Source organism: Tinamus guttatus, unplaced genomic scaffold, assembly GCF_059628265.1.
Source record: "Tinamus guttatus ecotype Peru unplaced genomic scaffold, ASM5962826v1 Tinamus_guttatus_pri_ptg000088l, whole genome shotgun sequence".
In the NCBI taxonomy this organism is placed as follows: domain Eukaryota; kingdom Metazoa; phylum Chordata; class Aves; order Tinamiformes; family Tinamidae; genus Tinamus; species Tinamus guttatus.
This window is the reverse complement of record NW_028288622.1, coordinates 420,038-564,216: the sequence shown is the minus strand read 5'-3', so window position 1 is coordinate 564,216 and position 144,179 is coordinate 420,038. Positions and strand designations below refer to the sequence as shown.

Below are 144,179 nucleotides of genomic sequence, written 5' to 3'. Positions count from 1 at the left end.
ATGAGAAATGAAACGTAGATTTCTAGATTTTCTGTTCTGTGCTCTTTCTGTAAGAAATTGTCCTAAGAGAAAATGCAGGCAGTGTCTGAAGAGGAGGCGATGTGTTATAGGAGCCTCAGCAGCCACTGTGCTCTGCCCTATTCCCGAGTCCCACTGAAGGGCCCCAAGGGAACCCGCACCCAGTTTTCTGGGGGAAGAACGATGATGATGACATAACCTTCATAATGTGATATACATGGTGCATAAATACGAAACCTACCACGGGTTGCTATAATAAGCAGGTTAATTAAAAAAAAATCTGAGGTATTAGGCAATTAAGTATTTTTAGAGAGGGTGACTTCAGTTACAGGGTTGTTGAAGAAGCGTTTCCGCAAGTTTTGGTAGTAGCACAGAGGAATTTAGTATAAGGGAAATAGATGACTTTTTTTTTTTTTAGCAAATACAACTTGGGCACTTTTTTATAGTAAAGTTGTTGGAAAATTTCTGATTGTACCAGGATGCCAATTGCACTATATCCTTTGTTCTTTAATAATATTTTTCCAGGGAAACATTTATTTTATTTTAGAGATTGTAGAAGCCGAAGTGAAGGGTATAGAGAAAAATGCAGGAGACATCGGAAGAGTTTTCCCCCTGGTTTCTCCATGAATTTCTGGTTTACAACCTGTTGTATAAGTGCCAGATATCTTCCTTAGCGTTCTCATTTCAGCTATGGAAAAAAAGCCTCTGTGGTGTTTAAAGCTTATGGTCTTTAAGGCATGAGAAGCACTGGTATGGTGTTGCAGATTCAAATATTAAGCTTAACGTTTTTTCAAACTTTTTGTGGCTTGTAATAAGCTTACAGCATATGCTATATGAGAAGACAAGCTGATGCTAAAACATTGTTTGGACAGATAAACCTTAAAAACTTGATAAAAATTGTCATAAAAATTGCTGGATAGTAAGGCAGTATTGGTAGTAGAGCACTTAGAAGTTGCACTCCTGTTTTAGGTCTTCGTATCACAACGCGTTTGAAAGATATGCTTCAAGCTCGATCCCATTCCGGAAGAACGCATAATCACATGCCTAGATTCTTTTGAAATAATAGGATCTAAGCGTATGCTTAAGTGCTTTACTGGATGAGGCTGGGTTACCGAATGGGGCTCTTAGTGAGAAACAGTTTTGTAGGAGAAAAGTGACATCAAAGACTGAAAGTGGTGTCTTTTAAATATGCTACTGTCACCACAGGAAACAGGCTCCCGTGGAAATGGTAATTATGTGTAACTGTGACATCCCTGCTCTAGTATGTTGGTTGCAATTTACAGTTGCAGCGTAGAAGCATGAGTTCCCTTTGGCGTGAGCGCACGTTGCCACCGTGATGCGGTGAGTGGAGATGGGGAGTTGGCTGCGCTGTGGTGGAGCCTCCTCTCGCTGAGCATCGTTCCTATTAACATGCAGATGCTTGGCGAGACGTCGGGAGAGCCGTAACCCTCCGTGGCATCGCACTGGAATACGTTTGTTCAAAGTGTAACTCACTCTCCATTGACGTTTGTTATATTATCTCCAAAATGTTAAACCCCGTGATTTGAATGCTATGTTATTTAACAGGGTACGGACTATTTTACAAATAGAAACACAATATATGAAAGGTACTGTTAAACTTAAGGTATTGTCGTAATTTCTCTACAACTTAAAACTACTCGTGTAAAGCCGGTGAAGTTAAAACACTCATTAAACGCTGTGTAGCTTCCCCCAGAGACCTGTGCAGGAGATTCTCAACAATTCTAAACTAACCCAAATATTTTGCAAAGAATTGCTCGCTTTGTTTTTGCAAAGGAGATACCATTGTTATGAAGATACCATTGCACTTAACATTAGAGAAGACAGGAGATATTACAAAGTATATATAACAGAGGCATGCATTAGAACTAGGTGTATGTTAGGATTCCTTCACACCGTCATATTTTGAGTCAGCTCAAATCTTATTTTTATCACTGTTGTAACAGAATGCACACGAGCATTTTGTTTCTCTGCTGCGAAGGGGACTTTATTCCACAATGCTGGGCTGCAGAAATAGAGGGTACAGTGTCGAGCACTTCAATTTCATTCCCTGGTTTTCTTCCTCACTCTTTAAGGCGGAGGTTGTGTAGCGGCTACAGACTCTCTCATTTCTCAAGCCTCAGCGGGGCAGGAGCAGTCAAAGCTGAGACTTGAAAAGGGAGTGTGTGCGCATCAGCTGGGGGTCATCAAGAACAACTTTATTTTGGTCCGGAAAATGCCTCGTTCTCACCTCCGCGAAGTCAACAGAAAAGCTCTTATCAACCTTGCAGGGAGCTGAGAGGGAGAAATGTTTCTGTGTAAATGTATCCAGTTAGCACATGGTATTAGTCCTTACTTAAACTATGTGAGGCATTCATAGGAAAACAATTTGGTCTCAGTCTTCTAGTTCTCCAAAGTGGTATTTCTGTATCCTGTTCTTCACTTCTTCCCTGCATAGCTGAAACAAAAACACGAGGAAACACTGGCGGTGCTACACCTGAAGTGGTTGATAGTAAATTCACTAAAAGAAGCAAGGCTCTTGCACAACAGTTTAAATCAACAGCTCTCTCAGCTGAGATTTTTAATGAAGCACCAAGTTTCAATGATTTATGAAAAAGTCAGATGAGAGAAACACAAGATTTTTTTTTTTTAATTTGGATTAGTAAAAGATTTGGTTTACAATTAATTTGAAATTCAAAGTGAAAATGCGAAACCCAGGAAGTGCTAGAAATCTAATTTATCAACAACTGTATTACTGATTCATTAATTGCTGAAAGAAAAATCTCTTTAAATTCTGGATCTGTTTTGAAGGTTTTGGTATACTTGAAGAGAAGCTACTTAATACTTGAAGAGAAGCTTTTGATATGCATAAGAGGGCATTAAGGGTAACTATAAATGAAGGTGCCGTTAAAAAAGGGGTACGTGTATACATAAAAGCATGCATATATATATATATATGTATATGTGTGTGCATGTTTATGATTACACACACCTAATAGCTATGTGTACTTGTATGTAAATATGGGTATATTACAAAATGAGTTTACAATAATTTCCTAGTTATAGTGAATATTTATTTTTCATCAGCATCAGTCTCTGAAAAAATACTCTACAAAAGGTACCTGGTGTTTGGCAGTTATATGTAAGAATTTTTTCTTGCTAGTGCAAAATGTCTGTTCAGGAGCACTTGCAATGAAGTTCAAGGTCTTGATATTGCTAAATTTATATGGAAAATCCAAACAGGTCTGGATAAAAAGAATGAAATGAGGATTTGAAATGAACTATTCTGATCAGGAGTGAAAAATTGATTGTGTGTCTGTATATATATTTTTAGAAGGTAAAGTCAAGTTGGGCAGCAAACTCCACTTTTAATAAAAATGGATTTAATAAAGGTACATGCTAGAAATGAAAACAAGATTGCTGAATGACATTTTGACTGTAAGTAAGGTTAGTTTCATTTTCATTTTCTTTCTCATTTCTATTTTTATTTCTTTCTGTTTTTTTTTTCTTTCTTTTTGTCTGTCTTCCTCATCCCCTCTCTCTTCCCTCCTCTTTTCCCTTTTCCCTTCTTCTTTCTTTTTCTTGTGTCCCTTTCAATCCAAAGAAATTTTTGGTGACTTTGTAGTCATTTCTATTTCTGTTTCCCAAAGTCTGCTCTCTTTGTTAAGCTTCTTTAGATATGTTGTAAGCTGTATGCAGAACAGATATAACTTGGTGTTTGTAAGTGCATATATTACTGTAATCCAATGATAAATCTCTTCAATATGATTGTACCCTTAAAAGGTGGAATACACAAAATCTAAGGAGACTAAGGAAATGCCTCTTGCATTGGGTTGGACAGGGGCTTAATAGATCCTCTTCGAGGATATGTTATCTTACAAGACCATTCCAGGCAAGAGTTCAATCAAAGTTTTCTCTTTCCTCTCCCATTCAAGTTTCACAGTACATCTTTAATGTATTATAGTTGCTTCAGTGTTTGTTCTGTGCAGAACATTTGTCCCTATGTAGTTTGTCTTCTAATTTACTGTGTTCTTTCTCTGGAAAAAAATATTATTTAAAAAAAAGAGTATAAAAAAAGAGTATAAAAAAAAACCTGTAAACATTTTGGATTATTGGGGAGTTAATTCTTGGATCTGTATATATTGCGAAGTTAAATCTTGGAGCTATAAGTAAGAAATTTTGTTGTTTTTTTTGTTTTGTTTTTGAGACAGGGGTTTCCAGAACCTCTGACAACACATTGTTTATGCTTCTCTTCGTTTTCCTCTGCATCCTGTGAAGCTATGGAAGTGTTCAGGAAGGGTGGCATAGAGAAGTAAAATGCCTCTTTGACACTGAAGTCTAACAATAGCCATAGCTATATTTTCCTCACTCTATGGAAAAAGCACACTTTAGATGGCACTAAGTGTAGTTTTACAGTTTGCTAAAACAACTGGCAAGTACTTGATGATTTAAAAGTAATATCAAGGTTTTTAACAAGACATACTATAGTGAAAGCGTTCACTTTTTCATTCATTCATATATGTGGACAGCTGATTCTTTTCTATAATATGACAGTGCTGCTAATTCATTCCATTTTTATTAGAACTGAATGCTTCTGGAGTCATGTTTTCTTTCAAAGAAAAGCAAATTTGCCTTTCTATAGCATAAAATTAATGTCCTTTGAGGCCATTTGTTGAAGATTGCAGCGTTACTCGTTTTGTACTGGTGAAATAATAGCATCTGTTGTTTTAATCTCAGCTGAAAATTCTCTTGCGTTTCTTGAATGTTTTGAGTTGTAAATGTAGAAGGACCGTGCATCTTTTCGGTGTTTTTGGCTGTGCGATTTTGTCTGAATAACAGTATTATTCAGATGCATGCAACAACAGCTTATGTGTTCACCCCTCTACCAGGTAAGTGTTTAAATGCTTGAAAAGGGCTTTCCAAAAAGGAAGAGAAGTATGAGCACTCATTAGTTATTACCAATCTATGATAATGTACTAGGAAACTAATCATTTAATCATTCTGATAGGAAATGATCAGCATGATTCATAGGAGATGTAAATTGGTATAGCACTATTTAAATCAATGAAACTATACTGATATATGCCAGATGAGAATCAGGGCCCTCATCTTTGTCTGAATAATTTAATGCTAGGCTGACCAGACTATTAGAGAATACACGTAACAGAACAATCCTATATTGGAACTGAGGTGGAATGTGGTTGCTAGTAATGTTAGATGATATTTTGAAATCTTTTTTTCTCTATTGTCCTATGAGTAGACAAATCTCACATAAGTGGGGTTTAAGCACTGAAGTTGTCACAATGGCACATGTAGGAAACAAGCACAGCATGGAAAAATATTTAAAATATTTTTTGCACAGTACTGTAAAACAAATTCACTTTTTGATGGTTTTTGAAAGTCGAGCATTTTATCTTTGCAACTGAGGATAATACTATTCAGTGTTCTCCTTATCCTTATACATATCTAATCTGTTGTTAGCATCATTGATAGCATTTAATTAGAAAGGGGATAAAAGTAGAAAACCACTGTGATGCATCTAGTTATTCTCCCTGCTAATGACAGATTGTTCCCTATTGAACACACAAAGTATCATTTCAAATTGTGGATACCTATCATTGTAAGGAAATTGTATAAACACGGTTGCAAGTCTTTTTTTTTAATGAAAGTATCTTAAATAAGAATTATGAAATTGCAAACTCTCCCTGGAACTACAACAAATGTTTCTTCTCATTTCATGCACCTCTGGGACTGTAGCACTGGAAAATGGATGCAAGAACCCATAAATTTGCCAGATGCTTGGTACAGAGTTTCTGGCATGTATTTAATCCCTCACTACGTTTATTCCTGAAAGGAGAAAAAAAATTCAAGATAAATTGGAATTTGGTTTCATTTGAAACGTTATTACTAAGCTAGTATTTGCGTGTCTGTTTTCACAGTGCTTGTCAGAGGTGTTCAGCAAACTGGTGGCAATATATTGTGCATGCAGATGTTACAAACATGGACCGGTGTGGAGTATACATTGGGCCAAATCATCTATTTTTGTCAATTTGGGATGGCAAGTCTGTTGCACTAAGTACAAGCAATGCTTCTAGAGGAAGTCCACTGTTTGTGAATCATCCACACAATTTCAAGAAAATCGATATCAAACATTTGAAGTCATCTGGTTTTCTGTATCTTTTACATTGTTTTTACAAGAACATAGTGTCAATATTTTGCGTAACTGAGATTAGAACTAAGATTTTAGGATGTGTTGGTAGGACGTTTTACTTCAGAAATTGATGTAATGACAAATCTAAGCTTTGAAATCTATTTACTAAGGCAGGAGAAATGAGACTAGAGCAGGAAAAGGAGAACAGCTTCTCATGGACAGTCGCTGCAATGAATTTTAACTCTTCACTTTAACAGTTATAATTCTTTTAATGTGTAGCATGCTTCATTAAGGACTGTGAAAGTTCCTTACAAATTTTAAGTTTCACAAAGCCTTCTGGCTCTGGATCAGTATGACATGATTTCAGTGATTTTTACCCAAGTGGATACTTGCAATAACTAAAGCTATTTATAAATCTGATATATGTTCGGAGAATAGCTTTGACCAAAACAAAGCTGGAAACCGTGACCACTGCACAGTGATGCTTTCCAGTTGAAATATTCTAGCAAGATGAGACTTGATGAATCAAGTCTCCACTGACAGTCAAGATGAGTCATCAATCTTACATTTTGTCTTGGACAATTTAAAAAATATATATTCTTTATTTTGTAAAGAATATATAGAAGAATTTCCCCTTTTTTCTCCTAGTTTTTTTCATGGACCACCAAATCAAAATTTCTTGTTTCATCTAGGTCTGCATATCACAGCCATATAGATAAGATGAATCTCCTCAAGGCCACATTAATGCAGCTAGTAGCATGTTTTGGAATAAATTTCACACATACTGCTCTACACTAACTCTTTATGGAGAAACCATCTTGGAGAAGCTGGAACTGAAAAATATGTTTAAGGCTGATCCTCAGATGAGGTTGTTAATGACTGCCTAAAAGTGATGACACCAGGGTGCAAAAAGATTGGAATGAACTGAGAGGCCAGTAACTCAGAAATGTTAAGTTAATGGCTTCATTGGAAATGTCAGTTGAAATAATTGTATTATGCATGTGATGAAACATTTTGTTTAATAATTTTAAGCCACATTATGCTAAGTGGAATTTATAATAATGAGACAGGCCATTTTCTTACTGCTTTGACTTGTGTACTCAGAGGGTTTTCTAGGTGTGGATCTCTCTTCTTCCCTATCAGAAAGGAGTCATCCTGTAGTGTGATTTGTTAAGAGTTTCTGTAAAGAATAGGGAAAAAACAGACAAATGAGGATTTTTCAGATAAAGGCACAATGATATGTGAGAAAGAAAATAATGCTTCAGCATCAGCTGAAGTGAGCAATTTTAGAAAACAGTCCAGTAACAAGCAGTATCTTTTACAACTTAAATCATCATCATAGCAAATGTGGATCATTTTAAATATTTTTTCCTCTTGCAAGGTAACGAGGATTATCCAGGAAAGAGATGATTATGGCGTATAGCCCCAAAGACCCCTAAAGGTGGCTGTTTGGGGATTTTGCTATTTTTTTGTCATGGTTTCTCATAAAAGCAAAACAAATCCTTTGCAAATGATGACATAGTACTTGTGTGAGTGGAAACTCTGACCCTAGTGTTCTGTCCATGAAAATATAGAAAGTAATTTCTGAGCCAAGAAACCTAAACATGGCATTGGTTTCCACCTGCTACAATTTCTCTGGAGAGTCTCAGCTGGCTTCAACAGCACGTTAGAAAGGTGTCTCCCAATCTGGACCCAAACCATAAAGGACTTTATTGATAAATGCTAGCATCTTCGAAGATTTCTCTGTCTTCCTTCTCTGAGATGCATATTGCTAGTCAGTGTGGCTGAGGGTGTATATTGTAGCACACTCGAACACACACACACCCCTCCAAACCACACACGCACCTGTGGGCACTTCTACTTGCACCTCTTTTGGGGGCCTTCTCGACGGGTGATTAAATATTAATTAGGCTTCTAATATAAGCAAGTGAGTTCACAGACCCGAGTGCCACATAAATGATGCATGAGGTACCCGAAGGCTCAGCCTGGGAAGCTGATTGGCCACCTTGGATTTGTATAATTATGAAGTTTCATTATTAACAGTGGAAGCAGTGGAGAGATTTGCGTAGCTTGGGGGACTTTGAAAGCATAAGCTGTCTCATTAGGGAGAAGGGGAATAAGGCATAATATGCAAACTTGTTAGTAAAAAAAAAAAAAAAGAGCAGGAGGGGAAAAAGAAGAAATAGAAATTAAGCATAGCTCTTTAACAGGAGTACTCCGTATGTATATAAATATTTCTTGGTATATAAAAAGGCTGCAATTCAAATAGGAAAGGTCTATGCTATAGCTATTTAACAGTTTTATTTGTTAGAGGTCTTGCTTAAAAGCTTTTGTTCTGAGTATAAGACAATCTTTAATATTTTACTGAAAAATCCACAGGTAGCTTAATGGGTTCTGCAAAGTGAGAGGTACGGAGGTGAAAGAGAATGAAGACAGTCCAGGGTTCTTGCTAGAATGTGTGTTGTGCATGCAATTAAATCTCAAGGTCAAACAATTTACAGACAATTACTTTTCTAACATCTCCAGAAATGCCTGCTTACACGTCTTTAATTTTAAATGATACTGATATTCCAATTCTCCCCAAAGGTTAATGCTGACTAAATCCAGCTGTGACCTGACACGATGCGACAGCACAGTGCCTAATTATCCTCTGGATAGTCATTTACTTTAAACCATTAAAGAAATAGGCTGAGAGGAAGATTTAGGACCCAGAAAAAATGTTAGCCTGACTCCTTTCTTCTTGAGGACGGGATGGGCTGAAAAATAAAAATAAAATCTTGCTAAATGTTAGCCATTTGCTTTGATGGCAGAAAATTGTTCATCCCACTCTGTTTTTTTTTACAGGTTAAATTGCTAACTAGTTCATTTTATCCATTGCCTACGGCTGGCGCTAAATGTCAGTGACAAATTTTGTGCTTGTCTTGAAGAATGAATTAAGTTATGCACAAAAGCTGTAGTGCTCTTTTTAAGATGAGTGAATTGCAGAGGGAAAAAAGTTGCTCGTTTGAAAAAGGATTATTTCGATTAAAGGCCTTTTCTATTGTAATGGAAGACAGGTAGTGGTTTAAGATAATTCCGACAGTTACCTCCCACAGAGGCTGCAGTCCTTTACTAGAAATTTCTTTAAGAGCGCTTGTGTCAGATTATATACTATGATTATTATCATAAGACCATTTGTGACAGTAAAGCGGGGGGAGGACAATTACAGAAAATGGCAACTATTATTCATTAACTAAGGTAGAACTGGTCTTTCTTCAGGAAGGTCAGCATTCCATCACCATCGCGCAAACCTTTATAGGGTCTATTGCAAAAGCAATTAAAAAAAAAAAGACAAGTATTCTCTGCCAAATGTTGGTAAGAAAGAACAGTTCGTTCTGCGATTTATATTGCGAAGACCTGGCACAGACTTCACAATCCATCTGGTTTTTAGTTGTCTGGCTCTGGTACCTCTCCACTGTCTCCGAGTGATTAAGGTATCCAAGACTGATTACTACCAGTGTAATGTTTTAAAGTCTAAACTAGTTTACTATCCATAGGCCAAGCCTAAGAGGGCTGCACGTGCTCTTAATTTCCTTGGTTTTATTTTCATATGCACTGTATCTATTTATTGAAAGTCCAAAGAGATCTTAAAACTAGAATTTACAGCCACATCTGCTAGAGTGGTCTTCCCTAGAAAACCAACCTCATACACCAGCAAGACAGTATAACCAATATTCTCCTGTATTTATAGTGCCTAATTTGCTCAAGATTTAATTACTGCAACATGGAAATGATTATTTTTACTTTATTGTTTGGATTATGGCAGTGCCTAGTAGCTCCAACTGTGATCAGGGCAGCATTGTGCTGTGCGCTGTACAAAAACACAGATTTGAAAGAAATGTGTTTAGTGGCACCCACAGGTTTTGGCAGATTCTTTTCTCCTCTCACTGTGTGCATAAATATTTTCACTGGTACCAGCTGTAGAGGGGGATATGGTAAATGCTAATCTCAGTACAGTCATAGCAGTCGCAAATGAAAGTTAGGTCTGAAATTTCAACTTGAAAGTGGGTTTTACATTACTGTCCTAATCTACTGAATAATTCCCTGTTCTCTATATACTCCTGCTCTCACACAAGGGGCTAAGATTGTTCTCCAAGAAAAAAATCAAAATAAAGGTTATCACTTTTCTGGTGATAATGATACAGCTCCTGAAAGACAGTCTGGCTCTAAAAGTAAGAGACTGGGATACCTCTCACCTAACATATAAATGTAAAATAAGTATATATAAGTATACATAATGTATAAATGTAATAAAATGTACATATAAATGTAAGTAAATGTATACACTTACTTAAGTCTGACCCAGTCATCTTTACCCCTGTTTTAGTCAGAGGAGAGAAATAGATATATCCTGGTACATTCTATGTATTTCAGTCATCTATTGTAGGTTGAGGTTAATTGCCCTCTGAAGTTACTCGGTTCTCTCTGTAGATTGTAAACAGAGCCCAAACAGAGTCTGGTTTTTTGATTCCCACATTAGGGTACATGAATGACACCACCAGTAGTTTTCCCTAACTTCTCCTCTCTGGCCTACCTGATCATGCTTGAAAAAAATCAAGAAGAGCTCTTTAAAGCTTTTATGAAGTATATTTTAAGCTGCCTCTCTCATGTATCTTTTCCGTTTGTAAACACCTACACTCTTGACTTTTCCTTTGAGAAACCTGCCTGAGCACCTGAAGTCCCATATTTTAGGCTTTTTTCTTTAGTTTTGGATCACTTACCTATCCATGTTCAGAGTTTTCTCTTCACATGACTTCTGCAGTGTGAATAAAGGAAACGGATCCAGTATTATAATGGTGTTCTCATCAAAGTTTGAGACTATTCCCTGCTTCTGTTTTGTAATATATGAGAATTTCTTTAACCATTAGTGCCACAATATTGTATGAAGAAATTGTATTGAGATGATTATTTATAATTTCCTGTAATACTGCTTTTCAAAGACTTTTTTTTTTCTCCACATACCTATTTTTTTTTGCATTTGGCTGTATGAGACTGTGTTTTCCTGGGCTGTGACTGTTCAGCTAAGTGGCCTTCTGCAACAGGTGCCTGTTCTTCTTACCGTTTATCATCCTAACTGATCTCTCTGTGATCTGATAACTTAGGTTTAAAAAAATGTGTATCATTATCAAGATTCATGTTGGCAAATGGCCAACAACTATTTGTTGTAGCATCTGCTAGAACCTGAGCCACTTATTGATATTTTAACAGAAACTAGTCAATGAATCAGATTTACTACGTCAGTTACACCAAATTAAGCATTTATCGAAACCATGTGGACAAGGTGTTACCTGCTTTGTGGAAAGGAAGACAGAGGCATTTCAGAGGGCAGTCTGTCTCACTGATTCCAGAGGAAAACCATATCAAAATATGCATTTAAACAAAGCAAACACCTTTTTGAGATAAACAAATCTTTGGACATAGAACTCTTCCAGTCGAAGAGAAAGAGAGCGGAAGAAGGAAAGTCACTTGTAACAGATGACAGTTGTATCCCATAGACCGTATGCAAACTGTACAATGACTGTTCATAAACTAACTTTACTGCTGGGTAGGTGTTGGCAACTTGACTTTGACCGAACATTTTGTGTTTAGATGGATAAAATGACATCGGATGAGTGTGAGCCCATGCTTGTTGTTTGAAAATGTATTTTTACATTTACTGTTGTTTTTGTTTGACAGACAGGAGATTGTTGTTTAAGAAGATGTCACGGTCAAACATGCTAAAATTATGTTCAATAACATAGAGAAATAGGAACATTTGTATTACGTGTTTATTTCTAGAAGAGAATCATAGAAACTGTTTCTTTTTTTAATTATTATGACCTTTTTCACATCCTCACTATTGGATGGTCCCCTGGTAAATTTTGTCCTTTACTGAAATTGGTAATTATGTTCAGCTGAAGCCAAAGCTATAGAAGTTTCTGCTGAACTTGTTTATAATTTCTGGGATAAATATGCGTAGTTTCTGATCCAGAAATTCTGCCTCTTTTAGAGCACTTCCTGAAGTGGAAAAAGACATACTCATTTAGAAAATCTTTCATCATTTTAAAAAATGTATCATCGAGAACTGTTTTCCTAGTCTCATTATTTCATAAAATAAATACAGAAGAACTTGCAAATTGCTGATGAGTGTGGATATGCTTTAGTAACAAAGAAGAAATGACTTTCAGAATATTCAAATTATTTCCGATGGATATATTTCAACTAATTTTTGTGCACGCTAAAGGAATGCATATGTGTATATATATATATATATATAGTACTAAGAAATGCAACACATACCTGATATCTTTTCTTTTCAGCATAAATACCTAGACTGAAATAATAGCTCTCACTAATTTTACTTAATAATTTATTTTATGGGCATTCGTGTAAAAATCAATGAAAACTTCAAGGAAAGAGTTAGTACTTTCTATGTAAGTAAGGGTAGCAAAATATGCACCTTACAAACTACACCAGGAAGCATACAAAATGTAAAGCCATATCTCTTAGATAAAATGCAGGAACTAATTAAGTGAGCACAACACAAGAAACGATGGCTAGAAAGAAATGGAATAAAATTTAAATCATCCAGGTAAAAACTGTTAATATAACTAGGTAGCAAGGTTATTTATTTGTACTGGGAATGAGCTGGTGTGTTAGGAATAATACATATGTTCCTGCCACAGGCTTTCTTGTAGTTGGAAGATATTGGTAATCTCAGATTTCCATTTTTTTAATTGAGTTTACTTCAGTTTATTTTGGTTTAGTTCTTTCCTGCAGTGCTATCCTTCCATCACCATTGTTTCCATGAATACATTGGGTACTAAGTGACAGACACTATGGGGATTTTTTTTTTGACAAATGGAAGAGAAATGCTTTGGGAAATACACAGCTTTTTTCTTAATAATAATAACTAATTTTACGTTTACAGAGCACCTTTCCTATGACTTATTTGCCAGCCCACTTCCTCTTAGGGCCACTCAGGATCCACTTGGATCTGATGTACTTTCCATTGCTTGAGTCCTCCGAGCAAACTTTTAAGCCCCTGTTTAATGTCTTCGTCATGTATGAGCAAAGTTTGGTCTTGTTTTTAATTCAGCCACTATCTGGCAGTGTTCTTGGTATAACAGTTGTAGTCTGCACTAAGATGGAGGGATACTACCTTGGTTTGTTTTACCTTCTTTGCAGTCTATTTTAATTCTGTAGTGTAGAGTCTTTCCTCCAGAGACAAACATAAGTTTTGCTTTTCCATCAGTATGTCAAAAGGATTTCATAATCTTTTGCATTCAAGCTGTGATGACCATTCTGCAAAGAAATGGCCAAGCCTGTAATCATCCTAGGCTTGCACCAGGGTCTTTATTGTTGCTTTGTTAACATAAGGATTCATGATTCTGAATCTCTTAAATTCTCTCAGAGAAAAATGGGAGAAAAATGATTTTTAAAAAATTCATCTATAAATTATATTTTTATATTTTCATTAATTTCTTATTATTGTGTTATATCTGAGATACGAAAAAAACAAGCTATTTATTCAGAAGTTTTTGGAGAACTCCAATTTAAAAGATGATGAAAGGCAACCTATCATTGTCTTACTATTTTTTTTTGCATTATTTCATATTCAGTCCATCCAGGAAAGGACATGATTGGATGTGTTTGGCAGAGTTTCAAAAGGTAGCAGAAGCAGTATACATGCAAGAACAAAGTCAGATTAGTTTAATTTGACTTTTTTTAAATGTTGTCTTGGCACGTGAAATGTTCTGAAGCTAAGGGCATTGCATAAATAGAAACTGTATTATGCTGTGGTGGTTATCAAATCCTCCTCATCTACTCCACCACCCCCATAAATCCACTGAAGCTTTTATTATTCAGGGGTGGGAAGGTGGGCCGAATGGAGTGAAAGCTACAGAATGATTTAACACTGTGGGAACTTAATCAATAAGGCTGTTGCAGCGAACTCCCAGGAAAGAGTGTTGTTTTCCATCCAGATGATAATGAGGCCGACTAGCAGCAACCTCAGGAGGAGGAAGGCTGGAGCAGGGATTCTGTGCTGCAGCTTCGCTAGTTGCTAATTAATAATTTGAAGCCAAGGGGACACCTTTTGGCCCCTCTGCTACTTGTAGATTCTTTGTGGCTTGTCCCATATGTGTCTCTCATGACTGGCAGTTACTCCGTGCTGCGGCAAATTCTGGAAGTTTAGCCAAGTTTAACAACTAGAATTGCTAAAAATCCCAATTTACTTCTCATCCCCCCACTCCTTTTCCCTTTTTTCTTGGCATTAACTTATTAGTGCATTTTTATATTCTTAAACAGCATTTGATCTCTTCCAGGTTTTGTTAAGGAGTAGGTAGTGGGATGTAGTAGTTACACTGTGCTTCAAAAAAATGTAGAGGGAAAATTTGTTAGTACATTACAAAAGTGTAATTGTATCCCAGTTTCAGACAGCCGAACTTATGCTGATGTGTGACATTTGTGATCTGACAAATAACATTATCAGAAATCAACCGGGATAACTGCATAAACATGAATAATATTTGTGATGTACAAATTTAAATAATGATAAGAGGTTTTAGCTTGAAGAGATTCAGAATGCTTGTTTCATGACAGTTTTATTTCAGTATTGACTTTTCTCACCTTTATCTGCAGTCAGAGTAGTTGTAAATACAAAATAGGACAGGGACTCGCTTTAACAAGAATTAAGTGCCTGTTGAACTGTCCTTTTATACCTGAGTCTTTGGTGATGCTCCTTCTCATGGCCTTTGGTTCTCCCAGCCTTCAGTGGCTGAAGGTCGGTGATATGCAGAAGAACTATATGAGAAAGCAAGTATTATCTCTATTGCCAAAGAAGGATTTAGGCAAAGGGCAACTAAACATGGCCATAAAGGAGCCAAGCAGTTTACTGAATCTGGATTTTCACAGCCCATTTCCTGGGTGCATCCAAAAGCGTGTTATTAGTAGGTATGAATATCATTATACTAACTTGTTGGTAAAAACTGTTGCATTCACTAACGTGACCCTTCTTTTAACATACAGTGGAAATAAGTAGTACTCAGTAGCAGTTTTTCCAGGTTTCCAGTCTAGTGTTCTTATTGTTATATCATCTCCCTACCATGGAATAATTTACTTCAAGATTCTTGAAAGATTTTCTTTCCTAAACCTCACTTCCATAATTTATCAATGTTAAGAGCAGAGCACATGAATAAAATTCTCTGTGTTGATGATCTGTAGTGGTTTTTTGTTGCATTTATTTTTGGTTTAGGTCACTTTTGTTACAATTATTTTCCTGTCTCATTTTTGTGCTGTCTTGTTGCTACTGTGGTAATTATCCAAGGCACAAATGTGATGGGAGATAAAGCAGTGGAGCAACTGTACCTGTTACACCAGTGTTTTTTTTTTTTTTTTCCCCAGTTTCACAACAAAATGCCCTTGAGATTCTGAATGTTCATTTGATTTTTACTGATCTGAGAAGTCCATGTCATCCTTGATAATTCACCACAGCAATCAAGCTTAACATGGAAAATGCCACATTAACTAGAACTTTTAAGTGTTAAAACATTTTGAAAAGACATTTTAAAACTTTTTATCTCTGGGGATATAACACAGATTTTTTTTTCATTGAGTTTCTAATCTAATCAATTCATCTACTAGTGTGTAAAATCAATCACAATATGTGTAAAAATATTTCCCTTTTATCTGGAAATTTAGTGTATTAAAAGTTACTTAGATTACTTCATTTTGAGTTAGAATTCCTAGGGAAATTTGACATCCAATTTCCTTAGGCAACTTTCTCCTCCAAAAATGCACATTCATAATACAACTTGTAGTTAAAACTGAGTAGTAAATATGTAGTGGTATTTAGAGATTACTGACTATTGCTTTGATTGCTGATGCTTCAGTAGCTTTCCTAGCTTTCCCTCTGTAATTAGGGTTTCTGTTGGTCTTATACTTTCGTAATAAGCAGTATGGGGCAAAGAGCTTTGTTTGGGCCTATGCCTAAGGCAGGGGCTAGTACTTTGGGATTCGGGTTCAGAGCCGGCACTGTAAGAGCCTACTGTGCTATAAATAATAAATGATTTAATACTTTATGTGTCTGTCATCTAGTTCTTCAGTGCTTATTCTCATCAGTGACTCATGCTTCAAAAGGTTCCATCCTGTTCATATGGGAGGGTTTGTTAATGCCTTTTACAAAATGAAGATGTCTTTATAGCTGAAAGAAAACAAAAATACCGTTTATGCATTGAGATGCTTCAAAATATAGTACAATTATAGTACAAATTAGAGTACAAATCCGTATAGTACAAATACGGATTTGGCTAGTTGATTTCAGCATGGGCAGTCACAGTGACATGTTAGCAAGAGAGCCAGGTATCACCAGATCAGGAGTGAGCTGTAGGCACAAATACAGTGGGTGCACGAGCACAAATCCACACATGCATTTGGCACTCAAAATGCCATCTTTATACTAAGTAGATATGCATATGTTGCTCATGATTTCCAATCATTTTTGTTTGTGAACCATTTTTATTTTCATTTTGTTTTCTGTTTTGACAGAATATAACTATTTCTGAAATGTATAATGGGATCCAAGTATGTTTTATTATTAAAGAAATTATGGCATTTGTAAGTGCCATCCTGACCTCATGAAAATATTAATCCAGTTTTCTTGCCATTTTTGGAGTGAGAATTTTTTTCTCATGAAAATTTTGTGAAGTTAATTGTTTGCTTTCTCCCAACCTCTGAGGGGTCTATAGCTTCAGAAGAGATCAGATAAAGGATGATGACATGTAATGAGAGCAAGATTTAGCTATTAAACTTTCTTGACTCACTTTAAATATTGATTAGAGAAACACTTCTGGGCAAATATTTATATTGAACAATAATGTAATTCAGTAATCGTTTTTTTTCTTACTTTCTGAATATTACTATATATTCTGTAATTTAACCTGGAAAAATACCTTGTTATCCGTGGGTTATATGAAAAAATCTTAGATAAATGACACCAAAAAAACAAAAACAAAAAAAAAAAACCACAATAAACCAAGATGTAAAGATGTTCTGTGTTACAGTGCCTGTGTCTGGCTTTTCTCAGGGTTTGGGGTGGTTGTACCTGGAATGTAGGCTTCAAGCCATTTCTGTAAGTCTCTGTGTAAATGCTAGTGTTGTGAAAGATATAATAAACTATGTTGTTTCTAGATGTAGCTGTAATTGAATAAGCATAAGAGGTTATTTCCTTACTTCATTAATGAGCTCATGGAGGAAAGAGGAATCATTTGTAAATTGCCCCTAATTTTTGTTAGTTTTTTCAATGAGACTAAATTTCCTCTTATGTGTTTGTTTACTGAACATATAGCCATTGTGGTTGATCCAGCTAGCTGTGTGACTGAGTGATGTTTCCTTTATAGGGGAAGAATACATCTGAAAAAATATCAAAATATATATGAAGAGTCTAGGCAATGTCAGCACATTTGTTTTTTTTTAAAATCCTTCTCAACTTTCACTTAATAAAATGGTGAAGAATCCATAACAGGACATTTGATAAGGATGGAATATGTTTATTTTATGTACTGACTATCAGCTAAATCTAATGGCTGATGCTATATGACTGTTTTTTCTATTTTAATTACTTTGAGCCTGGCTCACTGAACTTTTCAAGCATCACTGTAAGTTTAAGGTGTTCATGTTGGAGTGCAGTGTGGACCCAGCTCACCTAAAGGCAGCATCTTCTGCTTGGCTGTCGCACTCTGATAACATGGTGCTTGGCTTGCTGTGTGTTTCTGGTCCAGGCTGACAAGAGAGCCCTGCAGGGGTGCTGAAAAAGTGCGTGTTTGCTACAGATTTGACAAGATGTAGATCTTGGCATAAGTAGTCGAGAAAGGAAAGGACAGTGTGAGGCAGGTAGGTTCAGGCCATATTTGGCATATTTTTTGATGCTTCTACCAAAATCTCTTTGATCATTTTAAGACATTTGCTTTATGTACAGATGTAAATTGTAATAAACATTTTCAATAATTTCATATTAATCAAGTTGATTAAAAAAGATAATTATTTACTTTGAAAAGAAAAATTCCTGGGCTGCTTTCTCAGATAGAGTCAATGTAGAAAAATCTGTTCTTGGATTTATGAGAGTTAAAGAGTTTGGTCTATTGCCTGTAAATGCTTTGTGAAATAGTCAAATCAGTTTAATCTTATTTGAGGTTGTAATACATGTTTCGCATGATCATATTATTGATATGTGGGATGACTAAGTGTTAGGCTTATTTTGAAATGATATCTCTATTTCCATATTCCAGCACATTCTGATTCTGTAAAGTTAAGTCTGAAATTTTAATTACTATTTAATAGATCTGCAATGTCTTAATGGTTGCTTTTAGATATAGTTGAAATGAAAATTATACATAGCTTTGATCACTGATGTGATGTTGAGATTCCTTCTTAAGTTTAAACTCTTGTTGCCATGTAGTTTCTTATGCTAATTTATATTATACTTATAAGGTGAGAAGTATTGTAATTTCTTCTAAAAGACTACTGAAAACTAGGAGATGATACAAGTGTGTGTTGTTGCAACTGAGAGTTACAACCAAAGCTCATGTTGTAATGTAAAATGGAGAGCAAGAAGAAGTTCTAAATACTGCAAAGGGGAACATAAGTTTCAAAATCTCTGATTGTTAAATTAGATGAGTAGTAAGAAATTTTGTGCTTTCTGTTATCCCAAAGGATGAGCAAAAAGAGTCTTAGAATTTTTAACTGCCTTATAAAATATTTCAATTATTCTTAAGTGATATTCCAGGGCAATGCTTTTATTGTACAGTGACCTGGCCTTAGGAATTAGTCCACAAGTCTAGTTAAAACAAGGGTTTTTCATTAAAATACTGCACGTTTGAACAGTCGGGTGCGTGTGTGCAATAGGTGCTTAACTGCTCAGTTGCCTTTGTAAATAAAGTTACTCAGATGCCTGCAGAAGAAGACCAATCTCTATATCAAAATTTTAATGAAAGCTTTAGTATGAAAGTATGAAAATCTACATGAAAGTTTTAATTTGTCCAAAGAAAGATATTAATTCTATAATTCATCAAATAATGTCTTTGATAACAAATCTATTCCATGTTTTATCTTGTGTTTCTGACTGAATGTAAAGGTTCTTCTTACTACCAGTGTAGCCAAATCAATTTTTCTGACCGTTCAGTTCACAAGCTAAGTCCCAAGTCACTGTAAGACTTTTCCCCATTATATTATTGATTTTTAATTTTTCTGTTTATACCAGAGGGTTTTTTTGTTCTTTTTGATCAGATACCATCTCAAGTCTTTATCAGTATAGCACTGTGAATGTGCTATAAAGGACTAGTGCTTTCTATCAGTGTTTCAGACTTAAAACTACAATTCCGTTCCAACAGCAAGCTATTTCTAGAGATATCCAAGTTGATATATCACTTTCATATAAGGTGGCATTTTTCTCAGATCCCAAATGACAGATTTTCGAAAATTTTGGACTCATCTGAGATGATCTTCGCATGATTTTCTACTCCGTTTCTCCTTTCATATTTTTAATGACACATGCCAGGGTATTTAATTTGCAAGTGAAGACTTTCATTCATTTGGTACTTAAATATTTTTGCCCTGCATGTTCAAAACTTCTCTTTTGTTCAAATATGCACTGTGCTTCTCCTAGCATAAGCATTATATTGCAGTCAGGTTTCTCCTTCTAACACAGCTGAGCAGCCTTCCGCATTGGTGCTATGATATTTCACTTAGTGCTTTATGTTTAATCTGCTTACCTTTGCTGACGTTGTTGCCTAATATCTCTGCAATATCCTTATTGACATTGACTGCCTAACGTGTTGTCTTTACGTGCTCCAGGTGTTCCTGCTTGAGCAGGGGGCTTTGGACTAGGTGATCTTTAGAGGTCCCTTCCAACTTCAGCCATTCTGTGATTCTGTGATTGTCTTGGTTATCATGGCTTTGCTGTCCTCTATAAGCTTTTGGTCCCATCTGTGGGAAAATGTAGTTGTGAAAACCTATGGCCAATTGTATTCAGTTGATGTGGTGTGCAATCTCATACTATTTAGTGGAGATCAATCAGAACTCAAATATACTTATTAGTATCTATCACAGACCTCTGTCAAACTATAGCTCAGAAAGATTCCTCAAGAAAGTGTAATAACACAGATAAAATGAGATAGAAGACTATAAGTAACTAAAAAAATGCCCATGATGGGAAAAAGAGAGTTGTTAAATCTCCACCGAGCTCAGATTCTCTGTAGATGTGTAAAATAGAATAAGGTTTAAACAGCACTTTAGTGAATAGCTGAATGTTATTTCTTTCAATAATAGAATGAGACTCACTTCATGTTTTCAATAGTTTTCAGTTGGATCAGATAGGTACAACTAACTGTGTCACGGAAATCTGAAGAGTGTACAGCATTCTATATAAAGAAAAAACAAATGCTTTTAAGAGCAGAAAAACAATGATGAAGATCTAAAAGTGTGGCAAGGTTACTTAAAGGCAGATTTAAGGGTTACAACTTGGGAGGTAATTTAATCCTTCATGTGAAACCCAACTGGGTCTGGGACCTGGGACAGAAAACTTTGGAAAAATGATGATGACTGATGAAAGTATTTTACTTTGCTAAGTAAGACAAGAAAAAATCCCTGTGAGAGTAGACAGCGTCCTGATACTCTGGATGTGATAGAAAATCTGCAGTTCTGCAAAAAAAGACATTAGTCAAAATTAACTAATAGGAGACCAAAAGAAGCACCACAAATATAACTGCAGTAAACATAAAAAGTCCAGAAAAAGACTGCTATTTGAGAAAAAAAAAAAAGCAAGAATTGAACTACATGGTTTTGGAAACATCTGCGCATCACACAGGACATTATTAGTTGAGTGCTACTACGTCGGAGAATGAGACCCTTCAAAGGAGCAGCAGTGGTCATTGCAGTCAAAGATGACTAAACTGTCAGCTTGGAAGAAACGGCACATACAATCATGCACTTGAGAACAAAAAAATACTGAGGTTTGAGGTTATTAGCACTGTAGAAATTGAAACAGTAGAATAGGAAAAGGTTAAGCTGTAGGCTTCAAAGCAAAATGTATCTCAACAATGTGTGTTGTTCAATAAATAAGAAAACTATGATTTGGAGTGAGGGGAGAAATTCCACTATAAAATGGAAAATTAGACGATCCTTTCATTTCATCTCTGAGTGTCCTTGTAGAGCGAGAGAGCTGATGAAAGACATTGAGGACATCTAGGGCATAAGTAAACTCTCAGCAAAATCAGAATATGTTAATCTTACTTGCTTTTTCAGTAGTCTAGTCTCCAGTGAAATAGGCACTGAAATTTAGTCATGCATATATTCTGAAGAATCTAATTAAAATCATCATCACTGAGTAGGCAGGACTACTGCCTACATCAGTTTTGTAGCCCTTGCTGTTGTTGAGGACACAGACCTGAATGGAACTATATCTAAAGGCACTGGAGTGGTAATGCTTGAACTGTGGAGAAAATATATGGTGATACAGAGACAGAGATTAGAAATACAAAGACCAAGAGAAAAAAAAAAAAAAACTATATGAGATGAAAAATCAAGACAGAGGTAACTGTTTCACCCTGTTGCATATCTCAACAAACTTCCTTGCTGATATAACCCGGTTGATATAAGCTGACAAAGATACTTCCATGGGACCAACGCTGGAATAGATTTGCTGATACTGTCTAGTTTTTCCAGGACAAGCCTCTCACATTTCCAGTATTGCGCTTTTGGCATACACTAAAGTTAAGTAAGTGCTCACATATCTCAAGTTCATTTTCTCTTGCCGTATTTGAATCCGGCATCCAATAATAATACATAATACAGCAAATATAAATTGAAATATGTTTAATCTATTAACATTCAGATTATCACCTTAAAATGCGTATACTGTTCTTAAGTAGTGCTTTAGAGGGAAAAAAGCATCCAAAACACACAGGATAGAAACTATGAAGGACCAAACCCTGCACCTTTAATTGCCTCCAGAAAGCTTGTGGAACTGAGCATATATTCATATAGTCAAAGCTTGCATGTACCCAATGCTAAGAGGTGGGCAGACTGCTATATTTTGTATAGTAGTTTCCAAAAAAGGCCCCTTAGATATAGCAATCAATTTTGAACCTTTTGAAATTGCCCCTTCAGTTCGGGAAACATGCTCTTTCTTCTCAGCAAATATGCAGTTAGAAGATGGGAATATCCTGCAATACCTAAACCTAAAGCCCTGGGTTGGGATGAAATACTGTACAGAAATGCAAAATTAGCAGGCATTAAATGTTAGTTTATTTAAAGTGTTGAATTGTATTGGTTCATTTACATTTAAAATAAACAAATTATTAGAAGCTGTAGTTTAGGCATGTTTGGACAAAAAGATCCATTTTGTAATTTCTTAATCCTTTGGCTCTATTTTAGATCACTAAAATAACCTATCTTTCCAGACTTAGGTCATTCAGTAAAATAAAACAATGATTTTGATCATTATTTTAATTGAATACACAAATCAAGCATTGAAATCTTCAAAAAGTTAAAGTATGGGACTTTACTGCAGTAGTTTTGTAAGTCAGCTGTAAGTGCTGGAGCAAGTATTCAGAGTTACAGCTGTGCACATGCAGTGTTGTGAGCAGCATGACAACCATGCATGCCCATTGCTTTGCATCATTAGTACTGTACTGATATATTTTTTTTAAAAAAAGGAAATGTCTACTGGAGAAATGTAGCCTCCAGAGTCCAGTCTTTTTTATTACTTTTTTTTTCTTTATACAGCACCTAATTTAGGCCACAGACAAAAAGAAAATGTATCTTGAATATGCATCACGGGTTCCAAAAATGAAAAGAAATTGGATTTGGATAGCACTTACTCAATAGACAGATATGATACATGGTAAGAAGGTGCACTGTCTGCCCTGTGATAGATTAAACTACTTTGTAGGAAAATTACTGTGAGCCAGTCACCACCACCACCGTGGCTAAATCTTTAATAAAATTCTCTTCCATATTCAAGAGCGAGGTATGAAGTACACAATAAGCAGAGTGGAGTAGAGTGCCATTTATCAAACCACAGCTAGGTCTGTAATCTCCTGCTTTATCCTTTTTTAGTACTTTATTTGTCTTTATTGTTGCAAGGAAGCAAGGAAGCACATTTACCTAGGGCAGTGGGCTTTCAGTCCTGATAAACCTTTTTTGTTTTAAATTCTTTTTTTAAAAAATTAAAATTTTATTTTTATTTTTTTGATCAGCCATCCTGTCACTCTGTTGGAGTAATTTGTTTGTTCTGTTTTGGTGGTCCCTGACTTGTTACATATTCTTTCACCTTTCCCTGCCTGACCGGACCCTACCTCTGGTCTCTACACTACAAAAAAGGATTCCGAAGCCCCTAGGACACTGCACCAGGAATACTCAGGTCTGTGGAGAGGAGTGGCTGGGAAGTACTGCATAATGCTTTTCTGAGGCTGTTTGGCAAGATGGCAGTATTGAACCACGTCGCAGTTGGCCCCTGGGTGGCACTACATGGCTAGAACTGGGACCAACACAAACATTTTCAGATAACGGAAGAAAATATAATTGAAGCAGTTTTCTTTAAAAAAAAAATTAAAAGACACATCCTTAAGCTAAGTTTGTTGATGTCTGCTGTATTCAGTACAAATACACAGCAATATTGAGCAGTATTTGTATTATTGAATCAATTCTGAAATGTTCTGTCTATCTTGACTACCTGATAATATCTGGATCACTTTTGGGAACATGCTGATATTAAGTACAGATGTGGTGGAAGGGTCCTATGGGTGGAAGTATGTGACTGGAACTGCTTTGCGCAGCCTGAATATGCACGCTGCCAGTCTGTGCTGCAGCCCTGGGGGTGGTTTTTTTAGTACTATTATAACCCTTTTTATTGTTTGAATAGCAGTTTTATGACAAAACATTTATATTCAGCCTGCCTTTGTACTTGACTGAAAGAGAGCAATCACTGAGAATGATAAGGCAACAATGGTAATGATAACTGCATTTATGGAGGCTTGCAGAATTTAAACGGGCCATGCAAAAATAGACTTACAATAGCACTCTACCTGAGTCTGCACTGGTTGGGGTGTATTTCTTGTGCTAGGCCCATGTTTGCTTATTGATGGAGATGTTTTCTCTTCTTCTGTTTTTTCCCCTTTATGGCAGTTCTTCTATGTGAATCTTACATGTGTGTACCTTAGGGTTCTGTTGCCACAGAAGGATGCCGTGGTGGGATGGAGGAACATAATAACTTTTCAAAAACCAACTCACTGAATGTATTGCACAACTGAAATGTAGAGCCCTCAAAGTCTGTAATTACATAATCTTGCAGCAGAATGGCAATTATCCATCTTCTGAGGTCCTACTTCTCCTGCAAAGTTGGCAGTTGTTTCATTCTGCCTTGAAAAGAAGTAAGAGAATACTGGACATTGGAAAGTAGCCCAAGAGCTGAAGACTAGTCGCTCTGCTGCTTGAATATTTTAAGTCCTTCTTTGTCTTCCTTTGCTATTGTGTTCCTTTTTTCACTCCTCTCTGATATTTACACACACACAAGTGCACACATGTGTCTATTTAAATTTGGGTATATACAAGAAGGCAAGGTACCAGTAAAAGACAGTTGAGTATGTTTAGGGGGCAGCAGGTAGTTTCTAGTTCCAAATTTTGCATCCTGGGAACAGAATTATTCTTGAGTTTATTTATACTGCACATTTTAGTACAGATTATGAAGAAGGAACTAAAAATATTTTGGGCTAGATTCTGTTCCTTCCTTCACATTGCTTCCAAGTACACTTACTAGTTTTAGAGGCTTTCTTACAAAGAGACTGCTCTCATGGACTTAGTTTCTGTTTACATTTTGTCAGTATTTTAAAATAATTTTGTTAGCAAGCTATTTTATTTAAAAATCTCCCTGGAATGTCAGTTTTTGTAAGACAGCTTGCATGTAGCATGTCTATTCTAATAAAAGAGAATGACCATTTTAAAAGCTTTTTAAATTTTGAGCCATACTCAAAGATTTTATTGATCTTTCGGTCTGTTAATTCTCAACATTTTTAATATTACAGGTTTTCTATTATATAATATCAATTCTATATTCTACTATTCTATGCTAAATTTCTCTAGAAGTTGATAGTACTCAAAGGCAGGTGGCAAAAATTTGTGAAAATTCAGTGACTTCATGAAATGAATGAAGAGTAAAAATAATACACATATAGATTCATTTTTATTATTAAAAATAAGTCATATGTTTTGTTATGTTCCTGTATGTTATTTTACTAATCAAAAGCTCACTTACTATGCTACATTTTTTTCATGCGTATATGGACATTACATGTTAGCTTATTCATGTGTTTCTGTATGTGTAATTTTGGCTTTAAATATATCTAAATTCATGATTCAGGTTCTTTTTGCCAAATGAAATATAAGTGATGCAAACATTAACTTACTTTGCCTAGGTTCTTACAGTCTTTTATTGGAATATCAGATTCAAAGATATGTCATTTTCTACTAAATGTCTTTCTAATTCTTTTGTGCACATGATACATTTTCCCCAGGCCCAGCTACTTAGTGGATATTATTGAACAAGTGTCTTTTATAGGATCTAAAAAAGTGCAGCATTATGTGAAAGAATTTTTTTAAATTGTGCATGGACTATTTAGGAATATGCTTACTGAATATTAAACAAACACCTGAAGTTCCTGTGCTGCTGCCTAGAACCAGCACTTCATTACCTATTACGTGCAGTGACTTTGAATTTTTTATTAGGTACTGGTCTCTTAGCCTGTAAAGCTTGTGCATGATGTGTATGAGAGCGATTTCCAGCAGAGAGGAGCTTATCACAGATCTACCTAAAAGGTAAGTCTATTTTTTTAAAAAAAAAATTTAGTTCACGTACAGAACAGCTGCTTGCAGAACAGCTGCCTACAGAAAAGGAAAGAAATCTGGTTTAGGAGTTGATTATACATGTCCTACCCATACAGTAATTCCAGGAATATGTATGATGAACTTCAGATAAACCCAGAATATATAAATAGCAAGAACAGCAATACCAGAATATTTACCTCCTAATTTTGCTCTACAATATATTTTTAGCTCTTTTTTTTTTTTTTTTCTTTCTAAATTGTTTAGGGCAAACGAGAAGAGCATGGGTACAGACCACATTTTTTTAGTCTGTTCCAGCTCTGGAGTATTCATATTTATGATTTGGACAAGATAAATTACTGAATTGTAAATCTGGCAACGTATACAAAAGAATGAATCAATGCTATTGGCATTCCTCGTACTTGCTAAGGAAAAGAGTGTTAACAAGTGCTAATGAATATTAAGAAAGAAAACAAGCAGAAGGAAATGATGGAGAATTGAGAAAGACAAGGAGAAAGAAAGAGGAAAATGGAAAAAAGGCATATCAGCGAAGAAAAAAGTAGTGAAGTAAATGCATTGATTACTGTTTCACTGAAAATGGCTTTTATAACTCGGTTAGACTGAGAGACCTTATCATTCATCTCACTTTATTACTCCTCAGAATGTTAATTTGGATAATTCAAATCAGATAATTCAGGAGACAAATGTGCCTTAAAAAAGAGAAACTGCGTTCTCCTGAACAAAAGAATGGGGTAAGTGTGGAATATGATAAAGATACCCTGCTATAAGGCATGGTTAAGGTACAGGACATGATAAAAGAATATAAGAGGAAAAGGATTTTCAAGTACAGGACCAACATGGATTTTGTGGGTGACTAAGTTTTTTGTATCAACTTTATACATTTAGTAAACACCATCTTAAAAATATGTGCTTTTTCCAATGGAAATCTGTTCTTAGACCTTCTGTTACAAAGTCCTTTACATTTCCATTCAAAATTTTTCATTGACAGTGTATGAATACTTTTTTTTTCTTTTTTTGGTGCCAAAATTTATTTTTTTGTTGGCAACTTCCTTTCAGCTTGATGGTTTACTTTTCAAAACTACTTACTGCCATTTCTTCTTTAGTCAGTTCATCTACCTCACAGTCTCACTGCTAGTCTCCGTGTTTTCCAGCCTCACTGATCTTTTTACATGTGGCCCTGTCTGCAGTACCTTGCTGAAATCCACATGCATATTTTGTCAAGCGGGCCAGTTTTCTTGTTACAGGAAACCTATTGGTCTGGTGCATGATCTTCCGGTGCTTAGTTTATTTTGTAAGCAAGCATCATCTCTTCAGAAAAAGAAAAAAAAAAAAAAAAAGCTATTGGTGATAATGTAATGAAATCATTGCTCTTACATGGGGGAAACCTCGGCAGTCCCATTTTTTTCTGAACAGTGATTTTGGGTGATGCCATTTAAAGAAAAGTTTTCCTTGAAAGCAGTCTATTTTTGATAATGGGGCCTTAAGCCATTCCCCAATCAGGCTGAGTATACGTATCATGACACTTTCTTTCTCCATTAAAAGCATTTACCATCCTAAAAATGAATTAGCTGAATCAATATACTCCACCTGATGGCCTTCAATTTCCCTGAGGAGACAGGAACAGCTGCTTGAGCAGGGAGTGCTGCCTGAACAGCCGGACATCTTTCCTCATGGAGACCGCCACGGATGTCGCCAGGGAGTCGGGAGCAGATTCTCGCAGGGAAAAGTGGAGGAAGGTTATTGATGGGTGCAATGGGGAGGCTGAGGCAAAGCCACAAATCAGGTCTGACTCTAAGAATGGGTAAACATGGAAATAAATACACTCTGAAAAGGCAAGCTGAGAAAGAAGAGAGTTATTCTTTAGTATGCATCATGTTCCCACTTTATTTTTGCTGCTTCAACTTCTTGGACATCTATGTAGACACTTGCAAAAGATTACTTAGTTATTGAGGTTAAAAGTCCCTGTTATTTGACTTCTTATATAAGGGCATATAATGCTTAAGATATTTAACAATGAGAAAATTCCACAGGGGTTCAGTGGTTATCTTCAAAAGAACAACCTTTCAGAGCACAGGAAAAACACCAGTGAAAAGTTGGGTGTGAATTAGTTAAAGCATCCAAATCAACTCTTTCATTAAAATGCCCTACATTTGTACATATTAAGCCACAGGATTTCTAGAGGTGGTAAATATACTGATTTTTCAGTGTATTTTTTTTTCTCACTTGAAAAAATGTAGAAATAATGCAATGCAAAAAAACCTTCAAGCTATTTTTAATTGAAAAATATTATTGGTAGTTGTTTATGATTAAGTATTTTCTTCCCTTTATATGAAAGTTAATAAGTTTTTGAAGAAAGAGACACTAGCACATTGAGTTAGACAGTTAAAGCTTGTTGTCAACTGTGAAAGTGCTGGTGGTAGGATTTAATTTGGAATTCTCCATCAAAATGATTTTCAACAGAAATAATTCATGCTTTTGAATCAGGACTGACATTACTTTGGGTCACTATTAGAACTCTAATTCAGTTTGAAAAATGAAGTTTTTATATTGTTGAAATAAGACAATGCTTAACAAGTCCTTTTTTTGGAGGCTTAACTTTAAAAATATTTCTAATTAATAATTGTTAGTTAATTTGTACTGAAAAAAAGATAAAACCATTTAAAATGTTTTAAAATAATTGAATAAGTGTATCTTATTTTGGGGGTATTTATTGAATATATGAACCTGCATGTTTTTGTTCATGTTTTGAAAACTAAAATTACTGCCTCCCTGTCTACTTCTGACCAAAAAATGTTTAATACGGCTGTTTGTTTGATGTACATGATTAGCTAATCTTTCAAAATATCACCTTAAACAGCATTTTTAGTGTTTAAGTTGAATTTTTCTTCATCATAAAAAGCCGAGGTTATTTTGTATGGCAGTGGTGCAAACGTGTAGCCAAGTTAAAGATTTGCATATTATGATCTGACTGAAGCTACTTATGGATATCCTGGTTGTTGAACTTCTGATAATTGTCTTCATCAGCAAATTGTATAATTGTCAGTATATGAAGGTGTAATTTCTTTACACTTCTGCATTTTTTGTCAATGTCAAATTGAGGATACAATTATTATATCAAGGATATAATGCTTTCACTGATAGGATTTGGGATAAGGGAGACCATATTTTGGCATTGTATTTTAAGTCAAAATACTATTCTGCTTTAGCTCTAAAACCTAAAACACTATTGTACTTCAACTCTAATCTAAGGACCTTAATACGTCTTTTCCTAAAATCTCTTTCTCTGTTCAGCACAACTTCAATACTTTGAGAATGTGTCACTTCATTGCAGAAGAGGACACTATGTATTTGCAGTATAAACTAATTCCATATTTGCATTATGACATCTATTCGAACCTCTTTGCAGTGAATATTGGCTTTTGAGTTGGTAAGGGTTGAACATCACGTCAGCAATAGGGTTTGTCCTTTTTTACCATAGTTAGTTCGTATCCTGCTGATCTGCCATTATATCTGAATATTTTTTATCATCTGTGAATATAGAATAAATTGAAATAGTCCATCAATAAATGCCTTTAGAAATTAATAACATCAGTGTCTGAAAGAAAATCACTATAACTCACAGTTTGGTATTTTAAAGAAAAATTCCCTAGTTTGCTATTTTGTTGATTTTTTAAGGGCTGTTTTACACATACATAAATAGAAGTTCATTTTAGACAGTTTTCAAGGAAATGAAAGAATTTAGATTGTGTAAATCTCAGTGTTGCATCTTGTAAGTTTGATATGCATTCACCTTGAGTGGCATCTAGAGCTCAGTGAGTCAGGTGCTAAAGCTCCCTGTGCAATCCACGGTAAGAATGTATGTGCTGTAGTGATGACATGTCAGGAAACTGCTTAGTCTGAGATTCTCAATTAGGTTTAGGGATTGAGCAACTTGGTCTTGATTTATCTGGTACATTTCTGGACAAGTGTAGAAGCAGAATGCTAGACACCTTGGGAATATTAGTGGTGAAAGCACTATGTGTTTATGGAGAGAGACGTATGGGTGTTTATGTCTTGAATTTACATACCAGTATTCCATCAAAGTTCCAATTCAAATGCTTCACTCAGTTTGTAAATCTGACTCTTCCCTTTTTTATTTCTATATATAACTTAAACTGGTGTAAATCATCCCTTTTTTTTTTTTTTTTATTTAGCATAAGAGCAATCCTTGCTCTTGTTATGAATGGCCATCCGTGTGTGTGAGAGGTAACAGAGGTGGATGTCCATTTTGGTATTTGGGTAGAAATCTTTTCTCATTTGAATTGTACCTCACCTAGTGATTTTTGCACTGTATTCTGTTTCCATTACAAGCTTCTCTGGTTTTCTTGGCATTTCTAGGATTCATTTTATTCTACACTATTTTTAAATAATAGCATATATTATATAAAATAATTTTACAAAGAAATGGACCACAGACTCATTTCTGTCTGGCAAGGAAAGCAGTGACTAGGCAGGGACTACAATTATACTATTCTGTGCTAAATACTACCAAAGACATGATTCACCTAGGAATCATTTCCTGCTGGTAAGCATTTCCCTCACTACAGGGCTCATATTTGAACTATTTTTAGTTTTAGCTTTTGACAAATAATGCATCTGTTTCCTTCTATGATGGAGAGACACTTCTTACTAATAAAGAATATTAATTTCTGTGTCTTCAGCCTTCACCTCTAGGAACAGATGTAATTTATAGAAGAAAATTACAAATATACATCATGAACTACTTAGCAATTTGAAAGAGGGAAACAGAACTTCTGAAAGAAAACATGAAGAAATGGCATGGGCTTCTCTAGTAACTTTTGTTTCAGAGGCCTGGGCATGAAATTCCCTCTCTTGAAATGAACATAAAAAATAACATATATGAAATCTCCTCCAGAAGATTTTAAAATGGATTGACTATTTCTGTCAAGAAACCAGAAGAAATTTTGAGGGGTGAAAGTTGAGCAGTGGTCAGAAGATAATATGGATATTTTTTGCTCGGAATATTTGAAATAAAGTCCACCCGCTTGAAAATAGGACTGCATCTATGTCATTATTAACCTTAATTCAAATTCACCTGCATATTTGCATTGTAAAGGGTGCAGTTTAATCACAGTAATAAAGTATATTGGTGTGGAATACGGAGAAAACTGATACCAACTGGTCTTTCTTATAGTATAACAGTATTGCCATCCTTGGGCTTTGAAGTGACTGTGCTTTAGCTTTCTGAAGTATAGCTGGGATGTGCTTCTTTGAAGCACAAGATTCGTAGCATGGGAAAAAATATTCAAGAGATCAATTATTACTCCTGATTCTCAATGTGTTCAAGCTGTCTTTATTACTTGTCATAGAGACAATAATTTGATTTGACAGCCAGATTGGATGTTATTAAAATTAAAGGATTTTCTTTGCCTTATTGCACATGTGAAGCATTGTTACTAAGGTCTGCTTGGTGAGGAGCTTCAAGACGCCTGTGTGACTCGCTTGGTCTGCAAGTAAGGGAGCTGGAAATTTGCCCAGTTTTGTAATTGGTTGGGAAATTAATTGTATATAGTTGTCCATGGTGAGTGTTTACTGATGGAATGTGTTCTTCACATATTAAAGCTGGCGCAGTGCAGTTTCTTCGAAGGAAACAGGAATTAGCGGTTTACAGCAAGAGCTTTGTTGTATTATTAATGTCACTGCTTTTTTCTTTATTATCAGATACTAACATTGCACTACCAGTTGGACCTTATTTTAACTGTACATTCATATAGACAGCGAAAGGTGTATTCAAATTACAGAAACAAAAGAGAAAAAGATTGAAAAAGGGGTAAGTGTAGGAGAGCAGAAGTGGCAAACTGTGTACAACCGCACCATGCTTTCAGGTAAAGTTCAAGGATTTTATGAATGAGTAATGCAGAAGAAAATATTATTTGGGCTTCACTGGAAATGTTGTTGGAAAAAGAGGACTTCACTATTGCTTCTGCCTTGTAAAAAGAAATAGATGCGTAGTGATCTATTCATGAGCACATAGAGTATCATCCAGTTTAGTAACCCTTAAACATACTCTTGTTACTCCCATTTCACTAAGTAGTTAACATATAAGGTCCTTATGTGGACAAATTTGTCTTTTTCTATAATTGCTTTTAGTTCAGGTGTATTTATTTTTTTTCAACCTCTGATGAATAATGTTTAATTTCTGCCACAATGAATTAGTGAGGGGGCAGCACACTGCAGTAAAAGCCCATATTGTGGGCATTTGACATTAGTCCAATTTTAACGTACCTATTTTCAGACACTTGGAGAGTTTAGAAAACACCTGGTCCTTCAGAGTCCTTCCATAAACATCCACCACCAGCTGGTTTAATTGTTTTACTTCCTTAGGCTGCTCCTTTGAATTTTTAGAAATATATGTAGTAGTAAAAAGCAGTTATTAGTAAGATTTTGTAATATGTTTTTTCCTATCAAAAAATTGATTTCTATTGTGCTTTAATACTAACACTTAGCACATCTTTTTAAAGGACAGCAAATGTTAGTAAACATACAGGTAAACCTTCCAATTAATTAAGTCTACATGTAATTAAGTAAATGTAAATCACCATATGCTCAATACATTTCATAACCCCAAAGATAATAATTACCATATCCAGCCTCAAGATGGTCTTACTTTCAAAACAGGTGGGATATCCCCCGTCTTTTTCTTTTCCTTAGTTATGGTTTTTGGACAAATACTAGATGCAGTAACAGGAAGTAACTGAGAGCAGAACTGCATATTCAAATTTACAAATGCATAATTAAAAAAATCTAAGTTCCTGTCACTGTAGCTAAGGGTAAACAAAGAACTGATTTTCAATCCATCAGATAGAGCCTAGAAAACTGAAGACAAGGCAATTTGAAAAATCACCTTTTGAATTACACTGAGATAAAATTTTACAGAAGGAAGAAGGAAAATAATTAATAACTCCACACTGAACCTTTGCTTTCAGAAAGATGCCATTTCTTCCTTGTTCCATCAGACCAACCAGCAATGTCTGAAGGGCAAAAATATACAAATGTGAATGTGTTTTAAAAAGTAGAATTTAAAAAGGAGAGTGAAAGGAAATTTTTTAGAATCTTGCCAGCCTTAAAAGATGACTCATCAGACTGTGCAACTCAAAGCCTTTTTATCTTAATTTCTGAAATGTCCTTAGTCATTCTGTGATTTTCCTCAGTCTCTTCATAATTATTGATTAACAAAAAGTTGTAAAGTATTTATTTAAGTATGTAGGTATAAAATATATATGGCTATGGATATTATTTTGTAATCCATATTATGAAAAACAAATATAGTTGTATTTCTTTCTAAATTTATATACTTTTTATCTAATGAATTTTTTACTTATTTTGTGTAAAAAAATGATTCATATCTGTGTTGCCTGCAATTATATTATGAGTGGAATTCATGGCTGGAAGCTGATTCCACTAGTCATTCATATTTCAGCTATACTTTCTCGATGGCTTTTTTCAACTGTATATATCAATATCAAGCAGCATTTTTAGGAGACTATCACAGATAAAGAATTTTCTGCATGTAGTCATGTATCATCATAGTGTGCTTCATCAAGTCTCTCACTGAAATAAAACTGCACATGCATGAAGTCAGAAAGGTATATCACCTATACCACTAGTGTATACCATTAGTGATACAGAAACCATTTTGAAATGGTATAAAGCCTTTCCTAGTCCTGCTTCTGCCAATTGCAGTTACTAGGTTTATTCGTAGTACATTTGGGAGTATAAAGTAAATAGATCACCCAGTGATATAGGACAAGAGGCTCCCCTTTACTGTGAGGGTGCCAGAGCACTGAAATATGTTGCCCAGAGAGGTTGTGAATTGTGGAGTCTCCTTCTCCAGAGATAATTCAAAAGCCATCTGAGCACAACCCTGGGCAACAGGCTAGAGTTAACCCTACTTGAGTAGGAGGTTTGGACTAGATCTCCAGAGGTCCCTTCCAATCTCAGCCATTCTATGATTCCACGATTTTTTGAAACACTGACATAACAAGAGTTATGTATGGATATATACCATATTTTGGATATGTTCATTTGGATTAGGAGGATATGGGAGGAAGCCTGAACTGATGACGAGGTTGTTTTTGGATTTAGCTGCTGAAGAGAAATGAAATAAAGAATAGCAATAAGAAATCTACTAGGGGATATGTTAATATTTTTACTGTAAATTATTCCAAGTAAAATTCTACCACACTAGCTGTGTTCTGCAAGCATTTTAGAAGCTGAGTTGTCCCTGTAAATGCTTCAAAAACAGCTTAGATTCTTAATCCTTACCTTCACCCATCCTGATTCTTTTGACCTATTATTTCCCCGGTATTCAGATGACAGCTCCTAGCGATGCTGACAATAAAAGAAAAAGGAACAAAACAAAAACCTGAATGTCATCAAGATTCACAGAAGAATGCAATCAAAAATGATGTAAATGATGCAAATCAAGTGTAGAATCAGACCATCTAAAATTCAAAAACTTTCAGATATTTGCAAATAGAGTTGTAATTGCTATTCTGATATGTTTTTCTTCTTCCTAAGAAACTTCATGTTGTTACCTAAAATTCTAGGTATTTTGAATCACAGAGGATCTGTTTGCAGCAGAGGAAGACTAAATATTTTAGGCAATCAAAACCACCTATTATCCACATATTTTACTAGCTAATTACAACATACTTTTTCACAGACCAAAACATTAGTTGTTTATTTTTAAGTAAAAGGTAGCATAATTTTTAATTGTTTTTAAGGAAGTGGTATCTGAGGGTTTTGCTATGATTTTTTACTCCTTCACTCCTTTTCTTTCTGTTCTAAGTCGGTGTTTGCAGTGAAGTGTTGATTAATATATGTAAAAAACATATATAATGCATACAATTAAAGTTTACATAAAAATACTATAAAGATTAAAATATCAACATTACATAATATGAGGCCATTATAGAAAAGTAAAAGATGGATGAAGGAAATATATAAAGTGAAGGTAAATGTAGGTAAATTGTAAAGTAATGTAAGGATAATTTTGGTCCAGAGCAATTACTAAAAGCGCAACTAATTTCTGTGACCTTGCTCAGGACTTCCTCTTAATAAATTATATCTTACATAGGAGGTATAGCACTTACTTTATTCTCTGTGGGGCTTCAATGCTTGAATGATCTTGTTTCTTTTGCCCAGAGGCTTGTTTAATTTGCAACTTTACAGGTTCCACAAGGAAAGGTACAGTTATATCTCAATCTCATTTATTAAAACTTTCTAACTTGAAATTTTCTTCTAAATCTGGTAAGTGTCAAAACAAGGAAATGTTTTTTATTGAAGTATAAAGTCACTGGCATTCTTCTAGATATTTTCTCGTGATAACTCTACTTCAGCTATTAGCTTGAAGATAGAGTTGAATACCTGTATGTGTATATGTCTGATACTTGGTTAACAGTATCTGGTTTTGGAGAGATATTTAGAGAAAAAAATGAGTGAATACTTTTCTAATAGTTTTATTTTATATGCATTATGTCTGCATGAAGCAAGCAAAAGATTGGCAGGGAAGTGATGACACAGCATTGATACAACTGCAGTAGGATCAATGAAGCTGGCAGAGCCTTGGGTGGAATTTTTTAGAATTAGAAGCATAGAATTCTTAGTGGAGGGTCTTGACTTGCAGACCTCAATTACAAAACAGTCAGAATGAGTCACTGTATTAACATACTCTTAAATTGTGTCTTCAGTTTTTGACTTGTGAGAAGGATGGAGCTGGAAAATGCCTAAAAGTTTAGAAAATAGGGAGGAAGGAAAATCTTTAAATATCAAAATAACTGTAGGAAAGAAAATCTTTAAATACCAAAATAACTGTAGCTAACTGTGTTGATATAAAATGGAGACTTTGATTAATTTGTTAAATATCCAATTTTGTACTCATAAGGACTTCATAAATATTTAGCATCTTTAGTAAGCTTATGAGACAATTTGAGGCAAAATGAAGCCAAGAACCTTAAAAAGTGTGCAAAAAGGGTTAATAGGTTGAAACCACTCAGTGTTGTTTAATCTACAGTACTAAATTATTAAATCCTTCAAGGAAGAGAAAGATCATATTGCAGAAAGAGTATTTGGGAAAATTACTTTTCAAAATTAGAGTAAATCTGCTGAGTCTGAAAATGTGATTTTAATCGTGGAGTAAATGCTGGGAATTTTGAGCAGATAAGCTGCTCAGGTGAAGCATAGGGTCACTTGATAATGTAACTACTTTTTTAAGGTGTAGGTTCATTACAGGAAAATTAGAGGAAAAAAGCTCTCATGGCATTTTGAATTTAAAGTGCATGTTACTTCACTGTATTCATAAGCAGCTTATTTTGTTCGTAATTAAAATGCATGCTAGAAAAAAAACAGGAAAAACAGAAATTTATATTCTGATAATACTTATAATATCTATTTAATTTATTATACATATTTTAAAGCAAACCTGCATTGTCTTATGTATTAGAAATAAAGCTACGTGAGCAGAGATCTTTGTTTTGTAGCAACTATAAACTTGAACTTTATTATGAAAGAGATACCGCTGAGAGTTTTTCCCCTTACAAGATGCCTTTAAATCTGATATGACATGATACTGTATGTATGAAAAAGAAGTCATGATTTCAGATATAAAAAGCCTGAAAGCAGATCTGTGGTATTGCAACCATATTCAGGAAAAGCACCAGTCATTTTATTCAATAGCATTCCTGGGCCAGCTGACAGATGAATCACTTCTGACAGTAACTCACTTTTTGACCTGTGTGGCAGAGAGAATGTCACAGCAGTAGGAGAGGTTTTGTGATAATTGGAAAGTGAAGGGGGCTTGGTGGTGCAGTAGGTTAGTGCATTGGCCTTTCCCCTCTGGAGACCTTGGTTCATATTCTACCTTTGGGTCACCAGTGAAAATTCATACTACTTCGTACTTCTGTTTGTACATATGACAAATAGACCCATATTTGGAAAAAAATATTGACTTTCTCCACTATAAAGCACAATATTAGCAAGGATCTTGGGAACAATATACATTGGAAGGAAGCTTAAACAGCCTCTATTCCTGCAATATATGTCTACCAAGTCCATTTTCTCCAAAAGAGCATTCACTCAGTCTATTTCTAAAAGGAAGAACGGGAAAGAGTTCTCAGTTGATATGCATGAAAATCATGCAAATATTGAAGGAAAATCATTCATAGTACAGAAATACACTGATAAAATGTTTATTTTTACTTAGAGTTAGCTCTCGTTAATCTCTCTTGCACTGATGCTATATTTCTCTTAAGCTGTTTTACTTGAACAGTGCCAGGTAACTGCTGTTCCATATGCAGTGGAGTGGAGCTGTGATGACATCCAGTGATTAATTAGCTCAAAAAGTACACATTCCCTAAAGATATCCTGGGAGACGCTTTTCAGGCTTGCTCAGAAGAAACATATTGCTTGCATTGATAGGGGTGGTAAACTGAATATAGATTGGTTATCAATGATATACAGTGTTTATTACATGTGTAGTGCTCACCTCTGCCTTGTAACAAAGGCGGTGCAGCTAATTGCACCTAGTGATCCAATGCAAAGAGCGCAAATTTTATCTTATTAAATTTTATCTTTATCTTATTTCCTCCTATTTTTATCTTTTAGTCTCCTTTAAAATGTACAACGTCCAGGTTATTTTAGGGATTTGCAGAAACGTATGAAGGACCTGACTTTTGAAACTCAAAGAATTTAGTTCTATTTAGCTCTATTTACTACTTTGAGTGTACACTTTAAAGATGGGTTTAATATGCAAGATGGACCCAGCCTGAGAGTGTTGGTGACTAAAGCAATCTGTCCAAGGATAAAAAAAGCATCAGGGGAGCAAGCCCCACAGTTTTCTACCCTTCTTCTAAGCAATACACAATCATAGTTATGGCTCCATTTTTGAGGCAGATAATAAGAATTATCAGATAACCACAATATCTAGTCTCTGTCCTTTTTTGGCAATCATTTCCCTCCAGTTTGAGGGAAACATGAAATAGCCATATAAACCAAATTTCTCTCTCTCTTTTTTAAAAAAATAATAGGAAAAAAGCTAGAACGAGGTAAACAGAAAAGAAGCAAAAGATTAAAGGATAAAGACAGGAGAGGGGAAGCTTGAACATAAAGCAGCAGACAAGAACGGAGCTGTCATTTGACTGATAAATCATGTTCTTAATCAGCTGTGCCAGCCAAAGAAACCTGAGTAAGCAGCTACAAATGAAGAAGCTTTAGCTGATTTTTCATCATGTACATAATAATATAAATTTGTACTTTCAATTGTACTTGTTTCTAATAGGGTAATAAAAGCCTCAGGTTTGGACTTTTCTTTGACTGAAAAAAAAGTAGAACTGGTGAAAGCTTTAAGCAGCTTCTATGCTACCTAAAACTTAGATCTCCTTTAAGAGCACTAGATTTCTTGAAATGCTTTTGCTGTTAAGGTTTTGTTGTGCTGTTTTCCTCATAAAATGCCATAGAGCTTATCTGAAGCCCTGAATAAGAAGCTCAGCAAGACAGGATTTAACGTTATTTTAATTTTACTTTAATTTAAGTATTCATGGTAGTTCTCTCTTTAAAAAAAAAAAATGGGGGGGACAAAGGGTAAACATGGGAAATGAAAGGTGATGGTAATGAAGCAATTTCAACCAAATATTCAGATTTGTAGATGCCAAAAGAAGTGTGTTTACTTTTGGATTTGATTTTGAGTTGAGAAAATAATCTGACAATTTATTTTTACACCACTTTAGTAGTGGTGTGGATTTTTTAAAGTTTCAGTTTTGTTAGGTATGATGTACAGAAGCAGGGTGAGAAAGTGATTTCATGCTCTATTTCTCCAGATGAAGTTTTATGCTTTGCTGACGAATACTGACATGTAAACCCAAATTGCAACTTTCCAGGTCTAACAATGATATAAGAATGTTGTTTACAAAAGTCATTGATATACTTTTATAAGCCAGAGGTCTTTTGAAATGAGTTTGTATCTAACCATGACACCATTTAGCTTGAAAAAAAATAGCTTTTCTTTCTCTTAGATTCCTAAAATGATTACTGATTTTTATTCTTTTCACATACATAGTTTGTTATCATAATTTTCAGTTAGATTGAAATAAAATGAAAGATGGAAATATCTTCTTTTTGTGGATTTCTTTTGGAATGGAATTTTCTTGATTATCGTAAATCAAATAAGTTTGCAGTATTTGACAGGATATAATGTGACAAAGTCATCTAGACCATGAGTGTGAGGAAGTATCAGTGCCTCTGCTTTGGAAATCTCAAAGTATTTCTCTTTCTTCTTTGTTATGTAACCCAGATTTTTTTATCATGAATAGTTGGTTTTGGTTTTGGCTTTGTACAGTAATCTTGAGTGATCAGGGGGTTACAGAATAAGCAAGTCGTATGTACTACCGTGCTGCAAGTTTACTGTCTCAGAGTTCTGCCTTACAGAAGGGGCATTCACCATGGGATGTTTTTTCATCTCTTGGTCCTACCTGCCCGTTTTGTATATCTGTGTCTATCTCTTCTCAGACATGGAAAAGTAGCGTATAAAATGGGCTAAACCTTAGTGCTGGTTTATCTTAATATCCAAGGCTTTAACTTACGAGAGTTCTCCAGCTTCTTCATGAATATGACTTTTCTTCCTGCCTTGGGGCCAGAGCAGATAGGACTGGAAACTACTCAAGCCAGCCATCTGTCAATGCTATCCTCCCTCATTAGTCGCAGTCCTCTTAGTTGATTGCAGTTGGCCTTTTTACTGAGCTGATCATTTCTCCACATATAATTTAAGACAGTATGGTTTCACTTGAAGTAAGACAAACAAATGCTTCTTATTTTAAATGGAATAAGACATTTTAAAAGAAACATCCAGTTCCAGTCACTGTCATTTATAGTTATGATTCCTCTTCTTGCTGTGTAACCTGGAGAAGGATTCCCACTTAATGATATAGTCCAGCATCGTGTTAAGCTAGTTGTGTGTTATATGGCCACATATATATTTTTGACCTATTTCTAGTGTTCTATATTTATCTTTAAGATGCTTTCTAAGGTAGCTCTCGGAAGATGGACTCTAAATCCACCAAAAAATTGAGTACCATGCTTTGTATTATCTAAATCACAACTTCAGGATATGAGAAAAAATAAAGAAGAGAAAGGATAAAATGAACAAAGTTATTAATTTGATAAAAAACAACAAAACATTTAATAATGTATCAGATAACATTTGTGAAAAGGTTTAGGTACTCACATTCCTAATGAGAATGTGTGGGATAATAGCCTTAATCACTATTTTGTGATAAAATATTTAAGGATTCAGACATTCAGTCCAGCAAACAGCAGCATATAAGTAGGTTTACCAGGTAATGATGAATATAATTATAGCATTCTGACATGAACTTGTTTCTAAAGACAAACTTGTTTCAATTAAGAATGATGGAATATTACTGGATGAAGTGATATTATGTCTTTTTGTTCATTACATAAAATAACATACTGCAAATAAGAATAATAAAACGTAACTTGGAAATTATAGCTATATATTCTCCCCTTTAGTCTCAGTTCTTAGCTGCTGGGAATTTAGAATCAGAATAGCTGTGGGTAGGTAAGTAAGAGACCATGGCTTTGAATTGACTTTCTCTTGCTTGGCTTGGCAAAATGTTCCCAGTCATTCCTCTGTATAATATCAGCGTTGTAGCCTATTTATGTGACTGCAGCCAAGTGCTCTATAACTGGCAGATACTAGGAGGTATATTAAAAGTGTTAAAGATTTATGTCAGTATTGTGAAGTCCATGGCAGGGAAAATTCTGGATACCTTTGTAGGTATTTCTAGCTCTGTTTTGCTTTGGAGGTGAAAGCTTCAATCTTTCATGTATTTAGAACTTTCTAAAGGAATGATTTTCTTCAAGATGACAATAACTCCTAAAAGGATAAAAGCTTAAGAAAATACATAGCATACTGAAATATGCACACATATTGTACCTCATCTTGCTTAGTTCTCCATGAAATGTCAAAAGAACCTCCTACTGTGATATGTCTGCAAGCTCTGCAAGACTGATTAAATTTCTATATAATATCAATCGTTGCATCCTGTGAACCATAAATTCTGAAATTTGTGTTATACCTTATCACTTCATAAAAGCGTTAAAACTTTTTATATTATCAGATAGGAAGAGTAAACTCTGACTCTTATTTTATTTGTGGCAATTTTATGTACATACTCCATGTTATGGAAGCTGAAACAGTGTAAATATGCAGTGTTTGCATATTATTTATATATGTGTGTGAGTGTCAAAGAAATGGATTAAGAAAGTTTTTATTGCAATAAAATACATAATAATATGATGTATATTTCCAATAATATGATGTATATTTCCCAAAATAGGGAAACAAAATAAGGTCTCCAAAGCAGAATACATAAAGATCCCATGAGTGCAGAATAGAAAATATTCAGGCTGCAATAGGATGCTGTTTCCTCTCTTACATTTTAATCTAGTGGAATAGCAAAATATAATCAGGAGATTTGGTGTTTTGCTTTGTGACAGAAACTAGTGTTAAAAGGGCTTGTGGTCATTTCTCACACCACTTCATAATGTGTGGTTTCTGTATAGAATCTCAACTTACACATTTAAATCATATTCAATGTTTCTGACCTTTTGGCACTACACACCAAGAGGCTAATGTGAGGAATCTGTTCTTCTTGAATTACTGACTGTAGTTTAAATCCATTGTTCAGAGATTTCAGGATTTTGAATTTCAAACTAAGAAGAACATAGTAAAAATATCTTTATTCTCATTCTCATCTCTCACATTTGCTCTCAAAAGATTTTGTACTGCTGCTCATCACCATAGTGTCTGAGTGCCTTCCAAATAAAATAAATAACGGTAGCAAAGCCTCTAGTGAACATCATGGGGAACATCAAGATTGAGAGGCAGAGTTTAAAAGGCTGCATGCAACAATGTATGAACGTGATTATATTGCTTTAGACCAGAGCTGGCTTGCATACAATTCTTGGGTAACCTGCAGTTAAGTCAATTAAAGTCTATATTCACCAGCCAATATAGACTTGCTTTACCTGTGATGCTTCTTTCATACCAGGGGTGGACAAGATGAAAGAGGAAAGTGTGTTCCTGTGACAGCTTTTGATAGTTTGTGACAAGTGTACACAAAAGTTTAATCCAAATTGCAAGTCTCACAGTTACAAATAAACCTGTGATTTCTTATAATGTTCTCTGATGTCAGTAAAAATTTAAATATTTTTTTTTCTTAATGAAAAAATAGCAGTTGAATTAATTTGATATTTTCATGAAAAACTGTCTTTCATTTTTATTCGGTTTATTTTCCTGCTTCTTTTATCTGTTCTTCAGATTAGAAGTTAAATCAAGAGCACACTTAAGTTGATCGTAACTGAGTAGCTTTAAAAAATGCAGCATTCATGGACCATAAACAGAAGTCATTAGTAGAATTTTGAAAGCTGTAGAAGAAGAAGAAAAGTGGCCACTGCGAGAATTTTCAGTTTTCAAGAGGCAAATATTACAAGAAAAAGAATAAAGTAAACAGTTCAAAAATTCTTAAAATCTGAGACATATCAAACCAAGTGCTAGGAAAAAAAGTAACAACATGTCTCCCCATTATGGAAACATGGTGAGATTGTGTGTCTTAGGGCAAATATTGTGGCTGAATTTCTATACAATTTAGTAGATTTTGTGTGTTGTGAGAGGATTTTATTCAAAATCATTCAAAAAATATCTATATGAAGCCATGTCATGTAGTTGGCCACTTTATCAAGGATGGGTAAAGAAATGGTTTCCTGAAATGTCGGAGCATCATCAAAGAAAGATAATATGAACTATTTAGAAGTAATCAGCTTCTTCTAACTGCTAATATGAATTCTGGAATTTGGATAACTTCTGGAATGTTACTGGATGCCTTTTTTTTAAGTAAGTAAAATGTGCAATTATTTGCATTACTTACCTTACTCATGTAGTAGTTGAAGATTTTATCAACCTTTGCCGTAGTCATTTTCCAGCTACTAAAAAAGCTTACTGCTAAAAAAACAATCCCTCCAAAATCTCTTGCAGCATGTGGACAACAGTGTTGTTCTGATACATCCATATTCCCTCAGTGATTCTGATAAAAAGATGTTCCCGGCCAGGGTCAGCATGGTGTATATACAACAATTGAACAATTTGAAGAATGCTGGTTTCCTAACCTCAGAAAAAAACAACAGACATATTTAAACCTCAGGAAAATGTTCAAAGATCACACAGGTTTCTTCTTAGATTTTTACCAAGATGAATCTTGTGGTTTCCATTCTTAAAGTGTACGTTTATTTACAAAAATATGGAAGCATCCCCTTCCTTTCTACATAAACATGATGCCAAATTCCTAAGGAAGCTGAGCTCAGGGTGCAAAGAGTGCTTTCCTGATGTTGAGACAAGTATAAATATCTGCTTATCTAAAATGTTAAATGAATGAATAACTCTTGTGTTTTCTTCAGGTTAGGAAGTACAACGAGGCATGCCCAGAGACAAAATGGTCTCTAAAAGCTTGTGTAGAAAGTACAGAGTAATAGGTCTGTTTTTGAAAATGTTCAGGCCACAAAATATCAGAGACTTCAATGTAATCATCAGAATATCAGAAAATGAGTCTAATGAGAGTATGGCAAGAAGTGTATCAGAAGTAGGAAAAATGATATACTAAATTACTGGAAAGCAGAACAGTCATTTTCTCAATTCAATAAATTGTGGCTACATGCTCTGTATGAATCCTTATATTGTAAGATACTGTCATCTTTAGTGATGATGTTTTAGAAAAGAAATGAGAAAAGGACTAATCTGATTGTCTTGCTTTTGTTTTTTATTCTTTTGAACATCATTAAAGAGATTATGCACAATCCTTAAAAAAATTAGTCCTGGCATCACAGGTTGATACTACACTTGATGAATGTAAAATAAATATTGTTTGCAAATATTCAATTATATCACAGTTTATGTTTTAAATGTAGTTTGTCTAAGTACTAGTGGCTGTGCACTTTTGATTTTTTTTTCAGGCTGGGAAATCAGAGCTAAGTGGTTGTAGAGCCAACTAAGGACAGCAAAAGTGTGTATGTGCTTGAGCCTCATCTGCTGGTGCTCTTACCCAGAAGGTGGCATGGCTCTAGCATGTCAGGTAGAATACTGCAAACGCTGAAAAGGGGATATCTTGGACACCAGACAACTTGCAGTGGCACTGGATGGATTTTGGAGGAAAAATCTTTGCTGGAAAAATGCTTTGCTCTGGGTAGCTAAGCGAGAGGAATACTTTTAATACTTGATTAATAGTACTTTTTTTCCAGAGTTGCTGTCAGAACTGAGCCTTTAGAATGACAAGTGGAAAAGAGAGCAGTGATATGATATATAGATAAAATTACCAAAACTTAACTTGTCATTCTTTTTCAAGTGGTAGGATCCTTTCTAGAAGACTGATGAATTTTGACCTAAAGGCTTTTAATCTGCTGAAAAGGTGAATTTTACCTTCTTCAGATAAGTCTTAAGTATTAGGATATGGAAATGACCTATTTGAATTAGTAGAAACTTTACACAGCCACATTCTGTCTTTTAAATACATTTGTTTTGATAAAGAATAAGCATGTTTTTATTTTGTTGTTTTTGTTTTTTAACTGTTCCTTGAAAAAAAAAAAAACTTGTTTAAAACATAAACTTATTTAAAAACTTGTTTAAAACATACCCAAATCTATGGTAGAAGCCACTGAAGTGACAATAAGCTTCATCCCTTTTTCTTCCATGGGGTCACATATTCATAACTTAACTAAATTTTGTAAACAAATGTGAAGAAATAGGGAAGTAAAAGTCCCAGAGGTGCACAAACTAAATCTAAACTGTGGAGTACTACAACTCATTCCTTATTTAAAGATAATATTTTAGAAATCAATAAATGAAAGGTATCAGCCTATTCAAATCCTGAAAAGTTCTGCAAATTTATTACCTAAAAGGAAGGAAAAGCTACAGACTTAAAAAGCAATTATTTCTTTGAGTTAAAAATAAAAGCAGAAACAGATGAGAAAGGCAAAGGTATTACACAAGAAATAAGACAGGATTTTTGATCAGGAAAATCTGAAAAATACCCAGTGCTCTAGATTCAGCAGATGAAAGAGCCAAGACTTCCCTAGAGAAGGAGCACTACAAAAAGCAACAGTTAAAGCTGCTCAACTTCACATTGCAAATATCTCTCGTATATTCTTCCTTTTTGGGTTATGGACATGCTGCCGAGTCCTCCCAGAAATGATATCAGTTGGGGTAGAAGTTTAATAATCCAGATGTTGATCCATTAAAACCTGGACTTCAGTAACCAGTGAGTATCAAAGGGGCTCCTAGACAGATGTCAAAGATCCACACTAGTAAGGCTTAATTTTGAAAATGCAGGTTCTGAGTATCTGCTTTCTTGCTCAAAGAACTTAGAAGGTATTTTCATTTTCTACAATGTTTTTTTCTTAATGGCTCAACATAAGTCTTTAACTCAGGACTTCATGCCAGACCTTTTTGTCTAAAGACCCTAATAACTGAAATTGCAGTTTCCAATCAAGTTCGCAGGTGGTGATTTTATGTTTCAGTAATCAATGATAGCAATGAGTACACCTTAGAAGGGAATAGGCAGGGAAATATACAAACAGCATCATTTCTATACTAATATGAAAAAACTGTCTTTGTAAACACAACTTTTATTTTACTTAAATAATTAAACAGAACTAAATTTCTATGAAGCGTTATTGTGAAGTTGATATTAATGCTGAGAGTCTGAAATAGAGATCAATGCTAAACGTCATATATCATAGGAACATATGTAAGAGAGAGTTTATTTCTGTGAAAGCTTACTATATAAATAGGCTAGATCAACAAATGATGGAGAAGGGAATAAAGAAGTGGAAAGGTCAAATGACTTCCAAGTGAGATCAGTAAATCTACCCATTTCTCCTGCATCCCAGTGTGGTTATTAAACCAACTAAGTATCTATTAAACTAATAGTTGATGACAGTTCCTAAATGGGTCAAGAAAGCATCCATACTGGGAGTGTCAAAGGTGAGAATAGGTAGGAAAACTGCAAAATGCAAGTATTTAGACCAGCTTCCTAACAACTAAATAATTAATTAGCAGCTCTGTTGCTCTGTGAGGAGTCTTGAAGCCTTTGCTCTGTAGAGATGGAGCTACTGCTGACTCAGAAAGCTTCGTTGGGACTGGTGAGGCAAAATGAGGTCATGATTTTTCAGGAAATTTTAGACCTACTACATTAAGCTGCACCTTTTCTCATATATTCTCATCATATTCTGGTTTTATTTCACAATGCCTGACATTTGTGGTTTCCTTTTACAGATCATAGACTCTGTTCATACATTATCTCTGCCCATAATTAGGTGAACAAAGATCACAAGAACAGCAAGAATTTTAGCTTTCTTCTCTGTGGCTAAAATTCAATTAGTGGTAGTGGTAGCATGGTAGCTCAGGTATCTACTGATAGGAGGTCATTCTAAGTGCTGTTTTAGTAGTTGAATGTCTTGCTTTAAAATGTGCTTAAAATTTGTTTTTGTCCTTTTTGTTATTTTTGGAAATATCTGACAGTTGGGCTGAGGCTAAATCTTGTGTCCCTATTTTTTATAGTCTATCATTCTGTGAATATCCAGCTTCTTGAGTTAGATTTCTCTGTACCTGATATTCACTGGACATGTGATTAGAAAGGCAACTTTCTAATCACACTTTCCAGAAAGACCACAGGGTATTAAGCAAGCTTTTAGGGTTGTTTCCTGTACTAGCACTTGTCTGCATCTTTGTGGTCCCCTTTATTTTATTGCTTTGGAAGATGCTGCCTTGACTCATTGTCTCTGATTTTGTGAGATGTGCTGATGTGAGCTTCAAGTGAGTGCTGTCCTCTGCGATGCATCGCTATATATTCTCAGAGGAGCAAAAAAGATACTCGGAGTTTAGTTTGAGCCTCTGTAGTAGTTGCCTCTCTTGTTCTCTGCAGGGAACTCGAGAGTGGGAAAGGCAGCCAGCCATGCATGCTCTCATTTACATCTGCTTGATGAAGGGTTTAGATTCACAGCAACAATTTGCACTGGGACTTCTAACGGCCTAAAACCGAAGAATTTTGCCAATGCTACTCAGCGTTAACTTTTGTCTTGAGCAGTCATGTGCCTTTCCCATGCCAAGTTTGCTCTCAGAATTAACCCTTAAAATCAAAATGCTAAAAGATGCCTGGTAGTCCCTGTTTCCAGTTTTAATCATGTAAGTAAATTAGCTTATAGCTGAAAACACAGCATTTCAATATATATTTGATAAATATTTTTTAAAGGAATCATGCACTATGCATTTTGCTGTGCTTCCATAGGAAACGAATCCTTTATTCTTACATATCCAAATATTTGCACTCTGTATTTACTAATCTGCTAGGATCTTCAGAAAAAAATATAGTGTTTAATCAGAAAAAAAAAACTCGTATTGAGTAAATGCTTTTGGACAGGTCAAAAAAGAGCATGAAATTAGCATTTATTAGTGAAGCTGAAATAGTCCAATAAGGTGATTTCACAAAATTCTTAGAAGAACATCAGTACAAAATTAAATACTGTAGAAGTATTTTATAGTGTTTTAGTATTTCAGTATTTAGCATTTTATAAATTTTTAGTATTTAGTATAATATTTAGTATTTTATAAAATATATCAGACAGTTTTCAGTACTATCATACCAAAAATATCTTTCATGGTTAAAAAAAAAAAAAGAGATAGCTATTTTGGCCACAGTTGGGATTATCAGAAAGCATGTGGGAAGTGTCTCTTTTAATTAGTGTTTTAAGATAAGTCCCGGTACTTGAACAGTTGATATTCCAAGATGAACTGAACAATATTCATCTTACTGGTTCAAGTAAGTCAAGCTCCTTTAGTCTAGCTTCTTTTCTAAGATCTGCACTTCTTGGCATATAATAACATAATACCCTTTGAGCACATCTCTGGTCAATCTTTCTGGAATGCAGGTAGTTACTAGTGTTCAGGACAGCAGCATAAATATTTGTTTACTTTTACTGGAAATTTTTCGTTTGACATAAACTGTGGTCAAAAATAATTAAAAGGAAATGTCTGCAATTAAAATAATCACAACTTAGTGGAAAAAATAAAAGGGAAAACTGAATAAATTCTCCCTAAGACATTCTCCAAAGAATGTGAGTGTGGGTACTCATATGCTATCAGAAGAGCCTCCTAGAAGCTTCTCAGCAGTGTGGGCAAAACTGAATTTTGAGGCAGTGAGATTCTGGGGGATATGGTTGGGATAGGAGAAAAGTCAGTTCTGTTTTTCCATATCTTGGTTAGAACAGGAGTCGCCCCAGGGACTTCTGCACCTTGCACCACAAGCCCAGCATGAGCCACACTGATCTCTTCTGGAAGCTTCTTGAAGTTAAAGGATTGAAGATACTAGAGGTTTTCTTTCTGAATCTCATTATTTTTTAAGTATCAGGAAATAGTGAGTGGGAAAAGTACCACAAATCTTACTATGCAACGTAAGAATAATCAAACAGTTTTGTTTCAAAGGTGTAAAATAATTTTTCATGTAAATATATCTTAAAAATGAAACACCAGAAAATTATCATTCCTATGTGCATTCCCAGGCTAGCTGTGTAAATGTATAAATTTGCCATAAAACTTATTAATGGGAATTTGTTTACATATTTTTATCTCAATTATCTATGCACACAGGACCCATTCAATCAATTTTTCACTAAGTAGTTTTCAAAATATAATTACTCTTATGGGTTGGTCTATGAACAGCAGTGTCATTTACACTATAGTTCACTAATTGCACTTCTAAGCCATTATAATGAATTATACTTGTACATTCTTCAGGAAGATCAGTTAATGCTAATCACTTCTATCACATATATCACTTAGAAGACATCCATCTATAACAACCGTTTCATTTACAGCCTCATTCCCTTTTAATTTTTTGAATTGTAAGATATGGCCATAAATACATAGTGTGTGCTCACATAATAACCTGCTAGCCTTGTAAACTTAGCAATAAAAGTAGAATTTTAAAATTTAGAACAATCTGTTTTTTACTTTTGAATCAATTTGAAATGAGAATTAATAGATTTGTGATCATTAGGGGTACAGTTCTGGAATACCAGTTCAGGAATTACTGTCTTTAGAAATAACAGTAAAAACTAATCTTTGTATTAAGCTTAATAAATTTATGAATTGAATGTAAAGGATAGAACTTTTTATCTCAGGTGACTAGATTTTTTTTTTTTAAATCAGATGCTTTTTTAGCCGTATTTTTTATGTTTTAACAAGACATAGGGACATATGTACTGCAAAGCAAGCAGCTGAGAGCTTTTGTCTAAGTAAGTAATTTATAAAATGGATGCCTAGATGCAGGCAATAAAAGAGATTCCTTTGCAGGATAAGGGATGCTGAAATAATGATCTCATGCTTGCTGATGTCCTTCTGACTAGTTTGACAAGGAAAGTGTAATTTTTTAAGGAAGTGGGAAACTTTGCTGGGGACATAAGTACAAGCATCCCAGTTGTCCCACGTGTGAAAAAAAGAGTTGCCACCTCTTCTGTACTTGTTATCATCACAGAATATTAGGACAATGTTTCACCGGTAACCTACTAGCATTTCACAGAAGATGTGGTAACACATGTAGCAAGAACCTTAAAATACAGGAAAGCTGAGAAGTGGATTGATATACAAACACTACCTCTTGTAGTAATAAATAAGCAGTAACTGATACCATCAGCATAGATGCTGTTGTTCAAATTCTCATAAAATTTATGTGATAGCGATGCTGCTGGTGTGAGACACTATTTTCAACTTCCAAACTGCAGCTCATTCTAAAATGAAAGCTAATGATAAGGAGAAAATACCCTGGTTTTAAAATATACTTTGAAAGGGTGTGAGAAATTCTTTGTGAAAAAAAAGAATCCAATGTAACAAAATATGACACAAAGGAGTCTTATGGTGTCCAACTAGTATAACTTCCTTGAGAGAAATGACATATATCAGTAACTAAACCAGACTGCTTTCCAGAGGAGAGAAATGGGGCAATGATATTTAAAAATTAATATTTTTCCTGCTTTAGTGCTGGTCAAGGTTCTTGTTAGATGTGCTAGAGTCAATATTTTCCTCACATAATTCGGTTTGCCACTTTACTAAAATTTTACCTGTAGTTGTAGCCAAACATATGGTAGCATTTGTCATCTCAATGTGGGGCTTCAGGATTGTCTACTCAGTAACATCAGGGGATTGTCAGGCTGGCTGCCTCTGAGACTGCATCTTCTTCAGTTCATGTAGATGAATAACATTCAGTAGGATAGTCAAGAGACTGGTGAAATTCCTAGCCATAAAAAGAAGACATAATGATAAAAAGGGGAGAATGAACAAGGTAGTTTTCATGATAAGAGAGGAAGAGTTTACATAAATAGCTAAGGAAGAGTATACGGGGGGAAGGCCCCGTACAGAAGCTGTACAAAAATCTAATAACTGAAGGAAAATTATTTAAGAGAATTCCCTCTGACAGACACAAGGAAGAGCCAATTCCATGTACCTGGAACCTGTACTTGTTAACAGGAATCAGCTGCCCTGGGAAAAAGCAAGCAAAAAAATAACAAAGAGCTCTTCTGTGAACTATCTCCCATCAGCCAAACAATAAAATGTAGATCTGAGGTTAAAAAGGAAATTTCTAGGAAGAATGAGGAATCCATCATTACTCTTCATGTCAGGAGAAATCTATATAACATCATGTTCTTGGAATTTTTACAGTCTTGTCACTGTGCACCTCTGACTGTTTCATTTGTTTAATTATTGGACATACAGAAAACATTTTCTGTATTAATATCTTGGAAGAACTCTTGTGATAAAAACAAAAAAGCCAAATCATTCCTTTGTTTTTTAACTGTTGCTCCAGGTGTGAACTCAAACTGTGTGAAACTGCATCCCCTTGTGATGGATGGGAGAATGTTTTGTCATAGTGACATTGCATTTCCCTCAGTCTCGTTACCTTAGAGCTCGCAGTTACCAAATGCAGAATATTGGCCTACCAGGATAGCAAGGACGTAGGTTGAGGTGCTTTGACTTCTGAACTCAGTTTAAGAGTTGAAAGCCATACAAAGGTTAAACTCTTCTAGAGCTAGGTCAGTGACTAGGGAGGTGAGCAAAAGGAGAGGAGGAAGTAGCTCAGCTACAGACAGAAGTAGCCATAAAATCCTATTTTTATTCTCCTGCTCTACAGTTCTGTACCATTTGGCACAGAGACATGATGGTGAAAGGTCTATTGATGCTCCTATTTCTCATCCTTTCCTAATTGTTATCCTCTCTACATATATCTAGTCTCCGAAGGACATAACTGCCAAAGCACCTGTAGCCTGATATGCATGCCAGTGGTATAAGTGCTCTGGCTAAGCCCAATCTTGTACTTTCAGACTCACTGACAGGCAATTTTATTCTTAAGAGCTGCCTGCAAAATAGCTGGCAATATAACTCTTATTTTCTCTGTAGTTCATATTTCTAGTTAACATGGAATCATCATGTGTGTAGCTGAAGTAGGTCATATAAAAGTACATCGAAACTAGCATCTGGACTGACTGGAGCACTGATAGGTAGGGGAAGACAAGGTGTTTGAGGAAGACAATGTTGCATAGAATTGTTCTAAGTCTGGAATTTCCAAGAAGAAGTGCTTTAGGATTTGCGTGAGAAGCTGCACTTGGACTGCTGTGTTTAATGACTATATCAACGTATAATATCAATGTACCTGCCCTCCGTGACTGGTCTAATCCTTTTTGGAACACATGTACACTTCTGGCCTCCAGATATAGAGAAGGAAAACCTCCAGTCTCATAGTATAATTATGTATTATAGAAAGTAATACTTCTTTTTTAAAAAACACTTTTTTTCCATGATGTCACTGAGTACTTGTAATTTTAGTTTTCTGAGAAATGAAGAGTTATTTCAACCTCCTTTTTTTTTCTCTCTGTTTATGACTTGGATTTCTATTATACTGCCACTCAGTTATGCCCTCTATGTCGGATCCTCATATGCTAAGTTTTCTTCTCATTTGAAAGCAATTCCATGTTTCTGTTCTTCTTGTCCTTTTCTACTTTTCTATTTCTATTCTGTTATTAAGAAATTAATAATAAAAAAGTTACATTCTGTATTGAAGAAGTACTTCATGAATACTGTACAACAAAGTTTTCTGTTTTTTTGCAAATTCCTTTATTTTTCTATCTTCTTCATGACCACTGCCGAGGGTTTGGCTGGTCAGTTCACAGAATTATCCACAATGTCTTCAAAATTTTTGAAGTGGCAACCAAGACAATTTTAAATCAACCATATCGTATTTGATGCAATCTGGATTTCTCCCCCACTATGTTCATTATACCTACTGTTTCAAAACCCATGCACTGTTTTATCAGCTAGTCACTCCGTATTGTGAATTGGCCAGGCATTGACAGGATAACAGGATACTCTGCAGAAAACAGGCTAGGGACCCTGCTAGACACTTTGATTTTGAGTCAGCAAGGTGACCTTGCAACAGTGAAGCCTATCTGCAAAAAAAACAGAGGAAAATGTTTTTTTCTTTCTGTTTACTGCTTGTGGTTCTGCATCTGGAGTCCTATGTCTGGTTTTAAACTCCCCGGTGCAAGAAAAACTTTGACACACTGAAGAGAGTCCAGCCAGAAGCAGGTGGTTAGGGTACTGGAGCACATGACCTTTGTTTGCTATCTTTTAATCAATATTTAGTTCTTAAAAGGATTGTTCTTCATACTTTTAAATCCTTTACAGTGGGATATATATCTGGGAGATATATCCGTATGTTCCAAAGGCCTCTCATAGACTTGTGAAGCATCAGTTCTTTTCACAGAAGCTCTGCTTACTGATGTTCCATTTGTTTCCTAAGCATATTTGTCATTGTAATTTTTACCAGCTTGTCTGCTCACAAAGTCAGACTTACTAGTATTTAGTTTCCATATCACCTATGGAGACTTTTTATGAATAGTTATTATATATACCATCTTCCTTTTCCCTGTGCCAGAGCATATTTAAGTGGTCATTTATGTACTACTGTTAATGGATCAGCAATTTTGTGTGCGAGTTCTTTTAAAACTATAGGTGGCTACTGCTGAATTATGGTGTTTTGTTACTAACTGATCAACTCATTCAAAAAAATCTCTTATGTTATCTCAAATTGAAATAACATAAGAGATTTTTTGAATGAGTTGATCAGTTAATTAATCTCAAATGGAAATATTTTTTCAGACTTAGCCGTGGCAAAAAACAGCCCTGATGTAGGAATCTTACGCAGTGAACAGGAGATGTTGGAGTCATGAAATGAATGCTGATTCTTCTGGAGCTGGTCTGAGCTTTAAGTTCAGGAATACCAGCATTCAGCCTTGGAAGAAATCCACTGATAAACACTGCACACTTCGAAGCCTTGATCGTTTACATTCAGAGCAGTTATTATTACACAGGAGTACAACAAAATCAGAGGCAAACACATTTAGGTACCAAATCTGTTGTCCAAGATGTGTGAGTAAAGTCCCATAACTACAAAAATATTGTTGGGATTTGAAAGGCTGGTTTATGTTACAGGTTTATGTTACCTCTGTTACCTCTGGTTTATGTTACCTCTGCTATGCACAGGCAGGCTGGAGAGCAAAGATTCTTGTAGTGAGCACACTGGACCAGGATAGTACATATATGCTATTCTTTTAGCTCATGGACACAACTGAGGAAAAAAAAACCAACAACAACAGTGTTTCCAATGACTGAACTGTTTTAATAAAGATTATATGAACAGAATCTAAGTTAACCCTAAATTTTGCGTTGTGCCCCTTTCAGGTGGCAGACTCTTTAAAATATGGAAACAGGTTGGTAAGGTACCCACAAATAGCCTTTAAAATGAACTGAGTAATTATAGGAAGTACTCCAAAAATGAATGCAATTTATATTAAGCACATTATTTTGGTATTTTTAAGGTAATATTTGATGCTGAATATTTGCAAGGCCATGCAGAAGAGAATGATGTTAGTCAGAAGGAGGCAGTCGAGTAACTCAGCTTATTACAGAGACAAAGGGAAAGAACTTTCTTGGAAAACAGCAAGAACATTCATGTGTGCAAGGATTGTGTTGCACACAAAGGAAGCAAGGAAATGAGGATATATATAATCTGTGTATCATTCAGCATGAAAACTATAGAAATATAGGAGCATTTATATGAAGTAGCTAGGAGAAATGCTAGAGTTTGTGTTTGGTTCCATCTTGTCTCTCTCAATCCACTACTTCACCATCTCCTTCCCAAACCGCATAGATTAGACATGGAGTGGACCTGCTGCTGCTGGATGTGCTGTGTATGTACGCAGTTACCAAAATAAACTGAAATAGTTGCAAAAAATATATTACAGGGAAACTTCAGGTGCTTGAAGAGAATAGCAGTGTTTCTCATATCAGGGAAAACAAGATAGAATTGGCAAGATATAGAGAATAGCATGAGTGGGCACTTTGTATGGCTGAATAAGAAGAGTGATGCACCCTAGTATTTACAGTGATTTTTCTTTGTGGTTCATAAGAAATGAGTGACTCTTCTATGAAAAAAAAAGACAAAAATGAGCATTTTGTAACCCAAAGAGCATACTGAATGTAAAAAAAAAAAAAAATGGAGAAAACAAGACACACTGGAAGGCAATGCCTAGTTTCAATTAAAACTTTTCTCTTTGAAAACATCGTCATTCATGTTGCACATCTACTCATCTACTAATATGTTGACAGAGTGAAACTGGCAGGACTTTGTCAGGGTCAAGGAAGATGCCAGTCATACGGAATGGTTTGAAGGGGAAATTAAATAGCAATTTTCTGTCTTGGAGAAAGAACAACATTTGTGATATGGATTTTGGAGCCACTGAGATTTTGTTTCTCAGTGTGTGGAGAGCTAAACCCTGATTGAGGCAAGGCCCTTAAGGGTAAGAGTATTTGCTTTGACAGTTAAATTTTATAGTCATAAACAAAGAGGAAGCAGCAAAGTTAAGGTTAATTTTGTGTCTTTTTGCAAGATCATTCTGCAAATTTTTTACCATTATTTTTGGAATGAATATATAATCTCTGTTGACTATATGGATTGTATACACAGCAAGTATTGGAATGGCATGTCAGTAAATTTTAAAAGCTAATCCATATTTTTTATTTTTATTAGGTTAGAAATATTTCTTAAATATGCATTTTAAAGAATGTCTTTCTGTGTAATACTTTATCTTTTAATCTCAAAAAATGATAGCTCATTATAACTTTCATTTGTGATTATGAGCTAGGACTATTGCTGTAACAAAAATACTCTCTCCAGCAATGCAGGCTGTAAAAAAAAAACATCCAATAAAACCTTCTTCTGCCTGAAATCAATAATAAAATAAGTTCATTTCATACAAACACACATCTAAAGCTTTCATGACAGTCTAAAAAATGTAAAAATGCCTGCAGAGGATATGAGTTTATTGAATTTTCTTACTTTACTGTTTCATAGACTCTCTCCTAACCAGATGGTATAATCTGATTGTATCAACCTAGAAGTATATAGGATTTTATTTTAATGTTAAAAAGGTCAGTAGCTTTGAAACTTAAATTCTTTGTCTTCTATACTGCATTAGAATCTCAGCACTGAAGTATTACCAGATAACTTTAATAAAAAGAAGTTGAATTTTATAAACTAAAATTTACTTATTCATTCCCTATATATACAGTTAAATTCTTTAGATGAATGCTTCCTAAGTATATGGCAAAGCAATATATACTTTATTGAATGATGAGTGAAATTTATATTAATATAGTTGATGTAGATATAAGATTTTTGCAAAGCATTTTTGTGGCATGACTATTACTGAATATTACATCTTTTTATCACCTGAGATGATATTCCAACCTTTTAGTACTTTATTCCAGCGCTAAAAATATTTTACACTTCTCAAAGACGTGTTCTGTTAACTTCTGCTTTAAACCACTTTTAGTTTGGAATTTGAGTTAGATTTTAAAATTTGGTGTCAGATCTACCATTTGCTGAGCCATGTCAGAGTTTTCAGTTGTTCTGCAGCATGGATTCCTTTTGAAAGATTTTCTTAGACTTTTATGATCTTTCTTAAAATCTGGATCACATTAGACAGAAAAGCTTAGGCATTTTCAGCACCATGGAAGAAGTTTGCAATCATTTTCTATAATACAAACGGGCTTATTTAGCACTCCTGTTATGGAAAAGATTCTACAATAATAATGCTACTATTATAATACCATTTCTGTAATAATAGCACTTCTGTTATAAAACACCGTTATTATAGAAATGCTATTATAAGACAAGCTCTGTTATTTAGAATTGCTTCTGCAATAAAAGTACTAAAAAAGTCTGCTTGTATTATAGAAAATTATTGCAAATTTTTCTTGCCTAGCAGTAAAATTTTTCATTCTGAATCTTGTCTGTCGCTGTTTGAAAGCCATTCTTGTACTAACTCTGAAGCCTCCGTGAGCTACTCAATATTGTATATTTAAAATAGGGAATTACTGAATTGGCAAGTGGAGGAAAAGGGCAGTCTTCATTTATCTGATTTTGCATGTTCCTAATGTATCGTTCACTTCTTTTCATATACCATGGCTGTTATTTGGAAAGTCTTATAGTGTAGTTCTTATTGATATGTGCACATAATGAGGGAGAAAAAAAAAAGTTATTGAGAAGACAAACATCCTTCCTTCCTTCTTTTTTTTTCTTTTTTTCTCATTTCTTTTTTTGCATCCTCTTCTTTTCTCCAAGTTTAACCACAGTTCAGAATAAATTGCTTCCATTGCCTCCGTTTGACTTTCTGCTCTATCCTGATGCTCATAACATTCAATGAGAGTAAAATCCACTCCACTGAGAAAGGCCTCTAAACCCTTTGAACCACTTAAGCCATTGGGTTCAGAGCTTCTTAATCAGTACTCAAGCCAAGTACCAGCCTGCCCAGGAGATCAGCCCAGCATCAGTTCTGAGCCCCCTCTCCAGAGCCCTGACCAGCAGCTCCCATTTGGGAGGAAGGGAGCAAGAGAAAGAGCCACGCAGATGTAAATCCTGTAATTCCCCACCCACACTCTTTTTATTTTCTTTATTATTTTCTTTTACATTTTTATTTCTTTATTTTATTTTATTTTATTTTACTTTAAAATTTTCTTGACTACTATAGCTGGTATATTGCTCTTTCCCTTTCTATGCACACAGCTGCCTATAGACCAGTACTCACGCATCCGGAGCAGAATTTCCATTGCTAAATGGCTCACGAAAAAAGCCTCCAGCATAACCCTTTCAAGCTCTTTGCTTAGAGGGTTAATTTTTGAGTAAGTGAGAGAAGTGAAAAGACTTTTGCTGGGAAGAAACCCCTGAATCATTGTGTGAACCTTGTGGCAAGGACTAATCTGTGGATATAGTTAGTTACCACAAGTTCCTTTTAGATGTTCCCATCCTCCCTGGTATGAAGAGTCTCATGCTTTGCTTTGCTGTGTCCTTGCAGTGTTTTAAATAAATTACTTATGTTTCTTCTTCTTGACAAATGTCACCATGAAGAACAATATAAATTGAAGTATATGGGGCTACATTAATTGCAAGCCAGCAAATGATCCACAATTCCACGATCTTGATTTTTGTCGTAACTGTTTTTCACCACTAACAATTAATCTTAAAATCTGAATTCATTCTGATACTTATCTTTCTTTTTTTCTCTTTTTTCTTTTCTTTTCCTGCCTGAAATAGTGCTTCCTATAGCAAGAAAGTGCTGTTGACAATATACTGTCTTCTAGTCTCTGTCATCTTTCCATGGAAAGAGTACTTTTAAAAAATATGCAAACCCAGTCATGTGCTTTGTCTTGCAGTTTCAAAGAAGAATTCATTTGAGCATTAATTTGAAGCCATTAAAAATGACTACCATATGACTATTATTGTGATAAAACTTTTCTAATAGCATAATGGGTTATTAATTTTTTCCCATTTAAAATTCCTCCTCGCTCTCTCTATGTTCACTTCCTTTTTTTTTTTTTTTTTTAACTTGTAACATGAAAGGTTTTGGACAGGAATTATTGTTCTTTAAGGTGTTTTGGAAACTTTTCCATTATATAAGTGTGAGATGAAAGAGCTAGTGAGTTTTGAAGCTCTTTTGCACTCACCTAAGTTGATAAAGGCTTTGTTTTTTCATTGCTAACTACATTATTTAGTCCATAGAGTCAATTAGTGCCTTTGGGTACCATATTTTCTTGAAAATAGCATACACTTTTGTGCATATTTTTATCTCCTAATGCCTAAGTGCTTATATTATCTTTTGTGTGTTATTTTTCAGTTAATACTTACCAGTACTTATACTGGATAACATCTGCTGTTTTGGTTCTTCATTGCAATAGCTCCCTTAAGACTTTCAGTACAAGAAGCAATTTCATTGTTAGCAGCTATATTGCCACAAAGGCAATGTTAGAATGGTATTGATTCATTTCCTTTGGTAGAGGCAAGCCAAGGGCTTTTGATTATTATAATATTTACACAAAAACTAGGATTTCAGATTTTCGCATTTTATGTTTTGCTGGGAGAGAAGCTTGGTACAAACAAAATAGATCTTGCATTATTTTTGATAATTATTTAAGTGCATTATTGCACTTACTGAAAGCTTTAATTCTATAGCTAAGTCCCTATAATTCTCAACTGTACAAATGTTTTGCTTACGTTAAGTTCTAAGTTGTTTTGTACAGTGAATATTTTTAAAGGTGTCTGTAGGTTTGTGCACATCCTCTTCTCGCTTTAGCTGTATCCATTGAGCTGAGCATGCCCTGCAAAATGTCAACAAGTGAAGAATGTCAACAAGTAACATACGCATCCAAATCTTCCTATGTAATTCTTTGCATCGCAACATGTTTTGATAATCTAGCAAAAAATCTGCTTGAGCTTTTGTTTCTGTTTTGTTTTTGTTTTTTTCTGACAATTAAATCACCACCTGCAACTTAACTGTGTCACTAAGGCAGGTAGGGTAGGGTAGGGGCTTTCCATGGTGTGCAAAGCTCAGGACTCCCTGCAAGCCCCAGCAGAACCCAGTAGACACAAACGATCAGTTCTATATTCCCGTACTGGAGGTGGGAATAAAAAATGACATGAGACTGAACTTCTACTTCTAGATTGTCAAAATGTTTAGGTTCTCTGTGCTAAAGAGCAGGCTCTTTCAGACATCTAAGCTTCTGAAAGTGGTTGAGAGAGCTTTTCAGCACAGCTTAATACCAGCAGTTTCTAAAATCAACTGGTTCAGGGATTATGCTTCCTAAAGGTTTAACTTACTCTTAGGATAACCTTGGCAGGTCAAATGTGGGATATGTGTTCCCAGGCTCTCTGTGTTCCCAGGAATGGACTCTCATTCCTATTGATGCAGCAGGGCTTACATAATTCTGAGCTCATTCTCATCATGAAAATTTAATACTAAACCTGCGCATTTGTAGCCCAGCTGTGTTTACAGCTTCTGGCCCTTCAGTTTAGTGTCCAGGTAGGTGATTTGAAGGGAGAAGATATATGGAGGAGTTAGTTAGAAAAGGAGTTCTCCATTGAGAGAGACAGTCATTTGTGGAAACCAACTGAGACAGAAAACTTGAGAGGACAAAGCCCTGCCCGGGTTGCCATAAAGGAACATTAAGCCTTTATATAGTCAGATAGGCATACATCTAAGACCTGTATTCTGCTGGAAAAGCAATTGCTCTAATCACTGAATGCCAGTGACGACAGCTTCTCAACTGAGGAAGCCACGGCAGTACACATCTCACCTACTATTTTAAAACAACTTTTGCACAGGTCCAATAGCTCAATGCTTTGCTCAAAAGCGGGACCGCTATGGGGTTAGTTCCAGTGCAGGTGGGTGCACAAAGGAGGGAAAATCAGGCAAGCTGGGAGGAGAACGAGCTGGTAGCTACCATGATAACCATGATACAGGACAATGTTGTTAATAAATCTGCCTCTTCTCTGTATCATCCCTAATATTGCTCTGTTCTGTAGTGGTTCTGATAAGTAGCAGCAGCCTCTGATCTCGTGGCCTGCACAAGAGGAACCGTGTGGTCACTTGTTCAGGTTACAGCTTTCTTTGGCCCACAGAGAAACACAGCGAAGGAGTAACTGTGCTGACTTGCCTACCTTTTCCACGAGAAGGTGAATTTTGGCTAGAAATGCTTAATTCCTTCAAGAAACCATGAATATTGTTTTTGTTCAGCTGACAGAAAGTGAGATAGGGGAATAGGCAGACCTAATGAGGCTTAAATTAAATATGCTCATGTTCTTTGGAACCGGATTGTTTTACAATAGCCTTTTAAAGATCATCACATTGGTAAACACACACTTCACTGCAGATTGTTTCAAGTCCTCCCTAGTAAGCTGTGCTCCACTGTTAAACACTGCCAGCTATTCCATGTCTAGCAACAATACATTTGCATAATCACCTGTTTAACTAAAATACTTTTGAGTAATGCTATCTCAGGAAAATTTAAATAATAGTCTAGAGTGAATATGTACATCTTTCTAGTCAGTTTAAATAAATCAAGAACTACTTTGTCCAGGGGACAATTTACTCTGTCTCACCAAATAGGTCTCTCTTGATTGACATAGCCTATATTTTTGCACATGTGACAAAGCCTAGATAAATTCTCCAGTAGCAGTGTGTATTTGGGAGCTGTATCAAACATCTGAAGTCTGTCTCTTGGATTTTTTCAGTCCTTTGATTTATCTTTCATTTGCCCTTTTTAAGATATTTTCTCAGTAGCACTGTCAACTCTCTATTCTGATGATTTTAAATCCCCTGTATGAATTCAGGTTTCTGCCTTGATTTTGTTTTATGGCCTGAAATGCTCTATACAAGCTAGCCTGCCTCTTTTGGGGTTCTTATCCCAAACTGCTACTACCTACGCTTTTTTCTGTATTTTAAAAATCACTTTAATAGTAAGACTATCTATCTTTGGACTTTATTCCAGTTAGGTTTTATTGAATGTTCTAGAGAATTTGATAAAACAAGTCAACAAGTTTCCCCTCAGCATGTAATTAATTTGCAAACCATCAATTTCTAATTGAAAAATAACCTTCTTATTTTTAGGTGGTGTTTGCTTAGCACATTTTGGCACTCATGCCAAGTTGTTTGTATCTAATGCTGGTCTTTTATAAATAAGAACATGAATCTTGCGCCTTGGAAAAAGGTCCAAACCTTTTTCTCTGCCTGGACTCAGCTTTTGTCAGTGGCCAAAATGCATAATACGTTGATCTACAATTTTACCATGTTGCTTTATGAGAATTTTACTAGTTCATTCCTTTGAAACATTTGTAAACAACTTATTTTTGCATTTGATGTTGCATTTCCTCAGGTCCTTCTTGTAGCACTATAGTGAGTTTAAGATTCTGGACCAAGAGCACAGTCAGGAATTTCCTGACCACTCCAAAGCATTCTTGTACCATTTCTTTGGCTCTTGGGTTAGACATTTTTTTCTCTTGCATATATTTAAATGTAAAGAAAAAGCTTTCTCTCTTATTTCTCCAGAGAATGGTGGCAGCCCATTTTTTTAGCTGATCTGGTTCCTTCTGCCAGAGTATGATGTCCTTAGGAACATGAACTGTGGAGCCATTGGGTTTTCAGCTGCTATCTGTGCTTCAGAATCTCTCCATCCCCAAGAAGTCTTCAACCTTTTCCTGATTGTTTTGATTTTAAGAATATCACACTCTTGATGAAGCCAAGACTTGGCACCTGCAGATTAGTGCTGCACATTTTTGTCTTTGCCAGCTTATGATCTGTCTACATATTTTGTATGTATTTTAATTACCTCCCACTACCTCTCCTTTTAATGCTGATAGTTTATTTGACATCACACTGGCTTAGTACTGCAGTGCCCAGCTTAAAGTTAATAAATGTCCCATTTACTTTCAGGATGACAGCCTATTTATCTTCTGGTGCAATGATGGGCACTGCTCCCATGAAATATTCATCCAAGGAAGTTGTGCGTCTCTTTGCCTATGACGTGCATACTTGCCTTGTGCCTGCAGACTTATGCACTGATCTGAACCACTGCATGCCTTTAATTTTTTTCCCATATAGCAGATATTGCACTATTTTTCAGTCTATGAAAGTCTGTGGTCTTTCTGAAGAGATTTTATTTCTAATTATTATGCCTTAGCTGTGTTTTCTGTATTCTTAAATTTTCAGTCCCATCCACAGTTTAAAATATTGTCCATCTCCCCAAATTTTATTCTTGCTGCCTGATTCCTGCTGCTTGGCTCATTCTACTTGCAATTCCACTCTGTTGAATTAATGCTGATTAATTCTGTAAATTCTCCTTGTTCTATTCTAGCAAACTAAACAAGGCTAAGACATGGGCCTGAGAGCTACCCTCTGATCACTGACACTGTTAAGCTGTACGCATGGTCTCTGTCAGAATTTTGTCCCATTTCTGGAATAGTATGTAGCATGAGTCAAAGTTCAGCCTCAGTAAGTAGTGTGGATGTGGCCAGACTGTTTCTGGAGATAACGTAGAGAAGCTGCATGGATGCGAGCTACACTGTGCCAGTTGACCATAGGGTCAGAGAATGGTCCCAGGTGCCTTTTATCTGCTGCCATAAAAATAGCCTGTGAGTCCTTTTTCCCTCCCATCTCTTCCTTGCCATATTTAAATAACAATCTGGTCTTTGTCAGGAACTTGATTAGTCCTGCCAGAATGACAATACTTGGATAAATTGCCTTGGATAAACTGCAAACTCTTTACTCTTTCTTTAGATATCCCCAGATTTAATATATCTCCCTCAGATGAGAGGACAGTAGTCACATTTTTGAAATGTAGTTTCGTCGTTGGCCTCTTTTATCGGAGCTAGCTGAAAATTATAGAGCACATGAAATGCATTAAAATCTGCTGCTGTCAGTAATAGGGTTATTTTCTGATGGTCTTCTTTGACATGGGCACCTATTGATTGCAAATGCAGAGTGAGATGATTTGATTCTCTTTCTCAATTGTTTTGATTCAGTGACCTGCTGAAAACTGGACCTTCTTGACACACTTTTAACTCAGTAATAAGTATTCCCTTCTCTAGAACTATTTCCAATTGTGCTTCAGAGATTCTTAATTCTCCACTCATCTTGTTTTCTTCAGCTATTATTTACTCTTATTTTGCAACTTCTGTTTACTATGTGGTGCTCAGCAAAGGTCTCAAGCACCAAGCATTAAATTATTCAGTGATTAGTTTCAAATAGTCTACATAACCAAACAGACCTTTCCCACATTTTCTCTTCCCAAAGCTGAACCATTTAAAAGTATTGTTTCCAATACATCATACTACCTACCTGGAACATTGTTTTTGTGGAGGTGGGTGTGTTTTATTTCTGATAAGATAATAACAGGAGCGTACTACATTGCGTTACCTCATTTTTTAGTTTGGGAAGGCTAAACTGGGGAAAAATGTGGAAGCTAGCTGCATCTGTACTACAAATAGATCATGAATTTTTATTCCATACACGATAAAATAGAAAAATGAATTTAGTAGAGATGTTTCTTCCATGTACTCTCTTTCAGCAGTGATGTTTCACAACTGAAATGATAGACTAAGCCAAAATCTGCTCTAATTTGAAAGACTGTAAATACTTCAATCTTCAGCAATGATGTTCCTATGTTAGGAGTCTGTCTTTCCTATGTTCTCTGTACGGTCAACAGAAATAGACAGCCATTTCCTCAAGGCAATGGTTTTAAGTAGTGTGCGTGACTATGCCATTTTGCTTCACTCTCCAAAAGCAAGTTGAGTATTAAGCAACTCAAGCAGAGCTACAAATCTTCACGAAGACTTCATCAGGTCCAGTCCAAGATTCTGCAAACTCACCCATTTCTTTGGCATTTCCTTTGGGACTAGACTTAGTTTCAGACAGAAGTCAAGATCTCTTAGTCATTGAGATGTTATATAAACACTATTTAGAGTTCTGTATAGGCATTTCATTCTATATTGATTTCATTTTATAGCATATGAAAGCTTGTTTCTTACAGCACATTTCCTTCAATAGCAAAGTCTAAATAACTGCACCGCATGCTCATCTTTTTTTGTAACCCCTGCCACATTAAATACTGGGAGAGGGTAATACTGATGTTTACTCTGTTCTTGATTTTTTTCACAGTTCCTCCCTGAAGGTTTATGTTATATCAATCATTTCATGACTTACTTACACTGTTTGCTTTCTAGATGCTTTGATTTGCTCATGTGAGGGAGCGCTTATTAAAAAACAAACAAACAAACAAACAACCTCCCCTCCCCGTCATAGTGGAAGCATCAAGAAACACATTAGAATATAATTGTTATTGATGCATGAATTAAAGATGTGTGACCATATTTTCACTTCCCTGGAGAGGGTTGGTCATTTCACTGAAGTAAGGAGAATATGGGTGATCCATCACTCGTTGCCATCACGCATGTGTTCGTATCAAACCAAATAAAGTACTATTGCTATGTGGGAAGCAAAAGTTAGAACTTGTAGTTGCTAAGAGTTTGATATATGGTTATTGCTACATGATTTATCTGTAATTGTAAATATTTTATTGCTTTTCATCTCTTTTTAACTACAAATGATGTATTGTGAAATAAAAAAAATAGTTTAGACAATTACTTTCTTCAATAATAAATTTCCTTTCTGAATTTTCTTTCATGGACAGTTGATTTTTGCAGTGGCATAAATAGATGTTTTAACTTTTTATTGATAGCTAAATTATCATACTACTTATGGTCCTGTTGTTTTTGCCAATGCTGCAGCAACATCTGGTGGTACGGTGAAAGCTGATCAAATGAAGGTTTTCCATCAACCGAATTTAGATGAGGTTTTTGAAACTCCATCCCATCTCTCAGGAATGAGCTCTGCAGGGAGTTATGCAAAAGTTTTTCATTTCCCTCCTGCTGCTCTGCCATACTTTAGAGTTATGTCTTAGTAAATCGATGTGTGCTATGTGTTTTGACTTGAAACAGTGCTTGTGTATGGAGATGTTTGCAGAGATGTTTCATAAACTATGGATAGCCCTGAACTCTTTTCTCCTCCAACAAAGATATTGTGTAGTCTTCATGAATTTGAACTAGCATTGTTCAAATACTAAAACTTGGAAAATCTCCAAGAACAATTATACCGACATACCCAACTTTTCTTGCTTGATAATGTGCATGATCATACTAGTCTTTTAAGGATGCTTGTAACTATATCTTATTTTTCATGGTTATTTAGATTGGAGATGATTATCCATGATTGTATTTCAGAATTACCTAATGTTTCAGAGGTTATGATACTTCTTCTACATTGTTTAAACATGTTCTTTTGTTTCTTTTTTTTTTCTTTTTTAGCCTCTTCTCTACTAGAAGATATACATTTTTTTTTTAGGATTGCTTAAGACTCTAAAAAGACATATATAGAGTAGTGCTGGTTCTAGAGCTATATATTCTTTGAGTTCTTTAACTCAAAGTTTGCTTGGTTTCAGTGTTTGTATATGTGGATAAGACAGTAAGTAGAATACTGTGAGTATATCAGACAATATTAAAATCCTAACATAAAAGGTTTTTCATGATGAGTTCTTATTATAAAATCCAGTTTACTCACCATCATGAAGCACAAATAAAATATTTTGAAATCATTATGTACTGCCTCCAATTTTTACATGAGCTAATTCACTGATTAATGGAATTACTCCCGATTTATTGTGGTGTAACTGAGAGCAGAATAAGTCTCATAGACTTCTGGTAGTAAAAAATATGAGGCATTAAATTGCATGTGGTGATTAGAAGAATAAATGAAAACATTTTAAACATGTTGTAAACAACACTAAGAATAGTCAAGGTTTATAACTTTTTCAAAGGAGTAATCCAAAAGACCCACTAAAAGTTTATGTTCTTTTATGTGCATCTCTTAGCTCTGCTTGATTACACAGAACTTCGTATAGAAGATCTTGTAGAAGATCTGTACAAACTGTTGCCCCCAACCAAAGGTGTGGGGCAAACAGTGGATACCTTGGGCTGCTGCTCTGCAAGCAGCAGAGCAAGGGGAAAGGCTCCCTCCTGCAGAAAGCAGGGGGATCTTGCTAACTTTGCTCTCCTTCATTCCCAGTACCTTTATTACTTAACCAAGTGTCACCGTTTTCCCTTCTGCTGTGAGAGCACTGGTGCTTTCTGGACCTTGCGCAGAGGTATTTCAATTTATTATCGCTAAATAAAACCAACAATTTGTTTTTTTCTGGTTTAGCTGTCTCTGTGTTAGGGAGATGAGGTGCTCTCTGAAGAGGTCCTCACTGATTCGATCCAGCTGATCATTGGTATCTTGCTACTGTGCGGAGGTGTTTTCTCATTTTTGCAGGAGCTAATTTTGGAATGTGTTGCCTTAAATAAGCAACTTGGTCGGCAGCTCTTGCTGAGTTATGGCCAGTAGTAGCCTGCTGCGTTCTAATGATGAGAAGAAATTAGCAACAATGAGGCGCCACTGTCTTTCTCAAAGGCAAGATACTGCTGATAGCTCACTTGTATCTCAGTATGGCCTTAGTACCTCACTTTTCCACCATAAATAGAATGCTTTTTAAAGTTCCAAAGTTGGTTTTACTGACTTTTTTCTCCTTATAAATAAATACATTTTAAAAATGAGTAGGCAAATAAACTAAAAAATAGACATGTGCTGAACAGTCATTTCAGCCTCTTCCTGGTTGGAAAACAGATGCTATCCTAGCTCCTCACGCCTTGTCCAGAAACACTTGCCCTACATCAGGATCTTCACCACTTTCCTCTTGCCTTGATATGGCTTCAAGGCCGCTACTAATTTTTCACCTTTTCTGTCCTCTTCACAAAATTAAAATGTCAAACTAATAAGCATGTGGCTGCGTTGTGCTTCCTGGCATTGTTAGGACTAAAAGACCTAACTAAAAGAGCATGACATGAACTATGAGATACTAATGAACATGGCATGAACTAATTAAAAAGCCTGGGCATCCGAGCTAGTTTTCCTTAGAGCAGCAGAGTTTCTCTGCCTGGGCTCTGTACTGCTCTCATTTGAGTAGTTCTTCACTTCAGCAATAAGGTGCACAAGGCAGACCCTGAGACGGTGTATGCTTTCAGCCTGTTCCTTGGTGTTGCTTCAGGCTCAAGAGCCAAGTTGCACCAGGGTTTTTACACTGAGCTAAGGGAAATACATTGCAAAATGACATGATCTATTATGTATTTATGTGGTGTTACTTTGTTGTGGTTTATTTGTTATGTGTTTTAGCATTTTGTGGCATCTAAGGCTATTCTTGATACCTTCTGTGGCATAAAATGCATTATTTATTAAAATTATAAGAGGGATACTTGTTACTGAGGAACAGAGATTCAAGAACTTGAAATTCTAATACTGTCTGTGCTACATGACCTTGAACAAGAGTGTTATTTTCTATATTCCTTGGTTTTGCTTTCTGGAAACAGCATACCAATTGTGGCAGAAATGTCACGCTTTTTAGTATTATAAAGTGTTTCTTAGATGTTAAGAATCTGTAAGAATCATAATAGTAACAATTAAGTATCAAACTAGGAAATGGATAGCACCTTCAGACTTCCAAAGAAGTTCATAGGAATCAAGGTACAGACAAACACATTTTAGAACTGCTTTCATTCTCATGGACAAAATTTTGGAATAAATTGTATTGGTGCTTGCTGCTTAATGGTGCTTGTAGGTCACATAAATATCCAGAAAGTATAACATACCATAACACAGTATATCCATAATATTTATTAATGAATTATTTAACTTGCAGCTTTTTAGTGCCATTCTTTCTTGGCTTGTATTCTGCGTGGCCTTATTCTGAGCAGAAATTATTAATAATACTGAATGCTACAGCCTGCTAGTTTTCTGATATTGGCCGTTTTTTTTTAATGGGAACTTCCTGGTATAGATACAATGTGCTTCTTTTACTTCATAGTAATTATGGTACTGCATTGTATTTTAATACATTAATTGTCAGATGAAGCTTATGCCATTAACAGGATAGAAGATACTGTTCAGCTATTTCAGAGTGCAATATGTGTTGCATGTTCTTGCATAAGGCCTACTTTCCTGTTTCCTGTGGTTGCCTCCAAAACCTAGGCATGACAGCTCTCATCATGCACTAATTTCCTGGGTTTTGCCTATCTGGAAGGGAAGGGGTGAGAGAGTCTTGCAACTTGCTTGTGGATGTGGCTTGAGTTCATTCAATAAGGTTCAATCAATAAGATTTATAAGGCCTAAATATTCCATTTTTTGCTATTCATACAATCATCTTTCCTAGTTATAATACCCTTTTCTGTTCCCATCTGAAAAAAGGGAGTAAGAAAGACATCAATTAGTAAAGTATGTTCTAATCAAAAGGGAAAACAAAATCAGAAGCAGCTGCAACAAATGGAAGCAAAAAGGATTCTCCAAGAGATGATCCTCACTGGAAAGGAATCATCCTGCATCAAGAAATGTTGGGTGAGAAATAAAAAGCTGAAGCAAATTAAACCTGTAGGATGAAATCCTTAAAGGCAGAGTGATAAGCTCTCCCTGCCACCTACCTCCCTTCCTAGCAAATATTCTCACCCACTCAGGGCTGCCTGGGAAGCTGTGGCTTACAGGACACGGCCACCTAGGTGGGAATTCAGTACTGCAAAAAACATGCTTACCCTGGCTTTGCTGGAGAGGAGAAATTCCTTCCATTTGAAGGAGTTCAGTTCACTAGAAATTACTCCCATGAAATTTCTGTGAGCACTTCTGCAATCCCCTCAGAAAAAAAAAAGGTAGAATTTTGAAAGGACAAAAGTTTCTTCCAGGATCCATGGGGAAGGAGACCTACCTCGTTTAGGGGTGAGTTTCATGGTAAATAGTCAATGAGAATACGACTGTTCTCAATATCAGAATTTTTGTTTGTTTGTTTGTTTGTTTGTTTGTTTTAAATGCTTTAAACATCTTTAAGTCTGATCGCAAGAAGAATTTCAGTCCCATGCAAGGGCCTTCAGCTCCCAAATTCTGCTAAGGCATCTGACAAATTATTTTTAAATAAATGCACCAAACTTACATGATCTCTGAGAAGATTTTTTTTTTTTGCCGTTTTCAATAGTCATCCAAGGATGCAGTACTTCCCTGGGCTGTGTTAGACTTGCCAATACGGCTATCGTTGCTGACAGCTTGATATGATGTTAGCTGTGGTAAGTGTCAGATGAGAGTGGCTGATGCCACCGTACTGCAGAGCTGACCATTTGTTGGAAAATTAGATGGTGATTTAGAAAAAAGGCCCAACCCCCCTCAACAACCCAGCTGCTTAAGCCTCTGGATGCTTAGGGTTTTTTTCTTTCTGTGCTGGGTGTGTAATTTGAGCGAGTGGTAGCGAACATGCCTGAGGTGTTAAGAGAATGCCGCGCTTTCTATAGGCGTGAATACTCTTAAATAAAACAGGAACACCTTCCTGTCATTTGTTGTCTCCCCGAAAGATTGTTTAAAAGGAAACGGAAGCCAATTAGCCCGGAAGTTTAACCTCTTTTAGCTTAGCTTCTTTTATGGGAGCTTTTTAACCTTTTAAATAAATCATTTTCTTTCCTTTCTCTCCTCCCCTTTGAATCAGTTGCTAGCATTTCTCATGCTGGGCCTGAGGAGCAGGCTGCTTAAATTCAAGAATGATTTTGAGGGGATAAAGTGTACAAGATTTTGAATTCTTGCCATAAGTCCCTGGCAGACAGCCAGGAAACCTCAGAGGAATAGGGCTAATGAAGGGAGGGTAAAGGAGATCTGGAGAGTGTGGCTGGTAATGCAGTATTCATTTAATTGGGAGCAGGTATCGGTGCAAACTCCTCCATTTTAATTGGAAAAGGGAAGGGGGGGTGTTGAGGAAGACGGAGTAAAATAAGAATGCATAAAGTTTTCAAGCTGAGGAGCCAAAGGCAGGCCTGTATGTGGCAGAGAAAGAACTCAATTTAGGGCAATTTGCTCTGCAAGCTGGGCTGCAATCTCCCCTGGGGATAGGGATGAGGAAGAAAATGAAACCAAAAGAGAACTTGATAAAATCACCTAGCACAGACAATCTCAGTAGAATAGGTTTTACTGACTTAAATCTGCCCCAATCAATGTGATTCTTTTCATATAAGTTACAAATAAAAAGCCACAAGATTACAATAAAAATCGAGGATGTAATGCTGCTGATGTAGCACATGGGAGTCTTAAGGACTTGTTGTGGAATATGGGATTTTTGCAAACATCATGTTTGTTTTTTTTTCACTTGGCTAGGAGAAAAAAAATCATCTCTGCCCCCTTCCTAACATTTTTTTTATCTTTAAAGTAAGGTTGGTGGTAACGTGTGAACCTTACAGAGCTTAATTTTCAATACACTGCAAGGCTCGACATGCTTTAGTCCTGAAATTTGCTAAGCCTGAACTCGCTCCTGATTCCTTGTTAAAAGAACTGGGACTTTCTCATATGCTCTTTTTTGCCTTTACATACGAGGGAAATAAATAATAAAAAAATACATTTCCCGGGTCTTTCCACCTATTTTACATCTGGGCAGATAAAAAAGATGAGAGCAAGTGCCTGCATTTGCATGAAGACAGGGAAAGGCGGCATTTGATTGTTTGCCATCGCATACGTACATACGCTGTGTCTTTCTCAGTACAGATTTTGAAGGAACTGGTGTATTAAGACTGCTGCAAAGTTGTTTGTTCTGCACCTGAGGAAAAGCATGAGTGCTTTCTGCCGTTTGTGTGCAGCAGTGGGCAGCATAGAATCATAGAATCACAGAATGCTTAAGGTTGGAAGGGACCTCTAGAGATCATCTAATCCAACCCCCCTGCACACGCAGGGTCACCTAGAGCACGTGGCACAGGACTGCGTCCAAGCGGGTTCTGAAGATCTCCAGAGAAGGAGACTCCACAACCTCTCTGGGCAGCCTGTTCCAGTGCTCTGTCAGCCTCACTGTTAAGAAGTTTCTCCTTAAGTTCCTGTGGAACTTTTGGTGCTTCAGTTTGTGGCCATTACCTCTAGCTCTGTCAGTGGCCACCAGTGAAAAGAGGCCAGCACCATCCCCCTCACTGCCTCCCTTGAGGTACTTATAGACACTGATTAGATCCCCTCTCAGCCTTCTCTTCTCCAGGCTGAACAGGCCCAGCTCCGGAGCTCCTTGGAAATGGTGCTGGGAAGAGCTATGAGCATCCTGGGTGGACGTCGGCCTTTTGCCTGCACAGAAGAACAGTTGAGGCGGATGAAGTGGTATCCACAGGGTCATCAGTGGCAGGGGAATGTTTTGTATCAGGGTAACCAAGAAGGGATGGTGCAGCTTGGAGCCTTTGGCTGGAAGAGCAAGGACGGGGGTAGGAAAAATGCAGGACTCAGCAACCACACGATGAGGAAGGTGTCTAGCTGCATGGTCCTGCATGAGGCAGGAAGAGGCTGGCCTGGGAACTGCCCGCTACCCCAAGGAAAGGAAGCGGAAGCGGTCACTGGACAGTCAAATGTGTGTACAAGTGTCTACATGTGTCCTCTCTTTATATGGATGAAAATGTTGTTTGTTGAGACTGTACAGTTTTAGTTGCTGAAATATACCCTTATTTTAGTAATGTATAATTTATGTTATGCTGAGTATTCAAGTGTTATTTCCTCTCTCTTTATAAAAGAAGTCCCTGAACTCTCAGACTATAGGTGAACACCCTAACTTCAGTGCAATGGCTTCCAGTGCTTGCATTATACTGTGACATTTACACAGATATTTAAGGGAACCAATACATCATTTGTAGCAATAAAGGCAGATTATTAAAAGTTACGAAGGTAAGATTGGATAAAAATTCTATTTTTATGGTGATAAAAATAACAGAGAAAAGATTTTTATTCCCTTTGGACTTCAAAAATCATGATTAATCCATGATAGTAGGCCAGATTCTGATTTTCTGTAAATCACTGTAGTTCTATCAGACGAAACTATGTTGATATGATCTGACATGCTGTCTTTTTTTTTTTCTTTAAACACAGCACTTAATAAACAGATAAAAAGACTGGGAGCAAAATTCTTGTCTTAGAGAAAGCAAAGAAACTTTACTCAAGTTTCATTTCACTAGTGTAATTGAAAGGAAAATTTGACCCAAGGCTTACTTAGTAGTAATTATGGAAAATAATTTTGACATAGGCTAAATGGTAGTCACAAAGTTGCATTTCCCAACACAAGTGGAAGGTTTTTATAATAATTGGAATTTACTGTGAGGCAGATTCTTAAATTCCGTGTATAACTTTCTTTAGAAGAATTTAGAATATATAACTCACTAAGTAAGTGGAAACTTGTACTCAAAATGTTTAGAAAGTCAAAATTTTCTGTATCTATTAAGTACCCGCGTAACACCTTTCAATCATGTAAACATGAGTGATTAATTTTGATTTATATTCTGTTATTAAAAGAAGGAAAGTGGGAAGTGTCTTTTATTCAAATCTTTCTTTTTCATTTTACTTTGCACACATGCAGGTTAGTTTAACAACACAAGATATTACCCATAATTACAGAAAGGCTGTATTTCTGTCATTTTTTACTTCCTCATTTTTTTCAGTTATATTGAAATCTCTATTTTAATCTCACTCTAGTTGGTTCTTCTATCCATTAACTATAGTCTTCTGCCAAATGAAAGTATTTAAGGATTTAACTTCTTTGTTTGAACAGCATATACTATTTCAGACCTTTTAAGACAATTTCTGAGTTTGGACAAATTATCTCCCACAGAGTATAAGGACCTTCATCAGCCTATCGTTGATAGGAATGATACCTGTCTTAACAATACTACTATTGAGAATACAATTTGCTAGCCATATTTACAGATCTATGAGGAACATCTTAAAATTGCTCTTTATATAACTGTACATAAATGTATGATTGCATTTACATTCAAATGTTTGCTTATCCCATGAGTGACTTTCCATATCTATTTTCCTATTGTGAGTGTAAATGAGCCTTCTAGCTTTACTTTTACCATCTGGTACATCTATGTCCATGCCCGTTTACTGGACAGAACACATGGTAAAGGAGGAACACATGGTAAATGCAACTTGGGTTTAAACCATGTCCTACTCCTTCTTGGCCTTGCATTTATCCTTTAAAGCTTTGGGGATTTTTTTTTTTAGTCTTCCTTTGCCTGTAGTGTTTTTTTTTTTTTTTTCCCCTCACTTGTTTTTATCCCTTTTATGATTTCCTTGATGTATATCAACTTGCCTTAGAAGTTGGGGGAAAGATAGTCCCTTGTCAGATGGGCATACTGGAAGACTTTATTGTCTCAAAGAGAAGATTATCCTTGGAAAATGCTTAGGGACCCAAATCCTGTTAAGAGAAGCAAAAGAGGTAAATCTGTTAGCTGTGTCTCAGATCTGACTATCTTTTAGCATTTCAGTGGAGCTCAACCCTGCCTTTTCTTCCAGCCAGGAAAAAGGGTGTCTTTGGACTACAGCTCAGTGACTAGGGCAAGGGAGCAGCCCCCTGTACACAGCCTCATAAAGGCAGTTTCTCTAGTGTCATCTTTTTCTTTTCATGCTGTGAACTCCCATCCTCAAAAGGATGAGGAGTAAGAAAAGGCTCATGAGACCTACTTTTGAACTTAATGCTGACTGTGACACAAACAGTCTGATGGGAAGAGAGAGGACACGAGAAAGCTTGGGCCTGTTCGTCAAATAAATGTTTAGTTCCTGGGAATCTTCAAAATACAGCTTTACTGTTGGAGGGTGTTCCATTTCTAAAATATCCTCTGCTTCATAGCAGGGACTGCTTGTGTTGTACAGAGCCCCGAACAGCCCTTCTGATCAGCCACCAACTCTGTCTTTGCCTTTGGTCACAGTTAGCGGGCTGTGGCAAGTTGCTTTGACAGCTCTGCCCACACCTTATTATTTCTGTTAAGATGTGCAATTCTACATTTACCCATTAGCTGAGCTCTCTCCTGGAGACTTATTAGGGAGTTTTTCTCCTTGATGTTTTCAGCTATTTAGGCCACTTACTAAATGCTGGTAAATGAGATATGAAAGCTCATACAAAACGCAGGTTCATTTTGCTTGGTAACCAGAGCAGTGGCCACAAACTGCTACTCTTCCTCATCCCTATTTGATCTGGCACTTTAGGCAGCATCCTTGTCCATACATCCAAGCCACAGTGCAGCCAGTCTCTTAAAGGAGTTCCCCGTCATTCAACATCTTCAGTTACTCTTTTTTTTTTTTTACAGAGAGAGCTCAGTAAGTCCCTCAAAATTTTCATCCACTACTTCAGTGGTTGTTTTTTTTTTTTTTTTTTGGTTTGTCAGATTAAATAATTTCTCTTTCTCTTTTTGCATCCTAGGGAGAACATCCTTTTTGTGAGATGATTTTAGAGCACACGGTAACCTTTTGTAACATGTCAAGTGCACCCCACTTAAAATTGCAGTTTATACCAACTATTCTTTATCTATTACACCTGTCTTTATCTATTACACCATAGTTGCCATAGGCAAGATAAAACCACCTACTATGATCTGGTCATGCTCTCCAAGATTATCTGAATGGCATCTTTGAGGAAAGTTCCCATTTCATTGCCTGCAGAGTTGTTGTATAGACTTACATGCTTGTCCTTTGGTTTAGACAGCTCTGCATTCATATTATTTCTCTTTCTCTGAGTTTTCTTTGTATTCTAAATTTTCTTCGTCCTCTGACAACCTATATGGGTTACATGGTGCTGCAGCAGGAATATGCACATGAACAATCTTTTGCAGGTAAGAAAAAACTGTGCTGGCCAATAGCTGGATATCCTTTGAGATAAATTGCCCCTAAATTCATCACCCTTTACCCATTTCATTGGATTCCTTTTATAATTTTAACTGAAATATAGAAGGATATAGTCTACCCTTTTATTCTTTATGCACTATGTACATGAGGGGAGAGCAGGTATGCTCATGTGATAATGTTGTTTGTAATGAGTACAGACAACATATGTTGCGGAATACTCTGTAGCCGTAAATAACTTTGCTAATATTATTGTCATAATTCGTAAGCTGCTAAATCTTATGCCCTTCACCCTTTGCTCTGCTTTCAGGTGGCTTCTCACAATGAAAAGGACTTCCTGGGTCATGATCCAGTATTTTGCTATTAGAGACAACTGCAATATTTCATCTTTCCCCCATGAATTTAAAAAGACTAGTCTTAATTGGAAACCAGTCCAGTCAAGCTAGAAGCTCTCCCCTTGTACTATTTCAAACCCATCATGCTTAAATATGGAAGACTGGTACTGAATGCAGTATTCCATACCATGTTCCACTTGACTCACTAGGGCCTCTTGGATATCAGGTTAGTGGGTTTTTTGTTTGTTTGTTTTTGTTTTTTGTTTTTTTTTTTTTCTTTCATAGATCTGTTCCTCTTTGCTAAATTAATTGTTCGCAAGATTGCAATGTATTTTCTTCCTATGTTGTTTGCATCTGATGAGCTCCAAATTTAATGCAAAAATTCCTACTAATCTGTTAGTGATTGACCTTGCACTTTGAACAGTTAAATGTCACCCCATTTCTATTATTCCAGTCCTAAAGATCATCTGTTTTTTCTTGCATGATATTATAATTCCTTGTATTGAAAAATACCTCCCAACATTGTCATCAGTATATTTCATCAAGCAGTTCTGATTTTTTTTTTCTGATTAAACAAAGTAGGGCTCCAGAATGAACCACGAAGAATTTTACCAATAACCTCCCAGACTGGTGCTTAATCTGTAATGAAAGCCTGTTTCTGTCCTGTTGTTTAGCTAGTTCTTTCTCCCTCTCCAGCTTTCCTGCTAATTCCCATATTCTCCAATTTTATCAGTAATTTTCTGTGTTAGTTCCTTCACCGGTTCAGATAGGTGAGAACTACTCTATTTTCTTTGTTCAGAAAATCAGTTATCTTATCAAAGATAGCTGTCAATTTAAGTCTTCAGTAGCTACCTTCAGTAACTGGCTGCATTTTATTCTATACTTCATTTTCATATTTCCTTCTGATTCTTGTGTACTTAAAAATGGGGGGAAAAATGACATTTTTTTTCCAGCTATGTATCACCACATTAAACTTGATATCTCTGCTACTGGACTTACAATTCAGGTACTTTCAGTCCTTCCGAACATTTTATAATGTAAAAATATATTGAGTTCTTAGGAACTGAACTTCCCAACTATATTATAAACTGCACCAGAATATTGAATATCTAAGTTAAAAGTCTAGCCAAACAAGGCGCCTTTGAGGCAGCGGAAAAAAAATAGATGATCCAGAATATGATTTCAATCTTTAAGCAGCAATGATTAAAGCTACATCAAGATAAGAGCCTGTTATATTAAGTTTTGTTTAAATTTGCTCTTGCAAGATTTTCAGGGGTCTTCTCAAGACTGATTTTCCACGACAAATTTCATTCAAGACTTAATTAGTTATATGCTTATTGTAATCTCCTGCAATGTTCTATGGCATTTTACCTTGCTAACACACCTCCAAGTCATCTGGCAATGTTAAGGGATCCTTATCAAATCATCAGTCGTGCTGGTATTTTTCATTTTTGATGTTATCATCAAATGATTCATGGCTCTTTCTTCCAAATGGTTAGAGGGGACTCATGTTAAATAATTTTTGGCCTTTAAAATTTTTGAAATTTAGGATAAACTAATTGTTGTGAGAGGATGATTCAATCCATTAAACTTAAGCATGTCATTTTAACTCCAAATATTTCCCAATTTGTTTCTTATATTAGCAACTTCTAATTCAGCGATTCATAAAAATTTATAATTTAACATTTTTTCATTGAAAGTAATATTACCAGAAAAGATGCCCAGAGAATTTCATGAGCCATTGCAGTGTAACAAACAGCCCTGTACAAAAATGCATGTGTGTAATTCAAAGAGTGTGCACTGGGTGTTCTTTACCTACTTATTTTTCTGTTGCCCTTTTTAGTTACCAGAAAAATTCCTCTGTTGGTCTGAATTTATTCATGATAGTTGTGATTTCTGTTTCTAAGAGCCACTCATCAAAATTTTCCTATGGCTTGGAACCACAAAGCAAACACTACGTATCTCAATGTAAAGAAGGAGAGGCTGCTCTGGAGGAGACCACAGGCAGGGAAGTTGTTGTGGCTCTTCCCCAGGAACTGTCTTGGGGTAGGAGAGCATCTGAGCTCTGCTGTTCTCCTGTTCTGCTCCAGCTGAGGACCAGGGTTATCTTTCAGCACTACTGCTGGGTGTAGCCGTGGTGGGAAGGTGTGCAGCCATTGCTCGGAGGCGGCCTGCTCTAGTTCTTGAGTTACGCTGTTTATACGAGTAAAATTCCCAGGAGAGTCTCTGAGATCTTGCAAGATGCTTGTCTCATTGCTCTTTTCTCTTTTTTTTCATGTTTTCTAAATACTGTGTTTATGAAAGTATATATATATACAAAATCATAATGTATAGAATGAACACTAAATGTTATAAATCACACTTTATGTGTTAGTGGTTTAACACAGTTTTCCATCTAAGTTAATTTTTAAACAATTTTGTATCTCTCAGATCTGTTTAAGACAGAAAAATTATAATACTATTTCCTACTTTAAAGGAGAAAATAATCTCTGATTGAATCTCTGATTAATCTCTGCATTTAAATGAAGTTCCCTATAAATTATTCCAGATATGATACATAAAATCACCCCATTTTATCAATGTTAACACATTTTACCCTACTGAAAATTTCCATTAACCTTTTTTAGGGTCTCTTTAGCACAGAAGCTTTCCACACAGCTCCTTTATTACAATTGAAAAGAGAATACCATACTGGGAAACAGGTATTCTCCCAAACAGGGAAAAATATTTTACCATATGCCATGAGATTCATATAAAAAATATGCATTGTGACATTTTAATTCAGTAGGAATTTCCTCCATGAGGCTTTTCAATGCCCATATTTTGACTGACACTAAACCCAGAACCTTAATAGGCTCTTCACACCCTACACTTAAATAAAGTTCTATGAAAAAATATTATCAGCAAAAATTGAAATGCAGGTGAGTGAGCAATGCTGAAGAGGAAAAGGAGCCAGCATCAGGGGAAAGGCTACGCAGGTCTCTAGAGGTTTACTTCTTTCTTTTCCCTTTTCCCCTATATGCCTCCATTTCCCTTCCATCAGGGCAGTGCTGTATCAATGAATTGCTCTGCGGCTCCCCATATTTTCTACTTTGGTGTAAAATCTGCTGCTTCTCCAGTTGACTTGGTAACTGTGGCAAAATGTGCAAACGGACCAGTCCAACAGGACTGGTGAAAGATCAGCTGATCTATAACCCACTTTTCAGGTAGTTTTCTTGGGAAAAGAGAGCCCAGTTTTCACAACAGATCCACTTGCATGCAGATTCCTTATCCACACCATTTAACTGTCTTGGCTGAAGGAACCCTGTCTTTTCTGAAAGATCTATAAAAGTCATTTTATTGCTTGAAACTGAAGCATTTGATGATGTATGGTGTGACGAAAGATGGCGGTGTTAATCCACAGCCTTTTCCAAATTCCAGCCCCCAGCTTTTATCATAAGACTTTTTTTTGGCCTGACAACTATGGCTTAGTTTTGACCTTGTATCACTGACACCGGTAGAAGATAGATGTCAGTATCTTAAGACAAAATCAAGCCTTTATGCTTGTCCTCTGTTTTTCATCATTCTGTGGACAGTTACATGAATCATACCTATAAAAACTGTTTCCCTCCTTATTCATTGAGAAAAGTACAGGATATATGAAAAGGTGGATTTTAGGAATGGTTGAAGAATTACCTAAATCTAAAATTTCAAAGCCAATGGGAATAGCTTTGTTTATTATTTTTTTCCCCTAACAAATGGATTCAATTAAAATTTCTAATATAATTACTTGGCTATGTTTCTGGTAAAAAGATTTTTTTGTCTCATTCAGATTGTACTAAAACCACCCTGCTGTAAGTTTCACTGAGTTTCTGCAACTCTGAAGACCTCTTAAACTCTCCCTTGGAAGAAGTCTGCCATGACTGCTGCATTTTTTGGCTATGGTATACATTTGCATACTAACAGAATATAGGATAACATTAGCAAATTATGCAGAAGAAGAAAACAAGATATTATCAGCTCAGGAAAGCAGAAATAGTAGGAAGCAAAAGAGGCTCGAAACATAAAGCAGTCGATCTGCCCCAGCCCATGGCACCCCTGAAATCTTCTATAATGTTTTATAGAGAAAGGCTAAGTTCGAAGTATGACTGTGGATAATCTCAGAGACATTATGGAAGCAAAGATTATACCGAAAGGTATTATATAGCTGGAAAAGTCAGCATTATTTCAAACTTGCTTTATTATAGTTTGTTACTCTGAAACCCCAGAGAAAAAAAAAAATACGTAGAGCACAATTCCTTATAGGGTTTCATAAATAGGCATTGTATCTTTTGTTGCAAATCCTCAGCTTTATACACTTGGGACAAGCTCGTGCCCAGTAGCGAGCAGGTTAGAGAAGCAGCATCGTGGAGCTGAGTGTGGTAATTGCTCCAAACTCATTGTTACCCACTTGATTTCATGTGATCGTGGCCAAATCTTCCATCTGTGTCTGCCCTCCAACAATGATTTCAAGACACTTGGAGCTGAAACCAAACTGTAGGTTTTGTTGTTTTGGGTTTTGTTTTGTTTTGTTTTTTCGTCTGAGCTCTCGCCATCAGAGCCCTTGATTAAACGACAGGTTTTTGTTTTCATTGTCTTACCTCCTTTCCCCATTCAGGTCTTGACAGCCTTCCCTCTCAACTGAATACTGTTATCACTTCTTTATTCTAATCCTCTCCCTAGCTGCCTATATTATCACCCCTCTGTTTCAGAACTTGGATACTTACCCTTTAATCCATTAATTGGCTTTTTTCCCTCAGATCCTTTTGCCTCCTCTGAGGCGCACACACCACACCTCTGCCAGGCACCACGCACCCTGGCTCCTCTCTGCCCTCACTATTCTCACACATTTCAGCCCTCCCTACGTTTTGGTACCAGTTTCTCTTCTTTCCAGATAATCTTGTTCTTTATTTCTGTTCACAAAGAAGGGCCCTCTAGTTCAATATCACTTTCAGCGTTGCTTCTATTTCCACGCTGTGTTTGTGCATCACCTTTCTTCATTGCTTCTTAACAAGAGTAGGTATATACAGTAGGAATAATATCTTTGGCAGATATCCATGTTGCCCCCAGAATAGGTCCATTATTAAATGTTTGCATCTTTGCAAACATTTTTGCAGATGTTTGAATTATTAAATGTTTGCATCTTGATGCCTCAAAAGGGGCAGGGGATCGAAAAGGAGCCTAAATTCTTAGTATCTTTAGTTTGTAACAGTGTAGGTGAAAGATGCCTAATAAGATGTGTGTAACATTGGTTGCGCAAAATAAATGTTCAGGGCTGTAGCTGTGGAGATGAATGTAGCAAAGGTTCTTTGAAAATCAAGGTTCAAAAATGTTGGGCAACTTAATAAAATAGGGGTTGTCACACAATGAATGTATTCACTTAAATGAGATTATGTTTTGATTGAGATTGGTTTCTATTGCTGTTTGCATGCAGTGGAAGCGTGCATTTCTTAAGTTTTCTTTTAATCTTGTACTCTGAGTTCATGAAATCTGTTTGTATCAGAAGGAAATATTTCATTTGGTGCCACTCTAAAAGAGAAATACAATTTTTTTTCTTAGTCAATGTTTGGAAATATGGGGTACATCTTAGCCTTTTTTGTTTTGTTATTGCTGATGTTTTCTTTATACAGTATGTGTGAATACACACATTTGATATTTAGCAAAATAGGGAAAATTATCCTGGCGCTAATGTACACAGAGCTATTACACCCAGTCATGGTTAATAGCACTAAATGGATTTAGAGTGAGGAGTCTAGACTGCAATCCTGTCAGCATCTGCCCCTTCCCCAGTAATTTATTTGGGTTTTGCACCTGCAGATGCTGAACTGGGACTGAATTCATATAGAATTTTTATTCAGATAACAGGCACTGAAATAGTAACATTTAAGAACAGCACAAAATGAAAGTGTCTGTATTAATATTTAAGATAACTCCATTAACTTCTTTTGTTTCTAGTATGGAAAACAATAGGTATCTTTCTGTCTAATTAACCCCCTGATCTATTGTCACCCTGACTATTTGCACGTATTTTGTGTTGCCCAGGCTGGTTTCAGTGGCTTTTGTAAAAATACTTCACTTTTACTTTATATGCTGGCACAGTCTGTCTATAATATTCCATGCAAGTATAGTGCCTGTGCTGTCTTTTATATGATATAATAGCCATGCCCTGGATCATTTTAAGCCCTTTGAAAAGTTGCTAGATATGTAAAGGCAATGAGAAGGACAGAGCTGGAAAGGCAATCATGCCAAGGACCCCTCCTTCCTTGGCTATTTGTTCTTGCACACCACGTACATGGTAGGAGCCAGAGTTTAAATTCACATTTTCCTCTTGTTCTAACGAAGAGCAGAGGTACCTACAGGCATCTCTGAAGGTGAGAGATTCTGATCCAATTTGCCATGTTGCCACAAATGGGAGTTGGGTTACAACTTATAAAGCAAAAAGGGTTTCCATCAGAATCCTGCAGAACTGAGGAGGAAAATGTGCATTTCTCAAGATCTTGGCTCTCAAATACTGGAAAACCAAAGTAAATCTTTTCATTTCCCAATATTTCTTCAAAACTAGAAGACCCCTAACTCAAGAAGTCAAGCCAGTGCCATACTCAGACAGATTTGTGGTATTAGACTATCCTTTCTTTGTTTCACTCTGTGGAACATTAACATTTGAAGTCCTTTCATAAAGCCTTCTTCGTAGTTATACAATTTGAAACCTGTCATCAGAATATAACCTGTGAAGAGCTAGGATGTGTCTCTTGCCCCGTACCCTAGAAATGTGCCCTGGTGTGGTAGCTTTCAAGCAGCTGCAATTGCACGTCAACGTGTGGACTCTTTTGAACATGTTCAGCCTGAATCTGTCAGTCTTGTATGTGTGCAGTTCATTAATGGAGGTGGTGGCCTTTTTGCAGCCTATGAAGTTGACATTTTGCATGCAAGGAACCTTGCACCAGCCCTATTCATATGTGAAGATAAAGGCATGGAATCCGTTTTTATATGTCCCTCTCCAGATTTGCTCTCTGTTATTGACAGGAGTCTATATAATTTTAACCTCAGAAGGCAGAGCACCCTGAAGGTTATGTACCAGTCACGCAGTGCGAAAGAGCCAGCAAAACAGAAAAGAGTAAGAGAAATGGTAAAAATAAATATGTACAGTAGGAAACCTTTTTTCCACTGCATGCAATATTTTAATTCAATTCATACTAACCTTAAGATACCATTGGGGATGCTAAAAAGCTTTGTAAAGACGCAAGTGCTTTTCATGAAAAGAATCGATAATCTTTGAAATATGTAACCTCTCCCCCCAAACCCTGGCTGCTGCCCATAACTGCTTGTATAATTCAAGACTAATTTTTTACTTAGTTCTCCTTAATGCTATTTGTCTCTTGTCCATTCTTTCCTTCTTTTGTAACTATTACTGAATTTCATGGTCTTCTCATAAAACACTCTGATGCTAAGGGTAATTTTTAAAGGTGCTTCAAAAGTGTCGATGTTTAATATGCAGCTGATCTTTAAAGGGGCTAAAGGTTTCTTTCTGCTCTCTCTTGGATTCTGTATCAAAAATCTTTTTTCTTTTCCCCTTCAACCATCAATATTTAAGTAAGTGCCCTTTCATGTTTTCTATAATCCTGTTGAAAATAATAGCTACATTCTGTATCTGTGGCCATACATGCAGCATGCAGCAAAATAATCTAAACACTCAACATTTGTTTGTGGATTTGTTCTAATGAAAAAAAGCCCAAGATATATAATGAGACAGCTCTCTTCTGATACAGTTAATCAGTATCCACACAAGTTGATCCCTTGAATGAATTATATGATTTGTAAGAAATTGCTTAGTACATAAGAAATTAAGATTGAATAATATTTGCTGCTCTCTTATTTTTCACCTAAGAAATCTAACATTTTTATGGATATGGAGGAATAAGAGGTCCTCATGTTCCTCTCCTCCCTACAGAATAAAAGAGTATTTTCATAGCCAGCTATATTGAAAAAGAATTCCAAATATAGAGTTGAAACACTTCTTTATTCATTGAGTTGAGCATCATAGGCGTATGATACCAGGCCTAAATTGTAAAAAATAAAATAAAATAAAATAAAATAAAATAAAATAAAATAAAATAAAATAAAATAAAATAAAATAAAATAACAATAAATTACAAAATGTGCTTGTTAAGTCTTTACAACCACACTTTGCAATTAATGACTATGTCTAATCTTATAGTAAGTGTCTCATTGAACCATAGTCTTCCCCATGTCTCTGCTGACAGCGTGGGGCTTTCTCAGCCCACCTGGCTGATACATAGACACGAAACCTGCCACATCCAGCCCACTTCATGGCACTGTTTCATATTGCATTGCATAGGAATAGCTGGAGAAGGAAAAGAAAAGAGGGAGACCTTGTCCTCAAGGTACCTGCAGAGCAGCAGGTCAGGATCACTAGCTTGTAGACATGCAAGATACCTAGGCCGTGGTCAATGAATGGCCCAGGCAAGGCTTTATTTTCTTGGAAAGGGGGGCAGTGTTTATTGCACAACACGTGCTATTCTTAGTGCCTCTCCTGACGTGGTGGCCATGGCAAGCACAGTTAGCAAGAAATAATTGCATCACAACACACACTGCAGCAAATTTCTAAAGCTGGCATTAGAGAACATAGCGGAGAGTGTGCGTGTGATTGTGGCGTGGGGGCGGGTAGGTCGCTCACTTGGGTTTCCTGAAGGACTGCAGCTCGGAGCAAGAAGAGTTAAAGGAATTATTGCTGTTGCAATACACACGCCAGGCTCTTTGGGTCTTTTAAGTTTTCGCAGCTCTCCTACAACAGGCTCTCTTCATGTCTACAAAATACAAATCTTTGGGCTCTTAAAAGCAGCAGAATAGGGATATTTATTTCATCTTAAAACAAAGACGAAAGGAAAAAGTAATATGGAAAAGTTACTCAAAGGATTTTGGAAACAGGTGTTCTAAATCAACATTAATTGGATTTCAGTTAATTATTCCTTATCCTTTAGGGATTATGGGAAAGTAATATAGGGGAAAAAGCAAGAGCAAGTTCTCTGGCACACTAATCTTTCTGATATTATTTAAACTTAGCAACCCCTCAATTCCTCCTTCCCTCCCTCCTCCCCCCAAAACAGGTTTCTATAAGACTGAGAAATTAAGGCATAAGAATGAAGTGAAAATACAAGACACAGTCTTTGAAAGCCACTATTATAGGAGAGGATGGTTACATATTTACTGAATATAACAACTGCTTCCTATAAAATTACTAAGATGAAAGAGAAGTGTTAAAAAAGAAGTTGTTATATATTAATTTGGGATGCCTCCTTTATAAGGATTTCCCATGTGATCTCCTTGGTATTTTGCCCTGGGCAGTATATGAATCATGCAGATACTTTGGACTGGGCCAAGAATGATTCTCCAGAGCTGGTGGATGAATGCTGGGTAGAAAGCAGAACGTTGTTAAGTTTGGCTTTTTGATTCTGTTTGGCTTTTGGATTTCTGTTCCGGTTCCCACAGGAGTGAGTCACCTTTTCCCCCGGTATTGGAACTGTTAAGATTTGGAATAAAATTTTAAATATTTAAAGTTTTAGTTTGCCTCTGAGAACTGGCTAGTTCTGAGTTTAAGAAAGAAGTGGGAGGGATGGGTGAATCTCGCCTGCTGTTCCTTCTACGCCTATATGACATGAGTCAGATAATTTCAGTGGAAAACTCTCTCTAACAAGTTGTTCAAAATTGGATATGAATAGAAATGGCCTAAAGAAATGAGTTTTTAAAATTGGAGTGAAAGTAGGGCCTTTTTAAAATTTTGATTTAGTCTTTAATTTTGTGCAAACTTTTGTACTCATATATTTTAGTTTTAAGTTGATCAGAGTAGGAGTAGATAGTGAAGCAGGTTATAAAGGAAACTCATCTCATTTCGTGGTCCAGTCTAAGAGAAGCAAGTGATACCTACCTGTGATAAAATAAATAGATTTTCAAAATTATTGCAAAACTTTAATAATGATACAATAATCAGACCCTCTACTAACAACCACTATAATGTATTACATGATTTTTGCCTTAGCAATGTCTCTTTGAAGAACATTTTTTCTCCTCATATATTTGACATATACATGAAATGTATCGCTTTTGAGCAGGAGATATTGTCAAGTTATATGGGAACTTATTTACACAGCAAATTTAAAAAGATTTCAGAAAGCCTAATGAAACTTGCCTGAGGGCAGATACAATTTACATTCTAGCCTTCTGCATATATGACAGCTTGCTACACTTCTCAATTAAAGAAATTGGAAGGAGGCTCCCCACATTAAGTCATTCTCATCTATCACTGAGATGTATTACTAGAGAGATATACCTATGCCCACTACACATATTTGCTATTCTCACAAACTGATGTGAATATAAACACAGCATAGTCACTTCCTCACTTTTCAACTGCCCACATTTGTCCAAACATGGACTTTAAAGATTGGAGATTTTTAAAGACCTCATGAAAATATTAGTCTTAATAATAAAATATGATCTTTTATAAGCCCCTTTTCCTCCAAACCCGAGTGAATTTTCTAAAAACAACTACTTTAGTTGCGACTATAAAAGTGCAGCAAAACAGAAAGTGGTAATGGACCAGGCAAGGCTTCATGTGTTGGCAGTTTTCAAAGATAAGACCAAATATATGTCTATATTTTCTATCTGTTCTTGTTTATCATCTCCTTAATTCATGGCATTCAGGTGGCATCGTTTCTCCTATTCTATAGACGATGGCACTGCGTTTTGTACAGAGAAAATATTTCACTTTTAAATGTCAGTATTTCTAATCAACAACAAAGTGCAAAGTGTGAACACCTTTAAAATTTTTCCTTCAATAATGTTCACAAAGTATGAAAATGTTTATAAATATGAAGGTAAAATATAAAAATTGATAGTAAATATATGCAAGCATAAATTTCTCAAATATTGTACTTCATAGCTTTTTCCTTGGTCATCAGTGTTTTGGGTTTTTTTTTTTTTTGGTTTTATTTTTGGTAATGCTACTGCATACAAGCTTTATCCTGCCTTGTAGAGAACATAATGTTGCTTTGCAAATTGATCTGAAATCTTTTCCGTCATATTAAAGTTTAAAAAGTGATTTCAAAAATCTAATTTTGCTTTCAAGTTTTCTTTTTTCCTTTTTTTTTTTTTTTCAGAACCAAAACCATCAGCATCATTTAATTTGCGGGAGAATATGTTTCAAATTAAACTTGCAAGTAATCCCCAAGTCCCCAGGATGTGCTTTTTGCCGCTTTGTGCTGTCTACATCATCTCCCCACTAGCAATGGTTAAATGCACAGAGTTCGGTAGTTCGTTACCCTGCCCCTCTGTTTCCTCTATTCTCCCATCTGATCTTTGGTACAGTCTGCACCATAGTGTATAAGTGATAACTGACTGCCTTTTAAAAGGTATGTTTTTGTATCAGCCGAGTGCTTTGAGATGTTCGAGTCTGACGTGTGAACATATTTTATGGTCCCACTCAAAGCCAGGTTGTGCTCTGTCTTATGTGCAAAAGCATATGCGTTGCTAGTAGTTTGTAATCTCCAGTCCGAGGTGGTTCTTTCCAGTTTGCTTGTGGGAAGACCTGTGCTTGTTTAATCATGCAGCAGATGTGGGGCCTAAGGGCCTGACCCAAAGGCCATTGATATCAGTAGGAACCCTATCAGATTTCAATGTTCCTAAATGTTCAGTTATGTTTCATCTGATTCATTTTTATGCAGACAAAATAATAAAAAGCAACTTCCTTTTCTTCTTCTCTCTTCTTCCCCATAGTCCCTCGGGAAAAAATACTCTGTACTCTGAACATAAAAGAACAACTTAAAAAATCTGACAATTATTCTCTAAAGGAAATGCTATAATAGGGAGTCAGAGCATGATTTTGTAGTATTGTAATGGCTGTGGTACCCTTTTGCACTCTGAACATCTTCTGTTAGCACTTTGTGCAGAAAGGTTGATATCCTTGCACAGAAAAACAGTTTATACCCTGTGTGGACTTGGGGCTACATGGTAAAAATATCTGTAGAGTCAATATATTCCACTTTTGAAATATAGCGGGGAAAAATATTTATGAGCACCACAGGACATGAAGCTCAAAGTGCAGTCATTTCTAAATGAAAATTATGTGACAGTTCATCAGTATTTAATGCTAACATTGCTTGATCTAGACATAAAGAATTTAGCAGCCATTTATCACAACACCCGGCGCCGCTCCTTGCCCGATTTGCTTAGAATACATTGGTGTTTTAATCTCCGCGCGAGCCGCGGGTCTAATTTTAGATGTTTGATGAACGGGAAGCCCGGCCGATTCCTCACACGGCGGCCGTGGGCGCCTGCTGGCCCCACCGGCGTTGGCCGGGGTTCCCGGGCGAAGCCCTCGCCCGGTGCCGGCGCAGCAGATGCAGGTGCTGCCTTGCGCTGTCAGCCGGGAATGATTAATGAGGATTTGCCCCCGCCGAAAGCCGCCTTCAGAGCATTGTTCAGGGCATCTGTGGAGCTGTCGGGGGAGACAAGGACACAAGTGAGCAACCAATTATGGGGCCATCACGGCGGCGGCGTGAAAAAGACATCACTTTGGACAGAGGAGCTTTTGTTTCACGCTCCTCGTTTTGGAGGTGTGGAGAAGCAGCGGAGGAATTTTACCTGGTCCTCGCGGGGAAGAGGCACCGCTTTGAAGCTGGGGAAGGTTGGGTGGAAGAGCTCGAGCGCCGCGCGCGCTTCCTGAGGAGCGTAAAGGGGAGGGAAACGCGCACAAGTGAATTCTCGGTGATTGCACTGGGTGCATGAAGATACACCCTTTTGCTCGGCTGGCATTAGAAAGCAAGGGCTAGGAAGTCTGTGGCTAGGAGGATTCCGCCTGCAGGGAGCTGCTTAACTGCTGGCTGCATCCAGCAGCTGGGGAACCGGGGGTTTAACAAGGGAAAGCGCAGGGAAGCGTTCCACTGGGGCTGGGACAAAAAAACAGGGAGCAAAATGAAGAAAATGGGTGCGAGATTGCGCTCAGCGTTCAGCGTGCACCCCTCCCTCTCCTTTTTAGAGAAAATATTCTTAGGTGTAGAAGAGTGAGGGGGAAAAAGCGGAACAAAGCTGAAAGCGCTAAGCTCACACTTTGCCTTTATGTTTACCAAGACTCATGCTTCTAAATAATAGTTTTAAACCAGAGGGAAAGGATTATATTTTTTAGAACAATCCAATTACAGACTGGATTGTTTATAAAGTACGTTTTATGCTCCATCCTGCCAAGCTTGTTTTTACCAGAGTGTTAAGAATAAGATGTTAATTATACAGCTTAATTCCAATGAAGAATATAATGCTTTATTTACTAGTAATGTGTATAATGTCAGCTCTACCAAAGTAATATGATATTTGTAGGGGTTAATACCTTAACCTCAGAACCTGTCTGCAAATATACATGCATAAAAAGGAGTTTACAAACCATATTTCCAAAGTATTCCTTAACCAAGGAGGACTTTTTTCCCCTAAATTAATAGCAAAGTGTAGGCATATCTGAGTACCAGAGTTTGGTTTATTTTTCTTATTATTTATCCTTTAATGTACTTCATCAAGATGGAATCATGACCTGTGATTTATCATCTGCAAAATGATGTGTATGTCCATATGTAAAGGCCTGTTTCCTTACTCCAAACTGATTTGCATGAGGATTTTTTTTTTGGTGAGAAAAAAGGTTTTGCATAAGTCACATTTAGAATGAGTTGCGAACGACAATTTGACTTGTGATATCCAGAATTTTAGAATTTGCCACTCAGTGTTAAATGCCTGAGTCTGAAATAGGATTTATTTTTAGAAAATAAAAATGTAAAAATTAAAGAAGCTTCTTAAACCTTTAAACTTTTTTAACTATTAAGGAAAAATTTAGTAACCACATAACTATACAGAAGGAAAAACTATGTACACATGTAAATGGAATCTTTATATTTTAAGAATACCAGATAATATTCCTTTTCACCCACTCAAATTGAAGTCTTGCTCAGAAAAAAACACTGGAAAAAAACAAGCATCTTCAGGATATTCCACCATTTTTGATAACTGTTGAAAAGGCACTGTAGAATTTTTGCATCAGGAGTGATCTAAATACCAGCTCTTAAACTGCAGTACTGACCTGTTGAGTCCTGCATTTTTTTTCCTCTTTCAGAGGCATGACCATTTGTTGCCCTTTACCAAGGACTTGGACACCTGAAGCAGAGCTCTTGCATTTGGGTGTATGTGCTGGAGCTTTGCATGAATTTATTAGAAGTTATGGATTCATATACAATCACCGTCCAGCTACACTCAGCATTGTTGCCTTCTTGTCAGGAAGAGACACCAACCTCAAAGATATACACCCATGTCTGAAGAAATTAATTTCTTATTGGAAGGCCAATCTGTTAGGCTCCTTCTGGGCATGGTGGAAATGATGCTAGTAAGGAAGGAGAGAGATTTCCAGGGATGATTGTAGCATCTGTAAAGAGGACATTTACCTGTGACTGCTGAAGTGTTAGAAAGGGCTTTCCTAGTCCTGGATAAATAAAGAGAATGTTTTCTGCTGCTTCTGGCTCTGCTGAAGATCACACCTTTTCCTGTCACACTCTACTTTGGCGACTCCACTACAGTAACCCGCAGCTCGTTGATCACTGTGCTGGGAGACTTCTGACTGTCCTGCTCGGGGTTGCCAGTTGCAGAGCACAGGAACATCAGATGTTAATGTGTAGTGAAATTTCTAAGCAACATAAATTAGGGGGAGTGCATCCTATTACCTAGATATTTCAGCATCTGCTATTTTGTAGGAATGTCATCATTGTCTGCAAATCTCTGTGGGCCTCTAGGAGCCAAAGGAATGTCCCATATGAAAAAGATCTGGATGAAGCCCTTAAGCAAGACTCAATCCTTTCAGTTTTAGTTTGAAAGTAGGAATGATTTTTTTCTAGCTAGAGCACATAATGGGAAAGCTCTTCTTTACATAACCTTTTCTCCAATACAGTGTCATCTCTTCTTTCCATTATATCCCTCTGTAGTCTGCATACATTTCAAGAATAATTATGTTTCTACTATTACATGTCCTTAGATTTCAATATGATACTTGACACTTAGGTTGTACTATCATGCTTTCACTGAAAATTCTGTGTATTTTTATGCTGATACTTAACACCATCAAAACTCAATTTCAAAACAAAACAAAAACAAAGGGTAGGAACATATGAATGATATGAACCATTATCATTTTTATAACGAATGTTTGCTCAAAAGATCAGCATTGATTTATCTTTATGAGTTAACAACTCCAGTGGATAATTGTTTTATAAAACTATAAACAGGTATAAAGCTATCACTTATGCCTTTAAAAAGGTCTTTAGTACTCTTCCAACTACATAAGGCTACCAGGTAGTGGATTAATAAGAGATGAAGACAGTTACCAGTGAGATGACTTTCCTCCAGCTTCACCATGCGCGTTGTGCATCACTTGCTCAACAACAGATGTGTTACCTATATTCTATTAGAAGTCAAGAAAATTAAGTGAAATGAATGCTTTTTATTTGTAACTTGATATGCAATATTTAGCTTTATTTCATGCTGAAGAGCATAAACATTGTTTAAAAAGTTGTCAATAAGGGTTAGCATAATTTCTGTTCTTGGGTATGTACAGAGTAAGTCAATTCAAGCAACAGCATGCTCTGTAATTCAGAACTCTTGATCATCAGATTCCTCCCTTTATTCCTCTACTGAGGATAAAATAGCCTGATTATTCTGGTCACTACAGCCAGTGCTCTTCTGGTGATGGGTTTCATGGTGACACTGAAAGTTCCTAAGACTCATGTCCTTTGGCTATTGCCTCTCAGCCTAAAAAGAGGTGAAACTGCAGGCAAACTGCAGTAAAGTCATTAAAATCCCATCAAAACTGTTTGTTAACGAACAGTTTCAAAAAACATGCGGAATTCTCTCTCCTGGCAGAAAATAGAGGGCAAGGTAAAATAATTTCTTGTAAAATCTTGCAAGAGCAGCATGTGTCAGTTGTAAGTCTTTTTATCACATTACTATTCTGGTAGAGAGGTGGGCAGAGATTTTTCAGAGGATATTTTTATACTGATTCTCTATACTAATGTGGTTTTGCTTTGGGTTGCTGAATTCACAGGGTGAACTAAAATTCTGTCTCTTTGATGGCTGAGAACTTCAGGACTAAAATGAACCTTAGTTCTTTTACTTGTAATTTGTTTTTTTTTTTGCATTTTTTGCATCTAAATTCCCATATATGAAAGCTTAGTAAACTAGGTGTCTACTCATATGCATGTATTTACTTAGGAGATCTACTTTTTCTTACAGACTCCAGCACATATTCATAGAAGTCTATCTAATAAAAAAATCATACTTGCTTATTCATCTTTTATTCTTCTTGCTTGCTTAACATTTGGCCATGCTAAGACTGAAATATGAGGCTGGAAGATCTATATGAGGCTGAAAACTTTCTAAAGCTCCCAGACTCTTCTTTCAACAGCATCTTTACCCATCATTTCTAAATTTTACTTTCTCTTATTTATCCCTCTCACTCTTATGTGGTTTTTTTATTTGTTTTTTTGAGGGAGAGGATTTTTTTTGGATAGTTAATACAATCTTGTATATATCTTTTCCTTTTTTTCGCCCAACTGATCCTTCATTCCTGCATTCCCGTAGTTTCCTAATTTAGTTCATAAACTTCTGTCTTCTTGGTGCCTTCTGCACATCTTTGTTCCTTCTCTTTCCGTTGACACAACAACTGGCCAAAGAATGTTTCCTTCACCTGGGGAAATGAATCTTCACTAGCAGTGGTGGGGCTAACAACATAATTGAGCCTCACTGATCTTTTTTCTAAGAAGATCTATCTTTAACTTAAAAGGCTTTCATTAATGTTCTTCATAATGTAAAATGATTTAGTTTCAAATTACTTAGTATCTTAATATGAGTAATACAAAATACTTGTCAGTATTGGGATGGATTATGAAGCCTTCCCATATATATCTTGATTGTTAGTATTTTCTCTGACTTTGTGTGCCCTGTTAAGCTTTTTAATTTGTGTGTGTTTATTTCAGCATAAAATCCTTTCCTGCCTAAACTTATTTTATTGCCTTCACAATACTACATTAATGGTAAACATCACAACACAAGTTGCATATATTTGTTCCAGTTAAGACTACCCAGCATATAAACCTGATTTTAACATATTGTATGTATTTAACGTATAATCTGTGATTAATATACCCCTATATAAACTCGATTTTAACATATTTTGGAAGCTTTAAAAATGCAGACAATGTATCATATTCTGATTAGAAATAAACAATAGATTATCAGAATATTCTGGTCAAGTAAGAAAATAGAAACCTTTATTGGAAAGAAATAGGCATAAGATACACTGTGGCATGTTTGGAAGGAGTGGCGTTTGGAAGAAGTAAACATTAATAGAAAATAAGTAGTACAAGAACATTATTTCTGGTAAACTATCAGTGCCTAGCATTTTTATAGTTCTTGATCTCGACTGCAAGTCTTGAATAGTAATGAATTAATGACTGTAAGACTCTCAATACCAAAAATGTAGAATTAGAAAAATATTATCCAAAAGGACATTTTAAGAAGAGATTATTAAAATCCATTGCATTTGAAAAGATCCAAATCTACATTTCTCTTATCAGAGGCTGCCTCAGCTTCTTCACCTGTGGATAAAGATTGTGTTTGTTTTCAAAACTGCTGAAATATAGAGAAATACAGTCTGTGAATTTGAGTGAACTTTCTTCACCTAATTTAAAACCTGCTTGAACTTAGTGACTTTGTATATTTGATTTAAATTTCTTTGAGTTTGCATTCAATGAAGGAGATGAGTATAGGTGAAGGGAGAAGAGACAGAAAATCCAATGCAGAAATATGAAGAAAAAAAGTTTGATATATATAGCACATGAAATTCTTGTTTCCTTGTTTGTCTTATAACATCTGCTGCATTTTGTGGAATAGAGGCAAAAAAAAAGTGATAATGGTTTCTTTTTAAATCAATAATATTCGTATAACCATATTGTCCAGTAACTTAAATGTCAGGTAGTGAGGGCCTGTGAATATCTGGAAAATAGAAAAGATGTGCAGTTATTCCTGACAGCAATTTTCAAGATATGAGACATGAAAGACATTCAGCAAGTGTTTTTTTTTCTTCATCATCTGCAGTCTTAGAAGATAAATAGGTAGTATGATTTATTCACATGCAGCTTTGCAGCATATTATTCCAAAAGCAAATCATGTATGACAGAAGACATATGTGAGATGTGGTGATCTAGTTTGCCCTCCTATTTTCTCATAGAAACTCAGCCCATCCCTGAGTTTAATCATGTCCACTTAGTGGCCAAACTAATTCACCCTGCTAGCTAGATAATCTAGTTCAGTGTCCACTGTTGTAATTACAGGCTGGAGGTCAAATCTTTTATCTGTTTTTCCCAAACTCAGTTGGACATTGTTTCTTGCTGGGAGTCTTTAGAAGGAGGCAATAAATCTTATAATTAATATCCCAGGGGTTAGTAACATGTCTCATGTCTTCCTACAGGTGTTTGTTCAGGATTTTTCAAGCCTCTGTGAACTTAAATAAAATATTTTGCTACTTACTTTGATCTTTTTAGAATTATGGTACAAGTATCTACATTTCCTCAAAACTGAATTCTGAGCTGTCATTAAAGTACTTTCCAAAACAAGGAATAAATTTTGTCTTCATTTTCATTTCTGCAAACAGGAATACAATCGATCCCACTATCAATGTTATGGATCCAGTTCACCATCTTTTACAGGATATCCAGTTAAGATTGCTGGTTACGTTCTGGGTATGTGCCACAAGCTCCTGAAATACCATGTGTATGAACTTGGATAATGGTGCCTCGTGCAGAACTCCATTTGTCTAATAATGAATCATTGATGGTGAAGAGCAGTGATTTTCTACCTATGATGCTATGGAGATCAGTAAGTTACTTCTGAGGTGTGTGTGAAAGAAAGAAATTTTGTATATGTTGCACTGTAGTTTATGTGAAATTTGGCGTTTATGTGTCACAACCAATAAAGCCACTTGTGTACAGCTGTAAAAACGGCTTGTACATAGCTTTGTCTCTAAGCTGTAATTTAAGATACAAGGTTGTCATTGTATAGAGCCTCTGTGGAGCCCCTAGCAGCTCTCTGCATTTTCTGCTGTGGATGGAGATGGACCCAGATTAGAAGTTGATTGTAAACTACTCTCCCTCTCTGCACTAGTTACTGCACTAAGTGCACTCTGGTCAAATCAAATTACATGGTTTTATAATAACGGTATGTCCACATTGCAAGTATAAAGACCTTTTAAAATAATTGTTTCAATGTGAAGTTGTCACAGAATTGGAAACTTGGCGGTCAGAATCCAGGTCATAGTTGAGCTGGCCTGACCACATAATGCTTGTTATGGTATGAAGGCTAATCAACTCTGGTGGCAGGAGCTATTGAAATGCATTTAACTGCATTTAGTTTTAGTATGTCTCAGCTTTAGTACTAGTATGTATGGAGGAGTGCCTTTTTCTGACACTGATTACACATGGAAGAAGTACTGAAGTTCATCTTGGTTCACTCCATTTTCTTCTTGCCACAAGGGTTGCGCCTTCTTTTGTTTATGCCTATAAATGTCTATAGGTGTCACCGTCCCAGTCTCCAGACTCATGTCCTTTTTGCACTTGTCACCTTGTTCCTTTCTGGGGTGTCTTGGGCTTCCATCAATGCTGTGAGAGGAGATGCAGTGCAAGGATTACAGACCACCACTCTGTATGTGTTTGACAACTGATGACAAAAAACTCTTCTTCACTGCCTTCCTCCTACACTGCAATTGTTGTATCCATGGAATAGCATTTGAAGCAATCAGGTAGGGTGATCTCTACCTTAATTCTTCTAGGTCAGACTCAGGGATGAATATTGAGTTTGGCCATTATCCCTGAAATGGAGGATTCTTTTCATGTTTTCTAGCTAAGTTAGGTGAAGGATTAGTTTGAATGAGGTGAACATCCACATTTCAAAAATAAGTGTTGCCTGGCTTCCATTTTTCCTCCAGTGGGGATCCACCCTGCCTAGTAGAGAAAAGGCAGTGAAGTCCATCTGTTTGTATTCTAGCTGCTATGTTTTCTGAACTGACTCCAAAAAAATCTTCCTTCTTTTTCTTACCTGTCCCATAATTTAAAGGTAAGAGACAAATTGCCTTTCTTTTCTTCTTTTCTACAACCCTTCAAAGGATTGTGGCACACAGTGTGAAGAATGCCCCTTGCACAGTATCCAAAACAGCAGATAGCTCTAAGCAGACACTATAACTGTGAATGATACATTTTGGAGCATGCAGGAGTAGAAAAGTTTGTTTCTAAATTATTTTTGTATAATTTCACTTCACATTATGATGTAATTATTAGGTCATTTTGAATTTTTGTTAACGTGGACTGAGAAGCTTTGGTTGGACTGCTGTATTGTGCTTTGATTTCATTCTGTGAATTTATGTTAAGACAAGTATGAGAACATATTCTATACAAATATACATTTGCTCAGTGTCTGTGTTCATACACAAATACTGAAAAAGAAGAGTTCTCAAACTATTTTATTTGCAGACTGAAAAGGATTTGGAAGGAAGCTTTGTGGAAATTAGCTCTTTCCCCCATCAGTTAATTTTTTTGTGCAGTAGTTGGATTTGATTTTTTTTTTATTTTTATTTTTTGTGGAGTTGCTAGTGCTGTGCTATGACCTTTTAAGGTAACTTTTTGACAATGAAACTATAGGCCCAAGTGTAATTCAAACCTTAGGTACATATTACCTCAGTTAATTTATGGATTTAACTGCAATGGTGGTAAGAAAGAAGTCCCTGTTCTGTTGCAGAAAAATTGTGTGACCTTGGTCAAACTGCTTAAACCCTCGATGTGAAATCTAAAGACCCTTGAAGTCAATAGGATTTTTGCTATCTATTTGAATGGGGCGAGGATATCACATAAGAATTCTGAACTGTTAATAAAAATGAGGATGACATGTATCTATTCTCACAGCTCTTGTGAAACTAATTAATCAGTAGAGTACTTTGGGATCCTCAGAAGTATAATAGAGACTGAAAGTACTATTATTTATTTGTCATGTAATTGGAAACTAGCAAGGTAAAAAGTCATTGATAAAAATCCATATCACAAGGTCATTTCTTTCAATGTTGCAAATCTCTTCTTCAATCAAGAGCTTTGTAACTGATGAAAAGTACAGCCTAATCATAACATTATCAAGTCAATTTAATTGGTGCTCTGGCAGCACATGAGATCATAATGAAGTCATTTTTGCTAGTTACGGGCTCAAAAATATTTTTATAGCACCCTTCATCCTAGAGGAAACTTTAAAGGACTCACAGACAGGATTAAGCTGCTCTGGCTCTGCTAGGCAACTGCCTTTACATGCTGGATACCAGCTGTTTTAGTAGGGTCTAAGAATTTTACTGGTAGTTATGATATTGCTGTATTTATGCATCACTTCTTAAATAGTTTCCACCTTGAAAGTCAGTGTTCGGCTCTGTCAAAGAACAGAGGTGGCCTTTTGCATTAAAATGGGCTCTGAAGTAGACCTCTTGTTTTTCAAGGTTAAACATCTATAACTGACACCGTTGCTGAATCCTGTTTTTTAAATACACTCTGTGTCTGTGAAAATACCATGCTTGCTTAGAGAAATATCTACATGTGTTTGCACAACAGCCCATTTCACTTTAGCAGAAACTTTAAAGGCCAAACACTAAAATGGGTTATTAGCATTGCAGGTGAAAGTTTGGAGTAGAGGAGCTCAGTTTTCTGGTTGTTTCTGTCACCAGCGTGTCCTGTTGCAAGGAGAGAATTTTTAAGTTTACCTCTTTTCCCTGTTCATAGCCTGACTGCTGAGGGTGCCGGCATGAGGGTCCTCCTGCCCCCAGGACCTGCTCCATCCCCAGGCAAGCAGCTGTGGATGCTGCAGGATTGGAATTTGAAGGGAGGAAAGGGCTACAAGGTATTGCTTAAAATGGGAGGTGTGAGAGAACGACCAAGCAAGGCACGAGAGAATGAGCGGCAAAGGAGGCAAGCTCATCGGTGACATACAGGGGTTTACAGGTGTTTTATCTTTGTGGGTAAAACCCCATATGCCAGGGGATAAGCTCTACAAAAGCCCTGATAATTAAGGCTAAGGGATGAGATAGGAAGTTAAATAAGGAAAGATCGTCGCCATCTTCTTCCTTTTTCCATTGCTTAGCATTACGGCCACACTCTTGTTTGCACTGAGGTCCCTAAAACATCGCTGGCAGTGTAAAGGAGCCCTAAAGTGAATGTTAAGTGCTGCTTTCCAGCCACAACCCTTTAAAGGATCCTTACATGTAAGAGCTGAGAATCTCCTTCCCTGGATAAAGTGAAAGGCACTGGCTATAATGCTTTTTTTCTCCATGAGTTTGTTATTAAAGCACCAGCTCTGGCTTGGCAGTCTTGCTGTGAGAGCCCCAAGTATCCATCAAAATCTTATTCAGAATAAGCAATGACTCAGATTGCCCACGAATGCAAAGAAATGTAAGATTTCCAGCCCCTCTCTGCTACAAAGATGTTGGACTCTCACTTGACAGGGAACATGTCACCCCTCTAGGTGGAAGACGCTTCTGCTTTAATGTTCCCAGATATTCTGAAAGCAGTTGCATACTTAAGAATTAATGTTGTTGTAAATACATTTTTTTTTCAGCTGTAAAACCTTTAAAAGTCACTAATGCTTGTGACTTGGACATTTTGACATTTATTCTTTGAATATTGAGTACTATTAAGAAAATATTCCCACCAGTATGCAGGAGCCTCACCTGAAGGCACTCTGAATTACGTGGATGTGCATATTTTAGATAAACCTTATTGTGTCATAATATATATATGTACCTAGGAATAAAATCCCATGTCCTCTATCGGTTAGGCTGAGATTAGCCAGCTCCTGTCTTCAGATTTGAATTTAGGCCTTTTACAGTGAAAAGCTCGTTTGCTGACATGCTACCGCAATGAGTTTTGCTATGTGTTTGGGTTTTCTTTTTACCTCAATCCATTTCACAGGTAACAGGCTTAAGTTGTTAGCAATCTTTCTGGTTAACCTACAGAGGAAGCACCAAGCTCATTAAAGACACAACTTGAGAAGTTAAGGTCTTCCTTAGATAATCTCTGTATGTGAGATGATACTTGGTGTTGTCCTATGGTATATAGGACAGAATCAAAAGTACGGTGAACAGAAAAAAATAATTTTCAGAAAATTATACATAGCAAAAAAAGACAAATGTGCAGAGCTTCTTAGCTGTGAATGGACTATGTTTTGATTTCCCCACATTTTCATGTATTCAGATGTATTTCATTTCAAACTTAATTCACTGTAGGGTATAATCATAAATGGTCAAAAATGGAGTGTTTTGTTTTCTTTGGTCAGGTAGGCACTTGATGTTTGTTTTTCTGCTCTCAGAAAGGAGGAATGTATACATCTGTTGGTGCAAAAATTGGCACTTAATTTACTTAGTATTTGTGCCTGTAAACAGAGTAGCTCAAGTTTCTGCAGGTGTCTAGTAACAAAGGAGTGGGAAGATGATTTAAATTGCCTGCATTACACATCTGGAGAAATAGCATGAAAATATTTTTACGGCACTCACTTCATCCTGCTCAGTAGCTACTTAGAGAACTTTATGCAGGCTGACAATATTAGCCACCAGTCCAAGCGAAACCTTTCTTAGTTCAAATAAAAGGAGCCAAAGAGCATTGTGCAGAGGAATGAAATTTCAGGGCAGAAGCTCCACCGAGGGCTTGTTAAATCTTTCATTTGGGCCTTTCACCTGCTGCTTATAAGCAACGAAAATGGTAGACAGCATATGTGAAGGCTAGGAGGGGCTATAATGACATGAAAAACCAGTCGGGTCACTATATGTAATCGAGAAAAGGATTGAGACTTACTCTTTTGTATTGGAAAAAAATGTTATCATGATCCTGAACACTTTAGAAACTTTTTTTTTTTCCTGAATGAATCAGGTAAATATGTGAAAAATACAAATTTATAATAGGCATTTCCCATCATTCTTGTGTAAATGAAAAAAATAAAAGTAATCTTGAAAATGACAGTTCTGATCTCTGTATAACTCCCTTTAACATTCATCAAGGCTGGAATATGACCCACGATTATGTGAGGAGGTTTAGAATATGTATAATTTCTCTAAAGAAGATGATGAAAAATCTATCAATTTTGACCATCAGGACGTAGAGTCTTTTTTCTTTTTTTTTAATATATATTTCATTGCCCCTAAATCATATTCTTTGCTGATGTTGTCCCCCTTAGAAATGTTTTTGTTTTAATTTAAATCAGACAATAAAAGAGTTTGAGATCTGGTAAATTAGGAACAAAGGAAAAGGCTTTGTGCTCTGCTGCCTATAGTGTAACCACTATGGTTGTAGTAATGTGCTGTGAGAAGCCATTGGCATGCTAAAAATACACTACTTTAACAATAATCCATGCATAAAAGAGCTTGAAAGGAGATATGGCATATACCTAATGAATTCTGGATCTTTTCCATGCTTGCCATTTATAGGATTTTAAAATCGCCAGCCCTTCTTACTATATTATAACGCTTAAACTTTAACAAACAAATGCACACAAAACCACCAAATGAAATCAGCAATAGGAGCAGGAAATTGAATACTGGATGTGTTAAATTACTGTTTTTTAAAGAAGAAATATGTCAGATTTTATATATATTCAAAACAGATGCATGATTGTAAATACCGGGCAGTTGTAATATTCTAAGCACATATTTAGGGACTTCCTCCCTTTTCCAAATCTCACTCAAGTGGAACATACACTCATTTCTGTAACAAAAATTCTTTCTACTCTATTGGCAAAATGAATAGCATCAACTCAAAATATTTAAAAATTTAGTCACATCCGCATCTTGCAGCCTATAAGGAGCTTTCACGCTTTTGGGCTCGCTTTAGATCTTTAATACCCTTTCCTTTTGTGTCAAGGAGCTCACGAGGCGTAAAGAAGCACTGATAAACCCACTTAGATCCCTTCCTGGGCCGTCACCTCTCCCTGCCAAGCGGCTTTAGGTGGTAACTGATCTGTGACAGGCTGCCAGTCAAACGGAGCATTTCTGAAGGCTGACACAAAAGACGGAGCGCTGCAGAAAGGGGAGGAAAATAAGAAAAGAAACCAAACTGTATCAGCGTCTCGCTCTCTCTTTCTCCCTCTCGCCTCCCCGCCGGCCCCCTCCCGCCATCCGTCCCTTCATCCCTCCCTCCTTCCAACCGCTGGGTTCATGGCAGGGCCAGCGCGGAGGGAGTTGCGATAGGCATCAGGCCGGGGCTGCCCTGTGCATGGGCGCCTGATAATGGAGGCAAAAAGCTGGAGTGACAGTGGGAGGGAGGGAGGGTGACGCGGGCGCCTGTCAACGCCGCTTCCCGAGGGGACCACGGCTGGCACTGAGGGAGGGGGCCGGATAGCCAAGGTGAGGTTGGCTTTCCAGACGGCTCCGCGTCGCTTTGGGTTCGCTCGCCGCGGGTGGAGCGGGAGCTTCTCCTCGCGCCCCACGGCGCCGGGCAGCGTGGCCACGGAGGCCGCGCTCGGCGCTTCTCCCCCACGGCCTTTTGTGGCAGCAAGGATTGACAGGTCGTGTCACGCCGAATTATTTCAGAGAGCCATGGCGGCAGCCGGCTCCCTTCGGCCACGGACTCCTGCCCTGGCTGCCTCTGGAAAGCAGCGCGGTAAAGTGTGCTTGTGGGCACCATGCAGTGAGGGAGCGCTGCAGGGGCAGCTGTGCCTGTGGTGAGAGCAAGGCCATGCGAAATGCCCTCCTCCTGGACACTGCTCTACCTGGGCCTGTGCACGTCCTGCAGCAATCCCTGTTGGGAAAAAAAAACCAAAAAACCCAAACCCATCAACCAAAACAATCCTGTGACGTGGAGCCCCAAATTATTCTTTTTATAGGGCAGAAAACTACTTTTGTTTGTTGGTTCATTTGTTTTGCAAATGTGTGATTGTGGCTTGCTGAAGCTTACCTGGAGTATTTCTGTGGGCTCTGTCACCAGAATTCCCCTGGGAGAATTTCAGAAGCTATCCTTGCGGCTTCTCCGCACGTTTTTACTCCTAGTCCCACCAGTAGTGTGCACCGCAGGGACGTCTCAGACCCTGGGTGACCCTTCGGTTTACTTATGGTGACCCTTGGGTTTGCTTATGGCTCTATGGCCTGCGCCAAGGACAAACTCAGCTGCGTGCTCACACGCTTCGAACATGTCAGTTTGGTTGTGGTGACTGTGATGTTGTTGGAAGGTCTCCTAGCTGCCCAAGAAACCTCATCACCATGTTACAGAGTTGCAATGCTTGCTTGATGTGAGCCCTTGCATCACAGGGAAAGATCAGATTTTGAAGAACCACCTTTTTTCCTACCTTTTCCGGTCCTTAGGATGCTTCTTCATATATTTGGATGTGGTGGAGGAGGCTAAAGAATGAGGAAACTAACCCAAATCTGGCACCATTACACCACTACTGTTGGAGGCTTTCTTTCTTGCATGAAACGTAAGAAGTGGGCCTACGCTGACCATGAATCAGTTTATTGTCCACTTTGGTAGCTTTGTGGAGCAAATCATCTACTATAAAGGAGAAATATTTACTTCTCTCTAGTTAAAGATCCTTCAAGTAGAATTATGTTGTGCCAAACTAAACCTGACACAGAATTGTACAAAATTTGACTTTTTTAATCCAGAGCAATTTCCGTTAGTCTATCCTGAATGGAGAACTAGTCTAAACAGAAGAGGAAGTTATTCATGAAAGCAGCAAAAACTTTGACTCTGCCACTGAACTTTGGCCTATCCTGATGCCTTAGTAGAGAGAGTTACATGACATGAGTTTTCTCATGTAGCTCCAGGGCAGGTGACAGCTGAGGAAGCACTCAGCAATCTCTGCGTTGAGAGGGGATGTGTGGAAAATCACCCTTAATTCATCTTCAATCCTGGCATTCTTCTCCCTTTTTGGTCCACCAAAAAGGGAACCTTTTTTTTTTTTTCAGTTTCTGTTTGTTATCTGATGGGTAGATGTTTTAGAGAAGAATACATCTCTGCTAAAGGATGTGAAGCAAATTTGGATATGAGGGATATAATTAATTTATTGGGGGAAAATCTCATTTGATTACTCAGATGTGAAGATTTTCAACTTATTTCTTTCCTTTTTTACAAAAAAAAATACATTCTTTTTCTCTTCCACTCTTTTCTTCCTACTATTTAAACCACTGGAAAATGAAAAGTAGATGGTTAAAGGGAGAGAAATGGAAAAGAAAAAGCAAGAAAGTGTATTAATCTGGGAAGAGCATAAAGCAGGAAAATAAAAATTAACTACTTTTCGTGAATTTTTCTGTTTTTGAATAAGGACTATATTTCTATGCAGAACGGTGTTACATTTTTAAAGTAGGTCCAGTTGTTAACAGAAGTGTACTAAAATATACAGTGGTTTTAATTGTTACTTATTTCTGGAGTAAATCCAGTTGTGCTGAAAATTGGCACACAAATCTAAATCAGAGCAAATTTTGAAACTCATTTTTTTGAATTTGACTGTATTTTTTTTTAATCTGTGAATGAAATGGTTCTTTTAGTGCCTGTCATTTTAAAATCCAGTACAAGATGCTTTTAGATTTCTGAAATGACCAGATTAGTTGTCGGGATTTATAAATATCACTAATGAGGGACACTTTAAACAGACAGGAAAAATTAAGCTTTGCTGTGAGCAGTAAGAAAATTCTTATGAATTTGTCAAAAGAGTTAACAAAAATGTGTATGAACTACTCTTGTGGTTATATAAAAATTAAAAATGAAAAAAAAAAAAAACAACCAGAGTGAATGGAAAGATTCAGGTTGTGTGCAGTTCTGTTTTAATGTCTTTAAAGTTTCTCGGAAAGCCACCATACATGAAGGAGAGCTCTATATGAATTGCTTGAGTCTGAATGTGTTAAAAGTAATTGAAATGTTTAAAAATATGTAACTAATCATTAAAGATTTTATCTTACAATTTCATTTGCGACATTTGGAGTCAATATCAGCAATGTCAGAGTGAGGGTTCTGTGGAAGCTTTTTCATACTATTGCATTGGTAGCAGTTATCTCAGTCCAGCTTAAACTCATGGAGAGAAGGACGATGTTTCTAGGTGCTGATTCCTCCTGCCTATTTTAGACTTTAATATGGGGAGAGAATGAATCGTTCTCCGCATAGGTGTAATGCTTTTCATAACAGAAAAAGGAGCCTAGACAACTGTGAGAAGATTCAGCTTCAGGTCACAGACATTTACATTTAGTAAATGCAGTTGTTAACATATGTGCTAGGTCTTAAGTTACCATTAAGTGAGTGCAGGGATAGCCACTGCAGCCCAGTGAGCTGTTCAGCTCACGGTAATGCTGATGCCATAGCTGGTCACCTGGACTGTTTGGGCTCTTTAATGAGCACCTCATTTTGGCTGTCCTCTCATAGGGGTCTAGCACTATTTGAGTGGCTATGGGAGCGGGTCTCCTATATGCCCTGTGTCATCTGTGTGCAGCTGTCAGATGGATCTTGGACATCCCAGGACATTCCAGGTGGCATTAGAAGCCAGTGAATGGTCACCTGAACCAACCTCCAAAACTCAGGTGCTATTCCGTGTGTCTGTAGACACCTACAGATCCGTATGTAATTGCAGGTGCCTTGAATTGACTGTTATTGAGTTCGCTGTCAAGCTTATAGCCCGCTACAAAGTCAAATAAATTGGAAATAAATACACTGCACAGTGACGGCTGTGCAAAGACTCTGAAGCTCAGAAAGTCTGTCTCAAGAAATACAGTGGAAAAGGTACCTTTTAGAGATAGCAAAACAAGTGCCCTATTTGAATATCATCATTTACAACGATATTCCAGCTCCTGCCACATCTTCAAGGATTAAGTCATTCTAGTGGCTGGTGTGCTGGCTAACAGAGCCTCCTTTCCTTTTAAAATTTCCCCTACAAAAACACTAACATCCATTTAAGCTAATCATACACCTTGACAAAAAAAAAGCTTCTTACATTATTTGTCCCATCCTAACTATTTTCCCCCCTTTCCTTTCTCACAATAATAACAAAGATGTTCTGAGGTCACGTTTGTTTTGCCCATAATTAGAAGAAAAGGAAATGATAAAATAGCACCTAGTTTATGTAGTTCACCTTCATGAGAGAGAATTCTTAAAATAGAAATAGTACCAACTTCTGTATAGTTCTTCAGAAATTGTTTCAAGAATGTAACAGTTTAATTCTCATATATGTATTTATGTTTTGGCACAGGTCCTCTAAATTCCTGCTGATTATAGTAGGGATTTTCAGAACTAAAGTAGCTGCAAATTTCACTATTCCTTTGTCTTTTATGATCTCATTTTTTTCTCCCGTAGTATGGGAATTATATTGTACTTAAAAGAATCAGAATTTAAATATGTATCTTAAAGTATGGAAATATTTCTCATAGAAATATAATCTAACTCACTTCTAGTTTTAAGGTCTAGGAAGAAAGCCCAAAAAACAGGCATACTGTGTATTCAGTTGTTGGAATGCAATCTAGTAGGTAAAACCTGACTTTGTGATGGATACAAAGAGATCACCAAGCAGGAAAGTATGCAAATACTTCCTATCATAATTTCTTCAATGCCTTTATGGATATTCACCTGTGGCCTAACATCTTCCCTGGTCCTATTCATTCATAGTCTGGAGTTTGTGGATTTTTTTGAAGTTATCTGTCTATATGGAAGAGTGGAAAAGAGTCAAGGGTTTTAGTTTAATATTTTTGACAAAACTGTTATGAAAGATATACTCAAGGAAAGACCCAGGAAAATGTGTTTTTTAATATGCCCTAACTGCAGGACAATACTTTTATACTCAGCAGCAAATCATGTTACTAATGGGTACTGTTCAGGAGCAGTAGAACAGTTGCCATACATTTGGAATTGCATGAAGCTTTCAACCTTTGGGCTGAAATTGTAATTATTCATGATTGCTTTTTGCAACCCAAGAATTTATTTGGGAAGCTTGAACAAAATCCTTTCATCCATTTTTGAATAATGCAAATATGTGAAACATACCTCGTTCACATTTTATGAAAACAAACCCTCACCATCAGAATATAGACTTTCTAAAGAAAACTACGACAGAAGTAAATTATAGCTGTTGCTTTGACTTGGAGTAATATTTGCCTTGTTTGAGGCTGTTCTTTCTGTTCTTAGGATACAGCAATATTTTAAACCTCAAAGCATTACACAGTTTAAGAAGAGCATTCTTATTACTTCTTATGTTTATTAAAAAAGGATATTAAAAAATATGCTGCTATATTTTAAAACTAGAAGGCATTGAGTGGGTTAGGTTTTAAAACATATTACGAGGTCTATCTGAATCCTAAAGGAAAATCTATTAAATTATTAGGAGAGCTTATTCAGCTTTGATGCTTTTCTGTCAAAACTTTGACAGAAACTTTGACTTTTCCTGTCTGGTCTTGAAAGCAACTAATTTCAGATTGCTGTTGTGAACATAGAGGGAAATTTTAAGCATCTGATTGAACCACTCAAAGCAGAACAGTAGTCCTTAGCATGAGGGGAAACAGAAAAACAATCTGTAGTTTAAGGCTTTTACTAAATTTTTGTGGTGTAATAAAACATTTGGGATTTTCATTCAAAAATAATAGAAGGCATCTGGACATGGTTATGGAAAAAATCATTTTAATATTGTGCTGCTTAGTCTGGATGACCCTATCTTAAAGAAAACTGTCCAACAAATAGCTTCAGGAAAGATGGGAACTCATTTTTCTCCCATGTAGTTTAACTCGATAGATAAGCTTCAAAATTAAATACCTGTACAAAGCAAACTTTTTTTTTTCTCAAATGAAAATGGGTTATATATGTTTGTATATATAGCTCATTTAATACTGTAATTATAATTATAAAGAATTTAAGAACTGCAAGATATTTGCTGTTTTGTAAATTCTTTTCCATTTCTGACTGCTTCTGTGTTTAATGTTGAACATGAACATAGTTTTCTTTTTGGAGTCATGACAACTGTTCTCCTGTTAACATTTCCAAATCAATTTTACTTTCAAATTTCACACAAAGAAAATATGAGAAAGAAAGGTCAAGTAGGATGGAAAACAACTTAGATGAAAGTGAAATATACAATTTTAGGTGCAAAATTTGTGGCTTGGTCCTTAAGCTTTGTTGCAAAATTTTTCATATAGAGATACGTCAGGTTTCCTTATTTAAAAGATTCTGGTGAGATATAGTATTTCCTTCTATTTGCAAAAAAAGGGCTTGCATATTTTAAAATACACCCTTGTCTCTACCATGAGGTGCTAAACTCATTTTATAAACCCCAGATTTTGATGATGGATAGTTGGGAACACTTTTGATACCTAGTAGTGAGTCTGAAATAATTCAAGGTAGAAGTCTACGAATTCTTTTGTTATGTGACATTTTGTCAAGGTTTGTAGACATGATAGTCTTCACTAACTGCAAAATAGAGCAATAGACCATTCAAGGCACCTGCATCAGTTTACATCTCATTAATATTTCACAGATATATTCTAACTTTAGGAACAGGCCTGGCTATCAACTTGTCAGAAAAAAAAAAATCTAAAACCAAAAGCCAAAACAAAGAAAACCAAAACAAAACAGGAGCAAAACAGAAGGGTTTATTAGTATTATTTGCTAATTTTAGAATAATGATGCAAGCAATATCAGTAGTTTGAGAAAAACAAAGAAAGAAACAGTAGTTGGAGAAATTAAAATGTTGACCAGACAAACCTCCTAGCAATCAGATCCTGTGCTGAGTTGGGAGTTGGACTAGATGATCGCCAGAAGTTCCTTCCAACTTATATTATCTTAGGACGCTAGACATGAGAGAGGCAGTTTACAGTTGAAACATAGAATAGCAGCAAATTTTATGAGTTTATGACAATAATGGATTAGGAATTTTTTATTCCAGCAGTGCATCATATGCAAAACTGCTGCAGGATTTTAAAACCTGAGGGAAACATTTATGGCCTCCCAATCTGATCTCTTGCGTGTATTTCTTTCTGGTATGCTGGCCATCCCCAGTGTTATCGAGCTCTGTCCAAACTTGTACTGATGGCTTTAGATCACCTAGTAAGAAATGAGTGCAATGCTTTCCAGCACCAAACTCCAAGACAAGATCTAACCTAAAATATATCTGTCTTTGCCTCTAGGGTAAATCTCTAGATCTGAGTCAGTAAGGGGAAAAAAAAAAGTGATTTCTACAAAGTATAATACCCCCTCTGGCCTCTGATTTTGTGGGCTACAGGGAGGCTTTCTGATAGGGCTAGTATGACTAGAAAAGTGGTTGTCTGCTACATGGCAAGTGTAGAAGACACTTCATCTGTAACAGGAGTCTGTTTTCTATGGATGATTTTCATGAGGGCGGCAGAGGTTCCTGTTGGGCGAATACAGGACCTCTCTTCTTTGGGGAAGCTCCACTCAACATTTTTGTGTCCACTTGAACTGTAATCTTTTAAATTTAAACAATTTAATATTCCTGGGCTTTCGATATATTTTTTAGAATTCAATGTATTTTATATCCCTTAGGAATATATATATCTGTTTAAAAACCTAACCTCAACTAAATTAAAAGTTTTGATGGGAATATATTGCATCTCTGATGCAGTGTTAACACTATAAAGATAGCATATTATATAGAACATATTGTTCTGTCTGCGATCTATAAAAAGGATTTAGAATGCCCCTTACCTTGCAAATCAGCTTGCAGTCTGATGCTGTCCAGAAGTCCACTGGGTTTAGTAAGAAATTCATATATAATTTGACAGTAAGCCTGAAGGACAGGGCTAAAGGAAATACTCATCTTAAATGTTTTCAACAATTTCTCATGCCAGAAAAACCTAGCATGGGAGAAGTAACAGTTAGACTGAATTGACAGGTGAATTGTAAAGGCTAGATTGCTGTTATGTTGTGGGTGGGCCCTTCATACTTCTGAAGTTAAAATGTTTTTATTTAAAGACTAAATTGGATTTCTAGGCATGTATGGTATACATCAATTTAAAATTATTGGAGTTCTTCATATTGTTAAGAGTGCTTCAGTTTGAAAGAGTGAGGCTTTCCTGCAAATGCCAAGTAAATTGCTCTGCAAGTCCAGAATCTCTGATCACCTCTGAATTGAAATGCTTGCGAAGATGCTGTAGTATTCTAATAATTTTACAGCTCTCTCTGATTCGTATGCCTAGAACCCCAATCATTTCTAAATTGAAGAGCTCTCATTATTTTTGAGTTTCATGTGCAGTGTAAAATGATTTAAGATTATCCTTTGGTTTTTCATTTTTTTATTTTGCAAAAAATAAAACTTTTTTTTTTCTTTTTTCGAGACTAGCTGTTTCTTCTGCAAGCAGGGAGACATTATGAGCTAATTCAAACATTGCACATTTAAAATGGAAATTGAACAAAATTCTCTCCAAACAGCAATGATGATGGCTGGGAGGGGGTGAGGGGGAAGGAAGAAAAATCCCTGCCTCTAAAGCTGAGAAAATACAAAGTAAGAGGCCGTCAGTGATCCTTGCTGGGAAAAGTGAGAGGAACAAGAAACATATTGTCACTGTTCAGATGCGGTCAAGGTGAAGTGGGGAGACTGAATGGAAGTTACAGCAGTGTGACAAGAGAGAGACACGGATCCATTTAGTCTGGGAAGGAGGAGAGCAGAAGGCACACAAGGGTAGTTCACGTGTTGCTTCTAAGCTGATTTTTGCTGTCATTTTATCATATGGTTTCAGAGAGAAATTATGTATGCCCTTTTATATCCCCTGACTTTGTCTCTTAAGAATAACAGTGAGTTTCTTTCTAGCTAGTGACCTTGTTCTTTTTGAACACATGGCAGTAGTTTCACTTATAAATCACACAGCTTATTAAAGCAAACTCATCACTGTTGCTTATTAGCAGTAGGTCTGCTAATGGTGGATGGTGGATGGTCTTTGTGAACAGCAAAAAAAAAATAATAATAATAAAACAAAAAACAGATGAAAAAGAAGCATTGTGGGCAGGGCGCACACCAACCAACCTGGAATTCCCACAGCTCCACCCAGCAAGGCCAGGAATTGTCCACAAGAATCATCCTGCTGCAATTCCCCCAGGAAGAGCTGCAGCTCTTCCTTCTGGTCCTCTTTGGGGAGCTAGAACAGGGTCCACATGGGATGTTCCCAAATAAAAAAGGGAGAAGTTGAGTCTAAAATGGATTAAGATTTAAATGGAGTGGAGTTACTCTGACATAGAGAATAAGGACGGGGGGACCTGTTGGTGCTAACACTTCAGAAGCTGGTGTTGAGGCAGGCGCAAGAAAGGGACACAGGCTTTAAAGGGTATCAGTAAGTATCTTACTCAGAAGGTAATCGGGAAACATCCTGAAAAATCTGATTTTTTTTTTTTCCCAACCTGGTAAAATAGGCATGGAAGCGAAAAACAGGCCTTGACCAGTCCACTGCATTCAGCCATGTGAGAAGCAAAAGGCAGCATCTTCCATTGAAAAAAATATGTCTAAATCTGTCATTATTTCGCTTGTTAAAGGCTCTCAGTTGCCTGAGGAGATCCTTTGACCAGCTTTTGGGGGTTTGGATGCTGGTATATGACTCTGTGCTTTTGATGCTATTATAATGAGGCCTGTGAGCGGTTTGCTGCACGTACCCTCCACAGAGGGTATGTCTGGGACCATACAGTGAAGAATTTATACTGTCTCAAAAGCGAGTTCATGCTCACGCAGTAGATTCACTTTTGGAGGGACTGAGAATGAGTTCTCTTCAGACAGATCTGCTTTCCAGCAAAGGGGCTGGGGTATTTCCTAGTATTGTGAGGCTGATATGATCTGTTCAAACCTTCAGAGCTTCCACGTCTTAACAATGTGGAAAACGGATCTAGAAAGGCTGCTGTTATTTAGAACAATGTGTGCTCCAGGTTTTCCCATGAATCATTCCTCTTAAATATATTTATAAAGGAAACTTACAGAGCTAAAAATGTAATTTGGAAACATGTTAAGAATAATCAGGCTCAAAAATTCCTCCTAGACCTTATGTGACAGGTACCTGAACCTGCAGGGAGAACGATTTGCTCCTTTGCTGCTGTGCCAGGAAAAATTTAGAGTGACTGGTATTTCCCTTGTTCCTCTCTGTTTAAGGTTCCCCATATTTTATTTTCTTACAGTTTTCTTTCTTTATCCCTACTCGTCATATATCTAGCTTTTTTATCACCTCCTTCTCAGCTGCCCTCTGAATTCCTGTTCTCTTACACTTACCTGTTTCCAGCCATTCTGCTTTTCTATTATTTCTTTAAAATTCATTCCATCCTCTTTGAGGAACTCCCTAGTGTAAGTGCTTCACAAATCTTTGTTGCTCTTCTTATGGTGATTCTCTTCTGGCTGAAGTCAGAGCTTGATTCCTCTGGCATTCCTGAAAAGAAAAGTTGCTGCGGTGTGTCTGCCTCTGGTTCAAACAGAGAGTGATTGCATTTCAGCTTTTTAAGTACTTGAGATTTTGGTAGACATTCTCACTATTTGACTGTCTACTCAGCAGTGTTCAAACTACAGGGGAACTAGGTTGTATTCATGTAATTTTCAACTAAGAATAATCAATGGTTTCAGTGAACTACTAGTGTTTGCATCCAGGCAAACATACTTTTCCAAATTACGCAAAACTTAATCAGAAATTAAATTTTATTGTGTGTAGAGGTCTGATGCAGGATATCAAATATGTAAGGGGAATGGAATTTTTGTTGGTTTTGTTCATTTGAGGTTTGGTACTCCTAGCAAGTTTTAATTTACATAGATATAAAAATAAACATAAGTTGGAAATAAATAATATGTATTTCTATCCTTGCTGCTTACTTTTGTATAGTTTGGTGCGACATACAACACTATACATACATGCATTCGTGTAACATACATAATACCAGAAAACTGAGTACTTTAGACCCATTTTTACTGATTCGTTCCAGGGTCTCCTGGATTGTGAGCTGTAGTGTTCTGAAAGATGGTTTAACAAGTAAATTAGCATTAATGGATTGGATCCTTCATCTCTTCCTCCTAAGATTTTGTGAAAGACAACTGAATGAGACCAGTGTTGTTTTAGACTGGTTCATGCAGAACCAGTTTCAGCTTCAAAAGCAACGACACCATATGCTATTAATCATCACTGTTGTGATTAGTACTCGATAGGCTGAAATTTGCTGTTTTCAGATATTGCACACCAGTACAAAACCCATTATATATGTTACATTTCACTGTGAGAGGAACACTTAATCCTGGTTTGCTGTCTATCATTGCTTTAGATACATTTATAAAGAGAGGTCTTCCTATGGGATCCATAAATCACACGCTGCATTTTAGCTATACTGTATTTTGAATTAATGTTAACATGTTAAAATAAAGGTTTGCTTACTGTTCATAATGCACATGAGCTTCCCTTGCAGTGTTATGTACAGAATAATCTATATGCCACCCATACTGAAAGTGGTTATTAAATATGCTGGCTCAGTTTACTAGTAGCTTTAATACACTTCTGTGACGAAGGACTACTTGTAACATCAAAGCACATGGAGACATTAGCTCTTTCCCCCTGTAGCCTCTGACCTGAAAGCTTTGCTTTTTATCTCTGTATAAAAGGAAAATATGCTTTTCAAAGGAGTCTAGCTAGAGTGTGGATATTTTGTCCATTGTAGAATGAGAGACTGTGAAAGTAATCTACAATTTTTCATCTTTCTTCACAGTATTGTTTCTTTTTGGCCATAATGCTTTTCTGAGAGTGAAAACTCATGTTTTAACATAATAGTAACTGGGAAATGTTTTCTAAATCCTGAGGTACTTTATTTATTTATTTATCTATCTATTTATTTATTTATTTATTTACCCTGTCAGTCTGAAGAAAGATGGCTAAACATTTATATTTTTAAAAGAAAGAAATAAAGGAGAATATGGGATATTATGTTTCTGCATTCCATCAGTTTTGACTTCCAAAGTGGCATGAAGCAAGATTTAGTCTATGATACTTAACTCACAGCAGTGTTAAACTTCATTAAGTCAACAAAAAATCACTGGGGATTTTTTTTTGGTGCACCCTAGATGTTCTTTTTATAGGTGTGAAGAACTCCTGTGAGGTGTGTGCTTGAACATTCAGCCTGGGATTTGGCACATATCTAAAAATTGTTTAGCCAGAGAAAGGGTGATACGGTCTAATTCTGATATAGTAGAATAGTTAAATGAAAATAAAGCTATTAACCTTTCCCTACAAGACTTTGCATGAAAAAATAAGTTTTAGTCTGTTTTCTGCTGGATACAAGTTGGAACACTTGTTTCATTTTTAAGAAGTGCACATCACTATGTTTATAGAAGGGCAGAACAGTATATTTCTTCAAGTATAAATATATTTACTAAAAAGTCATTAGTGAATTACATTAGTGTAAGAGCTATATAAAATATTCCATTGCATTTTTTAACTAGCCTTTGCATTCTTTGATCTTTGAATTAATCAAAGAAAACTTTTTCCTGCAAAACCAATTTTCTTTAGAGGCCCTGCTTTTGTGTCCTTAGGCCACACAGCACAATTTATCCTTGTCCTAGACAGAGTGGCAACTATTTCTGTAATATACTTTTCAGGAATCTTCTTTTGAGCATGAAGTAGGATGGGGAAAGAAAGAACTGTTCTTTTTTATTTTTTCAAATTATAGTAATCATTATTAAAAATTTAGAAAATGCAAAATGTTTTTCAACACCAAATGTGAAAACGTAAGTAAATTATGCATCGTACTTGTCTAGATAGTTAAAAGAATATGAAATCTTTGCCAAAAAAAGAGAGTATTTTTGCTTACCTTCAACTAATATGCCTACTTATGGTTACTTACATTTTACTCCTGTTTGCTACAGGTGAAATGGGTGAATATCAGACAGCTCATTATAGAGACAAGCACATGCTGCATTCCCAAAGTCAGATGACAGAACAAGTCATGGTACGTATTGTAATTTCAGTACTACAATACATCTTCAAGCTGTCAGAGGTAAAATGCTTATTCAGCACTGCACTGGGACTGTCACAGTGCTTCCTGGGGTAGTAATTAAATTGAGGCAGTTCTGCAGTTCATTTTGTGGAATTAAGCCAGAATTATGTGCATCAAAAAATGTTATTCTGTAGACTGCTGCTTGTAGGAGGAGCACAGGTTTTTGCATATACGCTTCCTTTCATAGAAAACATACTATTTCTTACTGCTATCACTCTATAGTTCGCTGGGGAGGAGGGTTGTTTTGTCACTGCCCTTCTCTAAGTCTGATGGAAATCAGCCATCAAAAATGGTATCTTGTTCAAGAGTGCAATGATTTGGGCTGGATCCTAGCTTGTGGCTTATAGTGGCAGAAGATTGATGGTCATTGTGATCAAAAGTGCCATTAAAGTTTTCTTCCTGATATACATTGTTCTCAGCCTTGGTTTAATTTAAATTAGCCAGAGGCCCACTCGACTGTGGTTGACCATTGCCTCAAAGATAAAGTTTGGTACATGGAAGGCAATGTGCTAAATGAAAAGGAAGCTACTTTGGGCCATTTCTAGAGACTGGCTGCATCATGAAAACACAGAGGAGCTGCCATACTGTGTTGGACCAAAGATCTGCGTAGCCCAGCAATTTGACTCTGGCGGTATTCTGTGCCTAAGGAGAGAGGCCAAAAGCAGGGCTAGTACTGAGTGACCCTGGCTCTAAAACAGTATTGTGGGTGCAGAGTCATATCATTTGTAGCATTGCCATGTCTGGAAATATGATCACTCATGTTCTTTCTGCAACAGGATGATGAGAATTGCACATAGTATTAGTGCCAAAGCAAACTCAGAGAGTAGCAAAGTTATGTTCATGTTTTTTACCTTGTTTATTTCCTAGCAAATCTTAGCTTTTTGAAAGCCTTAAGTTACCTAATATTTTTTGTGAGATCAGCAATGCATTGTTTTTCTAGTTCACTGTCAAAAGTATATGCAATTATCCTAACCTCAATTTTGCTTCAAAAATTTTTTTGAAGATCCGAAGTGTTGAGACTGGTGTGTAAAAATCTCTTGTAAGATTAGTTTCCTATAAGGAACAAATGAGTTTATTTTGTAATTCAGTGTCCTTTAATGAAGTTCACCAAAGCTCAAAGTTGAGTTGATCCAATAGGCCAGTGAACACTAAAATTGGGAAATTATAACATAGACATGCAAAGCAGTTTTTGAGTATACAGTGCAAAGCAATTGCTAGTGAGTTATCTGGAAATAGATAAAATGTTCCACAAAAGCTATTCTGATTAAGAAGATAACAGTGAATATAAATGCATGATGAGAAATACTAGAAACTGCAGTTTTCATAGGACATAGAATATAAGCAAATGTTTTAACCAAGACATAATACCTTGGAATAATATGCTAAAATACTTACTCCCTTCCAAACTGGAGAAAAAAAATATGGCAGAGTTTAAACCAATGTCTAAGAAATAGATACATTAGTCAAAAAAACGTTGAATAGGAAAGAAGTTGCAAAGGCTGACTTTATTCCAAGGACTTTCAACTCGTCATGATCTATCCACAGCCAGAAGAGAAAGAAAGCGAGAGAAGGAAAGAGAGTCTCCTATTGGGTGATTCAGAATAAGAATCTCAACTGCCTTGGCTCTCACCTTGAAGCATAATTTGTCATCAAAGGATATTGTGACAGGAGACACTGAGACTTTCATTAACAAGATTTCTGATACCATTCGCTGATTATGAAAAGGCATTTCATTGTTGAAATCTGTGGCTTGCCATTTTTTTCTCAATACATATGTGAATCTGCTCAAATATCTTGTACCTCTCAAATATGAATTTTGAAGGATATCATTTCACCTATTAATTCATAATTTTCCTCTGATTATTGAATTGTGAAGCACATTATCTTCTTGCTTATTTGTGTATTTTTTCTCTTGCTCTGGTAAACCATGCCATATACGTGTTCACATTCTTTGATTTTAATCATGTTTTTCCTGGTTCTCTTGTTGCCTTTGCTTCCTTCTGTTTGATCTATTATACTCAATTAACAGCAGTTTTCATTTGGACTAATCTTTATGCTTGTTTGATTTTTAAATAATGTATTATAATGGTATTAATGATGTTGCACTGAAGTCCCTTAGTCCTGCAAAGACTGATTCGTATTACTCCCTTTGCACACTGTGAACAGTCCCGCTGGAGTTCCAGAGTTACACGCATGGGCATAAAGCTTTGTGTACTACTTGCCTTTAGTAGGCTCATTCTTGCTATCACAAAGCCCCGTCATAAGGACTATTGCTCAGATGTGAAAATGCACTTTTTACTGGAAACAATTGTAAAAAAAAACAGTCTTCAGCTGGGAACCTGGAAGCCAGGGATTTAATTCAGATTAATTAAGCATATATCTTGGGGGATACATCTTGATCAGTAAGAACATTTTCCGACTATCAGACAGTCTTCTATTCTCTTGAAACTTAGAAATGGCTGTATTTTTATATAAATATTTTTGTGATTATAGTTCATAGCATGAAGCAATGAAAGGAGTGCATGTGATTTTTTTCACCATTTTTTTTTCCGCCCACAGGAAAGCAGCTAGAGTAGCAGCCAGTAATTAGCTTTCATCCAGACTGTGTATGAAATTTTAGACTGTAGACTCTTTGCGCCTCAGTCAATCAGGTGATTAAAGGCTCCTTCACTACATACTGACATAGCAGGCTGAGTAGGAACCACTGTGTTTTGTTGTATAATAACTGATTTGGGGATCACCAGAAGAGTCGGGAGTTCTGCAGCCAATCCAGCACCTCAGACCTTCAAAGAAATAAGAATACCTGTCTGCTATAGCCGTCCTGGGTACATATTATTCACTGAGATGCTAGATGCATGCACCTCAGTAAAGCTGATGTTTGACCTGCTTCGCATTTGTCAGCTTGTTACAGCTTATTAATTAATTTTGTTGTTGCTTCTTACATTTTTTTTCTCTACCATGGTGGGCATAATCAATGAATTTCAGGTGTTCTACAGTCAGAAGATAGGTACACATAGTATATTCTGCAGCTGAGATTCTCCTTCAACTTTGCTTGCACAAAAAGGAAAATATTCTAATTTATAAATAGCAAACTTATACATTCCCTTTAATTAGAGAAATTCTCAATATTGCCAAGCAAAAATGGATTTGCCTCAGACAATAATTTCACCCTCTGTACTTCGAATAGTCAAAATTGTCTTCAGGTTACTCAGCTGCCATCTTGGCTTTCCGTTATCTAATATCCAAGATGACAATTTTCAAATACCCTTTAAATTATCAGTTTGTTACCCTTATAGTTACCATCTAAGTTACTTAATCCTTCTGGCAAATGAACCTCTTGCATCTAATATAAAGTTATTACTTTCAGTTTCTAACCAATCTGCAAGTTCGGGTATCCTCTAAATGCGATAGGTGATGCACACATTACTGCTGTGACCGAGAGGGGATTGAGCATCGCAGGATCGCAGAATATGCCGAGCTCCCAGCAGGCTCTTTATCAGTTAAATATCTATTAGCTCATAAGGTTAGTATTGCTTGGTATTTAGATATGATACTTGTTTTTTCTATATCTTAAACAGTCTTCTGATGGATCTTCTCAAATAAGGGGGAAAAAAGCAAATGAAGTTATATTCATGTCCTCTGTTTGTACACAGGCTACAGGAAAGACAAAAGGATGGATAGATTTAGTGGGTGCTCCTTTTTTGATAATTTCAGCTTTTCACATTCATTTTTAAAATGTTGAAGACTTTGGACAATGTCAGAAAGAACTGGCATTGTACCCCTACTGTAAGTGAAAGGAATGGGGACAGGAATTCAATGGTTAATATGCTCTTGAAAAACATTTTGAGGAGCAATATGGGATATGGCAAAATATATCATGGTAAAAGATCTTTTTTCAAATCATAAGCATTACTGGATCCCGTAATAAGAGAACAAGTCTACATTTTTGTAAGCATTTTTTAAACCTAAATGATAGCTCGATGTGCCAGTGATAGCAGTCCTGAGTTTTAATACCCTTCCTGACAAATTTCCAGTGCTGGGCTGGGCTGTTCATTTAGCTTCCCTGTACCCACTGTCTTATGTGCCAAATGAGGATGAACTATAAGGATTATTAGAAATACTGTAAGCACCGTTGCACTTTAAAATTTCTTATAATGAAATCATAGGTTCTTTCTTCCTATAGATATTTTGCAGACAGAAATCAATTAGTCTGATAGCATTGCTCTTCTCAAAAATTGAATCATATTGGACTGGTTTGATGTCTCCTTATAAAATGTACACTACATGGTTCTTTGACTCTTATCTCTCCCTGAGTCTCTGAATTTGAAACCATCAGGAAGATGTCACATTGGTTTGAGTATTCTTCAGTGATAAGAACAGTAATTGTTGTAGGGAGATTTCTTAATCTTGGGTCACTAAAATCCCTTTTAAAGACAGCAGGTGCTCTCCAGAACAAGCACTAACAAGAAGAGATTATGAGGTAACCTGTTGTTCTTTCTCAAAGCTTACCGTCAGTCAGTGTGTTCAGAAGCCCGACGGCACAGGAAAAACACCAAGTGTGACTTAGGCAGGAAACATTTTCAGTACTAAAGAGTGGATTCTTCGTTGTAAAGGCTGAAAGCTAAGATCTGTCAGAATTGTAGAAGATATGAGTGAATCATAAAAGCAAGAATAAAAACTAGAAGAGATTATAATAACTAAGCTGCAGGTGTTAATGGGGTAAGACAATCAGAAAAAAAAAGTCTGCTTCCTTCCAGAAATCATAAATGAAAATGGTGGGTTTTGCCAGATTTGTATCATGTATGTTGTAACTTTCATTCTACTCCTTACGGTCCTCCCAGCTGTGGTTAATATGGTGAAAGTGAATTTGTAGCTCATTAACAAACTGTAGCACGGCTGGCAGTATGGCTGCTTAAACAAGTGCCTGTGCTCTGGGCTGCTCACCGTTTAGGGGACGGACTCTTGAAGCTGAATGTGTCAGAGTCCAGCAGTTTTCCATGTACAACCTGAGCGGAGTGAGACAGCCTGTTATTTTCAGCTCTCAACCATTTATGAATTTCTAGATCCAAAAATAGTGTAAAGTTTGTTGCCGGCAGAACTGGCCATCTAATTCTGCCTGTTTCCACCAAGATCATGATCTACAATCATTTGAGTAAAGTGCCTCTATGGCAATCTTTGTGAGGCTAAGAATTAAGAATAGGATAAATCACTGCACTTGTATCATAAAGTCCATTTTCAAAAGCTATTCAAGAAAAGATTTAGATGCAGAGTTGTATCTAGCACTTTCTAAGACAGCCTAAGCAGTAATGCGCACTAATCTCAATGAGTGTTACGGACTTAACCTTTCTTTATTCTTTTTCAAAAAAAAAAATCAGCTAGGCACCTATCTCTGCCTCTAGGTTCCTAAATGCTTTTTAGTAGATCTGGCCTTTGATAAACCCAAATCCTCATGCCTTTCCTTAAGGCTTTTCATCCTAAATTCTGGATCAACATAGGTTTTTGGGAGGCTAACTCCCTTCAATTAAAATGAGAGTTAAATGCACAGGGACTTTCGAGCAGCAGAACATCAGTGCTCAAGTCCTTCTGAAAATGGGTGTTAGACTCCTAATTCCTTCAGGTACTTGAGAAATATTTTCCAGTCGTCTCTGAGAAACTGTTCTGGAAAAATTTACTCTCTTAACCACTTTCTTTTCCCAAAGTTTTTATAACAGGCATGTGCAATATTTATTATGGGGAATATTTTTTTCTTATTTTTTCTAGAAGAGTGTCAAAGCTCTTTTATTTAAATGAAAAATTGTAAATATAACAAAAGTATATATTTATGCTTTCAGCAGGCAAATGTGTTTTTTAATAGAATTTAAATAAATGGAACTTTTATGATAAAAAAGCAACAGTAAAAGAAATGATTATGTTTTTCATAGTTCATTTGCCTCCTTTGCCCTGCAGATCTTGTACAGAAGGAAAATGAGATCCCTGGTGAAGTCTACAATGTCATTGACTCTGAAGAAGGACTCAGAGACCCATTGGTGTTTAATGACCCTTATTGGCCTGCATAAAAGAAACTGGTATGATCTTCTAAAAGAGACATATGGTTCTTGAGAAATATTAAGATATACTGTTTTCTTCATGGATAAACATCGTAGTCATGCATTTCTAAACACTGCCTTTTTTTAGATGACTGCTTCTAGAACAATCTGATGAAGAATTGCCTTCATTATTTGATTAATATTTGACCAATGGTAGTGATATTTTACCAATACTGTAATCATGCAATTTACATTTTCTTATTATTTTGCATTATCATGTCAAAGGAAATCAAACTAACCAGGTAAGAGAGTCAAACAATATAATGATGTCTAGCTATGATGGTTTAAAGGGCATGGAAACATTATCTAATGTAATTACATGGTGATACTCCATAGTTACAGACAACTGTTAGACTATTATAATATTTCTATATTAATTTATTCATTGAAGTAAAATTTACATTGCATTGCAGTTGGAGATGGGACAGTGACAAATGAAGAAGACAAAAAGATAGAAAAAAAGGGAAGGGAAGGGAAGGGAAGGGAAGGGAAGGGAAGGGAAGGGAAGGGAAGGGAAGGGAAGGGAAAAGAAAAAAAAACAATGTTTAATGTCAATCAAAAGAAACCGCAAAATAGTTGTGGGTCACAGAATGAACCTAGAGCCCAGAACCTCTTGGTTCTCAGCTCAGTTTCTTTGGTTCCAAGGAGCACTGAACTGTTGAATCTACCCTCAATAGCTAGTCTGGGTTTTGACAGGTTCCACTGGGTGAAAAAGAACATCTGTATGGCACACCCCTGCCATCTTACACTGGTGCTATGTTGCTGTACCTGTGCCAAAACAGAGGGGACAGTATTAGTTTCAATTTCTGTAAGGACTGGGCTGTCTCTGCGCCGGAAACATTCAGAAGAGAGAATGTATCGAGCTGTTGGATTTGTTTTACTTAATGAGATTTTTTTAGTAACTGATTTATCTTTCACAAGCATTTGCAAAAACAATATGATTGTTTCTGCCAGTTTATAATTTCTTCCTACTTTAACATACTTCTTAGTGCTTCTTACAAAGGATGGAATTGAATCTGGCCATTTTTTGAAATTTTCATAAAAAGCAACAATTTATGTGAACCAAGATTCCTCTTGAAAATCAATTCAACAGCTTGAAGTAATGTACTTGTCATTTGGGAATATTAATATGAAAGAAAAATGACATGGATATATGAGAAATTAAACTAACCGCCTGTGCGGAGATATTAAAAAGCACAGTGATGAATACTCTGAAATGTTTGTTGCAAATCCTACCACTCTACAGTCATCAGAGATACAAATGTTGATTTTTTTTTTTGATACCATGTCAATGATTTAGGAAAAGCATAATATGTTTAGGCTGGTACATTCTCCATACCACTGTGCCACATTTTTTTTTTTCTTGTGGCTGGAAAGAGTTCTCTGACAGCAGTTCATGGTCCAGTTCAGACTTTGTGACTCAATAGCAGGAGGAATGGAAAACATGCATTTGTCTCTCCAGTCTTTATGCAGGAGGGGGAAAAATGCAACGTCTAGTGAGGAAAGGCAGAAGTTCTGACCTCTCTATGGTGGGGCAAGGTGGGGGAGTACAGTGTAAAGGAGACAAATCAATTATTCTTCCTGACAAGGCAAGAGAAAAGCAAGAGAAACTGTATTTCTCTAGGTCGCAGGTTCTATACCCTGTACCCTATTCTTCTTTATCTCCAGAATGGACTTTCAAGTCCCTTTGCACTACTAGAGAGTTTAAACTTGACACTTAAGGTCAGAATTCATTCTTCTCCTCTAGTATTACAACCCCCTCATTCTACCTGTTAAAGAATTGTGCTTTGACAGCCCATCAGGAACTGAACTTGAGTGTTATGTGTGCAATGCAGTTAGGATGTGTCATTTGACCTTGACTCTTTCCTTAATTGCCATCCATTAAATGTTAGTGTTGACAACCATAGCAAAACACACTAGTTTCAGGGGATCATGCCAACTTTGAATATGCTGTCTGGTGATGGCCAGTGGGAAGTGTAGAGATATTTATGAGATGCTACTGCACTTTCCCTTTAGAAAATCTAATATTGGTTTATTTATTTTTGCCACTACATTAGTTATGAGGTGGTTAAACAAGTACAGGAACAGAGTATATAAAGTGGAATCAACTAAGGGTTAGCCAAAGAATGCAAATATACTCGATACAGCAATCTCTAGTTTGGAAGCAACTCAAATTTGAAATAGATCTCTTTTTCATTGTTCATGCCCTTCACAGACATAAAAGTGCCATTTAAAATGGATGGCATAATGATTTTGGTAGTTTGGCAGACTTACCCCACTGGTTCATTTCTCTTTGTTTTGACTTTGTCCTTTATATTTCAAAGATGGATAAATGTATTAACATATAGTTTACCGTACAGGTCAGGGGATCTTTCTCTTTTGACCTTGAAAACAAATGTTCTCTCTGCTCTGCATGGATAATTCATAAGATTTAGTGGCTCATCTCTCTATGTTTGGCATTCAGAAATGTTCTTTCCTCAAATGTGTTACTGTCCTCTGCACCAGTTGGGCAATGCACTGCTGTTGAAAAATAGTCCCACACTGATGGAGCTAGATTTGTGTCTTGCAGTGATTTTGAGTTCTTTAGCATGAAGACACTGTTTAAGTCTGTGTTGATAACATGAAGAAAATATGCCATCTTCATGAGCCTCAGAACATATGGCTTTTCACAATGAACTAGTGTAGTGATCGAAGGAAAAGAATTTAGAAAAGAATAATAAGAAATGTACAAGCAATTATCATCCTTAAGGAATTTTCCATTGCTCAGTGAAATCTTTTTATATAAGCCCATGCATATGCTTGTTTACATACAAACACGTAAGTAAATAGAAGAGCATAATGGAGAGAAAATAAATAAAAGGCAAAGCTACTAACATAGCCTTGAACTTCTCACTACTAGAAGTTTCTGTTAGTTAAATTACTACACAGTGGTATCCTAGTGTGTAATAGCATTTCAATATATTTAGGATAAAAAGGAAGTAAAATGAGAGACTAGAAAAGACAAGGATGAGACCAGTTGTCTAGATGAGGCAACAAATTGTGGCACATCTAGTGGATAGTATACATTTTTTCTGTGGATAGACTTTGCAGATATGCCTGTTTAGCTTACAGACCACAAGCTGCAGAACTCCTGCCAACTGTACAGGACACACACCTGCTCCTGCTTTAAAGAGCTTACAGTTAAGAATAAGGTAAGAGCCAACAGTTGAATGCTTTCAGGATACACCCCCTCCCCATCAGTGAGACAGCATTGATCTGCTGGATAGGCCACAATCACGTCTCACCAGGAGTTTAGTCGTTACTGAGTCTCTAGGCATCATAGTGAAATAAGATGTGGGACAATATCTGGGGCACATATGCACAAAAACTAGGCAAATTGCTCAGCCGCACTTTGAAGGACCATCCTTTCTGTCTGGCCAGAGAAGATGTGTGAAGGTATGCAGATAGGAACTGTCATAATACATTTTTTCAAAGTGCATTTTTTCAAAATGAATCAGATATAAAGGCATTTTAAGGACAACCTTAAAACCATATCCTTGAAACCATAGCTACACAAACACTTTCAGCTGGCATAAGGCATCACTGCCATAGAATTAAACAGTCTGCATAACTTCCTGGGTTTGTTTCTTTATCTCTTCTCTATGGTGCTGTCACATGGTGAATCACAACAACTGATCCAAATGAAAAGTAACACGGCAAGAAAACAAGCAGTTTTTTAGCTGCTTTCGGTCTTTAACTAGTTCATCATGTGGCCACAAATACACCTGTGCTACCATAGCAAAAGAAGTGGGCGAATCAGACACGAGCATTAACACATCTGAGGAGCAGCACCCTTTACTGAGAGTGTCCCCAGGATTCTGAGAATAGAAATCCTGCCTCCAGAAATGCGACAAATACTGAGAGCATTGTACCCTACACAGTATGGTTTTGATCTTGAGCTTATTGAATATGACATTTCCAAGAGGTTTTAGGGATAGCAACATCAGTAGTGGATTAGATATCTTTAAGAGATCCTCAAGAATTTATTGTTAGGTTGTGACTTGGCATAGTAAAAGATACACTGAAGGCTGCACAGAGCTAGGTAATGTTCTTACGAGAACAGAATTAGGACGTCTGATGAGATTCAATCACTTTGACTGGGCAGCTAACATTTTTTAGTAGGTAGCAGCACTAATAAAGAGGGACTAGAAGGGAAAAATCTGAGTTCTGACAAGTAGATGTGTCCCTGTGCTGATGGTTATAAAGTGCCAAATAGCACTGCCAGGAGCTCAGGAAACACCCTGCCCCTCCTAGGCCCAGGGCTTGCATTGCCAGCATCCATGTGTAGCATGAGCAAACTGGCCAATGCTCCTCGTGGTTGTTCCTACTGCTGAAGAGGGCTCTCATATCTGAGTCTTTTTTTTCCTCTTCTTAGTCTTCATCTTCTTCCTAGAGCTTTTCTGAAGCTCTTTGAAGCAGCGGTGTGTTTCCGTGCCCATCCGTGGTATGTATACTGGTTGGAGAGCCCTCCATGCCTTGCTGCCGTTCTGCTCAGCTCCCACCTGCATGCCCGTGGAGGAGGAGAAGAGATGTCACCCATGGGATCCTGCCTTTCACAGGTGACTTGAGGTCACCCCTCTCCAGATAACAGGGTCTCGGTGTGCAGGTGCTAGTTCTCCACAAATATGCCCCAAATAGCATGAGAACACAGAGGTTGCAGAAGAATCCTGATTTGAAGGAGGGCATATTTTACTTCATCCGTATGTGCTTGCACAATAGTGCATATAAATCCTTATTTAGCACTATTGTCGGGTTAGATTTGTCCATATTCCCCACCATGTCCTTCCCTAAGAATGAAACAAAGCCAAATGCACAATCCTTTTGGCAAATTATTTATTTCTCTCCCTTTTTCCCCTCCCCTCCCAACTGACACACAGCGACTATAGGGGGCAATGCAACCTCATCATACAGCTTGTGTACATCAAGTACACACTAACAGACAGAAACTTTCAAGTCTCAAATTTTATTTCTTGCTTTTGAACAATTTCTATCATGATAATATTGTTACTCAGGCTCTAAATATGTAAGGCTTTAATTTTAAATCAGCTTTTTGTATGACTTTTTGTTTGTAGATTAAAGTTAGTAGTGATTTTATTTCATACGACTAATCCAAATTAATATCTAAAATAAGGCAAGGAAAAAGAAACAAACAAAAATAATTTTTAAATTCATTTGACATTGATCACTAAGCAGAACTACTCTGAGTCTGTATGTATCTCATATTCATGTAATTCAATCTATATGCCTGTCAATACTTCTGATGCAGTTTAATTTCTTCAGATCAGTTCCTTGCAGACATAATGCATGCTTCCAAAAGTAGCTGCAATTCGGAGTGCTTAAATGAAACTTACATTTTCCAAGAATTTTGTGAAGAAAATATTTATATATTAAAAAACTGAATGAAAGGATAATTGTCATAACAATAAAATATTTATATATTAAGTTGCTTGGTTGTATTTTTCTTACACTGATTGAACTGCACTTTGCAGCAAGCAAGCAAAGAATGAAAATAATGATGATTTCCACCTCTACTTGTTCCACCGGGTATTTGCTTGTGCTTGAATTTTCTTCCTCAAATTTTTTTTGCTTTCTATGTCTTTTTAGAAGATGTAGAGCTGAACTACAGTTAACATGATTAAAAAAGCTGTTGTTACAGACTATTTTCCATTATTTTAATTTTGTTTCATTATAGTTTTTGACAGTCACTGTTTACCAGAGTTTCCCTGAAGCAAAAATGATTTAACGTTCATCACATGCAATAAAACGTACTCTATTTTAATATGTTAAAGACAATAGAAATGTAATTTAAACAGAAATCTATGCTTAACAGTGCAGCACATACAGCTTCTAAACACTGAAGAGGTTGGAACTTCTATTTGAATGTAAAACAAAGCAGTTATCTACCTTAATACCTAGAGTTTATTGTGTGATTTTTTTTAAATGAAATTCAAACCCCATTGAAGATAATGTAGTGTAGGTTTTTACTGTCAAAGTATGGTTATAGCTCTAAACCTAGGCTTTCATATTTGATGGCTTTATATGGTTGACAACAAAAAGCAGAATTTTCTGCTAAACTTCCTTTTCAATTTGCTCATCTATTCAATTTCAAAGCTGAGTATTAAAGATGGCATGGCTGAAATTCCAGAAAAGTAAATCACTGACTTCACTGAATGCTGAAAATTATGAGTTTCTAGCCTTATAATGTGAGCACTTTATATTTACTCAATGGCTTGCTGACCTTTACATAGCCTTGTGCACATTTCAGTAGGAATTTTCAATGCTTTTCCACTAAAATTCCTGTTCAACAATATTTCCCATTCATTAAGACCTGTGTACCCAAAGTATAGACCAAGAACATCTTTTACAAGCGAAGAATACACACATACACACAAAAAAGCCTCTTCATATGAGCACACTTTCTTTCCTTCTGGAGTTTGTCAGGTTCATGTGAAAGTCAGTTTTAATAACTCCGGGTGTCAGATGTCACTGCTGAAGATGACCAAGTGTTTGGTGATTGTACTTGACTCTTCCTTCTCACTCTTTGCCCAAGAACAGTGCTCAAAGTGAGGCTAAAAATTAATTATTTGAAGTTGATGGGGCGCTTCAATCTATTAAAATAAAAAGGAAAAAGCAAAAAAAAAAGGTGTAGAATGTATGTTGTAATTTGTGGTTTGCCAGCTTGTGATCTATTGGGCAAAATAATTAAAAGCAAATAAAAAAAAAGAGAAATCAAATTAAAACCATGAAAAGTGCCTGAAGTTAGCTATTCACCACAGCAAAATAGTTGTGCCTTGGTCTTTCTTATAGGAGGCAGCTGAAGAAGTTACTGTGCTTAAAATATTAAAGATGGAGCAGCACTAGCAAATATTTTAGTCTTCACAAGAGAAATATAGAATGATTTGATAAACTCATGTAAAAAATGGAAATTCTTCAAAAGCGGATAACATTCACCAGAAAAAACCATGACATAGAGGAGGCACCTGCAAGAAAATGTGGTATAGAGCAGGGATGGTTGGGAAAGTTCTAATATGGTTCTAATGTCTGTTTTTAAAACAAGACCAAAAATAGATGTGTGAGTTAAGACCAGTGAACCTCACCTTGCTTCTGGGGAAGCTGATTGAGAGTCTAATTAAGGCTAGAATGGTTCAACACATGGATAAGTATAACCTAATAGGGTCAAACCTGCACAGTGTTGGTAAAGGGAAAGCATGCTTTTTAACCTGCTAAAGTGCTTTGAAAAAGTTAATAAAACAGTAGATAAAGGTGACCTGGTGACCATAATTTATTTGGAATTTCAAAAAATTTCCTGATAAGGTCCTCCATAGAAGACTATTAAGAGAAAAATATAACTATGAGGTAAGGGGCAAAATCTCAGAGTGGATTAAAAAATGAATAAATAATGGGGAAAAATTTGTCCTGAAAGTCATCTTCTAGGGGTGGCAAGAGGTTAATAGCAGGGTGCTCTAAAAGTTCACAATAGAACCAGTGTTATTAAATATTTTTTTCATGATTTGGACATTGTATTTGCTAATACTGACATTAAATGTTGGCAAAAATAGAGGATCATGAGATTAGGGTATATTGGTTAGTCTGACAACACACACATTTTAGCTTGGATAAGTGTGAATTTTAGTGCCTGTTTTTATCGGTTATTTTCAGCTCTAGCACCATATTATTCACCATGATCTTCTAGTGAGAATAATTTATTTGCTGTCTGAGAAGCGCTCCAAAAAGTAAGACCGTGACTGTAAGCATATTACAGGTAAGATACACAATTCATGCTATGCTGCAGGTGTCTCACACAGTCTGTCGAAACCAAAATCCATTTATATTTTTTAATGCTAAAAAAAGTGAGAAGTAACAGTGATGCCCCCTTCACAATTGATATAGGTTCATCTACTTTTAGTCTGACTACAGTGCTTTTGCATTGCTTTCTATGATCCTCTCTTAAAAAGAATCTATTTTACAGTTTACACTGAGGCTAAAATGCAATGTCTGTAAAATACAACATATTGGACTATGAGTAAACACTGCAAGAAAAAATACAATTTGTTGGCACAAGCAATGTGTGCAAATGAAACCACTAAATATGGCATTTATCTTGGTCAATAACTCATGCTTCTAATTTTTATGGAAAATATTAATAGAGTTCTTTAAGTAAAAAAGAACTGATGTGTTTTTTCCTCTTTTGTTGTTGCAGCCCTGTTTGTATTTACATCCAGTCATTTATTGCCCATTAAAGAAGTAATGCTATGTTAATGTAAGGGAAAAAATCAATGCTACTCAGATCAGTAGCTGTGGGGAAACAGTGCAGCAGCTGGTTTGCAAACAGCAAGCCCACATAGATCAATGAAATTACAAGCTAAATCTGCTGATGCTCACAAACTGCTCCAGCATTGTGATGTCTAACCTTTCTCAAGTTCAAGATCTCTGGCAAGCCAGCAAAAGCTAAATGGAAAAAAAAAAAAAAAACAGACAAAAAAAAAGATAAAAAAAGCAAGTGAGATAGAAACAAAGAACATACCAAGCTAGTGGAGAATTTTAGCATGATATGTAATATTCCACTTTTGAAGTTATCAGTATAACTGCACATTCGGAACAGATATAAAAGCCACTGTAATCTCTCAGCGAGCAATGCTTCAATCTATGCACTCTGGAGATTTTCTTCCTTAAGACTGTTCAAATCCGTCACATATTACCTTGAACTGCAACACTGGAGGGCTAGTGAGCACTTCAGTAATGAGGTTGCTAATGTGAATTCCAGAAAATAATTTATCAATGAGCAACAGTACATACAGCTTCTGGGATGTGCAGGGTCTTTTATTTTGTGGCATGCTTGCAGCCTTTGAAACAGTTTGAATTTGGTTCGCTTGTAAATTAAACATGCAAAATATTTGACTTGTTGAATGCAAGGTTCATTTGCATATGTTACCCTATTTGCATCGTAAGAGAAGGAGCCCCTTTTACCCCAAAGAAAACGAAACTGGGATTTATCAATATCGTGTGAATAACATGCCTTGAAAGTGATGATTTTCAAGGTTGTCCCTATCTTGTTTGTTTCATTTTTTAAAAAAGTAGCGGTACTTTTCAGGAGTTTATCAGCAAGCAGATAGGGACACCTGTCTCTGAAGGTTGCAGTAAATTGGAAAACATTTGAAAAAGGAGAATGGGTTCTCTTCAAAGGAAATTAAAAAAAGGCATCTTGAATTTCCCTCAAATATTGACACATGCATTTTTGGGTGACAAAATGCATACTTTGAAAATACATAACTTTTATCCTCTGCAAATCTCCGATTGTTTTACATATATTGATTAAATGTCACACTTTGGCTCTGTTCTATAGTATCTGTTTTTCAAGTAGGTAAAGAGCATTGAGAGGTTGGAAAAATTTTCCTGGTCATCCAACAAGTGAGTAGCAGAGCAGAAAAAGGAAGTCAAGTCCATATGGTCTTATTAACTCCATTGTGCTGTTGTAGTTAAATAAATACCATTTTCATTATGGGATAAACAAATAGGCTTGCAATACTTTACAAACCAAGAACATTCAAGAACATCAACAGTGGAGTGATGTGCGATTATTTCTTGTACTGTCAATTATTTTTCCTGGAAGTATAATTTTGAGATTTGGTCTCAAGAGTTGCTTTTCTTCTCTCTCTCTTTTCTTCTTCTTTCTCAGGCTCCTAAAAAAAGAAAAAAATAATAAGTTTTCATTTTGAAGTGTTAGATTTCTATTTCTTTATCTTTTCCTTATAAACCTTCCCAGATATAGCCTATTTCCTTTTATTGCTGATCTTTATGTTGATTTCTTGTTTTACGGTGCTGCTTAGCGGTGCTGATGGCAGGATAATTCATGCTTGACATGGACAAAAGACTGATTGTGTGATAGTGGTGACAGTTACTAACAAGATGAAAGTTGCCTGTATGCGCAGAACTTACCGTTGGCACGTGGATACTGATGCAGATCTCTCTTCCTAATCTACTTATCTACTAGAAATGAGAGATGAGCCCAGCGTAGAATAGGAATTATTGCTCTCAAGTCTGATCCAAGGTCCACAGTGGTTACGAGGAAGCATTACTGCTTTTCAAAAGCACATAGATCACAGGATACATGTGCTTAAATTCAAGGTAGGATTTCTGAGAGCTTCATCCTCAGATCCGGCTAAGATTTTCTTTGTTTTTATTTGGACCTTGTTAAGAAATCTCTTGCAAACATACCAAAACTGCAAAGACACATCTGAGCTAAAGGAGATTATTAATACAGGCATGATCAGGATTTCACCAAAGGTCTTTGAAGCAAAATATGAATTTGTGCCATAGAGATGAACAATCTTTCACAGGGAAAATTATTCCCATGAGGAAACTTAGATGACTCAAGTACAGGAAGCAGAGCAATGAATTTGGTCTGTGTCTGGCTCAGGTTTCTTTGTCCACTCAGCAAATGACAGCGATGGCTGTTGTTTGCATCCTTCTATGCATCTTTCTATGCAGTTGTCTAGCAAAGTATAAACTTCATCATCAGAAGAGCATTATTGTAGTGGAAAAACAAAAAGATGATTATCGGGGTGCAATTCAGACTTTTTTATTATATCAGAAACACCACCATACCCAGAGATCCCCTGCAATAATTCCTCTTGACTGCAATAAGTACCTACTTTTGAGAAAGAGAAAGCTGATGAGCTGCAAGCATCCCTGCTGTTACATTCCTCTAACAATCCACCCCTGATGTTTTATGCTTTAAAGACCAATAGGAACTTTATAGATTGGTTGGTTGCTCTTCTTTTCAGTCTAGTTCAGATCCTGAAACTTATCTGTTGATCTGAAAAGCAGGATTCACCAGCAGGATTCCAGATTCACCAAGGAGCATCAGATGTGCGCTTCACTCAGCAGCACTATCACATCGGCCATGGCGATATATGTAGTTTTATAGAGGTTTGTAACTGTAATCCTGCCTGGTCACCCTGGATGTAAAGGACCTACAGTGTCTGTAATCTGGCTTTATGGCTCTGCGCTGTGTGGTGAGAGTTAATAGGAAGGGCAAAAACCAAGATCCTGAACAAAGCGTAGATATCTCAGAGTTTTTAATCTGGACTCAGACCAAATCTGAATTTTGAAGCTGTGGTTTCTCTCTTCATTGCATTTTGGAAGATAATCTAAATCAAAAGTGAGAAATTAAGATCTTTCTCAAAGTTTTCTATAGAAAAAGAAAGATCAACTCCTCCTAAAAATAGGATTATATTTGGGTGTTTTTTTCTGCAGTCTTTGTTATCGCCAGCAATGTATATGTGCTGAATTGCATCTAGATGAATAAGTGCTATGACAAAAACTATGCTTGTACTGTATCAAAACATTGCCAGAAAGCAAATGATAGATATGATAAAAAACACTGTTTTGATGAGACTGCTACACCTAGAACAGCATAAGCACTAGGTGCTTACTGCAAAGGAACTTAATGTTTTTAATTAAGTAACAGTTTTGCTAGTAGACTTAACTGCACTGAGAATGCCTTTTTTAAAGATGTATGGAAAGCTGGGTTGGCTTGATATATTTTTTTTTTCTTTATGCTGCAGAATGTATATATTTGTGTTTTGGGTGTATGCAGGCCTAAATGCTCCTAGGACCTTTTGCCAGCTCCTTTTCCTGCCTTTACATGTTGCAAATGGCGCTGGGGGAAGCGCTTCACCAGCCTCTTCTGCACAGGCGCCAACAGAAGGTGCGGCGAGAGGGAGGTCCCACGCGTGGTGGGCAGCTGTGCCTCGGGGACAGGTCCCCAGCAGTTCTCATTTAAAGGGTTCCTCCTCCGGAGTTTGGTATATCGGCATTGTATGCCATGATGGGGCCTATTTCCACAAAAGTGGGCCTCTTTCGCTTCACTGCTGGCAAAGAGCACTTAGAAGTATTTTCCTGTTATTTTCACCAGAGTAATCTTAGGTCATAAAGACACCTTCCCTTCTGGAGCATGCTTTTCCACTTACGCAGAGCTGGGTTGCCCATTCTGCTGCTCCGTCAATATTCTGTATTTAAAGTCATTGGTTTCAGGTTTGCCAGGGGCTGAGCAATCTTTGTCCCACAGTGAAAGGGAAGAGAAAAGAAAACATTATTTAAAAGGACAGCATTGTCCTTCAGACCTTCAGCAAGGCATCATTCTGCAGCAAGGGTACTTCTCACGGAAAGAAAATCAGGTCTAAAGAAAAGAGGGATATGTACACAGCATTGACAATAACTAAAAATAACTAAAACTAAAAATTAATAGAGGACACGTGATGAGCTAAATGTAGTTAAATATGCGTGGTAGGTTTATGGCAGTAGGACTTGTTTCTGTGTCACTCTGTGCCTCTTTCTGTCTCCCTGAAACTGTAAATTAATGTGTTGGAGAGACTAGCTTTGCCGTTTGTTTTCGTCATTCCAGTGCTTAGCACCCTGAACCAACTTTCTGATAATGAAGTTCATGCTAGAAGAACATAGTGGACTTTCATACATTAGAGAGCCTAATTCGTGTGCAGGACTAGTGCTGTTTACCTTATGTTTATTATAGTGGCACTGCTAGATCAGCTATGGTTAGTGGTCTTGTCAGCATTTGCATTACGAATCTTGGTGTTTTAGGGCTTAAGACTTCACTGATGCATTCGACTAGTGCTGCTGCTCTGTACCGTCCTTGCTGGTAAGAAAATGATTTTGAAAATTTTGCATTGGCTTAATGAAAATAAATACAAAGCAACTTGTGTAAACTAGAAACAAATTAGAGTTTAAGGCATTTTGCAAAGCTGGAGTCCTGAAAGTACATTAATTGCTATTTCAGATTGCTACTTTGTGTGCGGTTAGTGGGCATTACTGCATTGACAGGAGCAGCTATTCTATGGCCAGAATAACTGCTCTGGACTGTAACGAGGAGCCAAAATTCCTTAGCCTGCCCAGTGATGAGTAGACCTTGGCCTGTTTAGATACCAGATCTGCTCAGCCTTCCACCTTTCGGGTGTATGGATGTTTGCCCCCCAAGACAATTTAACAAAGGGCTTGGAAAAACATGACATCCCTGGCCATCTGCTAATCCTATTACTCTTCCGTGCTGTTTTTTCCCCACCTTTAACCTTCAAAAACACTGAAAGACCCCTAGCCCAGCGGATGGAACAAACTCATTTTAGCTTCAGCACTCCTTCTCTCCTTCTACTAGAGCCCTCCTTCTCTCCTCCTACTTCTCAGTGGAGATTTCGTGGTGTTTTTTTCCCGATGGCCATCATTTTTGCTCATGGTAGATGATGAGATGCCTCCTCGCTGCTGACATGTTGTTTGGTCTGCAGGAAGGCAAAGGTTTCTGTACAGGGCAGCTAGCCAAGACAGGAGTCCAGGCAAGAAGCCAAAACTGTTGTCTTTCTAGTGTTGCCACTCTCTTTCCTCCCCAGTACAAGGCCTCCCTTCCTCTGAAACTGATACAGAAAGACTATTAGAAAATTAATCATACCTCAGGTGTCTTGGGGAATACACTTGATTTCCCAGGCACTAATGTGTGAAAACCTTGCACTGGAATAATGCCATATGTCAACCTGTGGCAATATGAGGAAAATATTGACAGTGTTTCATTAATGAAATGTTGAGCTTGAGTGACCTGTAGGCTGAAAATCCAGGCTGCATAAATTTAAATTGGCTCTCAGATACCGTGTGATTTAGGGGACATCAACAAGTATGTTGTCTCTGTGTTAGACAATAAAAGTGTGTTGTCTTACTGCCAGAAATTCTTACCCAAAGACTGGCATTGACAATCCTGTCACATCAGTAGGATGGTAAGGAGGGACTTTTTCATTTTATATGGCTGGTTTTTTTTATGGTCCTGTGATAGGGTTCCCAACTGGATCTCTCCAAATAAACTGGGTCTATGGAATCATGTTACTGAGTCTAAGCTCCTCGCTGTGATTTTCACCACTGATGATAGTGTGTTTGTCCTTCAACTCAACTGATGGCAGATTAAGCTCTAAAAAAAAGATGATTTTAAAAAGTATTGTTTTCCAAAGATTTCTATTGAAAACTGCTACCTGTGTGTCCTCCAAATGGTGAAAAAGAGAAGCGCCGAGAAGCAAGGATGAAAAGTTGCAAATTGAGCAACTGGGGAGCAATCTTAATTAGAAGAGGTTAATTGGGTTGGGGCAGGGTGGTGAGAGCTGCTCCAACCCTCTGCAGTGCCGTGCGGTGCCACAGTGCTCAATCATTCGCAGGAGCCAGAAAATGAGAAATTGGAAATGCCAGCATGGAGGAGCAGAGGCAATGTGGTCAGCACTTTTACTTCGTGTTTTCCCTGTTTTCTGCCATTCTGCCAGGGTTTTCTGCCCTGTTTTCTGCTGGGGTAGCCTGCTTTAAGAAGAGGAGGAGTGAGCAGTCCCCTCCTGTGGAGAACCCTACTGGGACAGGGAAACACTTAACAGCTGATCAGTATAATTATAAAACTTCTCTCTTATCCTGGGCTTTGTGATTCATTTCACAGCAATCCAGTGGCTCTTCCTCTGCTGCTCTATAAAATGACGGATGCGAGCAGGTAATGTTTAGAGCATGAGTTTTACAGAGAACTGCCTATCTGTGAGTAGTAGCACGAAACATGTAGAGGCTGTGGAACACAAAGCACTTCACAATCCCTCATGGAGAATCAGATCTGAGTTAAGAAATGTTTAACCCACTGCTGCTATATTGCAATTTGTTAAAAAATTGCAAAAACTTAATAAAAAGTGATGATTGCTGAATTGTAGGAGTTTATAAGGAACGATTAATCTTCTAAGAAGCCATCTCGCTTTCTGTCAGGAAATATTTTAACATGCTCATTTAAATCAGCATTTAGGGGTAGGTATAGGGAACACTTGTACATCATAGAACTAATATGCTTAATTTTTCTTACTCAAAAATCTCTATTAGAAATTTTTAAACAAAAAAGCTTTCTCTATCAGCTATTTGTATTGCTGACACATGGCTTTGTTTCACTGCCTTGTAGTGCTGGGGTGACAGCTGGGATTTTCGCAGTCTGGACAGCATGGCATTTTGCATCATGGCTGGAAAGCCAACAGAGCTTTCAGACACTATTTTGCAGAGGGGCAAATGCTATTTTTTGCAGAAGTGGTGTGCTGTAAAAAGACACTTCACAGCAGAGATGGTAGTTCTGGGTGAGTAAAATGTTGGTTCTGAATTACCCGCCACTACAGAGAAAAGCAAGCTCCGAGCTAATGAGCCAGATAAAGGCTAACAATCTATCAGGACTCTGACTCACAGTAACACCCAAGAGCTGCCCTGTCACACTTATAAATATATATAGAGAGGGAATTAAGCAGGGAGTGACAACTTAACTTGGAATTTGTTTTCCTTTTCTTCTGTCAAATTTGCTAAGTTTCTGTTAACCCTTCAGTGCTGCCAACTGGTGTTTTGTCAGCTACAGTTTTGGGAGAGTGTCAGCACTTTCTTGATGATTTCGGTTGCCATGGATAAGCGTATTTCTTTGATTTTTTTCTGGAACGCTGTGTATTAATAAACAGGGTACCATCTACTTACTTCTACAGCCTATTCATTGCATTTTATTTGGATGGAACAAGTATTCTAAAATGCGGAGACACTTTAAGGACTGTCACACTTTTTCTGCCAGCCTTTAAAGGTCAAAGCCAGCTGTGACACCTACAATTCAAATGTAATTAGTTGGAGATTTACTGGGATTTTATGCCAATCTCCCAGTAGCTTAGGAGTGACATAGTAGCTAACCTTTTGTGATCCCAAGAGAAGTTCAGGTAGATGTGAAGATAAACAGTAAGATATACTAGGTACCGTGCTGGAGCTTTTAACAAGTAATCAGTCTCTTACACGGTACGTACAGCGAGAACGCATTCAGTATTTCTTTCTGAAAAACAGATAACCCCTGGTATCTGACTAGGCCAGCCAGTACAAAGTTGATGTGTTTATTTAAAGCTTAGCTCATTCTGTATGTTCTTGGATCATTAAATTGAAGGACTTGTACGGTCATGATTTTTAATGAAGCATGTTTGAATAATTATGTTAATTTACAAAGCACTAGAATCAAATCAAGTGATCAAAGTTTTCATGATTGCTATCATGTATTTGTAACTCCCACATCACTGATTTCTGGATAGACGATATCCACTACAACTACGGCCTTCTTTGGGAAAGGAGGGGGAATTTATTTAGAAATTGCCACTAATCAATGCAGAACATCAAAAAAACATTACACTGGAAAAGAAATACACTTTGTGTTATTTCTCTGTAGTGGACTTTGTATGAGTTTGAAGGTAATATAGCTCCAACAGACACCAGCCTAAATACAGCGTACAATCAATACTGTATTCTGTCTTGACAGAAAGCTGAATTTTTATCTGTTAAATGTGTGAGCTTGGGGCAGCTCTGTGTCTGAAGTGGTTTAAATCTGAAATGTGATGTGCTGCAAAGAAACTTGATTGACATCTTTGTTTATTGAAAAGTATTACATGAACAACAAAACACGGGCAGATACAGAATACTCCCTTGCAAAGTGCAGCTGTGTTATTTTTCAATCCTATGTATTCTGCCCCTTTGATGCCTGTCTCATGTAATAAAACCACAGGATATAAACCAAACAAGAATCCTCTTTGATTCAAAAATTTCGACAAGGGTGAGATATAGATATATATATATATTAGTTGCAGAGGTTCTGCAGAATTTCTTTTTTAAAAAAAAAAAAGTTGCTTTTTTGGTCTTATGCTTCTGATTTTGAGACTAAATTAGAGCATATTTAATAAGCAACTTGTCCAAGGTTTCTTGAAATATTTTTATATATGCACTGGAGGAAGGGAGAAAAGAGCAGTGATGACTAATCTTAAAGCATTAAACATGCAGAATAGAGAATTAAGTTACATTTAAATTTCATGTTAGAATAATTATGCTGTTCATTGACATTTTCCCATGTTTTATTAAATCTTTATTATGTCAAGGTAAATAGAGGTTAATTCTGCTGTTACCTCTTCCAGCAAAGTATTATCCTTAATCTTGCATTAATAAAATACTAGTAAATTACACAATGGGGGTAATCACCATAAACTAATTTAGGCCATTCAAACTCTTTTCTTAAGAGTACAGTGTAGTTTAAAAATAAGTGTCACAAGAAAGCATGAAGTATAATGTAACTTAAAGAATAGCATATGTTTTTCTCCTTAAGAAACTTATAGTTTCTCAATATATTTATTTATTGGTAATGTATGTTATGTGTGACAACTTAGACCTCTGCTCTTCATACAGTCAGTGTATAGGCTTCCTTAACTTGCCTCTTACATAGCAAATATGATTAAGAAAAAGCATTTCTCTTTAGCAGTTCACCCTAGAGCCCAGACTTTGGGCATTTTTCATTGTCTGTGTAGAAGGCAAAGTCTCACATCACCGATATTCATCTGTATTCCTCCCAAATCATCAGTCCCTGCTTCCACCTCTTGTTCACTTATATTTTATGTTGGAGCTTAATTAGGAACTCGTTGTTCATCCATGCAGGCTTCCTGCCTTGCTTGACAACCTGCAGATTAGGATGGACAGTTCTTAAACTTGGAGGATCTTTGAAAATCAACGATTTTCCCTGGAGATCGCTCCAGGGATGTAACCCATGGGAAACTTGCAAGAAATAGGTGAAACACAAGAACAGGTGAAGGTCTATTCTCTTGCAATCCGGGGTTGTGATCCTGCTGTTTACCCTGTTCTCTTCTGTGAGAATCCTGAACTCTGCCAACTCACAGTTGCAGCAGCCTTGGCTGCAGGCAGCCCATGACCTTCACACCCATGACCAGTTCTCCGTTGTTTGTAGGTATGAGGTCCAGCATAGCACTTTTCCTCACTGCCTCCTCGATAGCTGGAATTAGGAAGCTGTCTCCAGTGCATTCCACAAACCTCCTGGATTTGTGCCCTGCTCTTTTTTCCTTCCAGCAGATATCATGATTCAAGTTCCCCATGAGGACAGCAAGGCCTATGAATGTCTGTCTTCTTCCAATAGTCTGAAGAAGTCTCCTTGCTGATAAGATGATCTGTGGCAGATGTCACCACAGCCTTGCCTGTATTGGTCCTGACCAGGTCTCAGTTGGCTCATCACCCATTTCTAGAAAGAGCTTCACACACCCCTGATTTTCCATCACATACAGGGCAACTTCCCCTCCTCACCATCCCAGTCTTTTTGTTGTTGTTGTTTTTATGTTATTATAATCCTGTTTGTTCTTATTAGTTTCAATCACAGTTTTCATCCAGCTATAAAGTACCGCATCAAGTTTTGTCAGGTCTGTGTACGACTCCCTCCCTCTCATTCTCCCTGCATTTTACCTGTCCGTTTTGATAGCTCTCTGAAGCCTCTCTCAGATCTGCAGCTAAGGAGATGTTTAGTTACTTTTTGCAATTAACTCTGCTTCATTATCTGCAGTGTCCAGAAAGTTCTCATTTTAAAAGCATGACTATCAATAGATCTGTTAGCTGTAAAAAGCATCTACCTAGCAACGTCAGTGCCAGTAGAAAAGAAAGAACTCCTTTTGAAAGTACACCTGACAACCATGCAAGGAGGGGGATGATGCAGATAAGCACTGCAGTAAGACCAGAGGACCAGAGAAAATTTGCTCTTGCACTCAAGACTAATTTTCCAGACTTTCTACCATGTATTTCTTTTCAAGGCACAATTCAGTCGAAAAGCATCCGGGTAGCTAAGCAAAGTCACTCAGCTCTGCCTTGAGTATCTCAGTACATCAGTCCAGTGAATCCAGTTTTAAAGTTTCCTTTTGAAATAATAAAATTACAGTGAAAAAAGTCTTCAGTCTTGTTAGACTGTTCTGAATAGCCCCAGGGTATGAGGGGAGGGGGTGTAACATGTTGCCTTAAATGTGCTAATTCTTTTTAATATAAATGGAAGCATATGAAACTTGTTAGGATCCAGGTTTATTCTGAAATTCTGTCTCAAATTCTGACATTGCTTCTAAAACGTTTTGCTAAAATCTTTTCTTTCTGCCTGATTTTTTCCCTACTGTTATGTGAACCTGCACACATTAGTTCAACTGTGTTATAATAATTGAAGGAAAAAAAATGTTTGGTTGGCAGCGGGTTTTGTGTTTGCCTCAGCTTCTCTTTGGAATATGGGAGCTGTTCCTACCTGGAATTGAAAGGAAAGCCACAGAGGTCTGTACTAACTGAAAAGGAAGCAAATATTTGCATAAATCTCTAAGAGACAGATCCCACTCTTCCTTTCTTTTGTCTGGCTGTGAGGGACCCTGAAGGAAGATTTTGCTTCTCGGACAATTTTTTTTGGCAAGAAGACATTTGCTTTAGTGTTTTACAAGCTCTGGTGACAGAGAGGTGGTATGTAAACTCTCAGTAAGGATCGAAAGCCGTTTTTAAGTGGAAATATTCAAAGCATGCAAGAGTCTCTAAGCGTCTGTTCCAGGGACACATTAATGCATTTGAAAGGATATTAAAGCTTAACACAGAGGGAAAAAAGTCCTAGTGGCAAGATGTAAAACTGCTTAACAGAATTACACCCCGAACTTTGTGTATTTGATCTGAAAAAATAAATCATCTTACAGTTGCTCACATTAAAGCTGCATGTCAGTTTGGGCGCTTTTAGGAGCTTGGACAGGTTTCATTTTTCTGGGTCACTTCTGCTCTGTGTGTATTTGTGCAACTACTGAACCTCCGATCAGGATTGCTGGTGACCCCGTGCACTGTTTGAGGATTTGTCTAATGTGCAAATTTAAGACAATCATTATGTATAGCATAAAATTATTATCCACCTTTTTTTTCTCCCCCTAGCACTCAGTAGCTAATAGTGGTCATGGCTTAATTAAGAATCCTTCTCAATTTAATGCTTCCAATTAACTTGCACGGGTTTGTGGCTGACTTGATGGCCTGGATAAAGTGTGAGCTCTTCTGAGAGACACACCAAGCTTCATCTCTGGACTAAGGGATAAGGGAATCATTGAGACGTGGTTCAGTTGTACCTACTGGTGGATTAGAGGTGTCATTCAAACTTGAGCAAATCCAAGACTCTTTAGGAAGAGGGTCAGATTGACATGCAAAAATGTGGAGCACGGTGAAGGCCTCTTGCTACAGAGGCTTGAGACCTGCTATGGACTCCTGTTGGCCCTAGCTGACAGGTCTGAAGGGAGGTGATGGGCTGCTGAGGGTTGGGGGGATCACGAACATGGGCTGCATCTACTGCATTCCTCTGTTGGCCATTGGGCTGTTGGCTGCAGGAGCTCGCAAATCCTAAGGGTTTTTTGAGAAATATCTCCTCTGAGTTCAGGCTGATTTTGGTGGAAAATAATGAAAAAAAAAAAAGGAATATTATGAAAGACAGAAGGTTATAGAAATAAAAAGCAAATGGAAAAAAAAATATCCTGGGCCTTCTGTTGCCTTGGGTCTCGTGATTTAGACATTACAGTGAAATCAGTGGGTAGGGGTCAGATGTACTATGGGTGGAAAACATATGCTCCTAAAGAAACATGCTTTTCTCTTTAAGCCGTGGAAACATGGATGCTTTGAAATGGCATTCTCTTGTGCTACATGAAAAAAATATTATGCATGGAAAGGAAAGAGCAAAATGATTACCCTAATATTAAGACCATGAAAGGAAATTTATAATACATCTTTGCATGTTCAACACCCAATCATGTAGAAGGCATGTTAATGCTTGTCACAGAGTCTGAAACTCATCTCATCGGAAGGGAGACTTTGAGATATTTCACACCTGCAAATGCATCAAGTGGCTAAACTTAAAGAATCTTACACCACAATCTGACCTACCTATCTCATTATAGCACAGTGTTCATGTTCGCTGTGCTTTCTAAAAGAAAAATGGACAAATCTTTGGTGATTTCTTTCTTATGTAACTGATGTTAAAAAAGTGTGCTATATATAAAGGCAATATTTAACTTGTGTTGTCATTTATTCTTAATTCAGGATAGTGTCAGTGTTTGAACTGAAAACACTCCAGGATTTGCACTCTAAAACACACCTTTTTTTTTTTTTTCTAAAGATGAGTTGATAATAGCTCATGTATGAGCTGAGTGCTTTCATTGCTTAGGAAATAAATAAATATGCTTGTGGGTAGATGAAAAACAGTTATAAAAACTATTTTCTTTTTTAGGTGATGGAAAATCTAGCTTGCTAAATGCTTCTGAGTGTTAACCACTTCTGAATGTTTAATGTTGACTGTTTTAATGATGATTGCTCAGTACCCATACAAGTGTTTTGGCACCAAGTAATGTATTGCTTGTTTGTGTGGATAAAATCTGAAGGCTGCAGCAACATCTAATAACTCCAAGAGGCATGTAGGCAGGAATAGACTGCTGTTAAAACACACAGTAGCCAAAAATAAATTCACCACAGCCAGTGATGAGCGTACACCTTCTTTATTTGACTACAGGTAAATTTGTTATGCTATCTATAAAAGTGTCATTCAGTGCCTCTCCCGTATGTCCCAGCATTCAGGTCTGCTTTAAGATGAAATGTACTTTATCAGGTCTTACTGCTCCAACATTTCTTTCTTAAAAATAATCCCAAATAAAACCCCGAAGAGCATAAAGCAGAGCAAAGGTTTGATATGTGTATATATGCACTTTAGGACTGTAACAATTTCACACCTTTAATACTCCTAGTGAAGAAAACTCATAGTTCTGTCTTTAAGATCACCAGTGTCTTTTTTTTTTTTTTAAGGGCTACTCAGCAAGGATTTCATTAAAACCTTTGTCCTTCAGTTGTCCCAGGTTCAAGTCAATTTATATGTGCTAGTGCTAGTCAATTTATATGTGCTGTATGCTAGTGGTATGCAACTCATGCAAGGCTCCACCCAACTGAGTCACCTGCTGAAATCAGGTAACAAGATATAGACAGGAAAGAGCCCTTCTTCAGAGCAAAAATACAAATACACACACACACACACATACATGCATCTGTGTGTAGATGTATACACATATATACATGTAAAAGGGTATTCTTTTTGTACGTGTTAGTATTCAATATATTTTCACAGAAAAAGGAGCAAAAAATGACATTAGTTAATCTGCACTGAAATTAGTGCAGTGTTCTTCTACATTTGGAATATAAAGGAGGTGCAATAGTTTTGAGATCCAGGATTCTTCAAACCATTGACTGTATAATTATTTAGGATAGTATATACAACAATTTGATGCAACTGTACAATGTACACATACATATTTTCTCCTTTTTGGCGAGGCAAAAGCACTGTGGTCCCCAAAGGAGATTTTTTTTTTCTGATTCGTTCAACTATTTTTATCATTCCTCCGTGGTGCACTGAAAAGGGAGAATTATTTCATCTCTGTGGGGACCTGTGAATTTCATGCAATGTGGGCTTCTGCGAACAGAGTTCACAATGTATTAGAAAAAGGAGGTTAATTTTTACAGTGAAAGGCTGAAATGCTGCACTGCCCTACTGCAGCAGTGTGAAGCATCCCACAGATAACTGTAGGGGAGTAAACTCCTAAGAGCTACACAGTATATAAGACTTCTGCTTTAATTGCTGTCAGAAGAACAAATCTGAAACTAAAAACTTTAAATTAAGGATATAAATATATAGACTGTATTTTTGTAGTGCTCCTGAAAATTAAAATAGAATAATATTTCAAAATACTTTGTGTCCTCGGTTTAATATTTTTAGTTTCAGATTTGCTTGTATTCAGAACAGCAGTGGCTGGCTGCTGATGTCCTACAAGCCCAGCAGCTGGGCTGTACCTAGCTATGACTTCACTGCATTTCGACATTGTAAGCATGCCCTCACATCATCCATAAAATGTCACGGAATTTCAGTAATTAGAAAAAGCCAAGAGAATTTATACTGTCATTGCTCCAAACACCACAAGCTGCTTATGCTTCTCCTGCTGATTGAGTTAGCGATTACCTGAGCCCAGGGGAAATGAATGAGCCTCCTTGTCACCCTCCTTCTCCTCCTCTGCAGGAAGTTCAGAGCAGTGAAGGGAAAGAGAAAAAAGACTTTGGGGTTACAACTGGCATACAGGCTGAGGAAGAAAAATATGTTTTTAGTCTGAGAAAGGTGAAGATCCCTTTCCAGAAAATTCGAAGGGTCTATCCCTGCCACCTTCAGAGGGTTTTACTGTACACTATGTTCTCACTACATGCTTCTGACAACTGCTTAGTCACTCCGACAATAACATTTTGCCCTGTGAGGGTCGCACCCAAGGGACTGCAAGACACTGCTCTTGTGGTGTAGACTAATAGACTTATTACCATATCCAGGGCTGTAGGCATTTTATCCCCCTGTATCCTTTACCAATTTATGAAGAACATTTCTTTTATAAACCTCAAGGCAAATATATACATATAGTCAGACTGAGAAATGTACTGCGCATAGGACCTAGTTGGGCGAGTTAAAGGGGAGCCAAGAAAGTCGCCAGTGTCTGTGCCGGTGCTGGAGTGCAGGCTCTGTGATGGAAGGAGCTCAGTCCAAACACTGCTTCGTGTCCCCGGCCAGGGCAAAGTCCTGCAGACATCACAGCTGGCCTCAGGCAGGTCAGAAACAAGTGACAAATACTACATGTTATGTCTTCTGTAAGTTAGCCAAATAAAGGCATTTATGACTAAAGAAAACATGAAGTAAACATGAAGATTCTGAAGTTTCTTTTCTTGTTCTTTTTTAGCCAAAAAAATAGGCTTTTGAATGAAATGAGTATGTCACTGCCTGGACAAGACATGAAGGAACCTGATGAGAAAGACCTTGGTTATTTTCAAAAGGTGCCGATGGTGAGATTTTTCACTATGAAAAGTTATTCTGACCATGGGGCAACTTGCTAGAGTTGTGAAGCAGTAGATACCTGGTTGCAACATAGTCCTTAAACTGCAGGTGTATCTCCCACTAGCCCGGTGAATCTGTTTTGATCTCTCTGAATTCTGATGCTCTAAGGATACATTCTTCAAATGTGCATGTTGATTCTGAACTAATCATCTTCCTATCAATCTCTTGAAACACCACTTGGGTTCACAAGTTAGCTACACAGGCAGATATTCATATTCCGTGCACGCTCCCACAATATTCTGTTGGTTCTGACTTATGTAACTGAAATGTATTTTCCTTTCTTTCACCTTCCACTCCCAAACTTTTTATAGGTGCATGTAGGAATAATTTGGAGACAGCCACAAAGGGTCCTGTGACACTGAAGTCTCATAGAGTTAGGTAATAAATTGCTTTTATTATGCATCTTCTGCATATCTTACTTGTCTTCTGCTTACCTGCCTGTGTCATATGGACCAATTCTAAAAAACTCTCAACAACTGAGAAATGTAAAAACTTTAAAATAAACTATCCTTAAAATATTCCCTGAAAATACTACATCGATGAAAGATAAGCCTTATTCCTATCTGGTAAGTCAGTCTAAATTCAGGTGTCTTATTAGAGATCTCAGTTAAAAATGGAAGCCAAATGTATAATGATTATAAATCTGCATGTATCTTGAGTTTGGCAAAACTGGAGTACTAGAGAATGGTCCAGGCATTCGATTATCCTTCAGAATTATGATTTTTTTTTCTTTTTTGTTCTGTTAAAGCCTTTTTTTATCCTTTGATTATTATAAGTTACTAGTCCTTATAATAACACCATTTTATATAAAAATCTATTTGAGGTCACTTTAGAAACCTTTGTAAAATGTCATTCTCCTGTCTGTGACTCTAGGCACTTAAGGGAAAGAAATACACATAAAAACAACTGTCAAAATTCCTTAAAAACTGTAACCTCCTTTAAATAGTT

At 36.7% G+C, this 144,179-nt stretch overlaps 1 long non-coding RNA gene across 1 annotated transcript; it reads left to right on the top strand.

Moving 5' to 3' along the window:
* The first annotated feature begins 45,360 nt into the window (after positions 1–45,360).
* On the top strand, positions 45,361–119,500 carry LOC148595505 (uncharacterized). The gene is made up of 3 exons (XR_015913132.1): positions 45,361–45,462; positions 113,182–113,264; positions 119,259–119,500. It is a non-coding gene; the product is annotated as an uncharacterized LOC148595505 (long non-coding RNA).
* Positions 119,501–144,179: the final 24,679 nt, after the last annotated feature.